This window comes from Gymnodraco acuticeps, unplaced genomic scaffold, assembly GCF_902827175.1.
Source record: "Gymnodraco acuticeps unplaced genomic scaffold, fGymAcu1.1, whole genome shotgun sequence".
In the NCBI taxonomy this organism is placed as follows: domain Eukaryota; kingdom Metazoa; phylum Chordata; class Actinopteri; order Perciformes; family Bathydraconidae; genus Gymnodraco; species Gymnodraco acuticeps.
The window spans coordinates 5101234-5206683 of record NW_022990295.1 but is presented as its reverse complement, the minus strand read 5'-3'; the positions used below and the strand labels follow the sequence as shown (position 1 = coordinate 5206683).

General features: G+C 41.7%; 4 protein-coding genes across 6 annotated transcripts; 3 read left to right on the top strand and 1 right to left on the bottom strand.

Moving 5' to 3' along the window:
• Positions 1 to 16922: 16922 nt before the first annotated feature.
• On the top strand, positions 16923 to 18191 carry LOC117550095 (rho-related GTP-binding protein RhoV-like). Its single transcript, XM_034222404.1, has 3 exons — positions 16923 to 17221; positions 17291 to 17349; positions 17438 to 18191. Exons 1-3 carry the CDS (start codon positions 17062 to 17064, stop codon positions 17885 to 17887), a joined length of 669 nt encoding a protein of 222 aa, XP_034078295.1. The 5' UTR covers positions 16923 to 17061; the 3' UTR covers positions 17888 to 18191.
• Positions 18192 to 19474: 1283 nt separating this feature from the next.
• On the top strand, positions 19475 to 29006 carry LOC117550019 (zinc finger FYVE domain-containing protein 1-like). Its single transcript, XM_034222285.1, has 11 exons — positions 19475 to 20911; positions 21001 to 21505; positions 22261 to 22475; positions 22717 to 22823; positions 22927 to 23035; positions 23151 to 23248; positions 23766 to 23883; positions 24013 to 24183; positions 24412 to 24592; positions 24684 to 24797; positions 26800 to 29006. The coding sequence occupies exons 1-11, from the start codon at positions 20402 to 20404 to the stop codon at positions 27030 to 27032; spliced, it is 2361 nt and encodes a 786-aa protein (XP_034078176.1). The 5' UTR covers positions 19475 to 20401; the 3' UTR covers positions 27033 to 29006.
• A 445-nt stretch (positions 29007 to 29451) lies between these two features.
• On the top strand, positions 29452 to 47708 carry LOC117549878 (zinc finger protein DPF3-like). Its single transcript, XM_034221983.1, has 11 exons — positions 29452 to 29570; positions 37662 to 37822; positions 38263 to 38370; positions 40601 to 40728; positions 42132 to 42227; positions 42440 to 42500; positions 42893 to 42934; positions 43404 to 43547; positions 44218 to 44331; positions 44435 to 45200; positions 45738 to 47708. The coding sequence occupies exons 1-10, from the start codon at positions 29539 to 29541 to the stop codon at positions 44593 to 44595; spliced, it is 1047 nt and encodes a 348-aa protein (XP_034077874.1). The 5' UTR covers positions 29452 to 29538; the 3' UTR covers positions 44596 to 45200; positions 45738 to 47708.
• Positions 47709 to 50276: 2568 nt separating this feature from the next.
• Positions 50277 to 96603, bottom strand: LOC117549877 (regulator of G-protein signaling 6-like). Of its 3 annotated transcripts, none has more exons than XM_034221980.1 (17): positions 96220 to 96603; positions 93337 to 93432; positions 68189 to 68288; positions 67431 to 67481; positions 67204 to 67310; positions 65778 to 65829; positions 65252 to 65316; positions 62769 to 62845; positions 61936 to 62017; positions 61527 to 61601; positions 60714 to 60815; positions 60406 to 60578; positions 59827 to 59952; positions 55604 to 55790; positions 54038 to 54127; positions 52696 to 52755; positions 50277 to 52424 (listed from the first exon to the last, which is right to left on the bottom strand). In XM_034221980.1, the coding sequence occupies exons 2-17, from the start codon at positions 93418 to 93420 to the stop codon at positions 52374 to 52376; spliced, it is 1482 nt and encodes a 493-aa protein (XP_034077871.1). In that variant the 5' UTR covers positions 93421 to 93432; positions 96220 to 96603; the 3' UTR covers positions 50277 to 52373. The 3 variants fall into 3 exon arrangements, with proteins under 3 accessions (XP_034077871.1, XP_034077873.1, XP_034077872.1); XM_034221982.1 differs by having other exon boundaries at positions 52696 to 52752; XM_034221981.1 differs by lacking the exon at positions 96220 to 96603 and adding an exon at positions 96121 to 96208.
• Between the last annotated feature and the right edge of the window lie 8847 nt (positions 96604 to 105450).

Genomic DNA, 105450 nt, shown 5'->3' with positions numbered 1-105450 from the left:
GTCCTGTGCCGTTGGAGGCCCGGCCGACTACTCTTCTATCGGGGGTCCTGCCAACCCCATGTCCTGTTTCGTTGGAGGCCTCGACATCACATGTCTCACTGGGGGTCCTGCCTACTCCTGGTCCTCTTCCGTGGGGGATCCTGCCGAAGCCTGTCCCACCGGCTCCGGTTCCTGTCCGGCCGACACCGGGTCCTGCCCGGCCTCCGGAGCTGTCCCGTCAGCGCTTTCCTGCCCGGCCTCCGGAGCTGTCCGGTCTTCGCTCTCGAGCCCGGCCCCCTGAGAACCACGGTCTTCGCCCTCGAGCCCGGCCCCCCTGAGAGCCGCGGTCTTCGCCCTCGAGCCCGGCCCCCTGAGTGGCGCGGTCCTCGCCCTCGGGCCCGGTCCCCTGACTCTTCCTGCCGTTGCCTTCGCCCTCGGGCCCGGCCCCCTGACTCTCCCTGCCGCTGCCTTCGACCCTCCATGGTCCCCACCTTGGACTCTGTCTTGCCCCCGGACCGTCCGCGTCCCCCTTTTTGGACTCTGCCTTGCCCCCGGGCCGTCCGCCCGAGACCCCTTCCTGGTCCTTTGCCTTGCCCCCGGGCCGTCCGCCCGACTTCCCCTTTTTGGACTCTGCCTTGCCCCCGGGCCGTCCGCCCGAGACCCTTTCCTGGTCCTCTGCCGTGCCCCTGGGCGGTCAGTTCAGTCCTGTCCTCCTGACCCCCTCCACCCACCCTGGTGGCTTAGTGATGCGTCCCTCCTCCGGACCCCCTCCATCCACCCTGCTTGAGGTTTTGGACTTTTTTTTGTTTTGGGACGTCTGGGATCCGTCCCTTGAGGGGGGGGTACTGTTAGGATCTGTCTGTGTTGGTGTTTTTCTTGTCTTTTTCTATCTTTGGGTTTCCTGTTTTATTTTGTAAAGTGTTCACCCCCGTTTCCTGCCTGTTTGCTTTCTGTCTGTTTCCCTCCCTGATTACCCGATTGTGTTCACCTGGTGCCTCTGTGTTTTCTCCTCCCTCCTCACCTGTCTCGTGTTTATGTGATTAGTCCTGGGTGTATTTAAGTTCTGGGTTTTCTGTCTCTCTTTGTCGGGTTGTCTTGTGTAATGACCAGTTCATCGGTGAGTGTTCCGTTCTGTCTCTGTTTGTTGTAGATTTGTAGCCTTGAAATAAAGGAGTTATTTTCGTTATATCTGCATTTGGGTCCTGATTCCTGCACACCGTAACAGAAACAGTCCTGAGTAAATCTGATTTTGTCAGAAATCGGGAGAAATATTAATTCAACGAAGGGGGGGAGAGATGTAATACGGTTTCCTGATCAACGTTTTGTTTGATAGGCGTCAGCTGTGGAGAGTATCAAATCAAATCAAGTTTTATTTATATAGCACATTTATAAACGATTTTTGGTCGAGCCAAAGTGCTGTACATATAATAAAAATAGCCTACAGTAGAGACACTTTACAGCAAATACCACAGCACAGATTGTTCAGAATATCAGTATGAGAAAAACGACACCCTCTATCCTTAGACCCTCACATCGTACAAGGAAAAACTTCCAGAGAAAACCCACAATTTAAGGGGAAAAAATGGGAGAAACCTCAGGGAGAGCAACTGAGGGATCCCTCTCCCAGGACGGACAGACGTGCAATAGATGCCGTGTGTAAATTGAAAAGATAATACATTTGACAGCATATAGACCGAATGTTAGGAAATGCATGTGTCTGTAATAAGAAGATGAAGTATGTGCTGCAGGGAGGTGGATGCACCTCGCACAACGCACCCAGGAACAAAAGCTAGCTCCGGTCTTTTTCCTGTTAGGGAAACTGTGGACTCGATGTCCTGACAGGCTCGAGTTCACCATTATTAAAAATGGTGAAATGCAATGTAAAATGACCGAAGAAATACCAGCTAACTAAATCACAACCGCTCAAACCAACTACAAACTACTACCGCGGATTGGGCAGAGAAGGAGTCCGAGAAAGTTGCTCCCCCATGTGACGTAATATGACGGGTTTGATGTATGACGTTAAAAAAAAGCAGTTTTTATTAGTAGAGCTCAAAACGGCTCATTTCACTCTGAATTCCTGCCCTTATTTCTCGTAAAACATATATAATCCTGCATTAACTTTTTTAATTGTAATTTTCGTGCAAGGTTAAGCATAAGTCTAGTAAAAACAAAAACCTGCAAGTTGCTCTTTAAGACCAAAACTCTTGTACAACAACTTCCTTACTTGCAATAACTAATGGCTTATTAATTGTAGAATATGGTCATGTAGAATAAGGCATTACTAAGTGTTTTATAATGACTAGCCAATATACTGCTAAAATACATGTTAATTAACAACTAGTTGATGGTTAATTTGTGTACCTTAATATAAAGTGTTACAGAAACATCAAATATAAGGCACTAAAGCACCATGATTTACCACTCGCTCTGCCTCCACTCACAATATATCAATACATGCCCCTTACCACAGTTAGGGCTCTTCAGAGACATGAAGAGGAAATATAAAACCCTTCAGGATCACCAGGTTAGAGGAAACTCAGAGAGTGAAAGGAGCCATCCCGTCTTATTGTGTCTATTATTTGTGCGTCCACAATGAATATACTCTGAAATCACATAAATTAACATTTATTCTATTGCCCTCAAATGAGATGTCTTCAATACATATAGATGCACTTTGCTCCTTGTACAATTTAAACCCCTAATCAATAGTATTACCCTTCCTGGTCAGCCATCATGCTCTGAACAAAACACACACTAATTATGAGGAACACACACAAAACAACCAAGTGGAGGTTGGGGTCACGTCCTTAGGATGTGTGTTTAGCCTATCACCACCCAGAATAGCAGTCGCACATCCCCAGAAACATTGGTGCTTTGTGTTGTCTCCACCTGCATGCTAATGTGTACCTAGCCTGAACCCTGACCCCTGACCTTGGCTTGGTCATTGGAGGGCTGAAGGTCACCCTGGAAGTATGTTAAAGGGAAAGTGATTGTGCCACTAATGGTCTATCCACTTTAGAGCCCCAGCCCTCTCCTATTGGGAGGTTAGCTCTGTCCACTGAGGGTCAGCTGCCCCCCCCCCCCCCCCCCCCGATGGGCTGCTGCCAGTGGACACGAGTCATGCTTTGCAGTCATGGAGGCAGATTCACTTCAAGGGAAGGACCGTCCATTAAAAAAAAGGCTAATGATATGGCAGTAAACCACCTGCCTTCTTTCAACCCTCTTTCAATCAACCAAAAAGAAACAGATACCAATTTCCCATTGTTAATTCTTAACTTTTGTGGCGAGTGCTGCTGCTCATCTTGTTCTATGACGCAAAAGAGAACGAACACAGTTCATCCATCATTGTACAATGATAAACACAATTATTTAATCCATAAATCATCACCAATGGTAATTGATATAAAAAGAGTTTCTTCTCGCCTGAACAGAACATGACTAACACCCCCTATCGTTTTAATCCAATCTGGGGGGCGCCGTAAGGGGGTGAAAAGTTAGGACGATTCTAAGGGCCCGTGACTGACAGGGGGCCCAAACATTAGCCGCGGGGCTAATGGAAGCCATTTTGAAATATGTCACATCCTCCGCCTCTGTTAGTACACATTTACCAACATAAACATTTGTATCATCTGTTGTAGACCCAAATAAATAAAATAAGAACTCGTTCTCAAAACGCCATTCTTAAAATGTATAAACGAACAATAGTTTGATTAACTTCTGGTCACTTTACAAACAGTCTCAAGGAGGCAAGAGTAAACCCTCTCCTAAAGAAACCCACTCTCAACCCGTCTGATGTTATAAACTACAGGCCTGTCTCTCTCCTCCCGTTCCTGTCTAAATCACTTGAACGCGCTGTCTTTAAACAACCTCTCCTGCTGCATTCGACATGGTGAATCATCAGATCCTCCTTCGCACTCTCCAAAAACTTGGAGTTTCAGGCTCAGCACTTTCCCTCCTCACCTCATACCTGAAAGACCGTACCTACAGGGTGACTTGGAGAGGGTCTGAGTCCGACCCTTGTCAATTAACTACAGGGGTCCCTCAGGGCTCTGTTCTTGGTCCCCTCCTCTTCTCCCTGTACACAAACTCGCTCGGATCAGTCATTAGCCCGCATGGTTTTTCTTACCACTGCTACGCTGACAACACCCAATTAATTCTGTCCTTTCCCCGCTCAGAGACCCAGGTCGTCGCACGCATCTCTGCTTGTCTAGCTGACATCTCTCAGTGGATGTCTGCTCATCACCTCAAGCTCAACCTTGACAAGACTGAGCTGCTCTTCCTTCCGGGAAAAGATTGTCCCACTCTTGACCTAACAATCAACATCGGCACCTCTATTGTTTCCCCGACTCAGACTGCAAGGAATCTGGGTGTGACCCTAGATAACAACCTGTCCTTCACTGCAAACATCGCTGCTACAACCCGTTGCTGCAGATACACGCTTTACAACATCAGGAAGATACGTCCCCAGCTGACACAGAAAGCGACTCAGGTTCTGGTCCAGGCTCTCGTCATCTCACGCCTAGACTACTGCAACTCGCTCCTGGCTGGTCTACCTGCATGTACCATCCGACCTCTGCAGCTCATCCAGAATGCAGCAGCTCGTCTGGTCTTCAACCTTCCTAAATTTTTCCACACTACTCCGCTCCTCCGCTCCCTTCACTGGCTTCCGGTAACTGCTAGAATCCACTTCAAGACACTGGTACTTGCTTACCATGCTGCGAATGGATCTGGCCCTTCGTACATCCAGGACATGGTTAAACCGTACACCCCAGCGCGTGCACTACGCTCTGCATCAGCCAAACGACTCGCTGCGCCCTCGCTGCGAGGGGGACCCAAGTTCCCATCGGCGAAAACACGTGGGTTTGCTGTCCTGGCTCCAAGATGGTGGAATGAGCTCCCCATTGACATCAGGACAGCAGATAGCTTGCACATCTTCCGGCGCAAACTGAAAACTCATCTCTTTCGACTCCACTTCGAGCGATAGAACTATTAACGAAGCACTTTTATACTAATAAAGGACTGGCTTATCTAAAGCCAGTTGAGTAGCACTTGAAATGTTTTTGCTCTATGAAGCCTGATGTACTTATATGATTCTGTTTTCTTCAAGTTGTATTTTGTTGGTCGAACGCACTTATTGTAAGTCGCTTTGGATAAAAGCGTCAGCTAAATGCAATGTAATGTAATATTGATTAGAGTGCACAATATAAATAAAATAATTGAGAGAAGAAAAAGAGATATATTATCAAAACCCAGTTAGATTAACATTCATTGGACTGCACACTTTGTTTTTGTGGATATGTAGAACAAATTAACATTTTAATAGCACTTAATGACTGACTGAATGGAAATGACAATAAAAGAAAATGTAAAACAATAAAAGCGATCATGAACATTTTCCAATAAATGAATAAAAAGATTGTTGACCACTTTGTTGTTCAGATATATCACATTTTGTAACTAAATTATACATTAATTGAAACAAAACACTGTAAACTGAGTTGTGACTCCCGTGAGTTTCATGTGTTTTCTTCACTCCGCTGGGAAACTGCTCTCATGTCAAGAAGCAACAGATCAGTGCATGCGCTGCATCGTCCAATCAGTGAGCGATACACAGTAAGGGGGCGGGGCGAGTGTCTGAGGTTTTCACCGGAGGATGGTCTGGTGGTTCCTCGATTATCGATCCTCGATCCTCAGTCCTCTGGCACAAATAAGGCCACTGGGACGCTACTCAAGATGGCGCAGAAAAATCAACTTCCGGTGATACCGAGACCGAGGAGCGAGGAAATGAAAAATAACCGATGTGAGACGCAGCCCCGGTCTACGTGGGCTGCATCCTTCGGGGACCGCGTAGGCTGCGTCCTCCGAAGGATGCAGCCCCTGAATTGAGACACGGCCAGAGTTGTTCAGTTTTGTGTGGCACATGGAAGGAGCAGGAGGTTTCCAGTGTAAGAACACGTTTTGGGTAGTAAGCTGGTAAGCTGGTAAGTCGGTTATCGGTCCGTTAGCCTTTGTGTTTTGGAAGGTATTTTTGAGTTTGGTAGCAATAAAGCCTTCAAGAACAGTCAAGAAGTTTATCTTTAGTAGGGTCGCTGTCTTCGCTCCTGGCGATGGTCCCTCCTAACCTTCTTGCCGCCTGGTGGGCCGCCCATTCCTCGACCTCCTCTGCCACCCATCCGGTCCATGGGGGGTCCTTGCCACGATGCCAGAAATGTGTGTTCTGTGGTGGGGACCAGGACAAGCACTTTATCCCCGGGCAGGAACTCACGCGGTTGTGTTCCCCTCTTCTCCAGACAATGAGGGGGCCGAAGTTGAATACGGTCCAGGGCTATCCAAAGCTCAATTACAGCAAACCAAGGAACTGGTTCAGCAGAGTTTGGATGTGTTCTCAGTATGACCTGGACGCACAACGATAGTGGAACATCAAATCCACACGGAGCCAGACCAAAAGGTCTCCACACCTGCTCCCAATACTGCTAATTGGGAGAGGGTGGAGCCACCTGTTGGGAATGTAGGTGCCTCCCACTACCCTGCCTCTCAGCCCCTTACACATGAAATAAACATTTGTCAAAAGCATATTTGAGCTGACAAGTATTAGAGGAGGAGAGGCAGCAGGCTGTGCATATGCTTCCTCGTCTGCTTTGCAGGAATGCTAGGAAACATATGAGTCAAATTCAGTTAGGCATCATAAAGCTCTTTCACTTCTGCATATGGCTCAGCATGAGCATCAGCAGGTGCTGAGTGTGTCGTTCGATGTTGGCCTGTTTAACTTTGGCAGCATACATGGTAGCAACCACAGTCGATCTAACATTGTGAAGCCAAATAAAACCTCTTACGGGGTTACGTTTGTGAAGGCGGAACGATTGGGTGAAGCAGGTGGGGGTGTTCTCAGTGCCTTGTGCAGTGCCACAGTGACATTTGGAAAACTCACAACTGAGGATATGGCATGCAATCGCCATTTAAAGCAGCATTTTAATTTCCTATTTCTTAATTTGTTACCCCTTTAATCAGTCAGTTTACATTTTTTCTATGACATAATGTAAAGTCAGAAGTGTAAGAGAGTTATTAAACACAATATCCTAACTGTGTACAGCATTAATTAGACTGCAGAGAGGAACAGGTTCATGTTTTGGTTAAAACAACACACTGTTTGCATAGCAGTCGGTGAAACAGAATGATTGACCAACTCTTTGCTATGCTTACTTATTGAATGAGGCTACTCTTCTATCAGGATGCCAAAAATAAAATGATTGCGCAACACTTCCCTCTGCAGTAGGTGGCTGCTGAATGTACAGTGGAACAACAAGCGTGTCAAAATACTTTTAGAGAATATTAAAAAGGGTGATGTTTTGTAGATTCAGTGACATTTTTAATCTGTAATTGCCGTACAAAATATGCCCTACATTTTGATGGATTATTTTACACAATTAATTACACTTAAGGATTAATATTTATAATATAACTAATGTGTTTTATGCAGGATAAGGCCTTAAGTAGAAGCATCGCAAATGAGGGATAATGCTCTAGACGGCAGACACAAGCTGTAATAGAAGTTAATTAGAAGTTTAAAATGTGAAACTAAAACTGTACTATTTAGTTAGGGACTTTTTAAATGACCTTGTTGGACTTTCCTACCCACAGCTTGATATTTCCATCCCCAGATGTCCCTGACATTATGAGGAGTCTAAACTCAGGTACTCACTTTTTCAGCGTGAATCAAAAGGCCCTGGAGGCTTCCTGCCATTTTCCTCTGGAGTGTTTTCCCTCAAAGAACAGGAAAGGCAGCTCTGTTTCCCACACACTCACAGAGGTTGTTGGATATTCACTATGCCATTTTACAGTGAAACAAACACTCATGTCAGAGTCAAGACTGTGTGCTGCAATATCACACCAAAGCAATTATGCTGGCTTGTATCTTGGGAATAATTTATTTGCAGTATTGTTATTGTAGTATATATCTGTTTGTAAGTGTCTTTTAGCACTGATTGTGAGATCAGTTTGTGTTGTTGATTCAACATCTGTGTTCTTCTCACTTAATTTTTTCTTTAATTTGAGTCCTTTCAGACTGTGAAATTGGCCATAGACCTCTTTAATATTCTGCCAACTCTCTTTTTCTGGAACCTATTCATGGACCAAAACAAAAGCCTTTTGAGTAATTAATGAATTAACAATCTCATCCACATAACCATGTAAACTTTTCAAAATCTTTCTTTTTCATTTTCAATCTGAGTCCAAAGTGTTGTCCCTTTGAAAAGAAAAATGTAATGTAGCCAATTGGGACACAGTTTCCTGTTTAAATAGATGGTAATCGGGCTCTATGAGAACATATGCTGCTGTGAGGATTGATGTGGAGCCAATTGAAACTAACCTCTGGTGATATTGTTATCAGTTCCCTGTCATGCATCGGATCAAACATTGAGACGTTCGGGGACTGATGTTGATTTGCTTGTGTATCTGCAATCATCATCATTGGATAGCTTATAAAGAACATGTCTTGTGATTCAGCTAACCCATCCTTTAAAACACCACCCTTCTCAAGATTGTTACAGCTTTAAAAACCGTCACCACACTTGCCTACCACACCTACAAATGTTCTTTTTAGGTGTTTCCTCAACTAATGTCCTACTTTTGACAGACATATTACATAAAGCTCTACACTGAAACTGAAACAGAAACTGTGAAAATCATAACAGATATATACATACATAAACAAAACATAAACATTAATCAGTTTAAAAGGATTTACAAAAGTACTTTCTTGGAAAGATATAGTGATAATCAATCAATCAATCAATGTTTATTTATATAGCCCAATATCACAAATGTTACATTTGTCTCAGTGGTCTTCACAGTGTGTACAGAATATCAGTATGACAATACGACACCCTCTGTCCTTAGACCCTCACATCGTACAAGGAAAAACTTCCGAAGAAAACCCACAGTTTAAAGGGAAAAATGGGAGAAACCTCAGGGAGAGCAACAGAGGAGGGATCCCTCTCCCAGGACGGACAGACGTGCAATAGTGTGTAAATTGAAAAGATAATACATTTGCAACATAGGTAGTCCAAATGTTTGGAAATGTATGTGTGTATAATAGGAAGATGAATCCACGAGGATATCCATCCAGGACCTATGATCCAGGACCACAGCCACGACTCAAGATCCAGGGCTCACGATCCAGGACACAGGACCGCAGGATCATCCATGACTCCGGATCCCGGCGTATATAGACACCAAAAAGAAAGACATTTGGGGAAGCTGGGTTAATCGGAACATGAGAGTACACAGGTATAGACAGAGAGAAGGAAGAAGTAAGATGTCCCCCGACAAACTAAGCCTATATCAGCAAAACTAGGGGCTGAATCTAATCAGCCCTAACTATAAGCTTTATCAAAAAGGAAGGTCTTAAGCGCACTCTTAAAAACGGATAGGGTGTCTGCCGCCCGAACACAAACTGGAAGCTGATTCCACAAATGTGGAGCTTGATAAGAAAAGGCTCTGGCTCCCATTGTACTTTTAGAGACTCTAGGAACAACCAACAACCCTGCATTCTTGGAACGCAATGCCCTAGTAGGACAGGGTAGGGTATAATGAGTTCTTTAAGGTAAGATGGCGCCTGCCCATTAAGGGCTTTGTAGGCGAGAAGAAGAATTTTAAATTCTATCCTGTGTTCTATAGGGAGCCAGTGTAAGGCAGCCAGAACATAAGTAATGTGGTCCCTTTTCCTAACTCTGGTTAGTACACGAGCTGCAGCATTTTGAATCAGCTGAAGCGACTTGACTGACTTCTTGGTACACCCTGATAATAAGGAGTTACAATAATCTAGCCTTGAAGTAACAAATGCATGGACTAGTTTCTCTGCATCGTTTTGAGGCAATATATGCCTGATTTTTGCAATGTTACGTAGATGGAAGTAGGCGGTCCTTGAAATTGATTTTATGTGGGCGTTAAAGAATAAATCCTGATCAAATATAACACCAAGATTCCTTACAGTCTCACTGGAGGCCAAATTAATGCCATCCATAGTTAGTATATCTTTAGATAATTTGTTTCGTAGATTCTTCGGGCCAAGTACAATAACTTCAGTTTTGGTCGTGTTTAACATCAAAAAGTTTAAGGTCATCCACGTTTTTAAGTCCTTGAGGCAGTCTTGAATTTTATTTAGATGATTAATTTCATCAGGCTTGATTGATAAATATAGTTGAGTATCATCCGCATAACAATGAAAGTTTACAGAATGATTCCTTATAATATTGCCTAACGGAAGCATATATAATGTGAACAAAATAGGTCCGAGCACTGAACCCTGTGGCACTCCATGGTTAACTTTGGTTTGCGTGGAAGATTCATCGTTAACACGTACAAACTGAGAGCGTTCAGATAGATAGGACCTAAACCAGCCTAAAGCAGTTCCCTGTATGCCAACTAAGTGCTCTAGTCTTTGCAATAGGATATCATGGTCGATAGTATCAAATGCAGCACTGAGATCGAACAAAACAAGAATAGAGACAAGTCCCTTGTCTGAGGCTATTAGAATGTCATTTGTGACTTTAACCAGAGCTGTCTCTGTGCTATGATGTGTTCTAAAGCCAGACTGAAAATCTCCAAATAAATCATTGTTTTTTAAGTAATCACACAGCTGTTTTACGACCGCTTTGTCAAGAATTTTTGAGAGGAACGGAAGATTAAAAATAGGTCTATAGTTGGCTAAAACCTCTGGATCGAGGTTGTGCTTTTTAAGAAGCGGTTTTATCACTGCTACTTTGAATGATTGTGGAACATAGCCTGATAATAAAGACATATTCATAATATTTAATAAAGAAGTGCTAATTAATGGAAAAACGTCCTTCAACAGCTTAGTTGGAATTGGGTCTAACATGCACGTTGATGGTTTAGAAGAGAGAATCATTGAATTTAATTGTTCAAGGTTAATGGCTGAAAAGCATTCTAGTTTACTATCTAGTGTAATAGAACTTACGTTTCCGGGAGCTGTTGATAACACTATACTGGTCAAAGGAAAGAGGTCATTAATTTGGTTTCTAAGAGTAACAATTTTGTCGTTAAAAAAGCACATAAAATCATTACTACTGAGTGCTATGGGAATAGAAGGCTCAATCGAGCTGTGGCTCTCTGTCAGCCTGGCTACAGTGCTGAAAAGAAATCTTGCATTATTCTTATTCTCATCTATTAATGAAGAGTAGTAGGCTGCTCTCGCTTTACGCAGTGCTTTCTTATATTCATTGAGAGTAATTGGTGGAATCTCTTCCTTAAATTTGGCTATAGCACTAACAGATAGGTTTCTGCTGCAAGAGCTTTTGACTAATGCTTTGTAGTCTCGTAATAGTACTTCAAAAGTTAATAAGAAATGGTCGGATAAAGCAGGATTATGCGGTTCGACTAATAATTGCTCAATTTCAATACCATAAGTCAGAACAAGGTCGAGAGTGTGATTATAGCAGTGGGTTGGTTTATTTACACTCTGACAGAAACCAACAGAATCTAATATAGAGTTAAATGCAACAGTAAGGCTATTTTTATCATCGTCAACATGAATATTAAAGTCACCTACGATAATTACTTTATCTGTTTTAAGTACCAAAGTTGATAAAAACTCAGAGAATTCTGATAAGAATTCTGAATAAGGACCTGGTGCACGATACACTGTAACAAATAAGATTGGCTGCAAATTTTCCAGGTCGGATGCGTAAGACTGATAAGTGAAATGTAATTATAAATGTATGTGTAAATGTAATATATATTGTTGTTAATATATATCAAATATAATAGCAGTCATTTATACAGTAGAAATTATTTTATGGAATATCAGCAGTTGAGTAAGGGGTGGGAATTAATACGCATTATTATTTTTGTTAATATATATTTTTGATAAATATCATTGAATATATAAAAATTGAATTGTTTTTTTTTTTGGTTTTTTTATCTGTTCAAAATAAAGATGGAATGAAATAAAATAAAATATAATATGTGGAAATCCACCCATTATAATAAATACCCATTGTGAAGACACACCTGATTGTGGTTCACTTCAAATGATATTGATAAAAAACTGCTTTGGAAGACTAAGAGTTAGATAAGAATATAGTCCCTCTCATCCAACTCTTGGCAAGAAACAACAAATATTTTTTTACCAAAATGACAAACTGTGCGATAAAACTGTAAATACGATAGTGACGTTATCAGACTGAGTTATAATCTGAATGAGATGCGGCAAATAACCCAAAGACTTAAAACCAAAGGAACTGTAAACCTATTTCCATGTAATACATATGCTGCCATCTGTCTTTACAAGCCACTAAACAAATGGTTTTAATATCTTAGGAGTTTTTTTGTTTTCTTATTCATTCATCACTTAATTAAAACAATGAAAGTTGATAGTGACAGTTGGAGTTTTCTTCACCAGGCATGTTTATGCAGCCTTTGATCAGATTTGATAGGCAGTGGCATTGCAACATTTACAAACCAAGTAGTGACATACTTTTATTTGAATTAAGAACAGAAATATCAGATATATAGTCCACACTTGCCCGGCTTTCCTAAATTCAGAAGAACAGATAAAGCCGCATACACAGAAATAACTGTGAAATTGTGAAATAATCATTAATAACGAAAACTGTTTTTGTTTGTGTCAATGGACCCGTCACTAAGAAGCTTATTGAGAAGATAAATCTCAGGCCTTTGAAATGTGATTAAATGATTAAATGTATTAATTTAATTTGATTAATAGTCACAGTCACCGGGCAGATCAATTGAAGGTTTGGCTGTTTGGAGCAGGGTTACCGTACCGTGGAGCACAGAGGACTGACCCCCTGTCAGGGTCTCTGGAGGGTAAAGTGGGATTAGTCGCTGCTTCTGCACTCATGCCAGGGTTTAATGGAGCAGGAGTAACTAAATTGACAGGTCTGCTTGCTGGCCAACAAAAGCCACAAAACACTTAAGCTTTACTTAAAAATTGGGACATGCTGACTTACCCTAAGCTGGTCCAGATCAAAATGATACAATACTGGTTATAATATGAATTCAGATTAACTGCAAATGCACTGATCCAACAAAAAAGGGAAGGCACATACTGTATATCCTCATTCACACAATTACAATGTTTTCACAGACGTTTATGCTTTCCTGCTGGCTACATGTCAAGAAGGCCGGGGGGTGGGGTACACACAGGTCTGAATTCCCATGAATCACTTCATGCTTCATAAAGTGATAACATTTGAGTTGTCCATGGAAGGATGATAATAATCTAGAGTTACATGGTGGGAATTTTTATTTTATTTATTTATTCATTTATTTAACAGGGACAGTGCACATTAATGAACATTTCTGTAAATGTGCCAGAGTTAGCCAAGAGGCTATTTTTCATCTGTAGTCCCTGGACAGAAAAAAAAAAGTCAACCTAAAACACATTTCAGTGAATCTGATGAACCCCACACTTTAACACAATTCTTTGGGCAATACCAGGACTTTAGCCTCAGACTGAAGAAGCTCAACGATTGGATGGATTGCCAAAAAGATCTAGTATTCATGGTCCACAGAGGATAAACTCTAATGGCCTAGCTATTGTTGTAGTACCACAATGAAGTTAACTTTGGGATTTGTTGGGGAAGTTTCAACAACAATGAGTTATTGTTTTGTTTTTTTAATCAACTAGCCTACATTTATAGTCCCCTCAGGATTAATTGTAATGACTCTTGTAGAACCATCATCAAGTCAAAATGTTTTATTTGTACAAATAGTATATATTTTTTATCACTAATTTAACTGACATCTCCATGTCCATTATGTTTACTGCTAATGAGCAAATACATGCTAACATGTTAAACTAAGATAATGAACATGGTAAAGATTATAGGCTAACTGCTCAACAGGGGAGACATGGGAAACTTTGCTCCTCTTAATAGGATATGAGCTCCCCTAAATAAATGGACATGTTTGGAGGGTCTCTAAAATATTGACAATATGATATTGTCCCATACATTTTTATGTTTCTGTATGATGCAAAACATGTGTATTTGTGCATCAGCAGAAGGGTTAAAAGCTCACCAAATTATAACTGTGTGTCGTCCATGAACACAAGACAAGTTAATCCACTGCTGTCTATGTTTTGTGTCAAATTCAAGCAAGCAGGTCAGGACCTTTGACATGAAGTTGCAAACAGAGATGATGTTGAATTTATGTATAGAAAGGGACAGAGTGTCCTGGTCCTGACCCTGAAGTCACACCTTGGAACTGAAGGAGAAGAGAGACAGTATCTCCATTATGTGAGGTCCCAGTCTGATGGAAGCAGCCATCCTGCTCTAATTCTCACCACTTAAGAGCCTATGAGACATTATGCAGGAAATGTTATGCAAATGGTTGTTTATCGGTTCATCTCTGTGTCAGCCACTTGTTTCCCCCGCCCCAGCCTGTGCCATGCTGATCTCTGGCTTAAGGAGGAGCCTAATCTTTTAACACCTATTTGGCAGATTTCTCTATTGTTGTCAGATTCGAGATGGGATAGTACAAATGAGTCACTCACTGTTTACCGTCTATAGAGAATAGTTAAGTGAGACAGCTCATCATAATGAATATCAAATGATTCAGTCAAAATGAGTGGAATGCATTTTGAAGTGTTCATGTTGGGGTGATCCCTAAGCTGCACACGTTGAGAGACCCTTACTAAGCGGATTACCTCTATAAATCTATGTCAGGATACATTTCTGCATGTCTAGTCATGCAAAGGGCAAGAGTGTGAGAATTCAGAACCAACAACATGTTCACAGTACAAAATATCAGCACAGTGCTGACATCTGCTGCACAAGGTCAGATAAATGTGAACCTTGCAAAGCGCTGTGCATATACTGTGAGTGCACATCTATGCATTCGTAGCATTAAAGAGAAGCTTACAGGTTGATATGTGATCATAAATGTGGCTGTTACAGGAAATAGACTCTTTAGATGTGGAGATATTTAAAGACTGTTTCCTGTGTTAGACATTTACCTTGGATTAAGGAACAGGACGATTGTGACTCACAGCTGCCAGAGGTGCAGCATGGGAGTCGAGATTGCGACATGACGTGTGTCGGGGAGTGACCAGATGTTGTCCTCCTACCATGGGGAATAAACTCTATCACTCACAGCGCAGGTGGTGGGAAAAAGGGGGAGAGAAAGGGAGAAGGGAACGAGTGAGGGAGAAACAACGGCAAACAGGAAGCTGAGACCTTACAACACAATGCACACAGAGTTTCCTGCAGGCTCAGACAGATAAGGAACAACACTTTGTTTTAAGTTGTATTTTCACCCACAAACGTTTCCCGGTCTCCAAAACCACATCTTAGAATGCTCTTGCAATTCCTCTGCACTACAGCTGTGATAATGTTGAGTTTGGGTTTTAAATGTGTAGCCTCAGCCTAAAAGTATACAGCTGCAGTGAGGTAAATAAAAACCCAACACACTTACACAACGTCTAATTATTTACTACCATTCAGACAATGAGTGCCTAGCTCATAAGGTCAGAGGATTGCTGTGTGATCATGATGTGAAGGCTTGATCAAAAGCATCATCACCAGCATATTTCTTATTTCCATAGTACTGTTCAGCCATGCACCATAAGCAGTGCAAAGCAAATAATGTCAGTACAACTTGAAACAACATAATAATGTCAAACAATGCAAGACATGCAACACTTTGAGTACATTCTATCGACTTGCACCATGATCCACATCGTGATTCAGTGTGATATTACCTTTGGATGCCAATGAAGCAGTCTTTGTTGAGCCAAAGACAAACAGAGTCAATGCTCAGATATGACATTCATAACTTTGGTGTGACTTGCAAAGACAGAACAATAATCTACACTTACACACTAGTACCACCATCAAGAGCAGTGCATTTTACAATGCCGCACATTATTTTCATTAAGATAGTATAACTATCATAAGTCATAGTCATATCATCATTTTGCTATGTCATTTTGTGTATTTATGAACCCAATCACCCTGAAAGAGGCAGGATGAAACATGGCACATGAAGTTTCTGCTATAAACTGCAGCTGGTGACAGTCTAACAATGCACCCTCAGCTGTGCCCTTTGCCCCTTTGTCATAGGAGAATAAAGCTGCCTTCAGAAAATGGATTTATAGGTCGAAAACACATGAACAATATGACAAAGTGGCAACCAAGACAAAATGAAGTAGGATGTGTGATGTGGTAGTGTGAGTGTGATGTGATGAAAAGCTGAACTGACAAAATAATTACATTAATTATGAAATAAAAACAGTTATTTGGCGAAACATGGCATTGCTATCTCTCTTGAAGACGAGATATGTTATACATAAAACTACTTATATGTGAAACTAATTGTGAATACAGTCGTCTGTTCAAAGGAAACTGAAAGCAGCATCTAACTTACTTACTTTAGAGTAAATTGGACGCCATCATACCAAAGCCAATACTGGAGCAACACCGCCCTCTATGGATAAATAATGGTATTGTAGTTAAATATTGAGCACAGTCTGTGGTCAATTTTGTACATTACTGAACGACAGACACTGCGATACGCAAACGCTAATATATAGCACTACTTTTAAAAACATTTAGCCTACTTTTTCCAAGCCTTTCAACTAGAAAGTACTCATCACAAACATATATCACACAAGATACACTTTTAAAGTTAGGCTATGTTTGCTTTATAATATGTTACTCTCCTGCCCCAAGAGTTATCTACGGAGTATAGTCCATATATTATAGATAGCACTACCAACATAAATTGTCATTATCAGTTGCTGTACTTTCATTACAGTAGGCATTCAAGGTCAAATCAGCTAACTTTTAGCATGATCCGGCCCGTTTAGGTGGGAGTGTCTATGTTAATCACCATCAAACGGAAACGGACAAAGTGCTGGGGAACATCTCATCTGATTGGGCGCCTTTTGTTCTTTCAAATCGAGGTGTCCCCTCTCCTTTATTGTCACCAACGGGCCCCTGGGGGAGAAGACGTCTTTTACAGTAATGCTTCACTCTTACTGTTACTCTCTGGACTTTCTAACTGCTTGGATAATGGAGTAAGCTGATACTGCAAAGAAAAATGGCTTGTCAGAGACATGATAAACCCATCAGATTGAGGGATGAGCTGAGCTGCATGCTGGTTGGTGATGGAGCTGTGGGGAAGACAAGCATGGTTATCAGTTACATCTTCAATGGATACAACAGCGATTACCGCCAAACAGCTTTTGATGTTTTCACTGGTGAGTAAAGGCATTTCTTTGAATGTTAATGGTTGTTTGAGTCAGCATAACACTGATTTCTACTTCCAGGTTTGGTTCATGTAAATGGGATTCCAACTCGCATCAAACTGATAGATACAGCTGGACAGGTAAATGTTCCACACCACTTGTGACTGTGATTTATTTGCCAGAGTTAGTCCTTTTCCTCCTAATGTGTTATTATTTGATCTGACACAGGAGGAGTTTGGCCATCTCCGCTCTCTGTGCTATGCCCATGTGGACGTCTTCATCCTCTGCTTCAGCCTGGTCAACCCTGTCTCCTTTGAAAACATCACCTCCAAATGGATCCCTCAGATACGAGCCGGAAACCCGACCTCTCCCATCGTCCTGGTTGGAACTCAGTCAGACCTTTGCACCAATGTGGACGTCCTGGTTCACCTGGACCAGCGAGGCAACAGCCCAGTGCTCATTAGCCGGGCAAGAAGGCTGGCACACAGGATCAGAGCTCATGACTATCTGGAGTGTTCAGCCCTGACACAACATAACCTCAAAGATGTGTTTGACCATGCTGTATCTGCTGCCATCAAGCACAAGCACACTGGCAACACATCTAAAAAGCACAGCCTGCTTAAACGTTTAAAGACTTTTTGTGATGGTCGATGGAGGAAAATCTTCAGATTCATCTGATGTGGAATCAAAGAGCGGATTTAATGTGCTCTGCTTGGTGGACACGGTCTGTTTGGGGACTCTTATGACAATTCATGCATTTCTATCTGAATATTTCTCTACAGGATGTGATTTGTGCACTAAAACACATGGAATTAAATGTGATAATCCTATAAAAAATGTACTGCACAATGAACGCTGTATATTCTGCTCTTTTTCTGTCTTCCCTTTTGTTTGTTTGATGATTTATTTGTTGTTCATATTTCTGTGTGCTGTGTCAACTGTTTGTAATAAAAGCACTAAGGTGTAACACATCTTTTATTGCCAGTTTCTGTATTTTTTAAGTATGAAGATCCTGCAGTAGAAGCTACTATCAGGGAAGAAATGGAGGGAAAACACAAAGTGTCATTTAAGACAAATGGTCACCTGCTGCTTTGAAGAGCTATACTTTACGAGACAAAGGCCATTTAAATCCATCCTCTGTCTAAAAAGCTTGTGCTGAGACTTGCTTACAATTGCCACACAATTACTTTGAAGCTGCCTTCCACATGGAATGTTTTTGTCATCAGATTTGTTTTATTTTATTGCAGTAATTAAGGTTTGCAAATAAAGGATTATGATTATAAGGATACAATTCCTCCAACTGTAATGCAACAATTTATTATTCCAATGATTATTTTACATTTTGTTTGCATTCATCAACACAAAAGAAAAAAATAACATATTCCCTGCATGCATTATCTTAAATATGGTTGTGCTTCTTGTTTCCATCTTGCAATATTTGTGGTGGTATTTTACTAGGTAGAATCAATATTATGCAATCCATATACGTCCAAGAGGTTGGAGTGCCTAACGCTAAGACTGGGTGTAAGCACACAGACAGCTAAACCCTGCAGACCTACACAAAACATTTTATAATCAGGTTTAATAGCAGTCATCATTTTGAAGATCAGTTATTTGAGTTGAGTAGCAAACAAGTTGGATTTCTGGAGCACATAAATCCCTTTTGGAAAATGTGGAAGAAGTACTCAGATCTTAGACCTAAGTTAAAGAAGAAGTACCAGTGTAGGAATAATCAGTTATATGTAAAAGTCCTGCAATCAAAATCTTACATAAGTAAAAGTAGCATCAGAATATAGAACCAATAGTAAATGTACTAATTGTGCATATTTCAAATGTTCATATTTTCATATTACATGTTTCTGTTTAGATTATTGTGCATTAGAGTGTTATTAGGTGCAGTTCATTTTAATTGCCTTGTATGCTGCAGAGAAGCTTGTGAATTTACCTCTGGTGTAACTAAAGTCTTATTTAAGTGTTGATTATATTTCACATCATTAGTTAAAATCTGTACAGTAACTAAAACAACATTAACGTAGAAGGGTAGAAGTACAAAGCAAAATCATTTAAATAATCAAGTCTCTCAAAATTGTACAGTACTACTTACTTGAGTGTATATCTACTTAGTTACTTACACCAAATGTACACAAACAGTCGTCTCAGCTGGGTCTGTCTGTAAGAACTACGTTTCCCATCGTGCAACAGAGCGTTTCCCTACACTGACCCTGTGACTGAAAATAATCTGATCAGCTGATCTGACCGGGCAACAAAATAACGTAGCTAGAGAAATCTGCCAGGGAGGGGGCTGAAGAACAAAACAATGACACTGCTCGGAAGGATCCAAATACAGTAACACTTTTTAAGACTTTAAAACGGAATAGCGCGGATTTCCCTCCCGGCTGAAAGTAAAACAGTCCGCTGATATCCGAGCTTTTGACATCGACTGGTAGTTGTTTTTGTTGATATGTTGTTACAGCTCTGTTGACAGACTGGAGGCTAGCTGCTTGTTTGCACGGCTATAACTGCTGGGACTAGCTGGCCTTTAATTACATATTTTCTCTGGAAAAAGTTACAACTATCCGTCGAAACCAACTAGCTGAATGCTAAGCAACGCTGACGTTTTTGCTGCTTTGGTGCCAAATTATCTACCGAGTTTGCCAGCGAGCTACTGAGGGTCAGTTTCCAGCTAGCCTGTTGTTAGCATCAACATTTGCACATTCATCCTTTCAGGGAGAGCTCATTGTCTCGGTCGCTACTAGCTACCTGTAAGGCCTACATGTTTTTGTATTATTTTTTCGCCAACCTTTATTTTGACTTCTGTTATGCTGCAGCTAAATGCTAACTTTGGTTCATGAACAAGCTAACTATTAGTGGTGAAACCATATCAAGTGTAACTAAAGGACACGGCTGCTTCTGGTCCATTGCCTCACTGTTAGTTATTTATTTAAACAAGTGTTTGAAATTCATGCTGCCAAAACAAGTTTGATTTATTGTATTATTGTGTGAAAGTAAGTTGTTACAGTCAGGGAATCACCAGCCCTGTTCCCATGCAGCTGTTTTAAATAGATGTTTTCATTGTTTTTGGTAATTTAAGTTGTCACTTACATTTTTCAATTACTGCTATTGGAAATATCTGATTGTCAAAGCTATTCCAATAAGCACTGTTCTGAATTCAAGTTTAGCTTATAAGAAACGATGAGCGGGCATGGCTCATCTTCAGAAAAGGGAGTTAATACTAGCCTAATATGTCAAGAGAGTTATGTGTGTGGTGGCTCTGAGGAGGCTGCATTTGAGTGTAATGAATGCAAAAGCTTGCAATGTGTCCGTTGTGAGCTCGAGCTCCACAGTCAGGAGCGCCTGAAGAACCATGAGCGTGTTCAAATAGGACCTGGGCATGTCCCTTACTGTGAGAACTGCAAAGGAGGCAATGGAGACAATGGCAAATGCAATAGATCTGTGGTCCGCTGCCAGAACTGCAAAGTTAACTTGTGCCAAGAATGCCAGAAACGCACCCACAGTGGAGGCAACAAGAAGAAACACCAGCTGACATCTTACCCTCCACCACCCAAACCTGCGGAGGTCATCCCTGTCAAGACACCGGCCCCGCCCGCTGTCCAAATAGAAGATGAGGCCAAATCTCAGAGAGCAAAACTCCTGGAGAAGATTTTCAGTTTCCTCTTGGTAGATGAGAATGAGGAAATGCAGGTGAGTTGTGCACACTTGTATTGGAGCCTAATTCAAATACCTTTACTAACAAACATATTTGTAACTTCTTAACTGTTGTTTCTCCAAAGTTAAAAGATGAATCTTCATTTGTGAAGAGCCTGAGCTGTAACCCTGACCAGCTGCTCAAGGTGGTGTCCATCTTTGGCAACACGGGAGAGGGCAAATCTCACACCCTGAACCACACGTTCTTCACTGGCAGAGAAGTGTTTAAAACTTCTCCCACTCAAGAATCCTGCACAGTGGGTGTGTGGGCGGCATTTGACCCCTTCCGTAAAGTAGTAGTCATCGACACAGAGGGGCTGCTGGGGAACAGCTCCAAACAGGGCCAGAGAACCCGACTCTTGCTCAAGGTGCTCGCCATCTCCGACCTCATCATCTACCGCACCCATGCCGACCGCCTCCATGATGACCTGTTCAAGTTTCTCGGCGATGCCTCGGATGCTTACCTGAAGCATTTCACCAAGGAACTGAAGGCCACAACAGCCCGCTGTGGCCTGGATGTCCCTCTGTCCACCTTGGGCCCTGCAGTGGTCATCTTCCATGAGACAGTCCACACTAAGCTGCTTGGCTCAGGTACAAAATCTAAACACTTCTGCTTCTCTAAGGTCCAACTAGTAATGGATGGAGTTCCAAATGGTTCCATTAAACAATACATAGTGACTCTATTACAAAGAATGTAGGTCTGCATCACAGTAAGAGACGAGAGGGTGTGCCTTTTAAAGTAAACTAAGAGCAGATCATTATAGGTAAGCACATGTTTGCCTACAGCCTACCCCAACACCACTGGATGTATCAATCTGCATTCCAACTTGTCTTCAAATGTGGAAAGCATACTTTTTGGAATCAAAAGAAAACTGCACTCAGTCAAGTTAGGTCAAAAGTGACAGTAGTAGTCACTTCAAAGAAAATGTCAGGTTTTTTTAATGCTAAAGTCCAGCTGCAACTCATACATTCCTGAAAACCTGTTTCTAATGTGTGAAATTCAATAAATCTAGTCACTGTTTATGAAGGAGAAAAAACACGATTAGCATTTCTTGGCTATAGAATTTCAAGTGCACGTGTTTTGTAGTAAATATTTATTTAACATGAAGGAACACTGATAAGCCTTACAGACTTGGGACAACACATGTAATGTTTTTGTGTGAGCTTCATGTTTGTTATTAGATATAGTAACAATGTTTTAACAGTATTATTCTCTCTTTTACCAGAATAAGGACAGAGAAATGCATCATTTTGAGATCAAGAGATGATGAGTTGTTGTTATATCTGATGCAAATGCTGAGGGATTTTCAACACATCATTCTGATTACACTCTGTCTTGTTTTTAGATAAGTCATTGGAGTCAGTAGATCGTCTGCTGTCTGAGCGCTTCAAGAAGCTTTCCCGTTTCCCAGAGGCCTTCAGCTCTGTGCAGTACTGGGGCACGCAGACTCTCACCCCGCCGACTGATTTCCGCGGCCTGCAGAATAAATTGGAGCAGCTCCTTGACAACAACGCCACCCGCTCCCCACGCACCCCCGTGGTGATCTTCAAAGCCCTGCAGGTAGGGCTGTATACAGTTTGGATAGCAGTCAGCTTCCTGCCTGCTTCAGACTGGCTGGTTGGTGTTGTGAAGCCAGCACTGAACAGAATATAAACAACATTTACTGATAAACTGGTTCCTGAATCCGATACAAAATAGTTTTGAATCAGAGCAGCTAAAGCTCATAAGTCTCAGGTTCTGATTGTAAAATACTGAACATGTCTGGTCGAGCTAAGATCCGTTGTCCTTGATTTTCCCGCAGGCATTAAGTGAGCGCTTTAATGGGGAAATTACAGGTGAGCTTGTAGCCCACAGCTGCTTCTTTCCCGATGAGTACTTCACCTGCTCCACCGTGTGCCTCAGCTGTGGGTCAGTACCTTCGTCTCTTAACAAGAAACACATTTATAATCTTACCTTCAATCGCTTGGTTTCCAGATTTGTAAACATTTTTGACATTTCATTTTTATCCCAGATCTGGCTGCAAGAACAGCATGAACCACTTGGGAGAAGGAGTGTGCCATGAGGCGAAGCATCGCTGTCGTTATACTCTTCAGTATGATAATCGCATTTACACCTGCAAGGTACGCACAGTCGCTCATCACTTAGTATTAATCCTTCTCTCTATACAAATGACAGTGTGTTTCTCTTGTTCCATGACTGATGAGTATAAATACATGTTGTGGTGCATCTATTTAGGCTTGCTATGAAGGAGGAAAGGAGGTGATTGTTATCCCTAAAACCTCCGCTTCCTCAGACTCTCCATGGTTGGGCCTCGCCAAATACGCCTGGTCTGGGTGAGTATTAGCTGAATGAACAGCAGGATCATGTGTCACAGGCAAGGGTCAGGTCTTATTACTGTTTACTGAGCACTGGTGTCTCATACTCGCACCTACTATCTCATTTTGGTATTATCTAGGACTGCAGCTAATAATTACTTTCATTATCGATTAATCTATTTATTAATTTCTAGATTAATTGACAAGTTGTTTGTTCTATTAAATGTCCAAAGATAGTGAGATATTGATCCTAGTTCCCCGAAGTCCAAGGTAATGTCTTTAAATGGCTTGTTTTGTTTGTCCAAATCTTAAAGATAGGCAGTTTATTATGATGTGAAACAGAGAAAAGCAGGACATTTCAGTATTGGCATGAGAAATTACCTTAACAAGTTAGTCAATCAGCAAATGTATTAAATGACTAATAATTGCAGATTTACCTTTCACATTATTTTACATGGTCCAAGTAATCCCTCAGACATTTTCTATTAATATTGTCACAAAGATTTGTACATTCATGTTTCTACTCTATGTTTAGGTACGTTATTGAATGTCCCAACTGTGGAGTGATCTATCGGAGCCGTCAGTTCTGGTATGGGAACCAGGACCCTGTGGATACGGTGGTCCGCACTGAGATCCAGCATGTATGGCCGGGGGTAAGAGAAACAAGCTCTTTTATTAATTCATCTGATTATATTTTCTTAATTATCTGTCATTCTAGAGACCTAGAGATTTGGGTAGAGGGGACCTTATATCTACTTAAAAACATTGTCTGCTTTTTGCAGTCGGATGGCTTTTTAAAGGACAACAGCAATGCAGCGCAGCGTCTTCTGGATGGAGTCAACCTAGTGGCCCAGTCTGTGTCAGAGCTCAGTGTGAAGCCTGCCAAGGCCGTCACCTCCTGGCTGACGGATCAGATCGCCCCAGCCTACTGGAAACCCAACTCCCTCATCTTGGTGAGTGACACACACAGCCCCACCCTCTGCTGGCCACCACCAACAGCCAAGTCAACACTTTCCTCTCCAGAGCTATGTTTACTGTCTGTGGCGCTCTGTGACTATTACACAATATATGTTTATGCTGGTCATAAGATAACACTAAGATAAAAAAAGATTGTGTCGTCTTTCCACGAGCCGTTGGTCAATAACAGCTTCTGTTGTTTTTGTATTTTTTCCCAATACGAGGTGTGCCATAAGTGTCAAATAGTCTTCCACGACAACGACACCAAGCATCACTGCCGTGCCTGTGGGGAGGGCTTCTGTGACGGCTGCTCTGCCAAAGCTGCCCCCGTCCCTGAGAGAGGCTGGGGTCTCGCCCCCGTCAGAGTCTGTGACGTTTGCTTTGAGCAGAGGGCTTCATACGCAGGTACACACACACACACTCTCGATAATGTCAAATGTTTTTAGTTTTTCCTCTTTTGTGTGGCATTTGGGTGAAATATATTTTCTTTATCCAGAGATGCTTGAGAAAGAGCAGGAGGAGGAAGAAGGTGGAACTCTGGCCAGGAAGGTTGGAGAAGCGGTCACCAACACCTTTGGGGTCGTGGTCACTGCTATTGACATCCCACTTGGTGAGTGTGTCCAAAACAACATCTGAACAGGAGTGTTAGGTAACAGGAAAAAATGACCCAGTAGATGTGAGTGAATGGACACAATGCCCTCTGGTGGCAGAGGCGTAAAGTGTTTATTTACACTAAGAAAGACAAGCAGTGAGGTCTTGTTTCTAGTTTGAACTCTCACAGATGATATGCAGGAGTCTGACTCCTAATAAGGAATAATAGATGCTGTTATGGCTTGGGTGTAGTAGAGCCTGTGCTGTTACCAACATCTCACAGTCCAAACTCAGGCGAATGATTCCCGGGCCTGCTTAGTGTGTTCTGTTTCTTCAACTGGAGTTATTAGGCTGAGTGACTGTAATTTAAGCAGGAATTCAAATACTGACATTTGTCTCTACCTTGTTATTCTTTCCAATGAACAAAAAAAAATCATGGACTACTTCCACCCACACATGCTCACTACTAAACCTAAAACTGCCTCTAACAATCTCCTCAGGACATGTCAGTGCAGTGCTTCCATGTTCTGTTACCTAATGTTTAATGATAAGTCTTAATCATTAGTGCAAAGGTGAGAGAAATAACCAGTTAACCTGTTTATTCACTACATTTTTAGGTTCATTATATAAGTGCAATGAGGTTTCTTGACCTGACATGCATACAGATTGCTCATCGACACCAATGTGTGGAATGCACTTTGGTTCGGTAACTCTGAGACGTTGTTATGACCTCACATGACACGTTTCTGTCCATATAATCCAATGTGTTTTGGATTTGGAAAACTGGCTTTGATACATGGGAAGAGATTGCAAAGAGTTGGTTAGAATAAATACGGTTCTTACTGAAACACATACCATAAATCATAGCCCTTTTTCCCCCTGCTAGATTGTTGTTTTGCGCATGTCTTGAACATATTTGGAAAAACTATTTGTTTAATTTGAAACACAAGTTGTAGTTTATTATTGGTATTAAGCTGCCCACTGTAGACCTCTCTTAGTATGTAAAAAGCATATATGAATATAAATGTGCTAACCTGATATCCTGCTGAAAACTTCTCCACCCCAAAAAACCTCAAAGCAAGATCTTCTCCAACCTCAACAAAATACTTTTTTACATGTTTCCATGGATACTGCCACCTAAAACAGCCAAGGACTTGAAATTGTGGTGCACTTCATACAGTAGTGAGGAAAAATAAGCATGGAAAAAGAGCTAAAGAAATGCAGTCAACCGTATTTAAATTAGAAAAAGGCCTCTAACTTAAAGGACTTCTTTGAGACAAATTCACATTTTATGTGGAGGTTTTGAGCCGGATTATTTCTTGGCTGGAAGCAGTTGCCAGGCAACCAGTGGAAGTTCAAGAAAGTTATTGCTACCTGCCATGAAAATACCCTGGAAATAACCCCCCCTCCAAAAATGTAACCTTGCCACTTTTAAACTTCAGTGTTTGTACAGAGAAAACAAAGAATATATAACTAATAGGCAATATCAGTTTCCTTTCTGCAATGATAACTTGATATCCTCCACAGTGTCGCAGTGTTTTCCATCAGTTTGTCCATATCTGCTCTTCACCAATAGATATAGTGCAGGGCTGTGGTTGAATGGTCATTTTTGGTTATGAAGGTTAGCAAGATTTCTAACTTAGTGAAATGACCTGGGAGCATCTTAGTCACTGGCATGATAAAAGCTGGTTGAATGTATTATATGCTAAAGACACTGGACTTCCCATAATTCCTTGCAGCAGCCTCACTTTTGGCAGGACATGTCGATAACATTCACTGTTGCTTAATTACGTAAACTAGTTAGTGTGAAGTTCTCCTTAAACTCAACAGATTTACAGTGTGTAGATCTTCTCGGCAAGAAAGCCAATAGGCATATTTCCCAAAAGGTCGAGCAGTTAAATCTCAGAAATATAAAGTTACAACCATATGTTTTGCAAATGTAAAGTGTTACCTTATACTATACCTGATCCGTGCTGGTGTACTGTACTGTGTGTGTATTTATGTTACTTGTGACCCTCCAGGCCTAGTGAAAGATGCTGCCCGTCCTGCCTACTGGGTGCCTGACCAGGACATCCTGTCCTGCCACAACTGCCAGCGCGACTTCACTGCCAAGCTGTCCAAGCACCACTGCCGCGCCTGTGGCCAAGGAGTGTGTGACGACTGCTCCCCCGAGCGCCGGGCGGTCCCTTCGCGCGGCTGGGACCACCCTGTGCGTGTGTGTGCCAACTGCAACCAGAAACCTGGAGAACTTTAACAGGGACGGCCTTCCTTCCTCAGACAACCGGAGAGAACCACTCACTCACTCAGCAAGCAGTCTGTCACTGCTGTACCTCCGTTAATCAAATGGTTCCGTCTTACGTCTGTTGAAAGGAAGTTTTTAGGCATATATATATAAAACTATATAGGACATTTAGCATCAAGAGTTCCTGTGGCCTTTGTAGAACAGCCAGAACATGTGAGTTACTTGACTGAGTGCAAAATCTGCATTTCCACTCTGATTTATTCACAGAGTGAATATTTGGATTCTTATTGACACAAGTCCCTAACTTTACGTTACACAAGGCTGTTGAGCTATTTTTCTACTATCAGAAAATGTTACAAAAAATATATAATTTTAAAGGATATTAGTTAGTTGAGAACCCTGTGGGGTTGGTGTGATTTTAGTTCCCAGCAACTTATTATTAAGCAATGTTTCTCTGATGTCGCACGTGTAATGGTAAGGAGATATTTGATATCCGTGCAGGTATAACTGCAGGTTCCATTGCATGCTGTATTGCAACATTTTAGTTTTTGCACTAAGCCTTTTTCAGCTGTTATAGGCTGTTGCTTACCATGGCCAAAATCCAGATATCCAGATGATCTTGTAGTACCCTAACTGGGCTGAAATCACCCACAGTGGGTCTAGATTGTGGATATCTGGTGTGCCAAAAATCATTCAGGTCACTGTGTCTGTGCTGGTATCATGTTTATATTTTATCATGTAATTTGTGGTTGTATGAAAACATAAAACTATGTTAGAGGGGTGTACATTTTAAGCTTTGAAAATTATTTATGTATTGAAGATAAAAAAACAACGTATTAACACTCGACAACATGCATGACAGCCTGAGAGATCCATGGCCTTTCTACTTGTTCAGAGGATGGTCTCTGAATCCAGCTCACTATGTCTTTTCCCAAGTGGCAATTTAGTGTATCCATAATATGTTGTGAAATGTATGTATATCATGTTCAAATGTGTTCTCTTGACACATTGATTTAAACAAATGTTTTAATAATATTTACAGTTAGGGTCTGCTTCGGTGTACGGATATTGTTTTGCAGGACTGAAAACTATCTAAATTGGTCTTCAAAACAGTTTTACACTTGCGCCTCCACGTCCCCGTAGGCCCAGACTGACAGGAGAAAGACTCCTGACAACACATTTTGATTTCAGTTTTAGCTCTACAAAGCTTGTTTTTCTGTCATTATACATCCGTTATTGATATTTTGTATGTTATTTTTCCGTTTGACATTAGATACTGTATGGGTATTTGTAAACTTTGTAGCAACTGTATGCGAACCACTTTTTCTCCCTATATTGTTTTTGTCTTTATTTTATTGTTTTCAAGCATTACACAGAGAAATGTATGCTTGAATGTGGAAATGGTGCGATATTTAGTGACTGAGAGCTTTACATTTGGATGTCATTCAAAGCACAAGGTGATGCCTTTAACACATTTGCTTGTATTTTGTTGTTAAAAATTAGGGAAAAAAGGGTCTTTGTCGATTGTAAGCTTTGTAGATAAAGTGAATTCTTCCTTTGCTCCAACGTGGAACTTTTTGGTTCTGATGAGAAAATGTGTCTGCCTTGTCTGAAAATAGATATATCTGTCTGAATGTTGCATCACACACACACACCCTCCTCTGAAATGCAAATATTGCACATAATAGAATAAGAAATACATCATGTCAGAATACTTGTTCTGGAGCTCATTCCCATGCAAAGTTGTGCAGTCTTTTGCTTCAGATGTCCTTTGCAATTTGTGATGTCTCGTTTTTTTGTTTTAGATTAAGTAGGGTGATATCAACACTTCTGGCTCGAGACAACAACTGAAGCAGGAGTGATTGATACATTTTAAATGATTGGAAACAAATTGATGCGATGATATGTGTGAATACTAAACTGATGGAGGATTTGCTTAAGATTAAAGTTGTAGCAGCTCCCACCTGTCAAAAACACAATCTTGAATTGCCTCCTTGTCTTTAGTGTGTGTTTGTGTGTTTAAATCTCCCCGTGTCAAACCACTTACTGTACTGTATGTGGGAGGAATAGATCATGTGCACGCCTTTGTATTTAGGAGTCTTGCTTCTACTCCTCTCTAATGCTGCAGCTTCAGATAAAGTGAGGGAAATTATTTGCTTGGTGCTTATTGATGATGATACATGATTTATTAATATTTTAATAAATAATTAAACACAAGCTTCCATGTTCATATTCTGTGCCTCTTGCACTGCATGGTGTCAGCATGCCATGAGGGAGTTGCATTTAATATGTATCCATGCTCTCCCTTTAAAAGTGCTGTTGTTCACTTGTGTACAATATTAAATACAAGGGAAAACCCTTTAAAATATTTTTGACAGTTTACCCCATAAAACCACGCCCCATCCGCGTATGCTGCAGATGTATTGGTCCACGATTTCACCCCGAGCTCTGATTGGTTCATTCCCCTAGGTTTCCCTCAGAACTGCAAGACGCCGATATTGCGTTACAGTGTAGCAAAATGGCGGCTGTCATTCAGAATCCACTAAAAGCGTAAGTAATTTAGACATTCACGAAATTGTGACTTATTACTTTGTTGCCAACTTGTACAATCGAAGAGTTTGTTCCTGCATGTGTTTTCCAGCCGTGTGCATATGACGGATTTAGCTGTCCAAATTCATTTCTGTGTACTTCTTGCATTGCAAAGTAGCCTCGTATAGTTCTTTTATTACACCAGGTTTTAACATTTAGTCTCAAACATGTGCGTTAGACTACCTGACATTTTGTCTGCTCTAGAGGAGCTTTTTCCCCGTACGGCTATGCATTGAACACAAGAGAGTGTCGTCTTTCGTGGGCAATACATTTATTTAAAAACTGTCGACAACGTGTCTTTGCTCTGCACCGAATAATTAAAAGCCGATTTTCTTCGTGCTCGGTTGGGCATAGCAGGGGAACATCGTCTGACATTCCGAAAGTCGTTTATACTTTGTGTGAATTGTCGACATGTCAACTTTGGCTCCTCGGAGCGCAGACGTGGTCAGGACCCGGTAAAGCAAGGGAGGAGGCATTTTGTATTTGCATGCTGGCTGGCGAAATGGACAAAAGTGACAGCAATTTGAGTTGGCCGTTACAAAAAGCTAGTCACTCTGTGTCCAAATAGCCTTTGCTATGGTCGTATTTATCACCCAACTTCACAGAAATGCTCCACCTTTTTCTCCCATTTTCCCTTTGTTCTTCTACTGTTTCCTCAATTCCATTGGCTAACATATTACTGTAAATTAGACACATTATCCTCTTGCTTTTTGTCATTTTTACAAAGTAATATTTTAGCATTTGTTGACACGCACATTCAGCCCTGTTGACGTGACCAAGCGTTCAGCCTGTATTGATGTGCGATCAGCATCACGGCTCTCCGGGACTGTGGAGGTAGAGCTCCACTGTGCCTTTAATTGGAGGAGTGCTGGAGATTAGCCTGGTCCAGGATCCTGGGCCCATCTGTCAGAGATGCTCCGACAGAGAGGAAGTGTTGGGCATAAGCAGGAGAACCATCTGCTCCTCCATAGAGGTACCCTGGCACCTCCGTGGACTGTAAGCAGGAGCAGTGGACCACACGTCACCCACACTGTTGCCATTGTTGTTGTGACATTGTTACTACATGTAAGGGAAGCATCCATCATTATTTTTTGATAACCGGTTGTCCACTTCAAAATATCTATTTGCATTGGACATTTTCTGCTGGGGATATTTCTGCATGTGAGTTAGCTTTTAATAATTGAATAGGCTAAATACAGAGGCCATGGATCCTGTCAACAGACCTTTAGCGAGACAACCTCCGACCTGCACACTCATTGCATTATGCTCTGGATAGTGGCTTCATAAAGAAAAAAAAAACAATACACGTTTTTTTTAATGCACTTTACATTCAGTGCTTGGCTTGAGTTTTACAACCTCCCTTTTCTGGCACCTGTACAGCTCAGCTCTAATAAAGTGCTTAATGTTCATTTTAAAATGAATATTATGTCCTTGTAGCTCCTTTTTAATTCCCTCATCACACATCTTTGTATCTTTCTTTCATAAGAGCAGGGATATCTTTGGAAATTACATTTCCATTATTACCTCGTTGGACTATTTCCTCCTCTTGTGTCCCAACAACGAGCTTCCGCGTGCGTCTTTTCTGTCAAGCTGCTGTTTCATCTCGGAGACGCTTTAGCATTCTGATGTGGAATGTCTCCTTGCTATAAACTGTGCTTAATGAAGTGTTTCAATGTGCTATAATTAGCTTCTGTCTCGGGTTTCTGACTTCATTTCACACGTTTGTCAGATTATAATTAGTCACACTTGACACTAATTGGATGTCGCTCCTTTGGACCAGTTTGACCTTTTTTTGTATTAAGATGATTCACTTTAGGGAAATGAAAGGCTGGGTTGACTTTGTAGAGAGATGAGGAGGATGAAGCTGCGCCGTGCAAGCCTGTGCACGCCTGTGTGAGGTCTGTCCCTCCTGTGAGCAGGGGAGGACAGTAATCTCCCGAATCTGCTGATTAAAATGGAGTCTGGAATATTTGATTAATAAAGAAGCTCATAAAGCTGCTCATTAATTTTTTAGCCACAGCTGGAGTTGGGCACATCTTCCAGCCACAGCTCCTCTGACATTACCTCTGTGAGATCCTTCCCTTCGTTGGAGTTAAGTAGGCTTTGAGTGAGTCAGGCCTGCTGTTTCTTGGCACTGCAGTGTGGAGGTGTATGGTCTGGTTTTACTCTTGCCTTCACCCAGACTGTGCTGTTCTGATTGGTGTAATCAGCAGTTGTTGTCAGGAAGCAGTCACTCTGTTGGCCCTCCTCCTCCCCCCCCACTCTTGTTATGTGGTAGCTCTAGCTTCCTGTGAAGGAGCAGTGCACCTGCAAATATAAGAAACCTCCCAGACAAAAGGCTCTGAAGTTGTGTTTTTAGATTAGATTTCTGGTCTAATTTATTCTTAATGTCATTCAGATCCATTGTAATGTTGACACCGGAGTTTTTCAAATCAAATCAAATCAAGTTTTATTTATATAGCACATTTATAAACGATTTTTGGTCGAGCCAAAGTGCTGTAGGCCTACATATAATAAAAATAGCCTACAGTAGAGACACTTTACAGCAAATACAACAGCACAGATTGTTCAGAATATCAGTATGAGAAAAACGACACCCTCTGTCCTTAGACCCTCACATCGTACAAGGAAAAACTTCCAGAGAAAACCCACAGTTTAAGGGGAAAAATGGGAGAAACCTCAGGGAGAGCAACAGAGGAGGGATCCCTCTCCCAGGACGGACAGACGTACAATAGATGCCGTGTGTAAATCGAAGAGATCATACATGTTACAGCATAGGTAGTCCAAATGTTAGGAAATGCATGTGTCTGTAATAAGAAGTTGACTGTCATGATCACTTTTCCTCTGCAAACTGCTCCCTCTGCAAAACTTTGTCGTCAGATATGCAAAATGAGTGTTGACAAATGCTCACATTACGGACGCAGCCGTGTGACACAGCGAACCGTTGACAGGAACACGCTGATAGCAGAGGCCCCACTGGCCACAAGATTTGCTTTTGTTCCTCGCCCTCATGCACACACTCACCTTCTCTACTCGACTGGAAGATATTGGGGATGTGTAGCACATACCTCTGAGGCACCTTCTTAAGCCCTGAAATGCACATGTCCTAGTTCAGTTGGACTCCACACAATGTTTCCACTTTTAGGCATTGCTGGACTTCAAAGGATAATTATAGTTTCTTTCAGACTTGGTCTTATATTTGTTGTGTCATTTCCATCAGTTTTGGTGGAACTGGATTCTCAAAACGAATTACTAAGATCTTGGGAACAAAGGAAACCAAAACAAAAATATCCAACAGTGTTAGTAATGATCTGCCAAGCAATCAGTCTTTGTTGTTTGTACACAAGATAGCAGATTATCTAAACCAGTGGCTTAAAATGTGGGGGTCTAGTCTCCTCTGCCAGTTAAAAGATACAGTTATGGCGTTAATACGCATAGCTGCAAAGCAGATATATCTATGCTACATAATGTCCTTCTAATTATTCCTCTAATTTCCTTCAATCTTTGCTTTTTCCCTTTTTGAAATTACTTGATTGCTTTACCTCTTGTGGGTTATAAAAATGTAATGGGATGACAGTTTACAAGTAGATGTTGGATAGGACCATGTTTCGCAACTGAAACATGTTCTGTCTGCTGACCTTCATACGAGCAAGAAGATTGATCTACTATTCATATATTGTAAGCAACATGACTGCCCTGGCTAAGAGCTGCTGTCCAACGTCAGAAGCAACTGAAAAAACCCAGAAGGACTTAAACCCAGATCTCAGTGCTATGATAAAGGCAGTAAAACACCCTGTAGTATTTAAGAATGTAGGTTTTGTTACATACTTATCTAGCATAGTAGAAAATAAAACATATTTTCTTATCACTCTCCCTCTTTTGTTTATTGCCTCCTCTGTCTTACCTCTTGGCGAAATGATCTCTGGTAGGCAGGGATGCAGTTTACATGTCTAGGGCTTATATTGTGATAGGGAGCTTACAGCCTGGAGGAAGACAGAATTGCATTGTTAAGCGTGGCCTTATAGGAGACCGATTTCAATGCTAATGGTATCATTATTCTAAAGCCATTACATTGTAGAATAGACATTCACTTCATAATGATAAGTAAAAGTAAATCTATTGCCTCTTTGTGGGGCTAAAAAGGTTGAGAACCACTGATCCAAACCACTGTATTTAAAGATGAAAATGAAAGTGAGTTCACTTGAAGTGTTGGCTATAATCTGTACAGGAAACGGTGAACCCACATCTGTCGAGAGTACGATAGGTCAAAGTAAACCAGGAAGCTGTTCTGTAAACCATGATGTTTACAACTGACAGTTAAGTGTAATAATTTAGCTGTGTGCCTTTTTTAGTATTCTCTTCTGAGTAAGGGCTAGTACCTTTTTATTATTGTCAGGTTGCCAATGTTTTTTTACACATCTTACTACTTTTTTAGAGATATATTTGTTAGCTCTTAAGTGCCATGAATGTCAAAGGACAGTGAAAAATAGAACCTTCGAAAAATGACAAAATTGGAGAAGTTGTGTGCTGATTGGAGTGGTCTGTGTGTGTTTGTTAGTGTGACACAATCCCCCCCCTGTGTCACTGGAGGTGTGGGTCTCGTCACTCATTACAAGTGTGAGAAAGATCTCTCACCATAGCCAGTGCACCTGCTGCTCGGGGCAGCGGGCCCTGATGGAGAGCGTGTCGATGCAGCACCCACCAGAACACTTCCACCACTTATTATGTGTTCTCTAGTGCTGGGGGGAAACGATTATTTTGAAAACGATTAATCGGCCGATTATTTGATCGATTAGTCGACTAATCGAACGATTATTTGTCTGTTGTTCAATTCATAAAAAACGTAATGTAAAAAAAAACGTAATGTAAACAACAAATGTTTCACGATACTGTGTCTCAGGGGATCTTAATATTTAAGAACCTATTAATGTGTTATACCAGATTAACGGAAATAATCTCAGCTAACTGACGATACAAACCATGTTTACCAAAACAAAACACAAGTCTCATAAGAAGCATCTAAATGACCCCTGAGCGAAAAATGCTAACGGACATTGGCACAGAACTCAAGATAAAAGTACCCTTATTACTTATCGTAGCTGCACATACAATATATCCGATTAAAGCTGAGACTCCACAGATTATGTAGGTATATAGTATCATCACTGAGTGATCCGGACTCGCGACAGGGGAAGCAAATACAGTCATCACAACACGTACCTTCACAGAGCTTCTAGGGAGATCGTCTCACCACCGTAGCTGTCAATCTGATCAAAAGACGTGTTCAATGGCATTAAAATGAGAAAAAACGCGGCTGAATCGGTTAATCCATAGGTTTTTAACGTCTATGTATAAAAAAATGATTGAATTTATAATCCATAATTCCATTTGTATGTAAAAATCGGACAGCAAATGCTAGCTGCTAATGGTAGCCACCACAGCTAGCTGCTGCTTCTGCTAGGCTATGCAGCAGTCTCAGTGAGATATAAATATATAAATATCTTTGCGTTTTGGACTAACTTTAAAATATTCCCATGCTTTTGAAGACCTAGGGCGAGATGTTTTCGTTTGGGGGCTTCGTGCGCAATCCTGTGAGGAGGAGGTGGTAGCCGTTTCAGTCTCCATTGTGTTTGAAGTGCGATTGCGAACTGCTTGTTGCTTTGAGTGACCCACGTGTGTGTAGCGACGCGTCGACGCGGAAATATGTCGTCGACGATATTTTGAAGTCGTCGACGCGTCGCTACAGCACTAGCTGTTCTCCCTCACCAGTCCCCTCCGACCCTCCCTGCATGTTTCACGTTTAGCCTCCCGTCTTGGTTTGTTTAACTCAAGTAATCTCTGGAGTGTCTTGGCACTCCACAGTGAGTGTACACAATGAAGTATGCACTCGTAGCTGACTTCAGGGAGCATTAAAAGGCTCTATTATGCTTTTTGTGTTTTGTTCCCCTTTTCTTTAGTGTGTTATAGGTTTTTGTGCATTTAATCCTCAAAGTTCATGCCACAGGGAGTCTCTCTCCCACACACTCCCCTGCCTGAAATGCCTTGATTTTAGTTAGTCTAAGCGGTTGACCAATCACAACAGACCCTGCCAGCTAACCAATCAGAGCAGACTGGGCTCTGGTTTCAGACAGAGGGTGAAAACGGTGCTGCAGCATGAGAAACATAAAGAGCTTTCTGAACATTAGAACATGTCACAGTAGAGACACTACATACGATTATGAAACCTGAAAATGAGCATAATGGGGCCCCTTCAACAGCTGATCTGCTCCATATTATCCAGGCATTGTAGTAAAGAAAACAGGTCAGTTTGAGTTACCGTTTGAAACGACAGCACACATGTGGTACTAGTCTGAGATATGTGTTATTACTCGGCTGTTTGTTGTTATTTTTTATGGGCCAAATACTTATCTTTAAAAGAAATCCTCGAGCAAGCTACTGCTAAAGGTGTCAAACCTCTGATCTTGTATCTTCAGTTTTGTGGCCAATCTGTTTTGAGTATATCCCTGTGTGATTCCCCTCGTAAACATTCCTGTATCTTGAAGGGTGAGAGAAGCTGGTTCATCTCAGAAATAGTGTTTTGCATGCACTTAGAAACACTGTGTGACATCTTTGCAAGACAAAGAGTAATAGTGATATTATAGTACATACAGTGTGATTGTTACACGAGGAAGGAAAAGTCCCATAGTCGTTAGTCATGATCTGATGTTCGCATTTAACCTCCTTTCCTCACCATTTTCCCTCCTCGAACCCAGTTGTTTTTTTATTTTTCCGCTTTCCGTCATCTATTTGTTTCTCTTTCTCACACCTTTCCACTGATCCCTGCCCTCGCTCTGTACCTGTGACTGTTTACTCTTCTCAGTTACACAGACACGAAGCCCTCTCTTTCCCAGAAGCCTCACACACTGTGGCTTTGTCTGAGCCGCGGAGCAGTGGGCTTTTGTGCGGGACAGCATTCCTGACACGGCTGTTCATCTGCTGGACGTTGTCTCGTCAAGGGTTAGGGGCAGAGACGGAGGGATCTGGAAGGCGCTGACGAATCAGGCTCCCACCTCCTCCACCTCTAGTTTACGATTCCAGGCTCGACTCGCAGACTGCTGCTCATTAGTTTCATTCCAAAATGGCCGTCTTCCTAATGTTGTAATTGAGAACACGTGGAGGAACTTCATTATGCGAAAGAGGTTCATACTAGGAGAACCAGTAGCTTTAATGTGCCCTGTTGCCCCTTTGATATAGCAGCAGACTGGAAATCACATACAAAGTACCTTGCCGTGATTTCAGAGTCGCAGCATTTACCCTCATCTTTGATATAGTCAAATTAGAACCTGCCCTTGTGCTAGGCACTCTGCTGAGATTAATTAAGTAGGCTAATTACCATACTAGGCGTGTGGCAGCGATTGAGGGCTTGAATGTGAAATATCCTCCCCCATTTCACTCTGAATATTAACATTGAAACCCAGAGGGACTGCCAAAATCTCAGTGGCGCAATAAAAAGTGGAACTAAAGTGTGAGAGTCTTAGCTGCTTGTACATCGGAGGAGTAACTTCATATCAGAGCCTGGATTCAGTGTTGTTGTAATACTGTAACTGAGTCAACTCTGCCGTAGCTCAAATCTAAAATCAGATCAGACAAAGAGCCCACAGAGGTAATGTGTTTAACCTCGGGAGCCGGATCTGTGTTGTAACTGGGTTGCATTGTTTTCCCCTTTCCTCAAATTCTTCCCGATGGCACGCTGGAAGAGGAGAGAGGAGCTCAGCTGTCAGTTTGACACTCACAATGCACAACGCTGATTAGATGTTTGAGCAGACATTAACAGCATTATTATGGCTGCGAAGAGTTTCTGAGGGATACAAATCTTGTAGCTGCCTCAGCTCAGTGATTTAATAATCCACAGCCAGCAAGAGAACAGGCTATTATCAAGGCATTCATACATGATACAAAACCTCATCCCCATATCAGAGATTCTGCAAATGTGATTACATTAAGGTAGTCTTCAAGCCAGCTGCCACATCGTGCAGTGTCACTGACCTTTGCTGATAACGTTTCCCTCCACAGGTTGGGCGACCAGTTCTACAAGGACGCCATCGAGCAGTGCCGCAGCTACAATGCTCGCCTGTGCGCTGAACGCAGCGTCCGCCTGCCATTTCTGGACTCACAAACCGGCGTGGCCCAGAACAACTGCTACATCTGGATGGAGCGACACCACCGCAGCCCCGGTGGGTAAACACACACACACGCGCACACACAGATACTGTTTAAGTGTTTTAGTCCATTAAGCTTGCAGAATTACTGTCTACATTATCTAAAGCTATTAACTAAGGTCGCATAACATTATTTTCTTTATTGTGAATCAGTTTTCGTTAATCGGTGAATCATTTAGTTAAAACACTTTCAGAAAAGAGCGAGAAATGCCTTTCATGATTTGAACACATCCCAACGTGACATTTTCAAACTGCCTTTTTTTTGGTTAACAGTCTAAACCTGAAATATATATTCAGTCCAAAAATGATACAAAACAGATTGGTGAATCATATAATAGTTTTACAGTTACTAATGTTGAGTATATTAATCTCAGAAATCTGTAAAGTGTAATCAGGTGTTCCTACATCAGAAGGTATTTCTATTATCAATGTGTTTTACTGCTTTTATTATACAGGGGTCGCAGCGGGGCAGATGTACACATACCCCGCCCGTTGCTGGAGAAAGAAGAGGCGGCTGCACAACGCCACGGACCCCGGCCTGGGCATCTACGGTCTGAAGATCGGTAAGATCCTGCAGCCTCTCCTCCACAGACCACCTGCCGGTTACTCCCTGCTCCCTTTAGTCTCTCCTCCCGCTCGTTCGCCTGCCTTCCTACCCACCTCCTTTAGCTCATGTGATTACTGGTGATGATGTGGAATCATCTGGCTACAAGCATATCACTCTGTCTCAGCGCGCAGTCATTTTTCAGGGGATGAAATGTGGCTGTGTTCACCCCGGCTGGTAAACTTGTTTTGTGAGAAGGAGAACATGTAATTAGATTTACCGCTGCTGGGAACAGCGAGACGGAGTTCAACCACTGCAGACACTATTTAATAAATGTTATGGAATGAAGTTTGGCCATCTCTGGCTGCCACTTGAAACCAATCACTCAACACATCTACCCTCTCCTCTCTATCGTATTTTCTCCTCGACACCTCCCTCGCTGATTGGTTTTGTCCCTTTTTTCCTCTGACAAACTCTTCCATCCCTCCCTGTAGTCTGCCATGCAGTCTGCGAGTGTTTTTCTAGCCAATGATCTCAAGTAACTGGCCCATTCTGTGCCTTAAAGCGTGCATACCCACTGGGATGTTACACTACCCTTAGGAATGAACAGGACAAAGGAGAGAATCTCACACAGAAACATTGTGTCTATCAGTAGTTTCTACAAAAACACAGAAATCCATTGTGTATTGACAGAAATCTCAACGATCACAAACTATTTATTTCTGCATTGCATTGTGGAGAAGTTGTCAGAAAAAGGAGCAGGCCTACGAAGAGAAACCAAAATGGCATATGAACCAAGCCTTTGTTTCCCAAACACATCCCACTGTAGACTATTGTTTTCCTCCGAGCTTACGCTGGACCCCAACACCACCACCACCATGCTGTCCCTTCCCTTCTCCAGCAACAGTGGAGTGCGCTGTCTGCCAGTGCCCAGCCGAGGGGAAGCGTACCCTGATTTAACCTGGCATCTCTTATCCGCTGTGCAGCTGGCCAGAGGTGGCCGGCACAGGGCCGCAGCCACAGTGTGTCTCGCTGCCTCGGCAGGCTGTCTCACTGATGCCGTGCTAGAGACGGGGGCTGCATGCAGAATCAGCTCGCTGCTGCAGGCTGCTGCCGGCTCTATTTTTAGCCCCCCCCCAGCTCCCATGGGTTGGGAGGGAGGGGAGAAGGGGGGGGCTCTGTCTCGTCGCGGAGAGTTCAAAGTCAACGTGTGCAGACACAATGGTGAGGGGCTGCCGCCGCGTGGTGGAGCCGCCCGTTGAAGAGGAGCGTGTTGTGCCTCTTACCTATGCAGGCTTCTGGCGCCTCAGCACTTCATGCTTAATATTCTGCTAAAGTCTCTCTCGTGGGCCCAGTGGATGAGATGAAGGGCTGATAGAAAGCTGGAGTCAGGGGGCTTTGAAGTGTGCCCTCTTTTCAAACACCCGCAAAGCGACTGGATGATCATGTAGCAGTCTGTAGAGAAGAGATTGTGTAAATAAGATCTGCAGACTGTCAAAGCTTTTGTTTGCTCTGCTTTGTCTGCTCAACCTGCTCGCCTCCTACACTGTTTGTTTGGATCTTCCGCTATAATGTAGGCGGAGATATCTTCATGATGTTTTCAGGTTAAAACGATAAGCCACTTAACTACATTGTACCTCAGAGATTCCTGAGGACAAAGTCAGCCTGGTGTCTGCATAGTGCCACATCATTAAGAGCTCAATGACAATGCATTTTCTTTCAGAAGGAAAACATACATTTTCAGGAATATAGTGCTCTGTTAATAGTTGTGATGACACATTCTGAGGAGGCAAAGAAAGATGACAGGCACTCGAGCGAACAAAGGCTCCAGCAAATTGCCACATGCTTTTATTAAGTGTAGTGTGAGTGAAAGGGGAGAGACGCATGGAAATATGTTGATTTAAAAAGCTCCTCACACAGGTCAGACTCTGTAGCTCTGATGCCTCTTCTCATAATAATAACAATAATAATAACAAGTTCTTGAAGGGATTTTGAGCAATATACACGCTCTACTGCTATGATTATATGCCTGTGGTTCTTTATGCCTTAGCAACAGCCATGGCGAGACGCCCTATGTTTTCAGTTTGTCCGTCAAACATCCCAAACTCTTAAAGCGATATCTCACGAAATCCTTGAGGGAATTTCTTCAATTCTGGCACAAATATCCAATTAGACTCAGGGGTGAACTGATTGGATTTTGTTAGACTACAAATGCCTCATCAAATGTACCTTTTTTTGTCTCTGTGCAGAAGGCGGCATCATGTCCAAGGACAACCTGCCCGCCCAGAGCACCACGCTGGAGGCTCTGCTGCGAGGAGGGGGGCTAGAGAAGAGGAACAGCTCTAAGAACGACGAGGACAGCCTGCTGGAGATCCAGGTGGGATACACTCATGTTTAACGTATGTGCAGTGATATCGCTCAAGTGATTGGGGGGGACTGGAGTTGCTCCCCAACTGGTTGTCAAGGCAACATGCCCAGTTATTCCATCTGACTTGTAGGTCTGATTAGCTGACAGCTTCAACTTTAAATTCCCATTATTATACTGTAGATCAGTGGTTCTCAACTGGTCAGGCCTCAGGACCCACTTTTTACAATACATCGCGACCCAACATTTTGAAGCACTCAAATCTATTCAACAAAAAAACGTGCTGTAATATATATATACGCTTTTCAGCATACAATATTAATAAAAGTGAAGTACAGTGCATATATCCCTTATATCCCTTCACAGAACTAAAGTATGCTTTTTAAAAAGGTTTAATGAGATGATGGAATCAAAGCTGAACTATATAAAAAGGCACACATGCTGAAAACCGAACCCCAGCAGGGGGGTCTGGGGGGATTCTCCCCCAGGAGATTTTTAGAAATACTAACATAAACTATGCATTCTGGTACACTCTGAGAAGAAAATAAATAAATCTATTACTACCCGACATATTAATAATATGTTATGCCATTGTTTGTTTTTCACTTTGTTCTGACATCTTGCTGCGAGAAGAGTAAAGAGGAGATAGTCTGTGTGACTTACTTTAAATTGTGGGTAAGGGTAGATAGCTCCCATTGTTCTGTGACCTGTCAATCATCAAACCGGGGGTCATATTTCATTATGTGTTCATTTTTATCTGAAGTTGTACCCATGGATGTATAAAGAAGAGTTCTACTGCTAAGTTATTCTCCGTGGGGACTTCCGGCAACACTCTTGATTAGACTCGAAAAAACATCAGCAAAGATATTTTATTGAGAAGATGATCACTATGTGACAGAAGTTTTCAAAACCGTTTATGGTCTCTGGTACTTCCAGTCCAACGCCGACTGCTTGCACAGCGTTAGAAAATCGGGCCTTCAAAATAAAAGTTTGCCTTTTCCCCCAAAAAAAAAAAATTCCAATTTTTTTTTTCTTCACTCACACATCCGCGACCCACTCGAAACGGGTCCGCGACCCACTGTTGGGTCGCGACCCACCAGTTGAGAACCACTGCTGTAGATGATAATAATAATAACTTCATCCCAAAAAGGGCAATGAGAACCTCATTTAAAATCAGTAGCTCTGTTATTGCCCAACAGCTTTCATATAACAATGTCAAACAAAATTAAAGGACCTTTTAAGTTCTGTACGACCTGTGAGCATTGTCAGGAACATCTCAATTATCTTGAGAACTAAACAAATGCTATATTTCTTTCCTGTCGGTTGTTGCTGCTAAGTGTTTTTTTTTTTAAGCAACCTGGTACTATAATCAAAGCGAAGTTTAAAAAACGGTCTTGTCTTTCTCTTTGTCTCAGAGGGTCCTGGAGGCCGACGCAGCAGAAGATGCTTTTAATGAAGATGACGACTTCGTGGTGGACACTCCCAAGAAAAGACATCGGGGCAAAGGAAGAGTAAGTACCCACAATACACTGGGTGTCCTGCGCTTAAATTGACATAGCATTGTAGATTGTTCGTTTAAGAAGAATTGTATTATCTTAAAAAACGGGTTTTTTTGCATCAGTGTCTGCTGTATACAAACCTGTGGTGCTGATATCATATGTAGGAAAGCTCTGAACATGCATTTAATTGCAGATAGTGAAAGTATCTGGATGTTTTTCATCAGGGTCGGGGTTCAGGCCGCAAGAAGGCAGAAGTGGATGAAGACAAGCCATACGTCTGTGACCGTAAGTAGAGATGAATTCATAACATCATGAGGTTTGTTGTAGTCTCCTTGTTACTTGTGCTTTACAATATGTGTTATCTGTTCGTCTGCTGATCCAACAGGATTGTAACACAGGATTGAAAAATCTTATATATATATTTGTAGTTATTAAAATAGCCAATAATGTTACTTGTGTCACTGTTGTCATAAAGTCGACCCACTGTAACTCAATAGCCAACAGTTTTGAACCTCAGGATGAAGGTGAAGGGTCACTGTGGTCTCATGTAATCCTGTACGTGCAAGTTGAATGTGGAAACTCCAGGTAGAGGGTATTGGATGTTTTGTCTCTACTTTAAAGACACATACTCATGCTGTTTTCTTTCTCCTATCTGCCTTGTGTCTTCTCCGTTTCAGACAGATACAAACCGAAGCAGAACTCAAAGTCTTCGGCCGCAGGTATCTCTTTTTAAAAGTTTATCTGGATATTGGTTTTGTTAGTTTGTTGAGCTGTAGAAACGTCAGTGCTGTGAGGTTGTTTTTTTTAGCCCCTTGTCATATATATTATGTCTGGTCTGGGATTTCAGACATGATGGTTATGGTGTCTGTGTTTAATGATTATTGTAATCAGATCCTAATGTGCTTATTCCATTTGTGGAGTCAGAAGTAGAATAGTTACCATGCTGCTCTGCATTTAGTGCCTGTAGATATTGTTGGTTACGCTACTTTACAGGGTATTCTAAGCTCATCAGACACTTAGTGGGTGTTTAACTATACTTTTGTGAATGTCTCATTATCACCACAGCACATTGACGCTTTTATCTTAAATACTAAACCTACATTTAGAAATGCTGTGTAGCAGTTATTGTTAGATGCTGAAATGCTACCAGTTGCAGTAGTTTGACTGAACATCTGCCCTGTGTCGCAGTGTGTGCAAACAAGCGCTACAGGAACCGTACAGGGCTCAGCTACCACTACACCAATTCCCACCTGGCAGAGGAGGGCAGGGCGGGGGAGAGGAGCTCGGTGGCGTCGAAATCCCCCGCTGCACAACAGACTGACAGACACAAACGTAAGGAGTCAAACTGCTGCACCTGATATAAAACGAACTACCGCTCACCATTACATACCATATGTACTGTATGTATGTCCCATTAGATGACTTCAATCCAAGGCTGTGCTGACTGTCAGTATTGAAATATAGAGATACAGTATATATTGCCTAATGCAAGAAGTTAGTGCTGATTGCTCTGTCATATTTAAGTCTGACTCTTGAGTTTTTGGGGGACATTTTGCTTTTTATTTTCTAGGTCCTACGAGAAAAAAAAGGCATTTATACAAACTTAGTTAAAGCATGTCCATATAAATCACAAAGATCTAACCGGTAGAATACAGGACAAAAGAATCCATATAGACCTCTCGCATTGGCATACTTAGAAGAAAAGACCGTACATGGTAATATCAAGTTCAAATAAAGGAATATTTTGGATCTAAAATCAGAGCAACAGGTGCTCCCTTTAAAATGTCAACATCCCCTCAGCTGTACATTGAATGGGATTAACACTGAAATTGACATTCTTTGTTAAATGAAAAATGTTGTTTGCACAAAGTTTATATTGAGTTAGTAAGATTCAAAAGTATTACTTTTGTAAAACAAACAGAACAAAAGTATTGTTGTGAAAAGTTTGACATTGTAAGCAGTGCATCGGTGAACATCAACTGTCTATGTTTTTTCCTTGTAGGTCCAAAGGGTCCAAGTGGGACCAGCATTCCCAACAACTACTGTAATAAATGCCAGGGCTCCATCAAGAAAACGGGTAAATCCGGGTCCCCCTACTCAACCTGCCAATGCAAAAGTGAGTACCCCACAGTATGCTGGGAAGAGATGGATACTCTTGCCTCATGATGGCCGCTTGTTATCCGTCCCCTGTGCACTGACTGTGTTCCTCTGTGTGCCAGCTGACCGCGGAGCAGAGAAGGAAGACGGGACTTTCACTGGAGCGGAGGAGCTGTTCGGCACCACCTCGGAGAGCGACACCTCCACCTTTCACGGCTTCGAGGACGACGACCTGGAAGAGCCCGCCACAAACAGCAATGGAATATCAAAGCGACACAGATAGAGAGAACATTTCAGAATTCGAAGAGACACTTTTTTATATGGATTAACCTCTGGCAAAAACCTGCTGCTTCTTTTTCAATGTTTTTTTGTTTGCAGAAAGCACAAAGTGGTCATTTCAGGACAGAAATGCAAGTGGTATTTTATCTACTGAACATTGTTGAATAATTTATGAACAACCTTTTTATATATAAATATATATTAACTTTCAAGGCTATGAACGACTGTCAGTGTTTCTGGACAAGTGTCTCCATGCAAAACTGAAGATTTGGAGGGCTCCTTTTCCCCTTCACTGGAGCAGAACACATGTTGTGAACAAAAACAAAAAACACTGGAGAATTTGAACAAGTGAAAAATGTAAAAGCATAAATGATTTACATTACGTTTGGGGAAATGACTGAATGTCATTGCAGATCCGTACTTGAGCTACTGGGTGTTTTGAATCAGTAGTGTGACTTTGAAGGTCTCAGCTTTGCTCTAACTGGATTAAACTTGTGTGAAAATGAAGGAACAAATAAACGGACTGCTACCGGCCACTGGAGATGTTTGCAGATGAAGAATCCTTTAAAATATAGTCTTACAGATACAGAGGACATCAACATATGAAAGGTAAGCAACTGGGTTGTTTTCTCTTGTTAGAAATATAGGACACTGCATGTGTTTGATTAGTGTAAATGATATGTCTAAAAACATTGTTGTATATTTGTTGATCATTCAGTTGTCTTGTCTCATCATGCTAGCTGCTAAAAAAAAAAAAAAATCTCCGTCCTGTTGCTTAAAGCTGCTTTAAAGTAGCTCACAGTTTTCACTCTTGGTGTTCATTTGTTGTCATGTTGTGACTCCTTACCATTCAGACATAATGTCAAGTTTTCAGTTTGCTGAGCTGTCATTATCGTGTTTAACTGTGATTGGCTCTGCTCTTTCAGCGCTATGTAATCGTCACACCTGCTGATCTATAATCACCTTCAGCAGCATAACACCTAGGGCTTCAGCTGTGCTTAGTGTTTAGTGCTAACGTTGTCATAGTGAGCATGCTGCCGTTAGCATTTAGCTCAAAGCCCTTTCGTGCTTAGGTGAGAGCTGTTGGTAAAATCGTGTCCAGACATATTAAGTGTGTTTCTTACCCATATTGTCTGTTCTATACAGCAGGAGCACTCAGCACATTGGCTTGTGGCCCAGAGGCGGGGGTGACCAGTGAAGAAGAGGATTTAACTCTGGAAAAACTAATGAGCCTCGGTGTCCCTTCATATTTGGGCCTACAATAACTGACTGAATCATGTGAACAGACATCCGGCACTTCTACAGGCCATGTGGCTCAATTAAAGCAACTGCTCCCTTGACCATATGTATCGATCCTTCTGGAAGTTTGAAATGTGAGTAGTTCCAGCTTCGTTTCATCCTTTTCCTGCACTGTGCTGGAGCTCCACTGAGCTACGGGAACACTAAAGGCCCGGCCTCTGGACTGCGGGTGCATCTGGGGCCCAGCCGAGCCCCTGCCCCCCTCCCCTCTGTGTCTGCCGTGTGATCCGATGTGACACTAAGACGTCATTGTCCTCATCACTGTGCCAGCCTGCCGCTCTGCACTGGAAACCAGCTCTGACAGCCATGACCCTCCAACCTGATTGGACCAGTGACCCCCTGACCCCCCCCCCCCCCCCCCCCCCCAGCCATAGACATGGTGCTCAAATCCACCACTATTACATGCAGACCTCTGGACTACTGTATTAATACCCTGACATGGACGCTAAGGTTTCTAATCTTTCTGCCTCTGTCTGTTGTTGCTCTATATTTCCTGGGCCTTTTCCAATCTCACTCTCAATAATTTAGCTTCTTTTTATTTCATCTTTTCTCTGTTGTATAATATTTCTATGTTTTGAACTCTTTAAAGTTTGATTAGAATGACTTCTGGGGTTTGTTCAGACTGTATTGATACCTCTGTCCTGATCAGGTGCACAATAGCCACAACTACTCAGGCATCTTTCATTTCCTCTGCTGTTGATTGTTCAGCCACTCTGCCCTGATGTATGTGATTGTATTCAGTTGGCATGGAAGGACAATAACGCCACACAAAGATCCCATCATGATCAACTCCCAGGATGCTGCAGTGTCATGCTCTACAAAAATAATCCCAATAACATGCTTCAACTTGACTGCTCTCTACTGATTTTACTTGTCGTCACTCACCATGCAAAACCTCTTTTCTGTTTGATATCAACAGTCTCAGCAGATTGTGACGGCAGTGAGAATCCTTCCTCAGATGAATTGAAATACATTATTGTTGCTAGAGAGACACTACTCAGCTCGGATCATAGCGAGAGAAAACTGTAAATCCAAGTTATGTGACATTTCCGTTGAGTGCTTGAGAGGGCCTAATTGCTTTATGACATTTAGAAGGTGCTTGCAGTGCTGTATCAAAAAGCCTTTTAGGTCCCTAGATTGCACACACTGTGTAAGAGGTCTGTGTCCTTCCAAGTGATTATTCAGTATCGCTGCAATGTTTTAATAGCCGCTCCATTTTTTAAGCTAACCATTAATCCTACAGTATGTGTCCGTTGTGACTTGCGTAAGTGCTCGTGCATTCAAACCATCTTTCTCCACTTCCCTCAGGGACCCTCCACACAACAGTGTATCTCCTCTGGACAAAGAAAGGATCTGACATGATCTCTTCTCTTGTGTCAGTTATGTGGTGTTTCCACAGTTGAAATGGGTCATTGTGTCTTTATCTTCCAAAGTCATGCCAGTAAAAGTGAAAGCATGTGTTCATAAATCATAATCTGCTTAATGTTACCTACCGTATATGAACAGGCCGAGTGTGGTGCAGTTCTGAACAAAAGGAGAAGCTCCTAAATGCAAAAGTCAGTGATGTCGGCTTGGAAATACATGTCACCAATCATTGAATAGCCTGTATACCTCGTCAAAGACACAGCAATAGGCCCTGGTGCTCCGGCTGAAGAGGGAGGATCAGGGTGGGAACGGAGCCAAGAGGAGATGAAATGGACATCACTGGGCGTTTGTTTCATCTTCAGCTGTAAATACGAGTCGAAACGGAGAGAATGAAGAAGTCTTTGTTTGTTAAACTATTTTTATTGTTCTGAAAAAATAAAGAATGAATGATAACGCTCTGTGCTGGTTTTCTGAGAAAGACCAAGGGTCATTTAGGAAGTGCAGCTGATAAGCGGAAGAAGCCTAGACTGGATCGATAGGTTGGAGTGACCCTCAGAATCTGTGAGCAGACAGAAAGAAAAAAAGCACTTGAGTTTGTGAGAGCTGAGGCACAAACAAGGAGTCCAGCACAGGGGCTATTATTGATCCGTAGGTGCTGCTTGAGAAGTCACAATTCAGTCGGTAGAAGTCATATATGAGCCATAGTCTGCCTTCAGAGAGATATTTACTACAAGCAAATATAGTAAGATCTAATAATATCTCAATGTTAACTGCAGGTATAAAATAGAAAGGTTTGTAGTCTTATAAATGATTTAAGGGAAGAACTGCTGTAGTATTATGTGAGCAGATTCTATTAAATATGTCAAATGACTTCATTATAGAGTGGCAGTAACATTTACACAGGAGCAAGAAACCCATAAAGGTCAATGCGACAACCTCCTAAAGAGTCTAGCTGTGATTCAAGAATAACATATTATAACAAGCAAGGTACAATATTATGCCAAAAATATGTACATTCTTTTATGTATTCACCAGACAGCATATTCTATTCCATTTCTGGATGTATGGGTGACTTATTTTAAATGACATTCTATGTTATGTGTTATGCATTTGTTTATGGCATACTATTTTATGACCTCTTAAAATGCCTTTTTTTATGACACGTGTTATGGGAGACTATAATATGAATGACATTTGTCTAGCATATTTTACTATGATTGTTTGATGGCATCCTAAATTACATTTAATGTTTCTTTTATTTCATACAATGATACAATTTATTTTACATACTATGCTATGATATTCTTTTTCGACATACTAAGCTAAGAATACCTTTTTCATACACTATATACTTCGACATGCTATACTATAACTTTTTTTCCGAGATGTTGGACATGCTATGACTTTTTATTGATATTTTGGACATACTATACTATGTTTTGTTTTACTGATATTTTCTACATACTATGCTATGACTTTTTAACTAATATGATTGACATATATACTACCAGTCAAAAGTTTGGACACCTTCTCATTCGAAGTTTTTTTATTTATTTTAATTCTTTCTACATTGTAGATTTATACTGAAGACATCACAACTATAAAATAACACATATGGAATGATCTACTAAACAAAAAAGTGTTAAAAAATCCAGAATATGATTTTATATTTTGCTGGTTACTGCAGAATGTTCTGGTAGTCTTGCTGGTTAAGTGTGACTTGAATTTTGAATACATCACCAACAGTGTCACCAACAAAGCCCCCACACCCCCCCACACTTCCTCCTCCATGCGTCACGGTGGGAACCACACATGCAGAAACCATCCGCTCACCTTCTCTGCATCTCACAAAGACAGCGGTTGGAACATCTCAAATTTGGACTCATCAGACCAAAGTACAGATTTCCACTTTCTAATGTCCAATCCTTGTGTTTCTTTGCCCAAACAATTCTCTTCTTCTTGTTATTAATCCTCAGTAGTGGCTTCTTTGCAGCAGTGGGACCATGAAGGCCTCAGATCATTTATGTGGGCTCTAATAGGCTGGTAACTCTGATGTATTCATCCTCTGCAGCAGAGGTGTCTCTTGCTCTCTCTTCCCCGGGAGGGGGGGGGGGGGGGTGGTCCTCATGAGAGACAGTTTCATCATAGCGTTTTTGCGACTGCACTTGAGGATACATTCAAAGTTCTTGACATTTTCGGATCGACTGGCCTTCTTTTCTTAAAGTGATGATGGACGGTCGTTTCTCTTCACTGAGTTGAGTTGTTCTTGCCATAATATGGATTACAACAGTATTCAAATTGGGCTTTCCACTGTGCACTAACCCTACCTCTGCACAACACAACTGATGGTCTCAAACACATTCAAAAGGCAAGTAATTCCACAAATGGACTCTTGACAAGGCACACGCGTTCATAGAAAACCATTCCAGGTGACGACCTCATGAAGCTGGCTGAGAGAAGCCAAGAGTGTGCAAAGCTGTCATCAAGGCCAAAGGGGGCTACTTTGAAGAACCTAAAATAAAAATCATATTCTGGATTTTTTTTTTACACTTTTTTGTTAACTAGATAATTCCATATGTGTTTTTTCATAGTTTTTATGTCTTCAGTATTAATCTACAAAGTAGAACAAAATAAAATAAAAACGTTGAATGAGAAGGTGTGTCCAAACTGCTATAGACATATAGATCTTTCTGATATTTTGGACATACTATGCCTTTTTTCTGATATTTTCAACATACTACTGTCGTTTTTTTCAATATACTATTCTATGATTTATTTTCTGAAATGTTGGACATACTACATTATGACATCATTATATAATATTTCGCATTTTCTTTTACATGATAAATATATTTACACATATACATATATTATTTTTATGATTTTCTTTTTACATTAATTCTTTAATATTTGTTATGACATACCATTCAGCTTTTGTATTTAGACATTTTAAATATTTGTGTGACATACAAATATATTTTTAAATACACAGAACAGCCAACACAAACAAAACACAGAGGAGACAGGTCCAGAGTTTTATTATTTGGTACCCATGAATAAACAGCAGGTGCTTGAGTGTTTTAGAGTGCCAGTAGTCATCTTGCTGATTGAGAAACTAAAAGCACAAAATGCCCTGAATATGTTACATGCATAGTAATGTGCCCATATCATAATAAAGTGTGCTTTAGGATAATGAAATGTAGCCAGTGTACATCTACAATGCACCCTGTGCAGTCATTGTGCTTGTGCTGAGAATAACATTTGGTACATCGTCTCTTGATAAGCATTTTTCTCTACCTTATAATCAAGAGGTTATTGGTTTATGATGATTATTAATATGGCCTGGCCCTGTACAGTGCATTGCAACAACTTAAATAGAAAGTAATAAGTGATTCATTCATTCAGCACTGCCACTGCAGCAGTCACTGGCCTCATGGGGGCGCTGTAGGACATCTTCTCAATCAGTTTGCAGCCGTCAGTTGAGCCGTTGCCTTAATGTTCAATGTTTGGAGCCCATTACATGTGCAACATTGTCCCAGATGCATTTCAAGGCTTTCATTTTCGTCAACTGAGGAGTGTTGCTCCAGTTGAGGGCTTTTCCTCGACTGTGTGCCTTTGGAGAGCCGCACCATCTTCCCCTATCTTCATTACATGCACCATATTCCCAATAGTCATTTAAACAAAAGATAATTATTAAATGAGTCTCGGCATACATGTTGCCAAACTAAAATGGGCAGGATTAATTTTTTTTGACCAAACAAAAGATGAGATATTCATGCATGTAATAAGCAAAAGAACAAAAGCAGGCCTTGGAATATCTCCATGATTGGAAAACATGTTAAAGTGTTGACATCATAATGTCCCTTGATTAACACAGTTTAATTAATACAGTATTGTAACACTCTGTTGCTGGTCCTGTGGTTTACCCACCACTAAATGGACCCATGGCACTGGAAATTGTAAAAACTACACATAGTAGGAGCCCCCAAAACAGACATGGACGACACTTCACTTGTGGCTGTGCACACTACGACTGTGACTAAAGGAAGAGTACAAGCTCAAATCACTGTGGTTCACACAACCAGGGGGGGCCGTGTTTGTAAGTCAAACGTCTGTCTCAGTTATTTACACAGACTTTTGGAATTTGCTTATTCACCTGTGCAGCCTGAATTTTTTGGAACTTGAAGCCTCGAAATTCATTGACCCAGATTAAGTTAATCTTTGCTTTCAGTCTCATTACAAAGCACTGTTGTAGAAACAAGAAATCCTCCACAAAGACATTGGATGAAACATGCAACGGTGCATTGTGAATGCTACATTAAGCCCTTTTGCCAGATTTTGGAATGTAATGAAGCATGGAAAGATAAACCTTCAAACATCTATTTTGTAGACATTGTTAAATATAATTTATGGGAAAAAATACAAGTTTGTATGAACTATGTTCACTATTTAACTGACATTTCATGTGACTTATAAGTAACAGGTATAATAGAAATTCTAAGGATATAAAAAGGATATATTTCTTAAAAATAAAAAGTGGTCTCACTTTTTTTATTGCTGTCTGCCTTGTGAGTACAGAGACATATGCAAAATATTGTAGATTTGTGTTGATGTGCCTCTTTGGCCGCAGCTGTTTTAGGACAACTAAACCAATAATCGATTCATGGCAAATGCTGTGGCAAATAGCTTTTAAATGTTTTTTATCAAAGAATATTGTTTTGACACCACCAATGTGCTTTTAATATCCAAATAAACACGTATATAAAACCAAATGAAAACAATACAAACTGATAAGCTCAGTCAACAAAGAGCCTAACAACCAGTTTGCCGTCTAAGTGGTGAGAAGAGGGCAGCCCTAGTCTGAATGTGCTTATACTGTATGCTGCATGCCATGTGGAGTGTTGGCTGAGGTTCCTCTTGTCAGCATTGTCTCTTCTTCAGTGGTTCTGTTTGGGGCACCCCCCCCCCCCCCCCCTTCAGGCCCAGTGCTGCACTACCAGTACAGCAGCAGTCCTGGGAGCAGCCCTGTCCAGCCCAGCTTCACTGTCTGTGCCCTGGCCCCTGTGTGGCTGTCCCCCCCCGACAGGATCTGGCTGTGCCCCTCCAGCACAGGCTGTGTCAGGACGACTGCATGAGGCCTGTCAGGCGCTTTCCCGTCAATGACTTGCCCTGAAAAGTCAATTAAAACAAATTGATAGACTGTAAACAGTACTTAATAAATGACAGAAGACATCTACGAAAAGGTGCTTCTTTCTATCTTTTAATGTAAAATGTTTAGTTGCAACCATTCAAGTGACTAGCATGTTACGTGTTTCACAAATACACATCCTATCACAGGTATGAACAGCCACACTTGAGTTTATTATGGTTATAAAGTTGCAACAGCCACTGATATTGAGGCAGCCAGTGTGGTTGGTGATATGAACAGCCCCTGACTTACCACACTGCGCGTGAACTTTTCCAGGGAGGTGCGGCGGCCCTGTTCAGTGTCTGCTGGCTGCTGTTGTGGGAGGGGGGAAGCAGGGTGAGTGTTTGGGTTAGGTTGACGGAGGGGGTCAGGGGGTGATGTAGTTAGTAAGGACCAAAAGGGGCCAAGCATTGCAAAAATGAGGGCCGAGGACAATGTGGGAGTTGCGATTTTTTTGTTTTGGAAATGGAGTGGGGTCAGTGACGGGCCGCCAAACAGGGGGGGGGGGGGGGGACAGAGAGGCTAGCATGAACAGCTGTGATTTGCTGAAAGCTCCATATTACAATACAACCGTTTGTTTAGCTGCATATGTCTTTTTTAAATCACACCTTAACCTACAGGAGTTGAAAGAAAATTACATAAGAACAAAATCACCATCACTGTCAACAACTCATACACTGTGCTTTCCTGTCATTTGTATGTTGCCTCATTTCTCTTTACAGCACAACTGTGTTTCCTCTTTTACACAGCAGTGTGCTGTTGGCATATGATGTCGTGTTTTAATTGAGACTGTTCTCTTGACATGTTACATAATGTATCAGTTTCCTTGCACCTGCATCTGGGCACAGTTGATTTCCCTTCTTAGGGCTCTGTTAGTTGTTTCAGCCTAGGATTCAAACTGCTGATTGCCTTTATGAGCTGTCAGATGAGAAAAAAAATGCCCCAACTACATGTCAGTGTTGAGTGCAATTCTTTGACCTCTTTAAGTCAAATAAACGTTATCACTATCTAGATGTGGAAGAACTATTCAGATATTTTACTGAAGTAAAAGTGACAAGTGTAGAAATGCTTCGTAGCACAACAAATGTGATTTAGGTCAGCAAAGTAAGTAGAGACTTAAACGGTCATATAAATGTAGTGGACAGAAAAGTACTTTATTTCTAAGTTTAGAAGTTCAGAATTCTAAGGCCCAAGCCGAGAATAGCATGTTGTAAAAAATAAGAAATGTATTAAATGAAACAGTCTCCAGGCAGTAGATCTATTCAAATAGATTTAAATGAGTCCTAGAGTCTCTGTTGTTCTTAGCTCATTTAAACCATATGAAGCTTCACTGTGGCATAGACCTGTGATGTGACTGGCTGACAGTGCATTTATCATTGCACATCTGATTCATACAATTCCACTTTATCCCTCCTTTTGCACATATAGGAACCAAACAAAAAAACAGCACTATAGAGCAGCGATAGAAATTCATTTGGAATGTCTTTCATCATAATGGTAATGAATCACAAAGAAATAGTCAAACCAATATGAGAAATGCAATGAGAGTGGCCAACTGTTATAAAAAGAAGCGGTGATGTACAGGGCAGCTCACCTTCTTTCTGGCTAACAGGAGGTCTTGGTAGATGTTGGATCGCAGAAAGCGTGCATAGCTGTCACTTTTCATTAGCTTGAATATGTGCTCCTGCAATAGAGAGAATAAGTGATGGTCTAGTTCAGGGGTGTACAAGCCTTTTTCACCGAGGGCCACATACAGAACATATTCGAAGGGATGGGCCGCTCACTAGAGGTGAGGTATACTGCCTTATAAGTTAAGTTATAAGTTAGCAAAATCAATCAAAAGTAGGTAAATTATGCTTGATACTTGAATCTGCTTTAAGAAAAATAAACAGCCTACATCCCAGCTCTCCAGAGGGTTTCATTTGATTTGTTAGCAGCTCATCCCTTACAACAGGAGCCCCAGATTGATTATCATAAGAGGAAATAGGAAGCGTATATTTCAAGTTTGTTATGTATATAAGTTACTGAGCTTTTTTCTTATCGACTTAGATTTGTTGGAACATATTTTCAAATGTAATTGACTGAATGTATTGTAAATCGGACTTATTAACACATGAACGCTACTGTGTAATATATGTTTACAGATATATTTAATAAGTACAATAGAAGAAAAGCTCAAGTTGGTAGTTTGGACACCCCTGGTCTAGGATAAAGGGAGCAAAAAAGGAGAAGAAAAACAAGAAGTGGAGAGTAATAAAGGAGGTCTGATCATGGAGATGCGATGCATGTGTGCTTCAAAGTCGGTGCCCGGCGGGCCTCGTGCACTGGCAGTAATTTCCTGCGGTCCGCATCACAGCCCACTTCAAACCAGGGGAAACCATGGTGAGCCGAGCGGACAACATATTCATGGCATTACTCGCCTCATTAGGGCCTGGCACACACACACTCCGTCATTCTTCTTCTCTCTGCGCGCCCTTTCATTCATTCACTTGTGTAACATGAGTGGGGTGGAAGGGTTCAATGTTTCTGCGGGTAAGTGGATGGAGAGGAAAGAAATGGTGTGTAGTGTGGGCGTGTGTTGTAAACAGGGATGATTTAAGGACCTTTTCAAAAGAATGTATACATATATAAAAATGTATATTCATTATTTTTCTTTATGGAGGCCTTTTACAGTGGAGGAAATTATTATTTGATTTTGTAAGTTTACATGGTGGAGAGGTTGGAATCTGATTGATTGATTCTGTGGACAGGTGTCTTTTATACAGGGAACAAGTTGATAAGTACTTTCCTAATATAAAGGAAGAGGACTTGTGTAACCGTTCTGTGGGAGACAGAATTGTTGTTTGTTGCAAGGGGATCAAATACTTATTTCTCACAGTTAAATGAAAATGAATTTGTATCTTTTATATAATGTCAATATCTGGATTTTCTTTTTGACTGCTCTCACTGTTAAAGTACACCTGCCATTAACATTATGTTCATTTCTTTGTAAGTGGGCAAAAATCCGCAAGGGATCAAATAATGATTTCCTCCACTGTAGCGCTAGAGAAGTGTTGGTTGTATCAGGTGTTTCTGTTGTGTATTCAGACAGGTGTGAGTATTTGGGTGAACATGTTTAGTCATGTGCATTCATCCATGAGGAAGAAACAACTGGGCCCACCTGAGCGTCCTCGTAGCTGTATCGTCCGGGGTCTTTGAGGTTCTGGCTGGTGCGCTCGTAGCTGTGGGAGTCCAGGTTGATGGAGCTGGGCGCTCCCTCCGCCAGGAACTCCTGCCAGATCTCCTGCGCCCTGGAGGACACTTCCTGGAGCGGCCGCCGCTTCAGATCTTGTACTGCCAACCAGAACCTGCGACCGCATCACATTCATTATTAACTCCCCTCAAGAAATATAAAAGATATAAAGTCCATAAAAGGCACTGGTGGATTTGGTAACATTCACACTGATGATGATGACTTTATCTTATTCTCAGTAAAGGTAAATGTAGCAGTGTAGTAAAAATGTACCAGTTAAAATAATGATCTACGTAAAATGTGTCTGCAGTAGAAAAGCACTTTTTGGTATTTTTATAATTATTCTTTTATTATTATTACTAGTAAAATATGATTATATTTTGTAATGCTGCATGAAAATATGGTATTAGAATTTTAGCATTAAGCTAATTTGTGTACATTTGATAACAATTGCCTATACTTTATTAAAAAGAAGATTTGTAAGAAAAATAAATATAATTATAGCTGTCAAAGAAGCACATTCATTCCTTGTTGGTATAACGTTATGGAAATGATCATGAAAATACTTAAGTTAGATAGATGGATAGGTTTTTTATTGATCCCAAATTGGGAAATTATTTGTTTCAGCAGCAAAGTGTACAGGCTTTAAAATCTTCAAATCTTTAGAGGTGGAATAAAGTATCAACATAATCAAATGAACTAGAATACGAATGAAAACAATAAATAAAGTATATGTACATATCTACATTAGAAAGTACATTAACCACAAGAATACTCAATACAAAATGGTCTAGATCATTTAGATCCACAATATATTACAGGAGCAGGAAACATATATGCATATAGTATATCAATTACTGTTGTGTAAGTAGCACTTGTGCCAAAATGTTCATGGTACTGTAGTTACAAGTTCCTCAAAAACTGAACTTAGATATTTTACTTTCATTCTTCTTTTCGTTCCTACAGAGCCCTGGAGGGTTCATAGAGAGAAAAATAAATAAAACATGGCCACGCTTTATTAATTTGTGCGCACGATATACTTTCTCATTCGCACGATATACTTTCTCATTCGCACGATATACTTTCTCGTGCGCACAATATACTATCTCGTTCGCACGAGATACTTTCTTATGGTAAAACACATCGAACTGCCCGATTATTACGCCATATTATTAGTTTTATGAAGAATATGTCCGGTCGCCAGGGCGTGTGTGTGCGTGTGTGTGTGTGTGTGTGTGTGTGTGTGTGTGTGTGTGTGTGTGTGTGTGTGTGTGTGTGTGTGTGTGTGTGCGTGCATGCGTGCGTGGGCATTTGTTTATGATAGTGTCGTTCGTTCCGGTGCACTCCGGCAGGACTATAGCACTACATCGAGATTAAGATTAAACACATTTCTTTCACTTGGGAATACATAACTATGGAGAACCAGATTTGTGTAAATTACTGTTTGTGGTAATTTGAAAACAAATGCCGGTGGTGTCGGACACACACAAACACACCGAACACGCACACACAGAGCGGAGCTGAGCACAAACACACACACACACACACATCATGCGCCCTGGTGACAGGACATCTCCTTCATAAAACGAGGGGGAATACTCTGGTAGTTCGATGTGTGTATAGGTGTGTGTGCATGCCCGGCGCCGTGGGAGGGCCAGGGAGGGCCAGGCTCTCCCATTTGACATTCCTGCCCTCCCCCAATAAACACGTTTTTTATTATTTATAACATTTAAAAAAGTATTATTTTTTTTATTATAAATAAACGGAACTTTTATGCTACAATGTATGTGATGTCAGATAGTAACTAAAAAAAATAATCGCAGGCTACGTCAAATAAATTCATGTGTCTGTGATTTGTGATTCGTCCACATTTAGACCAATCACAGCGTCACACTCTGCTGCCTATTCTGGATTTGTTTATTGTGCATTCTGTAGACTGCCATTTCTGTTTGAATTACAAAATGGACATCAGAAATTGGCTTAAAAGGTCTAAGGATTTATTAAAACGAAATAACGATGAAAGAACTGCAGCCGATGGTGCTGCTGGCGACCCTGCACCTGCCGTTGCAGCAGCACGCCTTAATGTCACACGCTTGACCTCGGCAAACCCCGGGGCTGAGTTAGCGAGCCCAAGCCTTGATTCATCAAGGCGGCCGCCACCAACGCTGTCCTCCGAGGCACAGCTCCTTGTGCCCCGACCATCACCACCTGCGTTGCCACACCCTGTACCACACCCGCCAGCATCCTTCTCCTCCGTGCCGGTGCCTCCATGACGCTACCTTGCAGCACATCAACAGGTAGGCCTACTATTGGACCAGCAACCGCTCAAAGACCAACAGCCCCAGATGATCTTGGGGTTAATAAACCCAACCAGGTGAAACTGGATCGTTATCCAGGGAGATTGTTTTCAGGAAAGAAGCGCACTTTTGCCGCTGCATGGTACACAACAGACCATGGCTTGAATATTCGTTAAAAGCAGACGCAGCCTTTTGTTTCCCCTGTAGACAGTTTAAAGTAAATACGTCTTCACCTGATGCGGCTTTTACAGTCAAAGCAGGTGTTTTGCGACTGGAAACATGCATTACAGACTGATAAAGGACTGCTAAGGCATGCCGCATCAAAAGAACACATTTCATGTGAGAGTTTGTGGAGAGAGAGACAGATACGCGAGGAAACAAATAAGGAAATTAGTACTTTGGTGCAGATCAGCTGCACGGAACCGTTATTACGTGTCAGCTGTCGTTGATATTATAGATTTTTTTAGCTGTCAACCAACTCCCTCTCAGAGGTGACCACGATTCACTCCACATGTCCGAGTGCAGTGCATAGGAAAATAAACCATGCCCAAGGCGAGCTAAACAGTTCATCGTCTCTGTCTCTACTATTTCTCTCCGAGTGCAACAATGAGGAAGCTGCCATCCTTAACCAGTGTGCCTTGCTCGTGATTTACCAGTGTCTGTGCTGCCACGCACACAATGTTTCAAAAGTGGTTTCTATGTTGCCCTTTATTTGTGTATGTATTTGCGATAAGTGTGCGTCTTTACGCAATGCTGTTGGCCTTGCCGTTTGATATAAATTGTGCCGCAGGCCCCGCAGCACATGACGGTTTTGTGCCCTCCCATGAAAATCATATGCCCTCCCTTTAGATTTGTTCTGGCGCCGGGTCTGTGTGTGTGGTTAAACGTAGCAGCCTCGATCTCTATTCAGCAGTTCTAATGAAGAGAAACGCAGTGAAGTAAACAGTAAAAGGCACAGCTCTTTGCAGCTGGTGCTGCTCTTCTCAGATTCTGCTGAGTTACACGTTACTGCCTCCAGTGCCCTGTATGACGAAGCCAGTTCAACAGACACTGGATATGTTTGATTTACACGGCTTAACTAACCCTAACAAACGCGATGTCGCTAAGCGGTCCTACGAAGCTGGTTATCAACTCAGTAAATAAACCAGGGTTTCTCTGTCCGGCTGAGAGCGCGTTCACGTGAAAGGGACGGGCAACATTTGACCAATCACAAACATGGAGAAGCGTGCTGACAGCGCAGCGTCATACTTCATGAATTAATAGTAAATAGCAAATCCTGCTTCGTAGTACAGGCCACTGGTGCCGCAGAGATTTCATAAAGTGAAGGAGGTTTTCCTTCTATAAAACAGCTGTGGGCAGTAGATACTGTGAGAGTCACGGACAGGAATTCATAGATCAAAGCAGTCTGGTTTACAGACTCTTCTGTTTTGCAAATCCGGTGCTTAAACATATAGCTCTAAACCCCTGGCCAAAATGTCCCTAAATGAAATCCGAGTTTGAAATATATCTCAAATAATGTATGCACTGCCATTTCTCCACATAAATGAGAAAGTATATTGTGCGCACAAGATACTTTTTTTCTCTCTCCATGAACCTTTAGGGGCTCCGTACGTTCCAACACTGTGTATGTTATTACTTCAATCTGTGCAGCTTCAGGAATTAAGGACTCAAAGTAGTTATCATTAAAATAAAAACATGTTAAATAAACAGAAAGCTGCCCAAATATAAATTGGATAATCAGATTAAAAGAAACCTGCATCATCATGAGTGTCCCATTTCACATACGAGTCTCGTGTGACTTGTTAATATCTAAATATTTATTATTGTGGCTGTATTAAAGGCATGTGAGCTCACCGCAGGTTCTCTGAGCTGAACTCTGACTCGAGGAACTTCAGGAACTGGTCTCGTCCTGCTGGATCTTTCAGCGCCTCCTCCAGAGAAAAGCCCCATTTCTTCACACGCTGCTGGTTGGGGTCACGACTGCTCAGAATAAAACAGATTAGAAAGGAACAGAAAAAATAGGTCATTTTTTGTCACAGTGTGCAGAGAGCAGAGGCCAGGAAGTCAGAGCACAGTAAACCTTGGGGAAATGTCAGCATTGTTTCTTATTTGAGAAGAGATAGAAACCGACAGATCAACAAAAGTTCATCATCACCGAGACCTCCGCTCCACCTGACCTCGGGTCTGTTTAAACCAGGAGTCGGCAACCCCTGGCACGCGTGCCACCATTGGCACACGGCACCGTAACCAGTGGCACACTAGGAATAAGTGGAGTAAGTGTGCAAAATATAAAAATTGTATTTTCGGATCCTGAACGAAACGTCCCCCCGTTACACACTCTTCCCCCCCCCTGTTGATAATTCACGATCGTCGGTACTCTGATAAAACATTTTTTTTTGTAATGGCACTTCATCTGCCCACATCCAGACTCACCTCGCCTCCAGGTCCCAGTAGGACGAGTCGTCACCGATCCAGGGGTTTGAAGGCTCCGTGGCCGACACGAAGGGGTCATATTCCATGAACTGCTCCGTGTAGCTCATCAGACTGTCGGCCACTTTGGAAACCTTCATACAGTGTCTGTCCAGCTGGATGTTCAAGAAGGAAATCTGATGGAGAGGGAGAATAATGAAGGAGCTAAATAAGGTAACAGCTCATCAGTCTGCAGCCCCAAATGTCGTGATGATGGATGGGCGCGGCCGACTGCTGGTAATGACCTCAGGAGAAGGCTCTCACTGATTTACCTCCTTTTGAACGTCCTCTTTGGTGGGCTTCCTGCTTGGCTGGGAGCTGATGTGGACTGGACTCGGCTGGCTCTGGCCGTCATCTGGAACCCCGTAGACCGACTGGAGACAACAAGAGGAGAGACATGTTGTTGTTGTTGTTGTTGTTGTTGCTATGATAAATCATGACAGATGAGGGACTCTAATGTACTGTAGCTGATGGATGCTAGCTAATAGGTGTGGGAGCAGCTAGCATTATGGCCTCAGTATTGTGTCTGGGGACTGGGGTTTTTTTAAACCACCCAAAGGGGAGTTTATATTGTTCTATTACACACAGATAACACAAGGTGGGTTTGCATTTTAAGAATCATTAGATTGCTTTATATACAAATATTTACACTTTTAAAAATTAGTAGTACTGTGTGACGTATTGCAGAAAAAAACAAACAAAAATATACTTGATATTCTTCACAATATATATATGAATTTAGATTAACGGCATTGTCCCAACACAAAAATGTCATGACATATTTGATAAATTAAATACAAATGTAGTAAAATATGTTTTAATGACAATATCTTATACAAATACAATTATCCTTAGGACTCAGCAAAAACTATGCATACCATTTTTGAATGTTGAAGTATTTAGGGGGGTCAAATTTACAGTAAATGTTATTGAGAGGTCAAATGAATAAAACAAAGTAATGGGAGTTTTGGTGATTAGTCCAAGAAAACTATTGTGGTCATACTTTGTTTTTTAGCAAACATTTGCTGATGAAACCGTGTTTAAATTATACTACGGTAAAAAGCTAACTCGTCATCGTCTCTTACCTTTTTTACCCTGTGTGGGTTCTTCTCTCTCCGGCACTTGCGGATGTCCATCTCTGTCGTGTTGACACAGCCTGGCTGCGCGAGGCGACAGGAGAAAGAGTGTGTTTCAGGTTCAGATAACAATGTTTCTGCTGCATGCATTATCTGCGCCCATCCTCCTCACACAATATGATGCTGTGTCTCTATTCAGCAATGCTACGCTAACAAAAGGCTTGTATGCAAAGTGACTGGCACCACATCTGATTCTGCTCCCAATGACAAACAGGGCTCTAAGCTGAACCATGTGGAGCTGAATCTGCTGTTTTCAGGCTTTAAATGCTAAAATTGTCTTCCAACATAATAGTCTTTTCTTTGTTCATTTGCATTTGTACACAGTGTCCTTTTTCTTTTATTCATAGTGCTAACCCACCACTGGCCGATGGACATCCCAGAATGCCCTCTCCTGGCTGTCCAGGATCTTCCTCTCTGCCTTGTCCTTCTTCCTGTCAATCCTGTCAACAGAGGAAACAGGACACTTAAAAATAGAGCATGTTCCTCTGAAATACCAAGTCAAACACAATAAATCAGGCCCCATATTTAAGCCACATTTATGTAAATACCACTTGCAGCGCAGACTAGGGAGGAAAAGGCTAAAGAGTATAGGTCTTGAACTGTCTGCCGCCTCACTAAGCGATGTCTGGTTTCGCCTCTGTTTGGCCCGATCTATTACATAACGGACATTTACTAATCGGCCCTCGTCAGATTATGGTTTGCTCCCCAGGCGTAAGGAGAGTTATTGCCTCCCCTCACTTGAACTATAGATTTGCCGCTATACAATGACCATTTTTAACACATTTTCTAGAAGAAGAAGGCTCTTTTCTCACTGAAATGCATGAGATATCAGTGCTGTGTTTACACATGCAAGCCACCAGATGGAAGTCTTGCTAAGAGATAGAAATTAGGCAGAAATGTGTGTGTTCAATTCCATAAGGAGGATGCTTGCTGTGTTTAATGCATGAAACCCTGCAGTCAAAACAGCGCATAAAAACAGTAAATGAAAAAAAGCATTTCCCCCTATGGACAATGCACACTGTGCAAACTGTTTCCATTCCTTGGGGAAATAACAAATAATGCATGCATCCAAAGGTTAGTATGAATGTAAACCTGATCTTTTTATATCCTGCTGTAAGTGTGTCATGTTAGCATGACTCTGACGTCAGGAGGAAATGGTTTATACCGACATGTACGCTCTCACATACTCACTTGACTTGAGCCTCAGCTTGCATGAAGATAAATTCCCACTTCCTGGCGAAAGCCCTCTGCAGCCGGGCGAGGTTCTCCTGGTGGAACCAATCAGCACAGCGTGAGGGGAGAGGGCTTTTTGAATTCAAGGCCTTAAGATGATTACATTATTCATTCAATGTGATGGCCAGCGCTGACGGCATGGGGTGACTTCTCACTAACGTGTTTCTGAGCGACTGATACTACACAGTAATTCTAATGAAAAGTGTTATTCATAGGCACAAATACGCTATTGAGCTAATCATTGTACATTTTAGGAAATATGTATTTTTCACCGTCTTTTGGAGAGTTAAATAAGACGATCGACACCACTTTACCTTCTGTACTGTGAATATGAAGCTACACCGCCAGTTAGCTTAGCATAAAGACTGGAAACAGGAAACAGCTATCCTGATTCTGCTTAAAGTTTCAAAGGGAAATCTGCTTGCTAACACTTTTAAAGCTAATCAACATTTTATATTTCATTAATGTAATCCTTACAGGGGTTAACGGTCCCATGTCATGCTTTTCCAGTTATCACCCGTCCCCTTGTGTGTTATGTAGCTTTTTATGCATGTAAACGGTCTGCAAAGTCACAAACCCTCAAAGTACACCCTGTAGCGAGTAAAACTCTAACACAGAGAAGACGTGTCTATGCTGCTCCAGAACGCCTCGTTGGAGATTTTTCTTTTTCCATTTTTTCCTTCCGGGTCCTATTGACGTAACGAAGTCCAAATGGACCAATCCGCGGAGCTCCACACACACACACACTCACTCAGCCTTATATTTTCTCAGCCGCGGTATTGCGGAGCTCCGCACACACACACTGAGCTCAGGCTCAGGCTCCGCGGTGTCTCGCTGTCTCGCAGACCACACGCAGCAACCAGGAAAGGACACCAGTAATCCAGCTCACACTGTCCGCCTCAAAAGGCGGAGCAGCGAGCCCCGCAACGTCCCGCCAACACGGCACCCAGACCCCACGCAGCATTCTCATCTGTTTGTCATTACTGGTGTTTTCTGGTTGCTAACAAACGCCATTGTAACACATAATACACATTAAGGCTGCACGATATATCGTGTCGTGACGATAATCGCGATATGCGCATGCGCGATATTGACATCGCAGGACGTGCAATTAAAACAATTTTTTATTTTAGGACGTGCGATATTAAGTAGGCAAATTAACTCAAACACGTCATGTTACAATTCTTTTGCTGCTTGCTACAAAAGGAAAACTTGCACAGCTCTCATGTCAGGGGTACTTGAGTGAGTGACATGCAGGCTTTGCATGCACAGCAAACCACCTATCACAGTCAAATCTCCAAAGCAAACGGACCCGGTGATTAAAGGTAAAAACACTGAATAAAGTAGTTTCATGTGTTTCTCCAAGGCAGTTCGGCGCTGCTAACCAAGCTCGCTCAGCTTGTTGCTCTGATCCAGACGTCCGTGACTAAAATCCTTCATCCGGTTAAATATAGTTAGAAAAATACCAATTGTATAGCATTAAAGTTCAAGAAAGGATGGTTTGTGGACAATTCCTGTATTTTTTCATATCGCAATATATATCGCAGGGGGGAAAAAATCGCAATGTCAGTTTTTTGTATGAGAAACCAATGTGATTTTGGAACATTGAACAATGTAAATCTATTCTAGTAGACCTCAACAATGGAATTATGCATTAGTAGAAATGGCCATGACATGGGACCTTTAAGTGCTTATTCAGTCAGGTAAATTTTTGGAAATCATCTCGAATGTGAGGCGGATTACCAAAAAATATTGTGACTCATATTATAAAGTCTTAATTGAGATGCATAGGACATACATGATACATACAGGAGAAAAAGAAATAAAAGCTTTCCACAAATCCATATACACATCAGAGCTGCATACCAACTCAAAGCTGTCATAGACTGTACACGGCCTCATTATAAAAGGGAAACAAATATTCGGAGTACAAAGTAGCATGATGTTAACAGTGAGAGCAATGAGGCCTGGAGGCATAAAGTGACCTGAATAGGAAGGGAAGGAAGTCTGCTGGACAATAGTTGCACAGTAATTGAGAATATCAAAGTGCGATGGATTGCTATTGTGGATCAGCAGGAGATCAGCAGTGCAGTAATGCCCCTCTTGGGGCTATATTGATCTGCAAATGCCAAGTAGGTCATAGATATTTGTATTTGGGGCCAGTAAATGACTGCATTGAATTCTGAAAAATGGTGCTCCTGCAAAAATAAGAATGACCTTTGACAGATTTGATTTAATGTCTGTGATTCGATAATGGCTTTCTGCAGGGTTGAATGGATTTTGGCCTTTCGAGGCCCCAGAGGATATTGTTACAGCTCTTCTGTTTTTCAGCAAGAAAACAGGAAATTCAGAGTGTCATCAGAGTATGCTCCAGACACTGTAAGAGCACTGAACTGAGAGCTTCCCAGCAATCGCTAAACCAAAAACGAAAGTGTACTTACGGCTTCGTAGTCAGCTAGCTCGAGCCTGGCCTTATTCTGCATGGTGCGCTTGCACAGGTAAATGGCTGGAGGGGAGGAAAGGGAGAGAGAGTGAGACATGAAAAGGGCAACAGAGTTAATCAGATGGGTTATCTGCTTTGTAGCTGCAAAATAAAAAAGGAAAATCTCCAATGGATTTCTTTTTTTACTGAGGTCTCAGCTGTGTGAAGTACCACTAATGAATGTTTTGCTGGAGCAGGCAGCGGCGTGTTGCCTTCGGAAATAACAAGCCTTGAGTAAATGCCATGCAGACAGTCATAGCAGCTCCTTTATTTTGTTTAGTTAATCTTATCCCGCAGGATTCTGTGTAGTGGGGGCTCCTCGAGGGCCAGATACATTACAGGGAATGGCCCTCTGGATCAATACTCAGAGAGTATCAACAACAGAACTACAGTGTGAGTTGTGTTTCAGAGAGACAACTGAAGGCATTCGCGACAACTTACTAGTTTGTCGAAAGACAGAAAAACTGAGAGCGTGTGTCACTCACCATAGTCTGTGTTCTCCGGCTCCCAGCAGTTTGAAGGCCAGAAGTAAGGAGACTGATGAAAACAGAATCAGAGTTTGTTTATTTACTCAAACAATCCAAATTACATTCTTTACTTGCCATAAGTGTCTAGATAAACAATAATATTCTCCAATTTGAATGTTGGATTCTCAGTCCTCCCACCACCCACGCTCCCTCTGCACTTCCACACGCCAAGTGGAAAGACGCCTCATTGTTTGATGATGATCCTTGACGTCCGTGTGCTGCACATAAACTATCTGGGGAGCAATGGTAGCTATTTTCTCTCTATCCATATTTAATTGTCTATTGCAACTGATATTACACATTCAAAGTTCATTCCCGATTCTATTAATAATAGATCACTCACATCCAACATGCATTCTTAATAACGGAGCAGAATTAGAAGTTGGTGGTATTCAACCACATATATCATTCCCACTATTACTCATAACGGTAATTAGCCTAGGAGCAGACGCTAACGCTGATAAATGTGCTTGTTTAAGTGTAACGGACAAAAAGGTTAACATGCACTCATCAGCGTTATCATTTGCAGAGAGGAGAGAGTTTAACTGTAAGCCTTCACTGCGTGCTCCAAAAAAGCGAATTTGTTATAAACAGAATACAGTTGTCATTAAATCTGGGTCTTCAGCCAGAATAGTATCTATTTATAGACCAGCAAACAAAACATCCCCCGTCACTACGCCTTACAGCCCGGCCATGGATATTAGCCGATGCATTTAATTTGCACCGTGAATTCTTTTTATGTTCTGATGACGTGGGCCTGTTGCATCACGACAACATCAGAGGGAATATTTTTAGCCCCCTCTGAATGAGCCAGTGTGACACATGCTGGCTCTCTACTCAGGCACAATAATGGTTTTTAATCCTGAGCAATAGAGGTGAAGATAAATGCATTCAGAGGTATATTGAGTGGGAGGAGTAGGGATGGGGGGGCTGGTGATGGTAAAAAAGTGCAGAGCCAGCGTGGAGCAAACTATGTGCTTTCCCCATCTGGAAGCCTGCCGAGTGTAGCTGGCCAGAATTAAGATCCCAATGTCCCGGTCACAGTATTGAGTCACCGTGGAGCCCGTTAGCCGTCAGAGGGATCTGTCAAAATTCATGCTGGATAGGATGTAGCAAAATAAAAATAAAAAACACCCCTCTGAGAAGCTGCGCGGCGGCCTGTGGGCCCCGTTCTGCGGCCCACATCCTGCTCTGACGCAGCGTCCAACAGGGATAGACAATATCGACCTTGGTGGGGTGAGTAATAGGCTTAGCAAGGCTTGGTATCATGAGCATCAAGCTATAAACACATCCCTCTTGATAAACTACCATCATCTGATAATTGGATATTTAAAAGGCCTGCTTAAACATACCAAGGGTTTGCCCACGGTGAGTGTTCCCGTACCTGAAAGCGATAAAGGGTTCCATCATCTTTAAGGGTCAATACATGGTCAGAGATGGGGAAGATGTAGCCATGGGCAGCGACCAAACTCCCGAGGTGGATGGCTTCAGCTGTGGACATGAGAGAAAAGCACACAGATAGGAGGAAGTGGGGGGGTGTTCAAATTGCTTTCCTCTTCAATTGAGCTCTATTGTGCTCGCATGTTATGACAAATTTCTCAGCGGGCTTACCTATGTCCTCAATGGAGAGGTTTTTCATCAGCCAAGCGACAATGTCCGCTCCTGTATTCAAAGAATCAGTTAGAAGAAGTGACATCACAGTCCTACATGTGCAGTAGTTTCGACAAAAGCAGCAATCCAAAAACACAAATGAGCTTCGAGGAAGTCTTTGTGATCCGTCCCTGTTCAAGGCCGTGAGTGGAAGCTGTCTAAATGTAACATGATGTTCACAGGTTAGTAGTCCTGTCTCTCTCTGCTCCTGGACAGCATGATGTTTGGCCGGATATCTGTGCTTTGGCAGAGGCTATTGAGCAAGATAGCGCAGCCATTGGGCGCGGGGGGAGAAATGTGTAGCAGTGACTCCGAAACAACCTTTGGGAGAGCGGGAGCGACCTCGTCGTCCAACACTGGTGACTCATGTCATACACAAGCATACACGATACACCAACACATGAAGGAGTACAGGGCATTCACACAGATGGACACAGGCGAGAGGAGAAGGAGAAGTGTGACAAGGGCAGCGTCACACCACAGGCTGTTTCCTCAGCGGCAGCCATTTAAATTAGCCTAAAAGGTAATATTTGCTTTTCTGATCCTGAACAAAACACACACACACACCTACATCAAGCACATCAAGTAGGTAAGTAAGGCAAACACTAATTTAGGAAGAAATACAAGATACTGCAGCATATGTTGATGTGGTATCACACGCAGCCACATACAGTAAACAGGCATGTCCAGACACTATCTCTTCACATACAAGTACTCACCTGACACCACGCTGGGGATCTTGGAGAGGAAGCTTTTGACAGTCCGGATGGCTACACCTCCTGCTTTCTCATCTTGTATTCGTGTAACAATGTCTTCGATCTGTGTGGAGGACAGAGGGAGATTTTTACAACTCATCACAGTGATAGAAGAGAAAAACACTCAATGAAGGACACTTTTATTAGTTTTCAAGGCAAAAATGTGATTCCATACTTCATTCAACTGCATCAACTGACATTTTGTTATGCAACACGGGGAAAATGATGAAACATGACTGCTTTGATCAAATCGGATTTAAATTAATCAAATCACTTGATAATTGATCCTTCCATTTTCATTTCACATCTATTGTTAATGCTGCATTTTTTAATTAACATGCATTTTCATCGCATCCGTTTTTTAAATCAATTAATTGTAATACTTCCATCCTTCATATATATACATATATATATATATATATATATATATATATATCTGTATGTTGCTAGCATTGTGCAGCTGCTGTTTGCTGTTCAGGAATGATACAACGGCTTCATCAGAGTATTTGTACTGAGAACAGCTTTGTGCCAAGGTTGATGAGCGCAGTGAGAGTAAATAAAAAGATAGAGCCTGTAAAACCAAAACAAAGAGCTCAAAGATACTAAACCAGGGTAACTGCATATTTGAGTGTGAATGCTGATACAGCATTCCAACTACTTGTTGTGCTATGCACACAATTATTTATTATTATTCCGCAGGGTTATTTTACGCCTCTTCTGCTCCCACATTCCACATCGCAGAAACATCGTTCAAACATCAAAACGTTCAGCTCGGTCGGGAATCGATGACTATTACTTTTCTTATTCATAACTTTCCTAATTCCAGAGATACATCCCATAATTCATCAAATTTTTAACATGGAAGTCAATGGAGAAACTCTTCAGACTTGAAAAATCTTCATGCGACTTCAACTGCTAACTGTTCCTTCATACTTTCACTCAGAAACGTTAACTTTAATATGTTACACATCTTTCTGACATTCTTGTAACACAACTTTTAAATATGATTCGTACTTTTAGAGATATTAAACATTGTTCAGACCTTGGTAAAGAGGCCTTCTTCAGATTTTAGAGTGCGTGATGTCACAGCTAGAGTGGAGGACAGATTTAATTTTGAGAAATGTAGAAAAACATCCCGTAGCTTGAAAAATAAAAAAAAATTATGCAAAATAATTAAACAAAATGCCTCTTGAGGGCATGAAGGGACAAAAACTTTCAACATGTCTCCATTAAACCCCATTGTAAGTTCAGCCTCATCTTTCCCCACCACAGCAGCCGCACACCTTTAGTTAATCTGCCAAAAAGGCCACATTATTAACCCGAAAGTACACCAAAAGTACACTTCAGATGCTCAAGTTCCTTGACATGTTTCACGCTTTGAAATTTCACCGAAATCTGTTACGGTTCTTCAACAAAACGTTCACATGTAAGAGGTTTATCTCTCATTCAGAACAATGAAAATGCTCTCCTCTCACTGATTACTGCACATCACCATGGAAACCTTTGATCTCTGGACATGTCTAGCTCAAATATAAACACCTGTGTCATGGAACAGGATGATGTCATAACTCCAACTGACATGCTCAGAGCAGCAGATTTCAGATAATGGCTAACACAGCTCTACATCAAATCTGATGTGCAGTAATGTGGTGTTACTATGGCAAAGCATCCCTCGCCATAAAACAGCAGCAGACTTCAGATAATAGTTAATGGTCCTGCCCTCAACAGCTCTACGTCAATTATGGGGTGTCATCATATGCCGTTTCCATGGAAACGCATCCCTCGCCTTAAAACACGATGTCGCTGTAACTCCAATGGACACGGTCTGATCGTCCCCCAAACTTCACTTGTATATCACCGGTCCATGCCTCAACAACTTTACGCCAAATCTGAGATCTCACCATAGGCTGTTGCCATGGAAACGCATCCCTCGCCATAAAACACGATGTCGCTGTAGCTCCAATGGACACGGTCCGGTCGTCCCACAATTTTCACTTGTATATCACCGGTCCATGCCTCAACAGCTTTACGCCAAATCTGAGATCTCACCATAGGTTGTTTCCATGGAAGCGCATCCCTCGTCAAAAATCACGATGTTGTCGTAATTTATATGAAAATGGTCAAAACACCACCAGACTTCAGATGACAGTTAATGGTCCAGTCCTCAACATGTCTATGTGCCATTAGTGAGTTTTCCTCAAAAGCTGTTGCCATGGCAACACATCCCTTGCAATAAAACACGATATTGCTATAACTCCTATGAAAATTGTCAAAAAGTGCTCAAACTTCACGTATGCTAACAGTCCAGCTGTGAAGACATCTACATGATAGTTTTCTGATTTCTTCAAATGCCGTTGCCATGGCAACACAATGGTCACCATGAAACACGGTTTTCTCATAACTTCAGTGAAAATGCTCCAAACGGCCCAAAACTTCACAGGTTTGGTAACGATGCAGCCATCAACACATTTAAGCGTATTATGGGGTTTCATCAAATGATGTTGCCATGGCAACACAATGCTCGACATGAAACGCGGTTTTCTCATAACTTCAGTGAAAATGCTCCAAACGGCCCAAAACTTCACAGGTTTGGTAACGATGCAACCATCAACACATCTAAGCGTATTATGGGGTGTTATCAAATACCGTTGCCATGATGACAGATCATTCGCCATCAAGTTAGTTAAAAAGTTTGTGGTTCAAATATTCTGCTGCTTTTCCAAGCCTTTTTACTTTCTTTTCTTCTCTTATCACACATTCAAGCCCTCACTGTTCATGTATCATTTCAGTCTAAATTATTCACTTTCTTCTTACACATTACATTTCAGCATAGCAGTTTAGCGTCAGCTTTTCAGCATAAAGCATTCCCCCTAGCAATTTCTTCAGGAATTGCATTTTCTAGTTGGAGATTGTTCTTCAATGGTTTGTTGCTATGATGGAATTCTTCAGATTTCAAATTTCAAATTTAGGAGACCACTCAGGACAACATACTAGTTTCGGGGACCTCACAAACTGGACATCATTTTTTTTTTTTTTTACAGATATCAACTTTATGGTTTTGAAATATGTAATACAGAGTGGACACTTCACTAGTGATTCTGGGAATCGACCTGAAGCCATTTTAATACTGGTGAAGATCCAAAATGAGGCCAAACACTTGAATTAAAACATACTGTATATGGTTTTGATAGTAATCTAAAGTGACACCATGTGCACTCTATGAAGCTCAGTCCTTAAATGGGTCACACACTCGCACAGTAATATAGCAACACATTGGGGTGATTTATTTATCTTTAACAAGGGCTTTTATCAGAAGCTTTGGTCAATTGAAAAAGGCTGTCAGAGCTATCCTCCAGAGGCAGAGATAAACATCACACCTCCGACACAGCCAAAGCCTCAAACACATCACACATCACACACCTAAAATTAGGCCCAGCTCAGCACTGATCACCAGGGAGAGCACAAGCGAGAAAACAAGACAACATCAAGTCACTCAAAGACATGGACACACATGTACGAGGACATCCATTATGTTTTTATGTTGGTGCGGTTGTTTATAGAGGATAAGCAGTCAAGTCAGGTCCTGTATTGATGTGAGCGGTCAGTGCTCTGCTGTAGAAATCAATCCAAGTCAAAAAGATCCTTATTTTGCACACTTGCAGCCAACAATTCACAGAACAGTCGCTGCTAAGGAGGTTGTGCTGGCTATTAAATTCTTTATGGCTCCCTAAGCATCTGTCTAGTAGGTATTAGGCACACTCAGATGCTCTCACACATACACAATCAAACACACACGCTGCTACAGTATGACAGAGCTGATTAGGTGGATTTCAAGGGTTCATCTCACAGCCTCAGCACACTGAAAATTGTAAAAGGCCTTTTTACATGTTACTTGTTCTCTCATCAGGCTATAAAGCATGTTCCCTCCTTCTCACACCACATTTACAGTTCTTCTCAAGTCACGATCACAGGCGCACCGCATCCCGCTGTGCTCCAGTTCGTGCCACTTCTGGACCCTCTTCTCTCTTTCTTCTTCCCTTTCGCTGTCCATTCATCTTTTAACACTGCATACATACGAGTGAACACCCACCACTGTGGCGGAAAGACAGGCTCTAAGACATGTAATAGTTTTAAAATCGCACCTGTTTACAGTACGTGTTTGCTTTGTTTAAATTACAAACCATGCTCGTCTCTCTGAATGGTTAATGTTGGTTGGGACTGAAAAATCTCAGCAACTACTGGAAAGAATGACCTGTCAATTAGTATTTTACCTGTAAAATGTACTTTCTGGGTCTCTTGTCAACTTCGTATTCAACCAACTTTTGGATTAAGTGTAGTCCTACAACATTCTGTAACATTTACACAAAAACATCTACATTAATTTTGTAAAGGTAAGTAAGCAGTTGACGGCACATTTACTAAACCAACTTCACAATAGGTAATCATCCTCCCAGCAAAGCATTACATGGATGATTTATACACACGGCCCCATAAATTACATTACATTACATGTCACTTGTTAGATGCTTTTATCCAAAGCGACTTACATACTCAATACTGTGGGCAATCCCCACAGGAGCAATTTGGGGTGAAGTGTCTTGCCCAGGGACACAACAACATGCTGACTGCAGTGGGACTCGAACTTGGTACTCCCTGATTTGAAGTCCAGCACTCTATCCACTGAGCCACAGCTCCATCAAGATGCATATGGATTTAATAAGACCCATAATGCAGAGGTGGCAAAGAGCCCTGCGTGGCAAGACAATTACCAATCTCTCACCATAAGCTTGAGAGAGTGTCTTGGCATGAATTATTGAACATCCACTATGCAGAATTACTGCTTCAACTCTTGTTGATAAATCTCTCGCAGAGAACAGAGCCTTGGTATTTCAGGCCTGTTTTCGCCTACATGTGAGCATCAACTGTTTTACATGAGCACAATGAAGGGTGCAACAGATTAGCACGGAAGAACATCACAATCCTGCCTATAAAGACAAACCTTCCGAGCGAAAAAATATGGCAGAAAAATGGCTTTGAAATCCCCTCGGCTCGGTCCAACTCTGAAGGACTCCTCAAATCCCCTGGGACACAGCAACATGCAAAGGATTTAGTCCTTTTGTTCTCATGCAATAATGGACTTTGGCCTGGGTATGGCACTATGGAAAAGGAGAACTCATTATCTCTCCATAGGATGACAGCCGACAAGAAGTACTTGGCGCAGCTACATAAAGTGCACATCGTATCTCCTGCATGTACGAGCTAATGGTGTTTGCAGCTTGGTGTGGAGGGCTTTTGGAGGGATGAAAATTGCTGCTAGCATGCGATAACAGCACTTTGCCCCTCGCCACCAAGCTCTATAAATGATTATCAGGAGAACACTTGTGTATCTTGCCACTGTATGTTTGCATTTGCTACACACGTGTGTATATTTGTACCATTGCATGACTGTGTCTGTGTATCTGTGTGTGTACGCTGTCCATCTTATCTTTAATGGCTTTGAGGGCAGCAGTAGCACATAATGATGCGTGTACGAGGGTGTAGGGACAATGTGAATAAGCAGCTACTGTAGAGGTGAACACCAAAAAATGACGGTCATCAGTTGAGAAAAAAAACATTTAGTACACATTAATGTCAGGACAAGCTTAAGCGCTCTAATGTCTTAATCAAGATCATAGGACAAAAGGACATAAATGACAGCAACGTTAATCATAAATCAATTAACTGAATGCTACGTGTTAGGCTCTGGTATGTAGGCCGGATGTGAGGATACATTCATTTCTCCTACAATGTGAAACCCTGTGCCTCTTTTTCCAGAAATGGCCACAGATGAAGCTATTAAAAACCGCCTTTAGAAATGAGACAGCTGCTGTTTAAAGATGTATCAGGCGGTAATAGCTCCATTAATGATTAAGCAGTCATCAGTGAGGCTCAGGCACACTTGTCACAGTTGAAAGACAATGGGGTCTGTGAGGACACGTGTCCAGGTGACGGGAGAAAAAATAAATGTCTGAATGAAGATGGAAGAGTGATGTGCCCTGCAAAGTTTAAAGTCTGCTAAAGTTTGAAGGGCATTGTCAAACACCTAAAGCAGCCATAATACATTTACTAGTGTAAAATAATTTAAACTGTTGTTTTCATTAGTGCTTTAAAGTGGACCTATCATGCTATATTTGAATAATATATTGTAGGGCCATACCTATATAAAACATGTCTGCAAAGTTTTTTTTTTCAAAATACCAAACAGATCATGCATTTTAGCCATGCCTCATTTCGCTCTATTTGCTCTTTTTTAGCCCTGTTTTTGTAAGGGCTGAATCTGTGAGAAGTCTTCTTCGCTGCTTTTGTGGCAGACTACAGCGCCACCTACAGGCCTGGCATATGCATTACAGCGTCTCCAGCGCTTTCGAACGGCAACGGCCGTGGCTGTCTCCTCCTGATAGGTGGAGAGTTACCCATATAGGCGGAGCTCCTCGTTTCTGACGTCAGAGATATTTCAAATCTGTATGTGTCTGTATCAGATCTGTTTTTAGAGATTTGGGTATGGAGGAAAAGAGAGAGGGTTGTGTTTTCTGACATTTGGTGAGTTCCCTGACACACCGGGGACACATATCCATGTATAAAAAACGTACAGAAGTGCATTTTGCATGATAGGTCCCCTTTAAGCTACCTAAGAGTCATTTGCGTTTTAAATGTACTCAGAAGCCTTATATTAGTTTCTCATTATAACAGGAAATCCTGGGCAACTCCATATTCAAAGATTAGAACACAAACAACAACACAACCATATTTAAATGTATTGTTTTCATGATTCATTAGAGGACTGTCTTACATTATGCATAATGCTATTATAAATGGAACAATCCGGCTGGATTTCACTGCTCAGTGGAAACACAGCAGCAGAATCACAAAATGTCCCGAAAAAATAAGAAAGATAAAGCGAGCGCAGGATTTCTTCTTTTATTTATATCTGCAGAGAAATTAACATTCCCATTTATCTTAAATAAGTCTCAAATATCACAGTGACATTCAAAATAATTTCCAATTCTGGCACTGTAATCCTCCAGAGTCTGATTAAATATGAATAAATGCTAACTTAGTTAACCTTCAACCATAAATGGAGATACTGTAGTGAATGGTTATTCATCATCTGACCTTAGCGCAGAAACTGTTCATATTCACAGTTTAATGAGTCAGTTAAATCACTCTGAAGGTTTGATCAGTCCAGCTTCATTCCTATCCATATATATATCTATATTCAAAAAGGTTTTTACAAAGGTTTATATAATTTAAAGAATATTAAATATTACATTTATAATGTTTTTGTTTCTAGTAACATATCATATTTATAATTTATATGTCAACAAAATGAAAAAAATAAGTGGACCTTGATTCATCCAATGTTCAGATTTTTCTTTTGCTGATGTATGCATATATAAGATAATGCCTCATTTGCATATTCAAATGTACAATTCCAGAAAACTGGTAACATCTGTTGGTAAATGGTTTTCGTGTAGTGTATCCCATTAAACAAATATACTATATAAGTATATAAACCTTTTATTGGCTTTGTTTGAGATGTGGAGAAGCCTCCATCTCCTGAAGCCTGGCTGGATTTACTGTAGTACTGTACCTTATTATAACGGACTGAATCAATCAATCAATCAATGTTTATTTATATAGCCCAATATCACAAATGTTACATTTGTCTCAGTGGACTTTACAGTTTGTACAAAATATCAGTATGACAATACGACACCCTCTGTCCTTAGACCCTCACATCGTACAAGGAAAAACTTCCGAAGAAAACCCACAGTTAAAGGGAAAAAATGGGAGAAACCTCAGGGAGAGCAACAGAGGAGGGATCCCTCTCCCAGGACGGACAGACGTGCAATAGATGCCGTGTGTAAATTGAAAGATAATACATTTGCAACATAGGTAGTCCAAATGTTTGGAAATGCATGTGTGTATAATAGGAAGATGAATCCACGAGGATATCCATCCAGGACCTATGATCCAGGACCACAGCCACGACTCAAGATCCAGGGCTCGCGATCCAGGACAGAGGAGCGCAGGATCATCCATGACTCCGGATCCCGGCGTATATAGACACCAAAAAGAAAGACATTTGGGGAAGCTGGGTTAATCGGAACATGAGAGTACACAGGTATAGACAGAGAGAAGGAAGAAGTAAGATGTCCCCCGACAAACTAAGCCTATATCAGCAAAACTAGGGGCTGGATCTAATCAGCCCTAACTATAAGCTTTATCAAAAAGGAAGGTCTTAAGCGCACTCTTAAAAACGGATAGGGTGTCTGCCGCCCCGAACACAAACTGGAAGCTGATTCCACAAATGTGGAGCTTGATAAGAAAAGGCTCTGGCTCCCATTGTACTTTTAGAGACTCTAGGAACAACCAACAACCCTGCAATCTTGGAACGCAATGCCCTAGTAGGACAGTAGGGTATAATGAGTTCTTTAAGGTAAGATGGCGCCTGCCCATTAAGGGCTTTGTAGGCGAGAAGAAGAATTTTAAATTCTATCCTGTGTTCTATAGGGAGCCAGTGTAAGGCAGCCAGAACAGGAGTAATGTGGTCCCTTTTCCTAACTCTGGTTAGTACACGAGCCGCAGCATTTTGAATCAGCTGAAGCGACTTGACTGACTTCTTGGTACACCCTGATAATAAAGAGTTACAATAATCCAGCCTTGAAGTAACAAATGCATGGACTAGTTTCTCTGCATCGTTTTGAGGCAAGATATGCCTGATTTTTGCAATGTTACGTAGATGGAAGTAGGCGGTCCTTGAAATTGATTTTATGTGGGCATTAAAGGATAAATCCTGATCAAATATAACACCAAGATTCCTTACAGTCTCACTGGAGGCCAAATTAATGCCATCCATAGTTAGTATATCCTTAGATAATTTGTTTCGTAGATTCTTCGGGCCAAGTACAATAACTTCAGTTTTGGTCGTGTTTAACATCAAAAAGTTTAAGGTCATCCACGTTTTTAAGTCCTTAAGGCAGTCTTGAATTGTATTTAGATGATTAATTTCATCAGGCTTGATTGATAAATATAGTTGAGTATCATCCGCATAACAATGAAAGTTTACAGAATGATTCCTTATAATATTGCCTAACGGAAGCATATATAATGTGAACAAAATAGGTCCGAGCACTGAGCCCTGTGGCACTCCATGGCTAACTTTGGTTTGCGTGGAAGATTCATCATTGACACGTACAAACTGAGAGCGTTCAGATAGATAGGACCTAAACCAGTCTAAAGCAGTTCCCTGTATGCCAACTAAGTGCTCTAGTCTTTGCAATAAGATATCATGGTCGATAGTATCAAATGCAGCACTGAGATCGAGCAAAACAAGAATAGAGACACGTCCCTTGTCAGAGGCTATTAGAATGTCATTTGTGACTTTAACCAGAGCTGTCTCTGTGCTATGATGTGTTCTAAAGCCAGACTGAAAAGCTTCAAATAAATCATTGTTTTTTAAGTAATCACACAACTGTTTTGCGACCGCTTTCTCAAGAATTTTTGAGAGGAACGGAAGATTAGAAATAGGTCTATAGTTGGCTAAAACCTCTGGATCGAGGTTGTGCTTTTTAAGAAGCGGTTTTATCATTGCTACTTTGAATGATTGTGGAACATAGCCTGATAATAAAGACATATTCATAATATTTAATAAATAAGTGCTAATTAATGGAAAAACTTCCTTCAACAGCTTAGTTGGAATTGGGTCTAACATGCACGTTGATGGTTTAGAAGAGAGAATCTGAAGCAACTACTGTACTTTGTCTTTGTTTCAAATGATGTCAAATGTTTGTACTTATGTAATTTGCCTCAAGTGAATTTCTGTGTCAATTGACTCCAAACCTTAATGAACTTCTTTATATACTTTAATTCTCTTATTATCTCAATTGCCCTTTCCTTTTTAACTCTAATGACAAATTAAAAAACATTTAAAAAAATGTACTGATTGAACTTTCTTTCTATACATTTTATTTGTCCAAACATACTCACATAAATGTCAGTTTTATTTCCTAAAACTGTGCATTGCTACATACCAAAAACTCTTTCTTATTCGTTGTTTTAACAAAACACATTTGACTTTGCATTCGTTGACTGTCACTCTTCAACAGATAACAATAAACTGCTGTTATTTCTAGTTGTTTAAGTCCCTGTCATTGAAAATAAAATGGCATTAACGTTTCTCCTCATTCACTGTCAACCTAATTTACAAAAGAAGACCAGATTCTTCCCAGTTTCTCAATTCTTCTGAACTTATTTTGTCCTCAAGCCACTTTTCTTTGTATTACAAAGGTCACAACATCTTTAATTTGAAAGTAATTACATTGAGATTACATGCAGACATTATGTGCTGTTTTCCGGATATTATGAAAAAACTTCTTCAAAGTAAAACCTGTCCCACGGCCACAGCACTCTTTTTGGGCACCATATTGACCTCTGTGCCATGCTGTGCCCATAATTAAGCGAGTTCCAGCTGGTGTTGTGGAGCCTTGGGGAACAAGGTGAGAATAAAGCCTGCTGGAGAGAGAAGACCCGCCCCCCCCCCTTCCTCCACCCAACTGCCACCACCATCCCACTTTCTTAGCATGCCGAGTCATGATGAGGGAGCTGCCTCTCAGCTGGAGCTGACACACGGGGGAGACGACACTGACAGGAGCGACACGGCAGAATGGAAAAGCTTTACCAACCGAGCGTGATGTTTGAAAACTTATACTGCTCTGGAGACGTGTGAATGAATCACATTTGCACATGCTGACATGCACGTACAGTCATGTGTGCAGCATGAACACAAAGACATAAACACTTGCTCGAAGGCTCTTGGCATTTCCCCTTAAAAAAAACGACTAATCACCTGCTATGTCTAATATTGCATTTCAGTGAGGCATCAACTATGTTCTGAAAGAGATACATCCACTGATCCATCTCTTCTCCAAATTGCCATTTCCACAGGAACGCCCTGCAGGGAAAGGCGTTTCTCGTCTGCAATAAACAACTGTTTTCCCATTATGTCCTGCGGCAGGAAAAACATTGCTTTTACACTCCAGTGGAGCCATTTTCCCTGTTGCCAATACCTTTCATATGTAATCCCAGTAATCATTAGTGGAGATGGATTGTGAATGCACTAATCTTAATTGTTTGAATGTGGGAAAAAAGGAATTAAATGCAATCAAATCTGGGCTCTTTGGGTTGCGTTACTTTCGAGAAAAGCCTGCTGAAGGTTAAATTAATGCTAGAGCGCATCTTTGAATTGTTCTGCTAAATGGCTTCTTCAGGTTTCCGTGAGGAGGAAGTAACACATTGAGAGCATTAGGAAGCAACATGTGCTTCCTGTCAGTACATATGTGAACACACATTTGTAGTGATTAAGTTCACAGGATCACATTAGTCCTGTAAACCACACATCACAGTTAAATCACAACTTGCAGTCACATTCTTCCCTCAGGTCAGGTATCACCCTGTGGATTTGTGTTTAATTTAATCACTTACCACGCATTAATAGTAGCTCAAGTTAAAGTGGCCACAACACAGCAGAGACCCTGTCCTAACCAAGACACCCGGAGGTGCGGGACTGTGCAAAGACTCCAATTAGCTGCAGCTTCATAGCCCAGCTGGATGCCCTTTAGGGGAATATGCTGACATCCACAAACTGTGCTGCTTCACTTTGAGCCAACCACACCCATATGTTAGGACGCAGAGCGCTGATGAGTATCCCTTATGGTAACTGACGTGGGTGAGATGTGGAGATTTCAGGTCGTTTTGCATGTAATCTTAGATTCTCAATTTCCATGGCAACACAGTGGCAAGAGGAGTTAAGCAATTAAAAGTTTGTCAAGTTAGGCTCCGGCACGGGCAAGAAGCCAGCCTGACTAAATTACATTAACAGATCGAGCTCTTCGGACAGGAGGGACAATCTTGTCGTCAGTGCTTTCTGGCAAAAAAAAATTCAAAAGGGAGGAATTAATAAGCTGCTTTACGCTTTCCCAAATCAAAGAGAAGATACTTAAAATCAGAGCTTTTGATTTGGCACAGCTCTTGCACGTACGTGTATAATGCAGATGGGAACGCTGCTTAGCTAAGACAGGCTACACTCAAGAGTATGAGCCTACCCACACACCAGCGTGACTCATCGGGTCACCTTGCTGTTGATGAGACTCAAGGAGGACCAAAAAAAGATCATCTCCTCTCTTGTAAAAGTCTGTTGTTAGATACTCAACGGGTTGCTAAGGGCTTGAGTACCAGGAAAACAGGAGTCGGCTCTGCCTCTGAATAGACAGTCCACTCTAGAACAAAGTGGTCTACGCAGATACAGGGGCTACTTTTGAAAAGAGACATGGTCTGAAATGAAGGGCATCAGCCGGCGCACATTCAAATGCTTTCATCCGCCAGTTTTCTTTGTATTTTACTACATGTCAAAAAATGAACCGCAGCTACAACAAACCACAAAAGGTTATTGGCTCCGTAGAGACAGAATTACATTACCTGCAGTTCACTCCGTAGTAAGATTTACCTTAGCGATCATTTACAAAAGGGGCAATTTACATGCAGGAAGGCAACTCTCCCTGCAAACACCTCTCACACCACCTGCATTTTAAATGCCTGTGGGACCGTAAAGGTCCAGATTCTGATAAGGTTCAGTATCCTTTCAGCCACTACTCTGTAATTAGGGAAGAAAAGCAACGGAAGGCTATTTGCATGTGGAGTAATGAAAAAACAACAGCGAGGGAGAGGTAGGATGACAGCCCGGTGCGGAGAAAGTAAACAGATTGTGCCGGGGAAAAAAGCATCTGCTACTATCCGCCTGACTGTCAGTTTCAAAGTAGTTCTTTCGAAAGGGTTTCCTATCATTTATCAGCTTTTTCCCCCCCTAGTCTCTCAGTCACGGGAGGAATCTGAGTCTCGCCTCTCAGTCACAGCATGTTCGCTGTTATGCAACACGGGGGTAAGCTGCTAGAATGTAAAAGTGGAAATCAGCATTGGTGTGACAGTGTCGGGCGAGTGGCAGTGGATAACATTGTGCTATTCTGAGGGATGTGGAGGAGGATGTTTAGAGCCCCTACAGAGGCCTCAGACTGGGCACAGTCCTGCCTGCTGCTGCCAACTTAGGAGCTCAGAGGCTCAAGGAAGCTACTCTTACACAGCGGTGATCATGAATTTGAGTTTGGTTTAAATCCTTTCCACTTTCTTGATGGATATATCTTCACTCCGGCTTCATATCTGGGACACTGCAGCAGCTAATCGAGTAATATTATCTGCAGTAGATTGGTTTGAGGTGGTAAAACTTCAGGACCATCTGTCTATCTTTGATGTCGGCATCGTCCCCTGACGCGCCACTGCTGCCGGTCCCGTTCCTTAAGGCCTGGTGGTAATTGGGTTACAGAGAGAAGAGAGAGGAGAGAGGAGGCATTATCAAGCCCAGGTTTGCCTCGTCCCTCGCTGGGCTCACAAGCCTGTTCTTGATGTCTGAGACACAGGAGACAAACTCTGTCATTGCGGAGTTGAGTCATCTCAGAGGAGAAGAGAGAGGATAGCTTTAGAAGTCAACATAACTCCTGCCTTTCAATATTTACACCCCTCGAATCAATGTGTCCTTCTATCGGACCGTTAATGCATGATATTTGATGGCCTTGAAGCAAACTCCAATGACATGCAGACATCACCCGAGGCGGTTATTTGAGAGGGTGAGACCGTGTAGTAAAATACAAGTGGAAGGCATGCCCATCTGCACTCAGCTCCATCCTTTACAAAGGCAGACGGTTATTTGGCCTGTCATTAGTGATTTTTTGAATGGGTAATGTGTGCACGTGTGTGTAGCATGTAAAGGCCCTTTACAGCCAAATTATGCATCACTTCTTAATCAGCTTAGCCGAGTTTTGATTTAAAAGGACTGTTTTCCTTTTTCCATGTCATCACTCTCTACATGCCATCTGCTCCTAATTCCTTCTCTCTCTCTCTCTGGTGATCTCTCGCTTTCTCCCTCAGGAGACAGTATGTTTCAATCCTCTGCACGTTTAATCCGTCAGCTCAAAATTATACCGTTTTCTTTCCCAGCTCTGTACTTCATGTGCTCACATGCAGTCGGTGAGTAAGAGAGGCCCTTGACCTTTCAAGATGCATGGATTTCCTGTCATGGCTCCCGGTATAAGAGAGTTTTTTATAGCTCTGCTGTGTATCATTAAGCTCCATCCTCTCCACCCTGTTATCCAACGAGGAACGACTGTCACTCAGCCACTGCTGTAACTCCAGACCTGACGTCCTTATTACCTGTGTTGGTTCTCCCCCGCGAGTATGGGAATGCTGACAGCTAGGGGCAAGGAGTGTTACTGGGACAACAGAGGGTCTAAGTGAAAAGGGTTGTTATGAAGGAGAGAGGAGGCGTGGTGGAGGAAAGGAGGGGGTCGGGGGGGAATCTGCCTCTGGACCCTGGCAGATCTTTGGGAAGCCGAGAGTCTATGTGCGTAATACAGAGCACAAGCAGGATATTTTATTCTCTGAGCGTCATTTCAAAGTCTGGCGATGTGCTATAAAAGCAACTGTGTTCTTGCTGGGTGACAGATTTCCAATGCTGGCAATAAAGCCTTGTTACTTCCAACTCGCAGGTACAGGTAATGAAATTCAGGCGGCTGGGCTGACATGTGGACGGAAAATCTCATCTTGCAATGCCACGGGGCAGCAGGCAGCGCCAAACACCTGCAATGTGCTCTGCTGCCCTCAGTCTGCGGGGGGGTGACGCCTCTTCCTGAGAGGAACCTGTGCTGGGCTTTGACTCATTGTCATCCAATTAACATCCTCTAATCACCTTTTAATAAAACCAATTGAGGCCTGAGGTGCTCCTTGAATCGCATTAAAGGCAGATGAAATGTGTTTCATAACAGGAAATGTTTCAGAGCTGCATTACCTTGAAGCATGATTGATTGAGTTAATGATAGAATCGATAGATAGTAAAGCTGAGCGCTGCCGTCTGTGTTTTACGGCATCAAATGCTTAGCCACTGCTGATTGATTATCCATGTCAACAGACCACCATCAGTACCAGCTAATGTATTGCCAGGCAGCGACCAAATTTGCTCATAAATCTTGTATACTTGCACCTCAGGGGAGTCAAAAATTAACCATCTATTATGTCTGCAAAGGCTAGAATTTGCAACTGAAACCATCACACCCTACTTGAATTATTGAATAAGCTTCCTAGAAAGGGACTGGCCATGCTTTTTGATCTAATATCCGCTCAACATATTTCAAAGCGAAGTGGTGTCCTTTTCTGTTTTCATTTCCGGCTGAATGCTATCTGTGTGTGACAGCTGGATGTCATTTAGCAAGGGGTTTTGAAGGCAATGGGCTCAGCCACACCTGCTTTGGGACTTATATCACTATTGTCTAGTTATTTCCTATGGTGAAAGCACTTCTCGGACCAGGGCTTAGGATATTCCAATCGTAATCTATGAATAAAATATCATACAGAAGTGTAACTAAAAGAATAATCATTAAAAAAAGAAGGGAACATCTTGCATTTACTGTCTCACCATCACACGGAAGTTTGCCGTTGTAAAACCGAGAAAATGAGGATTGTTTTTGAAAGGCAGGACCCTGATGATCTTGCATGATTGCGATAAAGCTCTAGAAAGCTTTAGCATTGATTGCAAAAAAGGCCATGACCTGGTTTATACAAACATTTGGCAACTGCTGATTCTGGTTTCATTTTATTACGTTATTGCTGGGTAGCTTACCCTATAGTAGTCTGGCAGTGGCTCAGTCAGTAGGGGCCTGGACTGTGAGCTGAGGGTCGCTGGTTCAAGCCCCCGACCAGACCTAAATATGAAGTGTGTACTGGTACTTGGAGAGGTCCCAGTTCACCTCCTGCCCTGCCATGGTGCCCTTGAGCAAGGCTGTATTAATAGTCTAAATCTATCATAAGTTACCATATAAATGCAGTGGAGTGAAAAGTAAGATATTTCCCCCCAAAATGTAATCAATAAGAAGTATTAAACTGCATATAATTCATGAATAAATATCTTAAAATTATAAATGATGCCACATCTGCTATCTTATGTGACATTTTATGAGATGGATTGCTTTCTCTGACACTGAACATCTGATGTTGGCACTTCACTGATGATGAACACAGGCATTAAAGTAAGGCTCTCACAGGTTAACAGCAGACTGGTGTAAGCTGTTTGGTGCGGGGGCTGAAGCTCTGCAGGTGCACTGAGAGAATACTATTTTTCTCATAGGTGTACTGAAGAAAAGACATCAGTAATATATGCAATGTTCAGCATTTACAAAGAAGCATGAACCGATGATCCCCAAGCACAGGACAAATAAATATAGCGTTTCCAGGTCGATGCATTTGTTTGAAGTTCTGGCTCTAAAAATCCAGGCTATATTCAAGCCCGCGCTCCTAACTGGAAACAGATCACACATATATGAATGTGTATGTGGTCCTTCCTTGCTGCCAGCTGAGCCTCTTGAGCGTGGGAATAACCATGTTATCCCCTTCTCGTGTTACCACCCCACACCACCTCTCTGTCTGTGGCCGATGATTATTACAAACTTAAAAAGCTTCACCACTCTCTTCCTACTGTCATTTCCGTTAACGAAGACCAACTTCCAACTAATGCAAATGTAGCGGTGTGAAATTCAAAGCCGGGTGTATCGGATTGTCTTAATTAATTAGTCTCAAGTAACCTGACACGTGTAAGTGGTTGAGAAGGGAGGTGAGATTAATAAAGGTTTCACGCTCTGGTGGGGGATAGAGGATACGTAATTTAGAGTGAAATCTGAACATACTGCAACACAAACCACAAGTAAACTGCTGATAGAACTCACCGCCAGACTGAAATGTAAATGCAGGTTCAATCTTCAATAAGCTGAGCTAAGAAAAGACAAAAGTCCAATTTCTGAGGTTTCCCTCTCACTCTGATGAAAGTAATCACAGCTTTGTTATGGATTTGTCTTCTCTGCCGTATGAATTGTTGACAGAGCAATTGGAGTGGAAATGTCGGCACACAGCAAGGACTCCCGCAAGGACGTTTCTATTATTTCCAAGGCGAGGTAGAAGAAAGAGGAAAATGTGCCACTTGATTATCCAACTCACTCACGTAGTGTCAAACAGTCCGGCCTCCATAACGTCACAAATTCAGTATGAAATCTCCTGGCGCACCGGAGGATAACACTGTCACTTTAGACAAATGGCCTGCTTAGAACATTCACGACAGCAGCGGTGGTGACTAAAGCAGACAAACACACATGGGCATTGTAGTCATTTGTACAATTCATTTCTAAAGGTTGGGGAGTCGTAGTGACAGAGTAAAACTCAACGATGGTCTCCTAAGAGTCAGGGGGGGCTCTGATGTAAAATAAGTGGTTCGGGGGTGCAGGTCCATGCTATGGAGTGGTCTGATCTCTCTCTCTGAGGGCTGTTCAGTTGGACTAGCTGACCGTAGTGATTACCATTGGAGGCCTTGGTGACTCATCCCTGCCTCAGCCTCAGCCCAGAGACAATTACAGCCCCACTCCACACACACACTCCATCATTACCTGTAGTTCAACAGTGCACAGCTGACACTCTCTATCTGTCTACCGCTCATCTGAGTCAGACCTTCTATTCCTATCAACCTATCAGACGTGTCTGTAAACAGAACAAACGGGGCGATTGGCAGATGGGGCCACGATTACCGTACATTTGTTCATCAGCGTATTTTATTTACATTCTTCATTGTGTGACCATATGTACTACTGCTTTGTCTTTATCAGAGGTAATTAAAAAACTTTCGAATTTCATGTGTCTTTTGTTTTTCAATTTCCCTTTATATTCTAGAGTAGATAGAGAGAGCGGCCTAATGAGGCATTCAAAGATTACAAAGTGAAATATCTTGTAATCGGGTAAGTGGCACACAGCTTTTGTTCTTCAGAGAACCATACTTCCTCATCTGTATTCCGCATATTGAGGACATTTTCTTCACCGGCTGCCCACCAAGACTATGATAAACTGTACCCCCAAGAAAAAGAAACTGTCAGCAATGACACAATACTCCTTTTTCTTTGATTAGCAGTGTAGTCAGAGGGAAAATGGGACAAGGGGAGGAACATTTCTAGACAAGATCCCCTGAGGTTTGAATACGTCGGAGGTGCAACAGAAATTGAAGCATGATGAAAATAGAGTTGCAACAGAGGGACATTTGAACAGATATGGCTCTGTTGTAAGATGTAGGCATGTATCTGAAAAGTGTCACTTCCCTAAAGGTGGAAAATCTGCAATGGGGATATTTATCTCTGATCATAATTGTATTTCTTTTAAATGTTCCTTTTAAGTTGATGCGAGACAAATGAACCATTTGTCCCTGCATCCTTAAAGGTGGGGTAGGTCATTTTGGAGAAACCAGCTCGAGTGCGCTAGAATTTGAAAATACGCAACCTGAAAAAATCTGCCACTTCCTTACAGAGCCCCTCCTCCAACACACACGAACGCGCACATGACCAATGAGGGCACGAGATAAATTTGTGCACAGATGGAAGGCTGACAGGCAGGTAGGCCATCCAGTTATTTTAGCCGGGCCAGCTAAAATGATTGGTCATACTTTTTACAGTACGGCTTCCACAGATGACAATTTTTTATGGATTTTTTGTCAAAGCACCTCAGATATTCATTGCTATCGGGATGTGAAGAGCATTCCATGGAATATAACAAAAAGTGTATCTCGAGCCGGTTTCTCAAACTTACCTGCCCCGCCTTTAATGTCAATCAACTATTATGATGTTATCAGCCTTATGACTCATTCTGAGCATACGCTGCACCCACAAATGATTTAGTTAATCTTTTTAGTGACCTTTCCTCATCAGCCTTGGATCTTCTAAGTATCTACTAAGCAGACGTCACCTCTGATGTCGGGGTCATATTCAGTGGTTCTCTTTTCTCTGTTGGCAAAATCAATCCAGTCCAATTGTGGCTCAGTGTGAGCAAAGTCCATACATTGTAGGACTGCCCTTTGTGTCCCTTTCGAAACCCAAATGTCAACACGCTGACTTATTTTAACTAACGAACGTACGTTACATAACTTCATTAACCATGATCTTTTCCTGAACCTAACCAAGTTGTTTTCTTTCAATTCACAACGTTATACACCGCTATGCCTTTCGACTACTTTCAACTTTGTTTAATCTTTAATATCATCATTATATTTGCTTCAATCCCTTTTTTCTCTTCTTGTATTGATTCCCGTTCAGAAAGGTGCTGTCTAGCTATATAAATGTTGTTACAGTTAATGAATGAATTTAAGAAGTGTAACAACCAAGTGGGGCAGTAAAAGCTTGTTCTCCAATTAGATCCAATTACTTATTGTGTGTGTCAGCAGTACCGAAGGGCTACAGTTTGATCAGAAAGTCACTGCTGTCAAATTCTCAGCGTGTCCCCGCAAGGCACCGGGGACAAGCGGCTTTTAACAAACTAATGTCAAAGCTGCTTCCGATAACCCAGTAAATGAGTATTTACTGCGCATGATGACACAAGTTTATTCTTGATTAGCATCATCAACAAACTTGGCACCACTTTCCTGGATGATATCAGACATCATCCCGAAGATAGCTAATGGAAACTTTATCGGATGTGGAAATCCTCTTAGTAATTATATCCGTGTTTATAGTATTTTCATATAATCTGCTCGGTAGGAGTGAAGTGATGGTGAGGTTATTCAGAGTACAGTGGGAGGCATTTAAGGCGGACTCCATCCATGGTGAGATTTAAAGCAATCCTTTTCAGCATGCGATAAGTGGCAGGCTCAGAAGAGTTTGGAGGGCATTTAGAAACTGGACACACAGTGGAGGGACAAAGCCACCCATTAACATCACCCAATGCATGCATATGCCCCGTCAGTCTCAATATGAACAGCATGAAACACTGGCTGCATTATTAACAGTGCTCCTTTAAGAGCACACTGTCAGCAATGCCTAAACAGGGAGGCAGACCAGGAGAGGCACTGGCACAAGGAGGACTCTCCTCACTGGAGAAAAGCCTTTTATTTCAGACACAGCAATTCTCCATGGATAAGGTGAATAATCCTGTCAACACAGTGCGCAGGCTGCCAAAAACACTGTGAATTATTTTCCAATTATGATTTGTATTTCCTTGCACTTCCAGGGTTTTCATGTGTTGGTCCTTGTGTTCAACTGGAAAGAAGAGACAGGCCAACACATTAAAACACACAGGAGTTGGTTATATAAGCGATAGAGCGCTACACTGGTACTGTTGTTTTTATCTTATTGACCCAACGAGGAAAAGCAACCCACACTGGCACTTAGCATACAGGCTTCAGCGTGACCCTGACAGTTCAGCCCATACTGTATAAAGGCTGCGGTGGTGCAAGTGGAGACGGTGTTAAAACGGTCATACATGATAAAGCACTGGGAGAACTGGCCCCTACAGCTGCAGGAGTGCTTATCCAGAGTGTTCGGCTGGACTGCACTATCTTAAGTGCACACAGGGAACGGCGAGTGGTGGCCCATAGACACCTCGGATGGGAGGTGAGTCTTACAAGGGGAGAGATAGACCCTCCATGGGCCCCAGGGGTGCTTCAGAACGATAGGAGAGTGCGACTCTTGGGGCGTCAGCAGAAAAACAGCAGGCAGACTTCCTTTTGACCTGCAGAACTGGAGCGATTCAGTCCTCTCGGCCCTTTAGACCCGACCAGCTGTCAGTCCCTGCTGTGGCAGGCGAACGGACGATGTGGGAAGTTAGTCACACCATAGGTGTGATAAGTTGTGTCAGTCTCCTCATAGCTTCTGCCAGAAATCACTATCATCTATCACAGCCCTTTAATGTTAATGCAAATGCAACGGTCTGTCCTACTGCTTTAGAAGCTGTATTTAAATAAGGTCTTATAAGCCATGCAATCTATATCCCTTGTATCTTCCACCTTTAGTCCTCCTCTTTTAACCTTTGGTAGCAGATATAGGGCTAAAAATACCATGTGATGATAAAAAATGTGCTGGATATGAATAAATGAATGGGGGAAATATGATGTCTCTGTGGACCAGATATTTTTCTAAAGATAGAAAGCTTGAAATTAGATTCAATTATTAATCGAGAAGAAGCAGACGTAAGAGTGAAAAAGACAAAGTAATAAGAGATATTACTAATAAGACTAGCATCTCTACTTTTATCAGCATGCCAACATGCTAATAATAACAACATACCAATGTTGGATCGTATTTTCCCATAGTTTAGCATGTTGGCATGCTAGCATTTGCTAATTCCCTTTACATAGAAAGCTCAGGAGATTGGCCACTGATCAGAGGGCTGTGGGTTCAATGTCCTGCACACATGTTGAAGTGTCCTTGGGCAATTCACTGAAACCCAGATTGCTTAAAACAATTGCTGTGTAAAAACATAAGAAAAGATAAGAAAACATGTTCACAGTCGCAAACAAATCCTCCCGTACAGCAACCTAAGCAGGACATAACACCTTGAACGTATGAAGTAAGAAAATGCCAGCCACCTTCAGAATATCAAAACAACAGACGCTGCAATCTCAAAATCCTTGACCATGGCTAAAATGTGATATATCTTACAGATTTTGCAAAAATAATCACCACAGAGAAAATCGAGTGTGTTGTGCCGGAACTTAACACAATTGAAATTGTAAACCAATCTGTACTCTCTGCTAATAGAGTGCTGAAGCTTACAAACACCCAAATTGGCCAATGGCACCAAAAAAGCCTTTGAACCTCTTTGAAGGGCTTATGACTAATATTCACCCACTGATATCTGCTAAGACTTATCTCAATGAAGGTTTGTCTGACTGTAAAGCTCATACTGTATTATGGCTATAATACCAGCCTTCAGGTAGAATTATCCAGTCAAACATTTAATGACCTGAATAAAAGGAAGAGGGTGTTCAACACAAATTCTTATCTCTCTGTGGGTATGACGGGGAGTGCTTTGGTCCTTCTGCAACAATTACCTGCGTGTGTCAAAAACCAGGCAACCATCGCTGCACGGAACAACCACAAGTCTTGGCCCCCAAGTCATAGAGGGGAAGAAGGGGAAGAGACACACACACTGAGGAATGCTAGTTGTTATCTATTAATAGTTGGTAAGCTTTAGCCCATAACAGCAGTGACTCTCTTCCCAGCGTAATTGCATTTCCCATTAAAGCAGTGCTACTCATTATGGTTTGAGCATATTTTGTATGTGTCCCTTCGTGCCAATCCATTTCATCTACAAGGCCATGTTTTGTCTGCCAAGCATGCCAACCATAACGAAGAAAAACAACTGGAACAGCATTAAAGCAGCTTTAGGCTTGTGTATGAGTTCCTGTGTGTGTGTGTGTCTGTGAGTGTGAGTGTGAGTGTGAGTGTGAGTGTGAGTGTGAGTGTGAGAGTGTGTGTGTGTGTGTGTGTGTGTGTGTGTGTGTGTGTGTGTGTGTGTGTGTGTGTGTGTGTGTGTGTGTGTGTGTGTGTGTGTGTGTGTGTGTGTGTGTGTGTATGTGTGTGTGTGTGTGTGTGTGTGTGTGTGTGTGTGTGTGTGTGTGTGTGTGTGTGTGTGTGTGTGTGTGTGTGTGTGTGCATTTACATTCTGTGTGCATCCTACCTCTGCCGACCAAAAGTTCTTGAGGCAAAAAGACGTCCTGCAGGTATTGGATTGTTTTGCTTCACTTCCTCTTTTAGTGGGAGTAGAGAGACAAAGCAAGATAGTACTGCCCCCCCCCCCCTTCTCCCCGGCTCTCAGCCTCTCTAATGGCATCACATTCACATTCATCTAACTGCCCACACAGTTAACTTCTGCAACAGATATGGCAATAACAGTAAAGGTATTTTAAACCTTTACTCTATACGTTTAATAAAAGGTGCTGCCATCACATTGAACATTGTAATACCTTGACTACACTTGCCTTTGTGTTCCTTGCAGTGCGCTGCTGATGTCTTCCAGCTGACAGCGGCTCAGGCCCTTGGGATGAAGCTGCCAGTGTTTTCCCAGGCGGCTGAGCATATTGGTGGCCATCTGCCTCTCTGCATGCAGCGCCTTCACACTGCGCCAGCCTGACCACCCACAGAGTCCAGAGGCGAGGGGCGCTCTACCCGCAAAGACCCATCACCTCTTCAACGTTTGGCCTCTTTTACATCTTATGCTAGTGGGCAGCACTGAGGTTAAATATGAGAAACTACACCAAGGCTGTATAGCAGGGGTGTCAAACTCAAGGCCCTCAAGAGCTTGCAAAGAATATAATATACACTACAATTGGCGTAATTGTTGAATATTTGCTTTCAATTATGTGCCCTAGACTTCTGCTTTCAGACGTAGTTATTTATGGAGTTATTACCAGAACTGATAACAATCCAATGCAGAGCCAATAATGTAATATAATACATTATTTTATATTTATTATATATTTACATAGTCTTAAAGTTACAACCAGCCCTTTGAGTGCAACCATAATGCTGATGTTGCCCGCCATGAAATTGAGTTTAAGACCCCTGCTGTATATTAAGGCAAATAGTTGGTGTCAAATAATGATTTCTTCGAAGATGAAAAAAACTTTTGCTTAACAAGCTACACAGCCTACTCAGCTCTCTCCCTCAAAAGCTTTTGCAAAGCACAAAGGGTCAGGGAACTGCTGTCACTCTGAGAATCATCTGTCTGTTGTCACTGAGTATGACTAAATCATGAAATGATGAATATTTCCTCAGGCAACATCCTGACAAGCAGAAACTAGCCTCTTAAACGCATTGCCTCCAGGCATGTGTAGCGTTACATAATGAAGCTCTGCCGTGAAACCTATGAATATACCCAGTTTTACATGCTGTGTGTTCTCTCTGCAGCCTGACAGCTTCTTACAATAGCCTACATGGAGGATAATGACAAAACTGAATAAACAATGAATGAATGTAGAACAGGCACAAAAAACAGACCCACAAGAAGAACAAAAATGACTTTGACAGCAATGTGACGCCTGTCATGAAATCAGGGCTTCAGGGAGAAAAGCCATTTGTCTCATGACGGACATACTTCATATTTGCTTATTGATTATTTTTCCTGGCAGAGACTTTAAGAGCCTGAAAATTCCCACTGCTACCTAACAACTTGAGTATTTACAGTAGGCAAGTGAATTGCTACTGGCAATGCACTTCCACTACATTTCATGCTGCCAACTGCTGACGTGTGACACTCACTTCAGGAGTAGGTGGAGAGACTTGTCAATTTCCTGAGTACAAAGATGGTCCCGACAGTTCTTCTGGGTGAGCTGCAGACTGGAGGTGTTTATTAGAAAGATGAAGGTTTAAAGGTTGTCAACAAGCTATACTCCACGGTGACACGGAGTTAACGACATGCCTGAAAGAGACATTTTGCTGTCAACAATTATTTCACATCTTGTTTTGCCCATCCCTTCACTAATCCGTTTACCTTGCTATATAAACGGACAATGATGAGAAGCAGGATGAACCAACACAATTGGGATCTGTCAACAGCAGCCTGCTTATAGAATATTTTTAAACCATGCTTGGGGATCGCAGTGGATCTGGTGGATTCATTCTAATCAAAAGAAGTTTCGTTTTAAAACTGAGCTGTCAGGGTATACTGGAAGAGAAATAACGAGCTATTCGTAAGTTGAGGAGGAATAACCGCCCCCTCATTGGCCATTATCAATCCCGACCCTTGAGAACCAACCACTTCCTCCTAACTGAACATCCACGTAATTAGCCACCAATACGGCTCCCTCTCGCCAATTAAACAGCACCTATTGGAAGTGAGCGCCATGGGATGAGGTAATTACCCTCGACACTGAAAGGACCTCTCATTGCCCAAACCCCTTACTGAGGGGGAGAGCTTATTAAAACAGTCATTGGCTGGAGTTTTCAAGACTAGTGATGGTACAGCACAGTGGTTGGAATATGTCCTGAAGGACTGAGAGAGAGGAAGCTTGTTTAAATCCGGTTGAAAGAGAGGCTTCCTGACACCTGAGGTAGATACACATTGATGCGGACCAGTGAGCTGCCAGGAGCCTGTCTACGGGTCATTGCGCGCAGCCAATGTTTCTCCATTCATTGAGCCAAATACTGTATCACAAACGCACAGAGCAGCCTTACCTTTCTGTAGACGATCATATTGGGAGAGTCCTCCTCTGGATCGTTGGTGCCCACACCTCCCTGGTCTTTGGAACCCTCCGCCATTTTCACTCAGTCCTGTAGAAGAAATAGATGGAGCAGCATGAAAACAGCATCCATTGGACGGATGAACACAGAATGACGGTTCGATAAACATCAGTCAGCATTTCTATTTATCCCGGCAACCAAAATTCAGCTTTTATCATCATGACATTCATCTGCCAGAATGTGTGCTTCTGTCTCGGGAAGGAGACGCCTGTCACAGTCGGGACCGATAAGAGAGCTAAGGCAGGTCGGTGGAGGCTGAATATTAACTAAGCTGCAAAGTCAAATCTTGAACACACAATACAGCAGTGATGCCCAACCAGGAATACTTGTGAGGAGCAGTAACCATGACATATTGTTGAGTAGCTTGAACTCTAAAATATATAGCTAAAACATATCACATTTTTAAGATAGCTGTAAAACCTGAACACTCAGTTTAAATGTGCTTGCATTGGAAGATAACTCTAAAGAGTAATAGAACAGTTGAAATATGGCTTAAAGTATGGCTAAATACAAAGCTATATAACTAAACGGTTAGAATAGATAACTTTAGCAAAAAGTAATCCATGTAGTACAAATTATTAATTGAGACAGGTGGATAAAAAGTAATAGTCCAAATGCAAACTTGTCCAGATTGACAGTTTATTAATGCATCAGCGATTAACCTTGACTGTTTGAAAAAAAAATAGGATTTAATTTAAGAAAACAATTATAAAAGCGAAGTAAAAAATGAAAACCACAACAACTGAAAGTGGACCTTGAGCGAGATCTACAAAAAGAAATCCCTCAATTGATTCAATTTTACAAGGCTTAACACACAACAGTACAGATCAACTCCAATACATAATAGGCTATTTGTTGCTACACCCTTCCACCAAGTTTCATGAGAATAAGGCAAGTTGTTTTTTCTTCACTAACAAACCAACGGTATATAGGTAATTATCAACTGTTATGACACTGACTTACTTATGTAATCAGTGTCATAACACCCTATTTAAAATGAACTCAAATGAGCACAGGTTGTGAAACACTGCAGAACATGACTGTATCGGCCCAGGGGAGTCTGGATGGCAGTAATTATGTATACAGCACAGATGTGTGCTGACAACACAGAGTCCATGTGGCTGTGAGGAGATGAGTCATCCCTATTTACCAACAAAAAAAACTGATGTTAACATGAATGAACCCCAACCCCCTAAATAGTTTAACTGTGGTCAATGCGAGCCACTGTGTTCTTTTTAAACTAAGCATTAGTAAGTGTTTACTCCATTAGCTGCAATCATATGATGGTAACCTCTGATCTGCCTGAACTCCCAACATTAACCCCACCCCAGGCTTCCTGCTCTGAAAGCTGCTGTTAAGGGATTTATTTACAACCCCTACAGTCCCCATCACTTTCCCTCTCCCGTCTCCCCTCTCCCTCCCTCCCTCTCTCAATCTCTCAGGAGATTTAATTCTGCTTAACTAAGGATTTCCATAACCGACGCTGACGACTGGGCTTCAGACGCTTTAGCCCCAGCTACCCTTTGGAACCGAAGAATAAATGGGTTAAACCATTTATGAGTTCTTAAATCGTGCCGAGGAAAGATGGTTGAGGGGGTGGATTACACAGTTCGACACATTGATAATTTTCTCTACTTATAAAACATAAAGTGTGAGTAGATAATGCTGCCAAGAAAGAAATAATCACACGACTCACTGGGCCTCACTCTTCACAGCTATTTGTGTTTGGGAATGAACTTTGATGAGCAACGCCAGAAAGCACATAGGAAGCAGATAGCAATTTATGACAGGCACACATGAGCGGGCACAGAATGAAACCTTCATACATTAACTGAATTAGTAACACCGCATCTTGCCAAGGGTTGGCTTCTAGCAAGGGATTTGGAGTAGTTGAATTATGTAATTGCAGCCGTACAATGTTACAAGTCTGAACAACCGCAGATAATGGCTCTGTTTGAGGAGGGGAAATGAAAATGTGTTAAAATTCAGCGCACTACCAGCGTGAACGACATCAGACGTGTAAGGTGGCTTTATCACCACAGTTGAACACTTTAATCTATTAGAGCACGGAGCATGGTGATGCGCATGAGTGAATGAGTAATTATTGGCTCTCTCCTTACTGTTTGTTATTGCCATCAGAAGTGCGGAGGGCAGCACTCCCCATTGGCTAACACGTCTGTGCTCTTTTTAGAGTCTGAGCACATTAGACAGCTAATCTTTCTGTCCGTCTCAGGGGCTGCAGAGAACGGCGGGTGGTACAGATTGCATAGCACTTGCTTAAAGAAAACAATAGCGAGCCAATAGGTCCCTTGTGGATAGGAAGCTGTAATTCTAGAGAACAACTTCCTCCCTAATGAGCTGCACAAGCATGCATAGGAAACTCCACAGAGAGGCCTGTCCGAGATGCTCATTGAAAGCTTGTGTCAAAGTGGAATGGATGGACAACCAGAGAGTGCAGTACAGGTGTGTGTGTGTGTGTGTGTGTGTGTGTGTGTGTGTGTGTGTGTGTGTGTGTGTGTGTGTGTGTGTGTGTGTGTGTGTGTGTGTGTGTGTGTGTGTGCACATGCACAACCTCAAATCCAAGCAAACACCAATTTACGAGGAGACAAACACAAAAGAACACTGCACACACACGTATTCACAGGACAGAACATCCAGCAACAGCTCAAATAAACAAGCAAATAGAGGCTTAAACAAACTGCCAAAGAGTTCACACACCCAGAAGAACCATGTTGTGATAGTCCCAAAACCATGTGCAATCTCCTAGTGCGAGCCAAGTGCAATGCAACATCTGTGACACCTTGAAGCATTCATTACCTTAGATACAAAATAATGCCTGGTCCACTCTGCTCCCCCGGCTGGCTCCCCCTTAGCAACAAGCAGCAGGCAGGTTCATGGTATAATTGGCAGAGGGGAGAAAAGGGGATGAAGAAGACAGGGTGATGAAAGCAGTGAAGCAGCGAGAGAGAGTGAGAGAGAGAAGCTGGCCGATCACTGCAGTATTCCTCTATTCCTCCTCCTCTTCTTCTTCCTCTTCTCTCTTCACCAGTCCTGCCTGGCCCCGGCAGTTCAGGAGATCCTCACATGTGTGCACCTCGTTCATCCCCCCTCTCCCTCTGTCTGCATGTGCTCGAGTCAGAGCGAGAGAGTGAGTGTGTGTGAGAGGGAAAGAGAGAGATAGAAAGGGAGAGAGGGAGGGAGATGCTGTGCAATAGGGAGGCAGATCAAGTTGGAAAAGGGGGAGGGATGAAGGAATTAGAGAGAATATAAAGAGGAAAATAGAGGGAGGAGAAAGGCAGACAGAGCGAGGATGTGTGTGTGTGTGTGTGTGTGTGTGTGTGTGTGTGTGTGTGTGTGTGTGTGTGTGTGTGTGTGTGTGTGTGTGTGTGTGTGTGTGTGTGTGTGTGTGTGTGTATGTGTGTGTATGTGTGTGTGCTAGAAAGAGAGCAGTGGATACAGTGTGTAGAGGAAAGGAGGACAGAGAGATGCACACAGCAGCAGCGCCCACTGATGCTGAAAATGAGAAACATTTCATTACGAGGATATTGAAATTCTAATGTAAAAACAAGTTACTGAACACACACAAATGCAGGCTATAAATATAATTTATTCCAAACGCTGTGAGCAAGCAACCTCAGAGATAAAGCTTTTTCAATTTCCATTCAAAGCGTTTGTGTTTGAGGCTTGTTTTCTTAAGCAGGCTGTGATCCAAAGTTAGATTTCTACAACTTATGTTTGTATTTCTGAAGCTTTTCTCTTTTTTTATCTCCTCACATTATTATATATTCCATTTTTGGGCTGGAGGATGGCAAAAATGCACTCTGTTTCTGTCTCCAGATGTTCCCCTCCTGCATGTTCTCTCTCTCTCTTCATGGAAACTCTGGAATCAGTCAAGCTTAAATGGCAAACCAGAACGAATGAACCTTTTTTCTTCCCCACAATAAATGAGATCCCAGAAGCCCCCGGGGAAGATACTGAAGAAATACATGGCATGGCCAATTTGTGAATGCATGCATGCAGAGAGAACACACACATTCAGATGGTTGTGTTGACAGAACCAGTTCAGCAGTTTACAGAGAACCATCCAGCCTGCTTTTTTCCACCATGTGCTCATCTCTCTTTCAGCAGGGAGCCTTTATCAAAGCGAAAAGGTCCCGGCTATGTTAAGCCCCCTCTTTATTTATTTTGAAAATATTTGAGATGCTTCAAATATTCTTCACAAACATCAAAGACCTTGAATGAACAGCTTTTTATCGAGCTAAACAAAAGAAAATCCAATTTTTCTTCAGGCCAAATCTGATGAAGTTTGACAATTGAAACGACAAAACTGCTGTTCTCAGTAAATGGGGGAAACACATATAGTGAGTGGCAGACCTATTAGAGTGGAAATCATTCAACCAGCCCACGGTTCTTACCTCACACATTCCTATCATTTTTCTGCAGGTATATTGTGTTCTCCCATCCCCCATTATTAGAGCGCTGCTATCACAACTACACATATACTTGTCTGTAAATATAGCAACATACCCACCCACCCCCCTGATTACAACAAGCCACACACACACACATAACCAACACATAGAGGCCTGCAATCAGCATCTCCTCCTGTCCCATGAGCTGCTCTGGCATTAAGAAGTGCCATCACCAACAAGAGACAGACTGACTGACACTTACAATCTAATCTGCTGTAAGGAGGGCCAGCCCTGCTATAATCTCCATTAATGCTAAATTATTGAGCAGCCTGAACACCACTGCCAGAGAGCCACACGACTGGCCACACACATAAAATATGGGGACATCCATTATTCAGAGATAAATAAATGGTTTGTTTTCAAGTTTTAAGTGAAACAAAGTATTCCTCAATGGCATACATTATTACTTAAAAAATTATAACCACTTAAAATTGCTTAAATAATGGAAATAGTTTTGCCATTTGTTGTATAAGGCCCCTTAAAATATAAAATATACAGAAGTTTGCATCAAAGAGACAAATAACTATATTTGACTAAACAATGTGTGTGTCGTTTATCAACAGAACACAGCTAAAAAAAACTAGACAACCATGATACATTCTAACTTATCATAGCAACACTAACACTGTCCAACTCTTACTGATAGTTACACAGAAAAGGGAACATGAGATAAAAGCTTTTGTTGACCACATGAATTATGTTAGTAAAATCCGTTACAATATAGATGTTTAATTCTTAACCTGTTCTACACCGCCCCCCGATACCGGGGGAAAAGTGCGTCATCTGCAGGAAACAGCGTCTGAGGGCATCTTAATATTCAATAAACTATGAATGTTTTATATCCATGTAATGAAGAAACTCAGCTAACTGATCTTTTTTTTTTTTTTTTTTAAACCCACAAAGCTAGCGTTGAGCCTATGAATTAGCCACGAGCGGAAAAATACTAATTACTGCACAGAAACTCACTCATAAAACCCTTATTACTTATCGTAGCTGTACGTCTAATCCATCGATCTGATCGTGAGAAGACACAGAATCGATCGGTACATACATCATCACTCCATGATAAGAACTCGCGAAGATGTTAACAAGAACAGACATCAAAACATGTGGCGCTAGGTAGCTAGAAACGGCAAAATGGCTCACCTTTGTCGTTGTCTGGTCAAAAGTGGTCTTCAATGGCATTACAACGATAAAAACGCTGCTGAAGTTAATCCAGTTTAATCCAATGTGTCTGTGTCCCTTTGAAATGATTTCTGATAATCCGACCATAAGCAATAAACCTGCTTTTCCGTTTCCAGATGTCAGAGCAAGAGATAGGTTCGCTCTCATGCACGCAAAGCCCCCATCTTTTTTTGTTAACGTGTGTGTCTATGTGGAAATTCCCCTTCAATTATATTATATTATATATTATATTGGCTCTAACGGTCAAAAAGAGATATCAATCACCAAAATCGACCAATGGGTTCCAGAGAAACGGTAAAAACGGCCATTTCCAAAGGTGGAGTTTTTTTAGGTCAAACGTCACTTGTTTTGCATCAATCTTGATACAGGGTAGGCCTACTTATTATGTTGTACTTTGGATTCCTAAAGCTTTTAGTCTACCTTACCATCATCCAAGGGTAGTTTTCACTATAAGTAAAAAATAATTTTTGGACGGACACTATAATTTACAGTTTTGTACTATGTTCAATCTGAATTTTCTTTAAAATAAAAAACATCTATATTGATTCTGACTTTTCTACATCCAACTCACAGGTTTATCATTACTTTGAGAAAAAAGATTATTCATTTTCCCCTTTTAGAAGTGTAGTTAGGTAATTTGTTCTGGAAATGTCATTTTCGAGCCTGAGACCTGAAAAACAGGCTCAGTGCTTAACAGGTTAATGGAATTTTGCTTAAATATTGAACAATTGGTGAACTTTGGGAACTCTCAGATCATGGCCTACAGGAATCTTGCTCTTGCTGATAATAACCGCAGTGTTTCCCACAGATCTGAAATATACTTGGGGGGGTGGTGGTAGCGGTGGGATTTGAGATAACGTGCCTTTGTTACGTGCAACAACATTAACATTAAAGGAGACATGTCATGCTTTTCCGGTTATTACCCGTCCCCTTGTGTGTTATGAAGGTTTTTATGCATGTAAACGGTCTGCAGTCACAAACGAGTCACAAACCCTCAAAGTACACCCTGCAGCGAGTAAAACTCTAGCACAGAAAATACCTCCCCAAAACGCCTCGTTGGAGATTTCTCATGTTCTTCCTGGACATTGTGACGTCTGAACACCCAGTAGCCACGCCCAGGCTGATTGGTCCAAATTAACCAATCCACGGACTTCCTCTCACACACACACAGTGCAGGCAGCTCTGCTGATTTCTGCTCCCTGGCTGCAGTTATCCCTGATAACAGACAGTTGGGTTCGCGGCAAAATTCTCTCTGCAGACCCATTCTTACAGCATTTATCAACCTTTTTCTGACTCAATATCAAGCCACATTTATTGTTTTTACTTCGGCTGTGAGTTTGTGTGTGCTCAGGATGAGTTTGGCTGTGTTTCGCTGTGTATTGCTAAACAAGGAAACCACACCTCCACGGAGCTCAGCGCGATTCACAACGTCCCGACCAATCAGAGCCCACTGTGCTCACAGGGAGGGTGGGGGCTGGAGCTATTGGAGCTACAACGAGTCGTTAAAGGCAGAGAGTGAAATTCAGTGAATACACGTAGTTTACAGAGATGCTGTATGATAAACCAATGTGAGTTTGGAAAATTGCACAATATAAATCTATTCTAGTAGACCTCAACAATGGAATTATGATCAGTGGAAATGGCCATGACATGTCTCCTTTAACATGAACCTTTCTGTGAAAATTATGAATAAAGAATGCTGGTGTATACAAGTCTGGCCTAAATCTTCTGTCAGAAAGATTGCAGCAATCCAGGGGGTGTAGATATCCAAACTTTAATTGTTCACAGGAGTTATGGTGTTACAGGATGTTCGTTTGTTATGTTGTGTTTATAGTTTCATACACGCACAACGCGGAACACACAACGACCCGTTCACTCGCTGAAAGTCTGTTTATGACCGGTCGCGCGCGTGACTAATGACGTTACAGTGTGAGGGGTGCGTCCAGTAACTGTCTCTGGACTGCCTGGGGGGTGTCCCAAAGCGGGGAAGTTTGCACACTTTCTGTTGGTCGCAGAGCGAACAGGTACAGGCAGGGCCCATAGTGATAGCCCTATAGTTTAAATCTACTACCAACAAATAAACATATGGACATGGGTTACTATTTAAAAAAAATTGTAAATGTATTTAAGTGATTTTAAGTGGGGGTGGACTTCAAATCCTCTAGGGGGGTCCGGGGGCATGATCCCCCGGTAAGATTTTATTTTACATTTTGGAGTTAAATGCATCAATCTGGTGCATTTTGAGGGGGAAATAAAGAGACTAGATCTATGGGAACACCCATATGAAACAGAACTCTATACATTTCAATAATCATAAAATCATGGCCATAACCAATAACATCCAATATGAAAAAACACTGAAACTTGTTTATTTATTTTTGGTTCATTTATAGTTGTGAGTGTGTCTGTGCTCCTGAATCAGCCTCTCCTGTCTCCCTTCTCTCCTCTCTTCTCCTCTTTGAGGCAGCAGCAAAGACTAGTTTTAGCTCTCAACAAGTTTTAAAAGTGTATCTTGCCTTTTTTCACCTAGTTAACTTTTTTAATTTTTATTCATGCATATTTTACTAATCACTACCCCCTCAAATGGAAATATGTGTTTACATAAATGCAATGGTGACCAAACCGTTTGAGACCCACTGAGATAACTTAGACTAAGTTAACTATCTAAACACTCAGAGTCCTTTACCCTCACCTGAGCTGAGGTTATCCCAAGCTTGAATGACACACAGAGACCAATCAAGGGCTTTGATTTATGATCTGTATGACAGTGGCCATGTCGGCAGGCCACATCATGAAGACAGCCAGTCACCCTGTGTGAGGCAGACCCACATTTGCGCAGCGTTGCGTTCACAATACATTAAAAAAACACAAAACAAACTAAATGGGTCACGAAATATACTTGGACGGCCTGCCCAAGTATAGTCTATGTGTGGGAAACCCTTAACCCCTTCAAAATTAAACAGCAAAACATGGATTTTACTGCACTTTAGTAACTTTTAGTTCTACTATTCTCCTGTTGCATGTTCGGTCCAGGAGATGGTAGAGATAACCCAGTCCCAGGTGCAGAAAGTGTCCTGAAGTTCAGCCAAAGCGAATGTGATGCACCAGCAGTCTGAGTTAAACAAATCCAGTTGATCTTTTCCCAAGATACTGTTTTATTAATATGAAATCCCCTCGTTTTAGCCATGCTAGCAGCGTGCTAAGGATAGCAATGTCGGTCAGTCAGCTGAAATATCTCATTAACTCTTGGATGGCTGCCATGATGAAAACTAGCTACAGATCTCCAGGCCTTTCGAGAATACATTTAATCCGCCATTCTAAGGACAATTTTAAAACTGTGTCCGACAACCTCAGCACAACTTTGTGGTAGTGCTAACTCGCTAATGACTCGCATGATGACGGTCTGAAACTAAGATGACAAACCCTGGCAATATAAAAACAATAAATCATCAGTAGGTTAGCATTGTCATTGTTAGCATGTGGAGGTTACCTTGTAGTTCAAAGTACACCCAGTTAGCATGTCTAGACCTATGGTCTAGACCAGTGGTTCCCAAACTTTTTGGGAAAGTAAAAATCTCAAGGCACACCTATTGTGCAAAATAGCCCTTATAACACGTGTTATCACTCATATCATGTAAAAATATCTGTGAATGTGCATAATTATTTACTAATGCCAAATAAAATGTGACAAAGACAACTATATTACTGATGAAATATTTATTAACAAAATATTTCAGAAATTAATTTGAAACTTTATCAAATTAGGCTTCATCAAAGCAGCAACACACTCATTTAAACCAGACAGGTCACAAAATAAAAAATGAGGCAAAGGAAACTCAGCAGAAATTCAGCACAGAGAACTGTCAATGCAAGGAAGCTGCATTGTCCATGGTCCTGAACTACAAATTATAAATGTAACATTTCAGCAATCAGCATTGAAACATGTGCTATTGTAAATATTTTGCCGACTTACAAATTAGTGAGATACATGTGCCTGTCGGGGCGCGCATAATTTTGTAATCCTTGGTGGCACTGAGGAGAGGGCCACTCGTAAGTCCTGTTCAACAGAGAGCCGTGACCTCCTGTTGTTCTTCATGTAAATCAGACTAGAGAACGCCAACTTCAGAGATGGGGTCGTTACTAAAAAAATGTAATATATTACATAATTACTTTTAAGAAAATATATTACACTACTTCGTTACTCTCTACATAAAGTAACTCGTTACTTTACTCGCCGAGCACGTACGACCTGCGCATGCGTGAGTGGCAATAACTTTCCTTACCAGCAGGCGGCGGTAGTGTGTATTTGTCATTCAAAACAGGCAACAACCGGAAGACAGAGAAGAAGAACAGACTGCGTGATATAAACAAACAACAAATAGCTGTGCGGTAGCTTCACCTTAGCATGTGTTCTTTGCAGGTGCTTGTTGAGGTTTGACGTGGTGTTTACAGCAGTGGATAACAGCTTCTGGCCTGGACACAGTTTGCACCTCACCGTCACATTCCTGTCTATTCTTCGGACGAACTCAAAATAATGGGCATACCTCCACCCAGGGGCGGATCTAGACAAATATTCATGGGGTGGCAAGAGGGTGGCAGGAGATTTTGAGGGGTGGCATCCCCTGACAGAAGTATATGCTGATTTAAATCGCAATCATATCAATCAATTAGGGGTGTAACGGTACACGTACCCGTACTGAAATTATTCAGTACGGGCCCTTCGGTTCGGTACACGTGTGTACCGAACAAATATAGCGTTAAACGTAAACAAATTGAGAACATGAACAACTTTCTGGAAGTAATCTCAGATATATATCATAGAGCGACCAAGTAATTTCATTGGACGAGAGGCATACTATGAGAGCTGGTCACAGGGATGCGTTCAAATGTAGTCAGTAATTTGAGGAACTGTCGAAATGGCGAACGCAGATAAAGTTGAGCTGAAAATCCTCCAGCATCATTGAAGTCTCCGGTTTTGGGAACATTTTGGTTTCGTAGTTACGTACAAGGATGACGGACAAAGACAGGTGGACCGAACCAAAGCTGTTTGTCGGTATTGTTCAACTAACATTGGTTACGCGGCTGGCAATACATCACACTCATTTGAAAAGGCATCACCCGAATGTGAATATCGCCGGTACCAAAAGAAAAAAGACTGAAGTGCAAACCCAACTCCCACTAGCATTTAAGCCTCCACCACTCGCAGAAAGTTCAGACCGAGCCAAAGCTATTACAAACGCCAAGTATCCTTATGTTGCCATGTTAGCAAAGCGCTACCTGGCTGTGCTACCTCTGTCCCTAGAGAGGGTGTTCTCCACAGCAGGAGACATTGTTAGTGCCAGCAGATCTGCCATTTCAGCAAGCAATGTGGACAAGTTAATCTTTCTTTAAACAACATGAAAATACAATGACAAGCAAGTCCTAATGTCAAGCTGGCTGCTTAGGTACTAGTACAGTTCAAATACAGATTATTTCAGTTCATCGAAATGCTGCACCTTAATGTTTATTTGACTATATTTTGTATTTATTTGAATACATTAGTCACAGTTTAATAATAATTAAAAAAATGTTTTTAATGTTTTGTGATAATTTTTTCTGCTGTACCGAAAACGTACCGAACCGAACTGTGACCTAAAAACGAGTTACGTACTGAACCGAAATGTTTGTGAACCGTTACAACCCTACAATCAATGTTAACTTGGAAAGCCACAATATTAATATTTTAACTCAATCACATAGGTGATATTATTGTGGCACATCAGTAAAGCCTTACATATAAGGTGGCAGACGTAATTTAATGAATTTTAACTGAACAATAACTGAATGAGTTTGTCTCACTCTTAGACCAGCAGGGGTTCCAAATCTATGCAGACTGCTGCAATAAGTACATTAATTAACTGTCTCATCGATATTTGTCTGAATTAATATGATACTATTAACAATCATATTATTCCTATAAGCTGTCAATCACTGTTAATAAATAATAATAATAATAGATTTAATTTGTTAGCGTTTTTACAGGTGCTCAAAGACGCTTTACAGATATAGTGAATAACTGTTATGATTCACATATTCATTTATTATTGAATAAACTATATTTATTTTTTGGAGGAGTTAATGATGAATGTTCATCAAGATGCTTGCTCACCCTCCTTCAAATTTGAAAAACAAGTAATTATATCATTATTGATATACAGTTACAACCTTGACTTTACATCAGAAAGAACAAACATTAAAGAAGTGACTAACTGCATCAGTTAGGGTTAAAAAACGTGTATTCAGCTAAAACATAAACATCGCTGCAGTTATTATCCAGTGGAAGGTCCTTACCTACTGGCCTAGTTAAATCAAAGTGGTTACTTTCTGTTGGCTGGGCAGTGTAGTTTTACAC

Bases quoted from the DNA above. Each gene is read 5' to 3' on its own strand.
- LOC117549877 (XM_034221980.1), bottom strand. From the start codon at position 93,420: ATGGCGGAGGGTTCCAAAGACCAGGGAGGTGTGGGCACCAACGATCCA. The intron at 61,602-61,935 runs GTGGGTTAGCAC...CGCCTCGCGCAG, and splicing joins GGGATGTCCATCGGCCAGTG to CCAGGCTGTGTCAACACGAC. The intron at 55,791-59,826 runs GTGAGCTCACAT...ATGCGGTCGCAG, and splicing joins TTCAGCTCAGAGAACCTGCG to GTTCTGGTTGGCAGTACAAG.
- LOC117550019 (XM_034222285.1), top strand. From the start codon at position 20,402: ATGAGCGGGCATGGCTCATCTTCAGAAAAGGGAGTTAATACTAGCCTA. The intron at 22,824-22,926 runs GTCAGTACCTTC...TTTTTATCCCAG, and splicing joins ACCGTGTGCCTCAGCTGTGG to ATCTGGCTGCAAGAACAGCA. The intron at 24,798-26,799 runs GTGAGTGTGTCC...GTGACCCTCCAG, and splicing joins TGCTATTGACATCCCACTTG to GCCTAGTGAAAGATGCTGCC.
- LOC117550095 (XM_034222404.1), top strand. From the start codon at position 17,062: ATGGCTTGTCAGAGACATGATAAACCCATCAGATTGAGGGATGAGCTG. The intron at 17,222-17,290 runs GTGAGTAAAGGC...TTCTACTTCCAG, and splicing joins AGCTTTTGATGTTTTCACTG to GTTTGGTTCATGTAAATGGG. The intron at 17,350-17,437 runs GTAAATGTTCCA...GATCTGACACAG, and splicing joins TGATAGATACAGCTGGACAG to GAGGAGTTTGGCCATCTCCG.
- LOC117549878 (XM_034221983.1), top strand. From the start codon at position 29,539: ATGGCGGCTGTCATTCAGAATCCACTAAAAGC. The intron at 37,823-38,262 runs GTGGGTAAACAC...TTTATTATACAG, and splicing joins GCGACACCACCGCAGCCCCG to GGGTCGCAGCGGGGCAGATG. The intron at 40,729-42,131 runs GTGGGATACACT...TCTTTGTCTCAG, and splicing joins ACAGCCTGCTGGAGATCCAG to AGGGTCCTGGAGGCCGACGC.